The 144179-nt window shown below is 37.2% G+C and overlaps 2 protein-coding genes across 4 annotated transcripts; both read right to left on the bottom strand.

The window, feature by feature from the left end:
- Positions 1-54373: 54373 nt before the first annotated feature.
- Positions 54374-143126, bottom strand: LOC135074740 (monocarboxylate transporter 14-like). Of its 3 annotated transcripts, none has more exons than XM_063969107.1 (5): positions 142756-143126; positions 64130-65806; positions 63422-63655; positions 56723-57005; positions 54374-55741 (listed from the first exon to the last, which is right to left on the bottom strand). In XM_063969107.1, exons 2-5 carry the CDS (start codon positions 65705-65707, stop codon positions 55545-55547), a joined length of 2292 nt encoding a protein of 763 aa, XP_063825177.1. In that variant the 5' UTR covers positions 65708-65806; positions 142756-143126; the 3' UTR covers positions 54374-55544. The 3 variants fall into 3 exon arrangements, with proteins under 3 accessions (XP_063825177.1, XP_063825178.1, XP_063825179.1); XM_063969108.1 differs by lacking the exon at positions 142756-143126 and adding an exon at positions 85792-86026; XM_063969109.1 differs by lacking the exon at positions 142756-143126 and adding an exon at positions 75408-75508.
- Positions 102118-106749, bottom strand: LOC135074738 (uncharacterized protein K02A2.6-like). Its single transcript, XM_063969106.1, has 2 exons — positions 106727-106749; positions 102118-106617 (listed from the first exon to the last, which is right to left on the bottom strand). The coding sequence occupies exon 2, from the start codon at positions 106273-106275 to the stop codon at positions 102319-102321; it is 3957 nt and encodes a 1318-aa protein (XP_063825176.1). The 5' UTR covers positions 106276-106617; positions 106727-106749; the 3' UTR covers positions 102118-102318.
- Positions 143127-144179: the final 1053 nt, after the last annotated feature.

Genomic DNA, 144179 nt, shown 5'->3' with positions numbered 1-144179 from the left:
CATATTATGATGTGAATCTCAGCCTAGATAAGTGTTTATCGCACAGTTATATCGATTTTACCCGATTACCTCCTTACATTTTGCCGTCTAAAATCATCGATAAGATATTATCACGGCACGCATCCTAGCCCGGCTGGCATCAAGTGTATCACCCTTTACTTTCTTCTTATGATCAATAGCTTCCTTGATTTATACTATGTCTTTAGCGATGAAATACAGTGTCCTTTTCCTAGGTCTTAACAAACGTTTTAGAATTTAAAGCGCAGAAACATGGGGATCAAACTGAGAAAGTTACTCAGAGTCTATAATATTATGGGTAGTTTCACCACAGCCTTATGCCGCGTCCATACATTGGGTTTCGCATTGGGTCCAAGTTTGGCTCCAAGTATGAATGGCCAATTATCGCACCAAAGTGTGCACCATGATTGGCTCCAATTCATTTCGCGCCAGCATTCCTGGCTTCCATGAAATACCCCTTCATTACCCATTGCCATCGTGTCACAAAAACCGATACACACATTCCTGTATTGATTCCGGGAACTGACCGATCCTCGCGCAATTATTCAATAGAATACCTACCCTAGGTTCTGATATTGAATTCCTGCATAAAAGATTTTTCAATAAACACTTGTATTTACACCTATTACTTATGCTACCTAAGTAGGTTCTATTTTTCTACGCTACTTACTTCTTTAGACCGCAATAAGCTTTTATCGCGCCATTTTATCGATATACGCGATAAGTCTATACATTTGATGCCAAAAATCATTGATAAGATCTTATCACGCCTCACATCCTAGCCCGACATAATTCATAACAAAAATTATTCATAACATCGTTTTATACCTAAAAAAATCTAAATCCCATTTTTGTCATCATCACTCGTCAAATGGAGCGAAAAAATTGGGACTAGTAAAACAATAGAACGCAGCGAAACTAATTAATTCGTTCACAATACTTTTCCGCCGCTCTGCCGCATAACAATCAATTTAAATTGAATCCCTATACGGACGGTTGTTTGTGTCCCAACACATTTTTTTCCAATCCCATATCGAGATTGACAAACGATGTATTTGAACGGCAAAGCTTGAAACACGGCAGTCGCTCGTGTGGACTCAGCCTTAAATGAGATAAAAAGTATTTTATAATTTAGTTGGGGAAAATTCTGGTTGGTTTTAGTGTTTTTCTGGTCTTATTTTTTATATCTCTTAGTTAGTAACACAAAGTGAACTCCTCTCAAACACTTTGGATGAATCAGAAAAACCGCACATGCAATATTGTCTCTCGAACTTTTACTTAAATTCTATATTATATACAGGGTGGAAACGATAAGTGATCTCACCCGATTATTTCTAAACTATACAAGTTATCGAAAAACTGGTTACTGAACCTGAAAGTGCTTCACGAGCTCTTTCAAACGGTGGTAATAATAGGTTTCAGAATAAACTGGAACTATCTTAAAATTCAATGTTTCTAGCTTCCATACATTTGGTAAAGTTACATAATTTTAAAAACTACCCACGATATCGTAAAACTGGTAACTGATCCTAAAAGTGCTTCACGAGCTCTAACCAACGGTATCAATATCAAGTTACAGAATAAACTGGATCTATCCTAAAATTCAATGTTTCCGTTTTCCATACATTTAGTACTATCACAGTCATGGCACTCATCTCTTGATAATTTTATAGCAAGTAAAGCCTAACACTAATGCTTTTCACAAATAATTTTAAATAAGATGCCGCTTACGAGTTTATTTAACCGCCTTTTTAAGTTTATTATTTAAGAAAAAATAAATTACACTTCAAATATTGTGTCGTCGGCATACATTTAGTATGGAAGCTGGAAACATTGAATTTTGGAATAGTTCCAGTTTATTCTGTAACCTATTTATTGGTACCGTTTGAAAGAGCTTGTGAAGGACTTTCAGGATCAGTAACCAGTTTTTCGATATCTTGTATAGTTTAGAAATAATCGAGTGAGATCACTTATCGTTTCCACCCTGTATATATTATAAGTCTAGTGCTCAACACAATCAGTGCCTGAGGTATGAGGGAGGGTTGGTTGAGAGACATGTCAAACGTGCTGACGTTTGACGTATTGCTGAATACTTCAGTGGGTCTAGACAAAGTGCAAATTTTAATCGCAAACCAATCGAAAAGTGGTCGAAAAGCCCCTTTTTTTGTATGGAGTTTTGACGGATTCGATTTTCGATTCGATGAAAAAGTGCGTTTTGTCTAGGGGGGCAGATATGCTTCAGATTTGTATTATGCTATGTTCTGTCACATCATAATATTATGTCAATGTCACCCCACCGTGCCGCTCACACCTCAGGCACTTATAAGCGCTAGCTATAGGTTTTTAACATCTTATTGCAAAATGATACTACAAAAGACGCCATATTATTACTTTGATGTGCCGTCCATTATTCCACAAATTATAGCTTCCTTCAAGCAAGAAGTCCTACAAGCTACTTACGCCCGTATTCACAAACGATGCTTGCTTAAGTGAAGCAGCAAATCGAACGCACAGCGTTGAATAGAGCTCTGTGATTGGTTCGTGTGTCACCATGTGCGTCCACGCGCACGAGACCTCATAGCAATGTTTGTAAATACGGGCGTTAGTAACTCAACATTAGAATAGTTTGTACTTTGTATCAAATTTAAGAGAGCTTAATAAAACCAAGAAATAAGAATTAAAATAACATGTTGCAGCCACAACTAGTTACTAAGTTATCTTGGAAACAACAGAAACATAATATTAGGTACAAGTAAGGCACAGCATTAATCTCAAAGGGAGCTGGTACTGCACACTAGCGCCACCCGACAACTTTGTATTTGCCCAACTGAATACAAACTGGCATCTGTTCTTCAGGGCAACTATGAGCTAGGATGGATGGACAAGTCACTTATATTTTTATGTGGGTTGTGTCAATCATTATTATTTCAGCCATAGGACGTCCACTGCTGAACATAGGCCTCCCCCAGTGATTTCCACAATGGCCGGTTGATGGCGACCTGCATCCGGCGCCTTCATGTGGTCGTCGCTCCACCTCCGCCCTGGCCCGATTATCATATTATCGATACATTGCTGGTCAGATTCACACACATACCCTTCGAAGAATGGAGTCGTCACTGATACCGCACAATCAGATTTATGATCAGATATATGATATAACTAATTAATTATAAACTTTCGCGTTGCATTATTTAATTAATTAAAATTTAAACAGGTTTTAACGCATTACGCGGATAGGTAATCAGCCTGTGATCACGACCGGTGCAACAATATAACAGAGTTAGAACGCTTTCACATTAGGGCGTTAGTAGCGCGACTGCAGCGTTTTTAGGGTTCCGTAGCCAAATGGCAAAAAACGGAACCCTTATAGATTCGTCATGTCTGTCTGTCCGTCCGTCCGTCTGTCCGTCCGTATGTCACAGCCATTTTTTTCCGAAACTATAAGAGCTATACTGTTGAAACTTGGTAAGTAGATGTAATCTGTGAACCGCATTAAGATTTTGATGCAAAAATAAAAAAATAAAAATAAATATTGTGGGCTCCCCATAATTAGAACTGAAACTCAAAAAAATTTTTTTCATCAAACACATACGTGTGGGGTATCTATGGATAGGTCTTCAAAAATGATATCGAGGTTTCTAAAATATTTTTTTTCTAAACCGAATAGTTTGCGTGACAGACGCTTCCAAAGTGGAAAAAAGTTGGTCGTCCCCCCCCCCTCTAACTTCTAAAATAAGAAAATGAAAATGGTACGGAACCCTTTGTGCGTGAGTCCGACACGCACTTGGCCGGTTTTTTATAATGTGAAGGCATGCATCCGCTGTCAGATAGTATGAAATTTTCGACAGCGCGTCTAATTGTGAAATCGCTCTTATTAGGTTTCAGCGTAGGTATAGGTATATAAAGTATACCATGTCCAATCTAAGACATTACTTCGCTCTGCGTCGGTGCGAGGAATAATTAGCAGCTCAGCGGACGAGCGGCCGCCGGATAACTGCGGGATTAAGACGGCTGCCACACACGCGCGACGCTGCGGGGAATACCGTACGAAAGCTGGAAATATTGCACTACCCTCCGTTAGTATTTATAGAAACTGCGATATATATAATTAATTTAGTTGCTTAACGCTTCTGTGGTTTGTAGAAAGGAGCATTCGACCATGGCTCAGATTTTGAGTTACAATTTATTTATTGCCGGATTATTTAGGGAGAAGTGCTTTAACACTTTCCGCGACAGTGAACTGCTATAGCAGTCTTGTGTCTGGGTTACTGTCTGGGAAAGTTAGTATTAACAAAGATTTGAATTTGACTAATTTTCTACATCGCGTAGCGTATTCGATATCGACTACGAAATACCGTAGCCGCGTAATGACTACGAGTCGTAGCACTTCGTAGAAGACAGTGTAGCATACGTTACGTGCTACGAAAGCGCTACGCGTTTCGTAGTCATTTTATTATTGTACTTTACTCGTACTAAACGCATATTAACTGAAGTTAAAAAACGTTTTTTTGTAATACATTTCACAGTTTTTACAATTGTGTACATTTTATGTAGGTAGTAGTAATGTATGTCAATAGTGACCGAGTTTCTTGCGCTGCTTCTTCTCAGCACTACACTGGTTCATTTATTATCCCGAAGCAGTGGTAGGGTTAATACTGGGACGTGTAAAAGTGCTTTTTAAAAGCCTATTTGCAAAAAAAAATTAGATTTTGTATTCAAATTCTATTTATAATTTAATATTTAAAATTAAAAATTAAAAATGCAGCACACTAATAGCGCGTGCGCACCACTCTCGTCTAAGCTGTCTTCATTTAATTAGGGTCTTATTAACGCTATAAAATTTGACGGCGCTGCCTCGCCCACGAATGAGATATACTCAGTTACGTCATGCATACAAAATAATTAAGGAATCATACTAAGTTACTTTTTATATTTATTAGGTAGGTACACCAACAAAGTCACATACATTTTAACATGGTTAACACATGATGCGTATAATATGACACATCAACTTATTACATAAAACAAACGAATAATTTTGTTAATAAAATTATCAATAAGTGCAACACTATACATGGGATAGTTTAATATTTACTAGGTAGGTACATAGTGTTCACAGTCCTTCGCAGTAGAAGAAAACATCTTTGTCGTCTATATTTTACATTTGAATACACATAGTTGAGTAGTGACGTCATGTTACTATATTGTCAGTAATAAGCACTAACTAAATCGTCAGTCAGCTATTGTAGTGTACAGTAATAAACTATCCTCAAATTAATTTGTTTGTTATTAGTGGAAGTTAAACTTTACGATATGATAGAGTTTCCAATAGGGTGGGCATTATTAAAATATTGTTCATCCGCATTTTAACCAAATTGCATCGAACCATTGCGTAATTACTAGCCATAGGCTATTGGCATTTGTTTGTTATGTAATTGAGTATTTGATACTATTTACTAACATTCCAAACCATAACATTTCTAAAAGAAAAACATGATTTTTATCAAAATTTATATTTTAGGTGCTTTGAAATTCATTTGATAAATTGATAAAATTAGTTGAGTTGATCAATTAATGAAACCTGTAGAAGAGGAAGGCGCTCGATGCAGGCCGCTACCAACCTGGCGATCATTGGGGGAGGCCTATTTTTTTTATGTGACAGGAGGCAGACGAGCAGACGGATCACCTGATGGTAAGTGATTACCGTCGCCCATAGACACCCGCAGACCCAGGGGCGTTACAGATGCGTTGTCGGCCTTTAAGGTGAAGATACGCTCTCCTCTTGAAAGCTTGCAGGTCGTATCCGTCCGGAAACACCGCAGACGACAGTCCATTCTACAGTTTGGTTGTACGGGGCAGGAAGTTTCTAGAGAAACGTACTGTTGTGGACTGCCAACCATCTATGTTCAGCAGTGGACATCCTGTGGCTGAAATGAAATGACTGGCCATATAACTCTATCGTGTCGTAGCTATCCTTTGTACTTAACAGTTGATACCGCTGGCGAGTGACAGAATACAGAATTACCTTACTTTGCCTGGTGAGCCCTCATGATTGGTCGTCAAATACCTTAGTAAATATACAGGCTGTTAGGTAAATGGGTATATGAGCCGACACTAGCCCATGCTAACATGGGTATATAAATGGTATAGTGAAGTCAGAAATTCAATTTTCTGACTTCACCATACCATTTATATGACCATGTTAACATGGGCTAGTGTCGGCTCATATACCCATTTACCTAACACCCTGTATAATGGATCGAATGGATCTACTGAATTTATGTAAATTGTAATGTCGGCTTATAGCTGCGTTCATTTGTCTTGCGGCGACACGGAGCGGTCATTCCTCACTTTTTAGGTTAAGTAAGAAATATGAGCTAACGCTTATGGTAATAACTCAAGGTAGAATAAAGGATATAAATAATTTTGACTTGTGTTAAACAATAAATATTGTGAGGATTGACATGCACTTAAGTTTAAAACGATTCTTACTGTTCAACAGTTACAAACAACATAGAGTTTTCTGAGGTTTCTTTGTGAGATTTATACAGGTGATTATTTTTCTCACCTGTTTTAATGAAAAAGTTACCTGAGAATTTTACTTAAAGCAAAACTAGTTATAGTTTAACTGGAACTAACTACAAACAGTTTAATAGTTTTAAAAAAATCAGTTTTTTCTTAACAACGTGTGCGTTTTTCTCGCAATAAATATCATTTGTTCACGGTTTTTGTCTCTGTGTTAGTATAAATGATATTTGACGTTTCATCAAATTACTCTTATCGACCACAAATGCGTAAGTTTTGATTTATTTTATTGATTGCTCCACCCTGTATGATCAGATACATAAATCTCAAATCAAAGCAATATCTGCCGTCAGTCGTCGAGGCATGTCTCGGCATCCGTCAGCCGATGTCTTAGAAAATCAAATTTCATATTTTTATTAGCATTATTGGGGGAACAAATTCCTCTTTTTTCGATATGCAGGGTTGGCAATCGTTTAGATTTAGGAGACTTATGTGTATTTATTTAACATCTACTCTTCAATATATTTTACAATAAATAAGTAATGTTACCTACATTACTTATTTATTGTAAAGATATTACTATTGCAAAGCCGATATAGCAAAACACTTTTATAAAGGCGGAAGTTTAATATTTTAGTAGATTTTTAGATTTGAAAATAAAGTTCACGACTACTTTCACAAATAATAACGTGTATGTTTTGGAGATATTTTCATGTCTGTTTAAGAATTATGTTCTAAATTGTTCACTCTTTTACAATAATTTAAAAAAAAATACAGGATGTAAAAAAAACTAAACTATAGCTAACTTTTGAGCACTAGTTTTTTTTAAATGCTTAAGGTATAATTATTACTTTTTCCAAAAAAAAACTTTTTTTTTACTGAATTCGCAAACCTCGCAGCCCTGTCTATGCCCAAGGAATAAATTCGCGGTCCATCGGTTCCCGCAAATTCTACATCGTATTACTCTGGCTTACTTTTTGATCATGTCGCTGCAACCAAATTGGGACGTGTAGATATTTTGTTTAGATGATATATTTATGAGAGTGCCACACGCCACGGGACGGACTTGTTATTATTAAGTACTAGCTTTCCGCCCGCGGTTTCGCCCGTGTAAAATTTGTTTTTCAAAAACCGGAATAAAAACTATCCTGTCCTTTCCCGGAATCAAACTAGGTATCTCTATCAAAATCAGTGAAGCGACGCAGGCAGACAAACTTAATATAAATTAAGAGCTACTTTAATATAAATTAGGGATTGCTTCAATGATTTATACGAACCCCAATTAGGTAATCGTAAGTCCACCATTTTTGTTTCACGAGTAATAACGTGAACACAATGCTGAAAAGTAGCGTAAGAAAGTTGTCACCATTTTCAGGATCTTTTCCAAAATAATGAGCGCTCTACGATTTTTGCGCTACGAATTCGTATTTCATATAATGTGTTTTAATAATGGTCCTTTTTTATTTAAATTACGAATGAGCAGGTTTTCAAATTAAAGGCATCAAAAAAAGGCTCTTAGGTGTTCAAATAATAAGCACCTATGTATCCATTGGAAATCTGTTAAAAGCATACCTTTCATGGTGTTAATATTGTTCCAATTTATTTTAATCCTCTTCATCCATTATCTGAACCTTTATCAGTAAACAAACAATATTTTAATTAAAAGTTTTATTAAGGCCCATTCAGAACAGAACAAACACAGACAGAAAACAACAAGCTCGTCTACATAATATTATTAAGTAGTATATTATTCTTCCAAATCGATACGTTTTCTAATAGAAAAGTTCCTTTCCATAGCGAATATTGCTCGCATTCATTCGCTCATATTTGAATAGGTAAGTACACCTAGTTTTTTTTTATTTGTAAATACAGTGTGAGTCTTGATAAAGTGCACATATGAAAATAGGTGAAACTAGACCTATTTTTACTCTAGGAAAAAATGACAAAAATATCTGAGACTTTGTCATTTTTTCTTGGATAAAAATCTTGTAAACATTCATGAAATGCAATAAACACATTTTGACTTTGACTTTGATTTATAATAATATGTATTGTTTGAAATATAATTTTATTATTATATTAGTGCTTACAAAATTAATCTTCTTTCTTTTTACTAGCTGGTTACACATAGGCTTTAAAAGCATCTCGACAGAGACACGAAAATGTTTTTAAGCTGCTTCCTACGTGATAAAGGTTCTTTTGTAAAACTACCAGGGTCTAACATTTTTATTTAATGTGCATTTTGTGTACAAGATTTGGATTTTAGTGCTACAATTGTAATGCTATTCCAAAGATAAAGGAAATCTAACGGTTGAATTTATCGTTCCTATAATAAAAAGTAAAGGAAAATCTCAAATAGCTATATGAAGCTATACGAAAGCTAGGATAATTATCGGGAAGAAGTCTGTCTAATAGATCGACTAGAACACATCAATAATGGAAATCAGGTCAACTAGAAAGCGGATTAAATTGAGATACGTCACTCACAACGGTGTTTGGTCTTGATTTTCTACTTTCAAGCACTTATTTGGTTTTTATTTAGAAAATCAGTAACCATAATAAACTATGACACAGTGCAATAAAAGTGGTTCATACACAAAACAAAAAATTATTAAAATTACTTACATTACAACAACTTTACAAAATATTTTCGAGTATCTTTTGATGGTTCAGCAGTGGACGTCCTATGGCTGAAATGATGATGATGATGATGATCTTTTGATTTTCAGGTGAATTATCTTTTTAAGAAAAGCCTTAATACCCTAATGAAAATTATTCGGCTGTAGAAGTAGATTAACAAGAATGTTATTACTTTTTTTGTGTCAAAACACCAACGCCAGTGCCACGCCTCTCATTTTGTGTTATTTATATTTTTTTTCTTTATTTGGAAAACATACATTATTACTTATTTACTTAATAGGTCATCATCATCATCATCATGTCAGCCATAGGACGTCTACTGCTGAACATAGGCTTCCCCCAATGATTTCCATGTTGATCGACTTGTAGCGGCTTGCGTCCAGCGCCTTCCTGCTACCTTTATGATGTCGTCGGTCCACCTTATAGGTGGTCGTCACACGCTGTGTTTTCCGGTACGCTGCCTTCACTCCAGAACCTTGCTGCCCCGTCGGCCGTCAGTACTTTAGTAATTAATATAATTAACTTAATTTAGTATCTTTTTTCAAACACAGTCACTAACTTATGTAACTCCTTATCAGTGCACCCATGATCTGATTTCAATGGCGGTCCTTATCCAGCTCCGCTAATGGCCAGTTAGCGACTGCTCAGCCCTTAAGGTCGGTGCACATCTGCATAATCCGCGCATTAAGCCCGTTGCAGACATGCTACACGCTAGTTACAATCGCCCATTGACGACTCTACATCGTTTTAGCGACTTCGAACTAGAATATCGAAACTGTCTACCAATACCGTCGCCTTTTTAAAGATTGGAGGAGTGATGGTGCACATCATTCGTCATCAAGGGATTGTAGGATTCTATCAAATTGCCTATGTTTCGATACAGTATATTTTCATTGACTCATCATCATTGACAATCGAGTTCCACAATCGCTAAACGAGTTTGGCTAAGGCTGCTGAGCAGAACTTTGAGCATGAATTTCTTTAAAAAATAGACAGGCACATTATAAAATAGCTTTGGCAGAATTACCTACCTACAGTGGCGGTGGACGGAGCACATAGTTCGTAGAACTGATGGCCTTTGGGGTAGAAAAGTTGTCGAGTGGCAACCACGGACTGGAAGTCTTAGCATAGGCAGGTCTCCTACTAAGCGGACTAACGATCAGTTGTAGGTACAGCAGTGGACGTCTAGTATGACACTGACAAATGAAGACAAGTTTAGGGGGCTTACTTAAAGTAGTTAAGCACACATAGGTTTACGTAATCCGGGACGAAGCGACTAGATACACAGCAACTGGCTTTGTCTGCGGCAACTACGCTTGATGTTCGCTAGTTAATTCAATTTTAAACCGGTTCCAACTCGCGGTATTACTAGTGCTGTCGGTTTACTGCAGCTACTTGAATATTTTCGAAAGACTCCTTGACTGGTAGCCGTGTGCTAAGTACAGAGGGCAGCACATGAGACTATGCATTTTTGTTGCAAAATTGCTCGTATTACAAGCATTTAAAGACTACAGCGTTTAACTTGATGGGATGTCGACTGTACACTATCTAGTTATGTTTCTGTACAAAGAAGTCACGCCTATCCGTCAAAGGATAAAAGTAGGTACGCTTTTAAGATGTTAATGAATAATTAATTGTTTTAATAACCACACCAGCAACTTAACTGGCCGAAAACTAAGTAGATCTTTTGTTATTTGGACGGATAAACGTATTTAAACGGGCATCAAGTTAATAAGACCCGTCAGTCAATGTTTGAATTAGTTAGGGCTCAGAAACCCACAATTATACCAACTTAATATAACATTCTTCTTGTCGTGTCGACAACAAACCTATACAGTGTCAGCCTAAAACTCCGCTACAAGAGTGGCGTTGTCAGTAGCATTCATGTCAATAATATGTTTCTACAAGACTACAAAATTGTTTGACCTAATTCATTTACAGACTGTAAAGTTTGTTTTTTTATGTTTCTGCTTCATGGCAATCTGTTTTTCAACAATAAGTCACTTCTTTGGTTGATTCCTCAGTTTATGTTTTCTTCGAGAGCCATACTTGTGTGGAAATTCATTCACACGACTCTCTTGATTAACAGACTGTAAAGTACTACAATCTCAATGTTTGTCCCCAATCGGAAGCCGAACTCGCAGTCACGCGTTAGTCGCCCATCTTCGTTGTAGCCCTAGGCAATAGGCTAGTTTCCTAAAAAAATTTTTTTAGTCCGTCATGTTTAATATCAAAAAATATTGGACACGTATATTTTTATTTGTCAATCTAACAAATAATTACATAGTTATGGTGCGTTGAAGTTCCGCACGACGTCACAACGTGCGGCACTTTTATGCACGCATTGACGTCACGGGCCTCTTCTTATGAACTTTGGCGCGCTTTATCTCTTTAAATTATCATTAGTTTGAAAAAGTGAAAAATACGTGTAGAGAATGCTATTTTTTGATAAGTTAACTGACGGACTAATTAAAACTTGCTTTTTGACCCAGGAAACATCCCTATTGCCTATGTTTTTTGTAACCCTAGGCTACCACCCTAGGTCCCATCACTACGTATAACCAAGAAATTGCGGCAAAGTGAATTACTCGGCGACCGAGGTGACGAAATTCGTCGGCCGCTTAATGTTAATTTCTTGGGAATTTTGTAACAACTTTTCATAGGGAAATGAATGCTGGTAATCCTTTGCAATTTGAATTTGCCTCCTCCTTGGACTGAAACTTATTATACTCGCGTTTCAGCTATTAGAGCAGCTGGTTTGTAATATTAAAATTGTGAACTTTTACTGTTTAGTGCAACCATCTTACTTTAACTTTGAAAATTTCAAAAATCTGTCAAACTCCATAAAAAAGACGGTTATTGTTATTGTTATGGTTAAAATAGGGTGGTGCAACTCAGCCTTAATACTAGAGATGAAACGGATATCCGGTAACTATCCGGTAGGCCGGATATCCGGCCTAAATTTACTATCCGGCCGGATACCGGATAGTAACTCACTATCCGGCCGGATACCGGATATTAAAAAACTACGACAATTTCTTATAATAAAATGAAATACATTCATCTTTGAGGTAAATATCAATAGAAAGAAAGGCTTTAAATAATAATAACGGCATATAATTAAAGTCCAAAAAGATACAAAAAAAGCCATATTAAGGCCTTTCAAAAAACTTTTCTTTTTCAGGGCTATTCACTCTAATGACGAATCTATACTATCTATACTTATAATAAATCTGTAGAGAGGTCAATTCTGTACATGAAATATATTTTCAAAATAACTATCAGGGGGTGATTAGAGATCGATACTGATGCCAAAAATGCAATCAGTAAAATTTTTGTCTGTCTGTCTGTCTGTCTGTCTGTATGTTCCTTATAGAAACAAAAACTACTCTACGGATTTTAACGAAACTTGGTACAATTATTCTTCATACTCCTGGGCAGGTTATAGGATACTTAGGAATTCCCACGGGAACGGGCATTAGCGGGAAAATCCTTTTGTATGAAAAATCTAAACCGCTTAAGTTAGACGCTTGAAATTTAGCATGCAGGTCCCTTAGTAAACTTAAAGCTTAGTTACAACAGGATATTGCGAAATTCCAACGGGAACGGGAGTTAGCGGGAAAAAACATTTGTATGAAAAAATCTAAACCGCGTAAGATAGATGAAGGGGGTAAAACGGGATCCACGCGTACGAAGTCGCGGGCGGCCGCTAGTTTTATTATAAATGCGAAAGTAATTCTGTCTGTCTGTCTGTCTTGCTTTCACACCTAAACCACTGAACCAACTTTGATGAAATTTGGCATAGAGATAGTTTGAGTCCCGGGAAAGGAGATAGGATAGTTATTATCCCGGTTTTTGAAACAGGGACACGCGCGATAAAGTTTTTCTGTGACAGATAAAATTCCACGCGGGCGAAACCGCGGGCGGAAAGCTAGTACCTACTAAATAAATAAATATCTGTTAATGTCGAAATATAGCCAGTTAAATTAGGCGATCTTTTTTTCACTGATGGTCTGATGACATGATGCAGTTCAGTCAGATTACGCAGCAAGTAAACTAATTTAAATTTTAACTATTCAACCACACACTCACGATGGCAACCGAAATCGCTCGAATTGATCTGCCCCCTAGACAAGTGACAAAATCTGACATTCTATTCGAACGGATACGGATTCGATTTTCGAAAAGTGTGACTTGTCTACTAGACCCACTGATCGCGTTCGAAGCACCTGGCGGTGCTAAACTCGTCATGACATACAACGAGACAATGGGCCAACTATCCGGCCGCCGGATATCCGGCTATCCGGCCTAGCAGTTCGCCGGATATCCGGTATCCGGTATCCGGCCAAACCACTATCCGTTTCATCTCTACTTAATACACACCTGCCTAATAAGGTTTTAAATTTACTTTTAGTCAAAGATTTAAAGTACCTAGTTCAAGTCTGAAATAATTGGATGTGAATATTTTCTAAACATTGGATAGCTAACATTCTTTCAGAATTCCTTGCAATGATTGTTTATTTCATTTCTCGTGAAGTTTGATATCATTTGGTACGAAGCTCCGATACTGATTCAACGGAAACTCTAGACGGCAATAAAATAACCACCCACGGAAAATCTTTCATGAAATTATATGCTTTTGAATGTAGGTGTACTAGTTAGCTTCTGTCTGCGACTTTATGCGCGTACTTAAATAAGTAGGTCTTTTAAAGATACTTACTTAATTTTTATTCAAAATAACTTAATCCAACTTAACAAAAAGCAAATTGTGAACCTCCTCCTTTATTAAATCTGTTAAAAATGTTACTCACCTACGAATGCACGTGTCATAAAATTAATTATTAGCAAATTGAGAACATATCCCAAATAATATAATATCACCCAAAGAGCTGCTAAATGACATAGTTGTTGAATATACATAATTTATGGTTTTGCGGTATCGCTGGCAAATAAGTATTGTGTTTTATCGAAATTGTTAATATTAAACTAGTTACTAGTTAATCATGGTTTTCGTGATTCGCAAATCCGCAAATAAACTGCTCACTGTGAACGCGGTCTGTGGTGACAATCGACAATATTAATAATACATTCACCATGCTAATATTTATATATTTATAGGTCTAGTACTCAGTCTGTGCCCGAGGTATGGGAACGGCACGGGAGAGTGTTTTTGAGACGTCAAACCACAGAATAATAATAAATCCTGCGTTCATAAGGATTCCTTCGCGAAGGTATTTATAAAAATGTATGCTCAATGTTTCAAATTCAAATTCAAATCTTTATTGCGTGTACTAAGTGACAATTTTTGTAATGGTGGAAATTACATACACATGGGCTTAAGACTTAGTGACCTAGGAGGTATTGCAACAGAGTAGGTGGCTATATACATTCATTATACATAATATGAGAAGTAACATAATTGCATACTTCGATGCTAAAAAATAACAAATAAAGCAGATTACAAATTAAAGTATCTAGAGACATTTTCGGTGGTCAGTTGTTAGATATTCGTTAATTGAGTAGAAACATTTAAGTATTAAATATTGTCGCTAACAATATGGTGTAATTTAGCTTGTCTCAAGAGTCGAGCACCATTTTGTTGACAAACGTCAGTGATCGGTACTGCACCGAAGCCATAGGGCTGATTTCAGTAAAATCTGCATAGTAATTAATTACACCACCGTTATTACATACATAGTTTATTGTCTTTACAATGCATACAATGCAAATGGGTGAAGAATACACTGCTCGCTCGTGATTGTCCTGTCGATTAGATATCTCAGAAGGTGTAGTCGCGCGTGTTTTGTTTTCGATGCAAACTGGCGGAGACGAATAGGCCTGGTCAAACGTCAGCGAGACTGCAGATATGCTCAAACTTAAATGCTCTGTCACGTCATAATATGTCAATGTTACCCCTCCCGTGCCGCTTCCATACGTCAGGCACTAAAGCTTTTGTTGCTTGGTCTGTCTGTTACCTTTTCAAACTAAAACCAGAGATAATTTGAGACCCAGGGAAAACTATTTATGCCGGTTAATGGGGGACACGCGCGAAAGTCTTTTCTTAGACACAAAGGGGCTTAATTACAAAAGTTAAACGTTTTTTGTGATAACACTAACAGAAATTCTTCCGGAGAAGAAAGCGCATTTTACTATTTTTATTCGCTATCCATCTGTTAAAGAGGCCACGTGAGATCTTCATTTGGTTTTGTAACCATAAAAATTGGTCTAATTGATCCCAGAGGTGAGCCCAAAGTGAGGTCTATTTTCAAGTCACATTTATGGTATATGTTAATCATTAATTAAGAAATGAAATGTATTTTTCTTTAAGGATATTTATTGGGCTTTCAAATAACAGCAATATTGTTGGGGTACCATGATTGTGTCAGAAGAAAATATTTAAAGTTCGCGTCGCGGAAGGTGCGGTTTATTTAATGTTGAGTGTATTTTATTATATCACCTGCCCCACTCTGTGAAAACCCACCCAAACTTCTGCATATTTATTATTTATGCATCGTATGCAAGCCGGGGCACCTGAACGCCGCAAAATAAAAAGCACCATAATACTTTACGAATATTGGATCGCTAGACATCTACAATTTGATGGCCATCACTTTTACGCCTGGCATAAAACATTAAGTTGGCCGTAAACTCTACGAAATGCATGATGTCATTTTATGAATATTGCGTAGTTTGACATAGAGTTTAAGGCAATGTAGAGACGTACAGTGGGTATCATTCTCAGAAAGCGCTTGAGAGACGCATTTAAGTTTATATAAGGGTATTAAACTAAGTCGTCTGCATAAATAACTTAAAATCATGTAAACAAAATGTTCTCGTTAGAGACAATGCATTGTTTTTTTTTTTTTGTGTCATTAAATGGTTGCATCAGTGTTCGATTTTAACAAAAACCTTCGCTGGCCTCATAGCACATCTGCTTCTGTCACTCACTCGCAATTGATTACATGTGTTGGTGACACTTACAACAACTTGGTGCGCAATATAGATATTTTATAGTGTTTATAGGTGGACCGACGACATCATAAAGGTAGCAGGAAGGCGCTAGACGCAAGCCGCTACCAACCGGGCACCATGGAAAGCATTGGGTGAGGCCTATGTTCAGCAGTAGACGTCCTATAACTGAGATGATGATGATGATGATGATGATAGTGCTTAGCACAGTATATTGTTGTACCTTAGTTTATCGAAATATTTTCCCAATCGCGATTCCTCTGCGTTAATTTTGTTTTTAAGTGTACAATTAACACTACAACGCAAAGTTACTGACCCCATCCGCATTATGTACGTGTGGCTTTAAGGCTCCGGGATCGGGGCCTTTAAAACTGGCTTTGTGGCTTTCTTGAACCTTTCATTCCGACTAATGAAGAAAGCTCACGCTGAAAGTTTCAGGGAATTGTTAATCTTACGTTAAGTTTTATAATACTACCAGCTACAGTCGTATTTCGTGCGTATTAAAATTCTTACACATCAGCCAAGACCTTTCATACTGCGTCGAATTGAGAGGTTACACAGTGCGTGTGGACGCACAGGGTCACACACGAACCAATCACAGAGCTCTATTCAACGCTGTGCGTTCGATTTGCTGCTTCACTTAAGCAAGCATCGTTTGTGAATACGGCGGCGTAAGCTACGAATACACTTCAAGATCTACCGTAAAGAGAAATTTGAGTACCACTCAATATATTTTATGTTATCACTTTGAGTTTCATTCACAGAATATTTTATTAAATAAAAAATCTACTTCTTTTAAATTCAAGTCGTTGTGAATAAGTTATTCATATATTTCAAGTCAATAAACGAAATCTCTTTTGCGATTGATCTAAACTTGATGCCCAACCAATCATTATGCTCAATCTATTTATTTAGTTTAAGGTTTGCTGACTACTTACGAGCTTAAATTTAAGGCTGGGTTGCACCATCTTACTTTAACTTTGACAAACGTCAAAATCCATACAAAAAACACCGGTAATCGTTATAGTTACGTTACGGTTAAATTTAGGTGGTGCAACTCAGACTAAGAAAGAAAAAAAAAAGGACTTCCTGCTTCTAAATTTACAAATTAGGTTTCATTCCAGGGTAGAGTGAGCAACAAATCCAAATATTCAGGTTCAAGACCGAGTAGAAATGCTATAACTTATATCAAATTCATGTCATTAATTTCCCTGATTTAATATCAAGGCTTTCTCAACAAGGTCAAGATTTATCCCCCTTTTTAAGTTAATTTTTCTCCGCGTCAACAGTGAGAAACTCCGAAGTAGTTTAGCGCAATGAGCGGTGATTCGGGCAAGCGGGTCCCGAGTTCGAAGCCTTTTAATGTCAGGCGCTTGAGAGAATAACTTTGGTAACTCGGGTCTGATCTACTGCTGGGTTTTGACCATCAAATAGATAAGATGACCTCAGAAGTTAAATGGAGTTTAATGCTTAGAGTTTCAAATTTCTCAATTCCATGGTACCTAGTAGGTCACACGATGCGATGCGGCGCTGCTCCGCAAAAATTTCACCTTATCTCGCATCGTTTCTGTGTCCGCCACATATATTTTGATTTAAGACGACGCACGCAACGCATTATGTGCTTTGGTTTAAAAAAAATAGTCTCAGATGGATATATCTGGCAGATAAAGTCACTGACAATCAGCTGGTTTAGTGAACAATCTTGAATAGCGCGGAAAGGCAACGAAATAAGAAAAAGTGAAACCCTAACAGCATTACGTTTATGCAGCAATTAAGTTCTTAATTTGCGAATCAAACTTTTAAATCGCCCCGAAGCCGGCGTGGCGAGAAAAACTGTTTTAAAGCGACTTACAATGGTGATGGAACTGAGATCGTAAATTATCGAATTTAGAGTAAGCTTAGAACATTTCGAAGCGACTAGATTGAGATTTCATTGTGTTTTGATGTCAACAAAGGAAGAAACCTACTCGTTTTGATTTGACTAACTTTTCCACACCACCACACAAATTCAGTGACGTACTCGTATATAATGAACTTTGGAATGAAATATTATTATTATGATAGCATCCTTCTTTTGATTTTTGTATTGTTTACTTTATATAATTATTTGGGTACCTAAAGCGTAGAAATAGGTATCTACTATATTTTTCGAACTTCTTTAGCCAAACATATAATTTTTGCGAGTAGACAAAACATAAACAAGACAGAGATAAAATACCATATTCACGATTCTCAGAACGCCTAAAGTTAAACAATAAAATCTCTTTGTTCGGAACATAAACAAACTGGACGAGGAACGTCCCAGGAAGTAATGGAATTAAGAAATCAGATGAGAAAGTAAGTCAAACGCTTGGCACGCGCCTGCTCAGTAGGGAAGAGAAATGAAGAAAATGAGAGTACCTTGATAGAGCTGGGGTTCTGTAATATACATTCATGTCCCTAGGATAAGACAAATTAACAAAATGGCTCTGTCTGTCACCAGTAATGTGGTCTCATTATTTTGAGACACTATAACCTCATTTATTTTAAACTAGCTTTCCGCCCGCGGCTTCGTCCAGGGTTTTCCCGGAAATTATTCGAATTTTTCTCGCTGTAAAAACCATCTTTGGACATTAAAAAAAAGAATTGGTAAAATTGGTATAGGCGTTGTTGAGTTATGCGCTTACCAACACATTTTGCGATTCATTTTTATATTATAGATATATTCAGTTATTATTAAGTACCTAGTATACGTAACTAGGTTATCAAAGAATTAAAATATCGATATGTAACTTGATGTCACCATAAAATCCCTTTTTATATGGTTTTCGAAAGTAAGCTACATATCGTACAAAAACAACTAATACAATCGTCTTTAAATTCCTCCACGGAACCCCAAAAGCGGGGAAAGTGAAGAAATACTAAAGCGAGAACTACTTTGGTTTGAATAAGCGCTGAGTGTTTCACTATTCAAGACCTACGTTTTATTTCGTCGAGGTTTGCTCTCACAATACCGTAACGACTAGCTGGCAGGGTTCGTGGACTGCACTCTGAATTCTTTAGCTAAATTCTTAGAAATCGGTCATTCTCACGATTAGGCGTTCTCAGCCTAATTACCATATCATTTTTGAAATTTGGCTTAATTGACTTAAACGCATTTAAATATGAAACACATGAAAAGTACGAATTTAACAATCGTTAAGGCGTCAAATTATTCCAAGCGGTTTTCGCGTAAATGAGACCCAAAAATTTTATGGTCACGGTAATTAGATAAGGCTAGTACTTAATCTAACGGTAATTAGAAAAAATATGTAAAATAGCAAGAAAACAATATCTTGCATTGATAAATTTGTATATAAATATATAGCGGCATAAAAAACGCTGTAGGTAAACTTAATAACCCTTTGAAAAAAGAAAAACACTCATTTCTATTACTTATTGTATCAAGATATTTTCAGTATACTGCAATAATCGAGGCTATAACAGGAACACTTAGTTTCGGCCAGAAGGGGCTACGTGTCACATTTCATCAGAATCTTAATCATCATTTATTTGATTTCAATGTGGTACAAACGATTTAACGTACAGATAATGGATCAGTAGATCTCACAAATTTGATTTTTCGGATAAGCATAATTATATCGAAAAATTAATTGAAGATTTAAGTGATTTTTCCTCTTTTTAATCGTTCTGCGATCAGCCATCAGCCAGATTAAATTGAATTTGTAATAATGACAGTTCCAGCTCAGCATATCCCATGATTTGTCACCTCGATTCTTTTACAATAAGTTTTCAGATTGATGCTATTCGCTTTCTCCTGAGCCTAAATGCAGAATTCTTAGAATTTAGAAGGGATGCAGCAAATAGATTGCATGAAGGTCTAGTCTTTGGTTGTAAGCTTTACAGGATTTTCCACACCCTCTTTGATGTTTGGTATCACTTCAGTGGACTTTGTAAACCAAGGTGCACAGCTCAAGATTTTTAAAACTTTATTTTGAAAACGTTAAAATATTTCTACATTTGAGAGGCTAAGTCGATGCCATGTCTACATGGGTTTTAGGATCCATTTGTATATAGTTTGTTCTCCAAGCTTCTTCTGTCCAGTATCCATTGCATATCACGAAGTTTTTTCTATGCATAACAAAGCAGGTAGGATGCATTTTAGGATGGTACAAAGTGCCTATACACTCTTGCCTTGAAAAGTCCCATTGTCTGTTGATTGGTTCTCTTTTGTTTTTAATGTGATCACGCCAGGTAAGTGTTACTGTTGGAAAATCTCATCTTCTTATAAATGGGAAAATCTCATCTTCTTAGGGCAAAGGTATTATGGATAGATGTTAATGGTTATATTAGAATTACTTAATTAATGATTTAAGATGTTAATATCAACAAAAAATTAAATTAAAAAAATTAAATTCATAAAATTCATTTATTTTTGCAAATAGGCTTTAAAAAAGCGCTTTTACACGTCCCAATATTAACCCTACCACTGCTTCGGGACAATAAATGGGCCAGTGCTGAGAAGAAGCAGCGCAAGAAACTCAGTCACTATTGTCAGCCTCCTTTTCAAGGTTTTACAGTCTTTAAAATATACAAATTATAGTCATAAGTATTAATGCGAGCTAGGTAGTTAAACATTCCAAACATTTTTATCCTTTATATAATCATCAACTTTATAGTAGCCCTTTTTCATTAAGGTGCTTTTGATATGTGCTTTAAATTTATGAATGGGCAATTCTACAACAGTTTGTGGTAATTTATTGAAAAGTTTAATACATTTCCCCATAAATGAATTACCAATCTTGTGCAGTCTGAAATTTGGAACGGCAAGTTTATTTTTGTTTCTTGTATTGAACTTGTGTAAATCACTCTTTCTAGTAAATTGCTCTATATTTTTGCGAACATATAAAAGGTTTTCATAAATGAACTGTGAAGCTACTGTCAGTATATTAATCTCCTTAAAGAATTCTCTCAAGGAAAATCGCGGTCCAAGGTTATAAATGGCCCGCACTGCTCTCTTCTGCAGAACGAACACAGTTTCAATGTCCGCAGCTGAGCCCCACAACAATATGCCGTATGACATTATACTATGAAAATAGCTAAAATAAACTAGCCTTGCCGTTTCAATGTCAGTTAATTGCCTTATCTTTCTCACTGCAAAAGCAGCTGAACTGAGCCTTGCTGACAAGGTTTCAATATGAGGACCCCACTGAAGTTTAGAGTCTAAAGTGATTCCCAAGAATGTTGTGGAACTTATGCTATTTAATGGTTCATTCTTCACCATCAATTGTGTGGGAACCTGCCTCACATTAGGTAAGGTAAATTTAATGCACTTAGTTTTGTTTGCATTTAACAATAAGTTGTTAACAGTAAACCAATGCAAAACCTGTGAGAGTGTGTCATTTATATCATCAAGGTTTACTTTACCTCTATACTAATAGTAAAAATAAATATCTGGTACGAGACATGTTTCATGCAGGGGTGACATCTCCTGGCCATCAGAAAGCCCCGATTTCACTCCAGGTAAACTTAGGGGTTAAAATATACTCTTAAATCCAACAACCATGCAGCAACTGAAGCTGAACATTCGTCATGAAATCGAATCTATTTCGAGGTTACTCTAACGAAAGTTTTTTAAAATTTTGATGGTCAGATTGGAAGAAAAGTCCGTACAGTTGTTATGCGAAAGTCTAGGTATATTTCATATTTTATCATCATACTTATTCAATCGTGAGTGCAATTTGTAGGTAATAATTTCATACAACGGTGATTATAAATATACGGTAATTAGTACATGGAAATTATAAAACGTTGGTTTTTCTTCAAAATTTCCAAAATCTTCAGCGTATGCAAATACTGTCTTACTACAACGTATGAAGGCCAAAGTACTGAATCTATTTAAATTAACAACGTGGATCTACCTTCAAAAATCGAGTATAAAAATAAGTACATGGTAAATAGAAAAATTGAAAACCAAAGATATGGTAATTATACTCTTACGCAATTCATCGAAGGTACGCCAACGCAATAGATGTCTACCTGCTAACAGGTCTTAGAACTAACTAAGGGCTCGCGACGCGCGCGTAAATGATGTGTCAAATATTATTATTTAGGCTGTGTGTGCCCAAAAACAGAAAACGTCACGGGAATTAGGACTTTCGCTCGGACAAGCAGTTTTTTAATTCTAATTATTTACAGAATGGTTCTATTGAATAGATATTTTGCTATGCGCAAGACAATCTTTTGTACTCTTTAAAATGTTGAATGGAGTAAACCAAATCTATACGACATAAAAATTACAGCCAAGTTTTAACATTAAGTCGGTGTGCGGACGCGTAACGGTAATTAGAGAACAGAGGTTCATGAAATTAATTAAGTCACAAATACTTAAAATAGAGGCCTATGATTTAATGCACAACTGGATGGGGTTGTTAAGTAACATATAAAAATACTTGCATGTCTCTAATTTGTCATTTTTAACGATTTAACAGCCCGGACACGCAAAAACTAGCTCACCTGAGAATGGCCGAAATACTAAAGTTTTGGACGCGATTTAGAGAATTTAGATGCATCAATTTACTTCACTTCAATTTAGGTACTAACAATTTTATTAACTTTTTTTTTCTACATATACTTTACTTACCCTTCAGCTAGATAGAGTGAATTGCATGATTGCATTATTATACTTTGGCATTTACTTAGAGGTAAAATACTTAGTACCTACTACCCGTTCGCGCTATGTTTGCCGGTCCGTGGAATGCGCTTCCCCTCCCCCAACTGCGATTCAACGCAATTAGTTACTGATTAAACGCAATTAATGTGTCTTATTTTACGCAAATACACATTTTTTATCAATAATAATAAATAAAAAATATTTTAAATATAGTTTAAAATACGTCACTTCCCTTCGGATAGCAGGTTCCTCTGTGGTTGATTAAGGATATGGGGTGAAGCTCGCACCTTTGGCCATCATTCCATCATGTGAAACCACAATCTCATCCCAAGAGTTTCCTCATTGTGATAAGTCAAAGTCAAAATTTCTTTATTTGTTTAGACTAATAAATAGTAGGTACTTGCAAATAAGTATTTTGCTCTTAATGATAAAATATTATATTAGTATAGATGGTATACCAAACCTGGGAAGAGCCTGAATTCGGGCAATGAGGACCGGTCGTTATGGAAATCCTTGGGGAGGTCTTTGTCCAGCAGTGGACGTCATTTAGCTGAAACGATGGTATACCATATCATACTGATTAAAATCAAACACATTATAGAGACTTAACTACCCACATTCTCTACTTAGACTCTTCCAAATCCAATCTAAGCGATCAAATCTACATATTGTAATTATCTTCCAATAGCATTTCCAAGTAATCTGTATTAATAACAATACAAATGGCTACAAAGCGTAATGAAGCCAGTACTATATCATACGCTTTTCGGTCGCCACATTAATTTGCACTAATCTATCTAAATACTTGTTCACTATTTCAGAAAATTATCCCAGACTACCCAATTTTAAGCTCTGTTACTATAGTATAAGGTAAGAATTCCTGTAATTAGATAATTCCAGGCTTAGGGTTACCAGATGAGCGTTAAGGATTAGGAGAAATTAATTATAATTGCTAATGTAAATTGTTGACGTATAAGGTATTTAACCGCTTAATATTCTGTTAGTCACGTGTTTAAACCAAAGTTAATCTAATTGAAATGTGTATTTAATTAAAGAATAAATACCTAACTTTACATGCAGGGAAGTATTCTAAAGAAACAGCAAATTAAAGTTTATTTTTATGAACAGAAGAGCGCTTATAAATTAAAAGTTTTTTGCTCTCTTTTTCCTTAGAAAACAATAAAATTATCATAAAGAAAGCTATTACCTATAGATAATTCTATTTCTTTATCTATGGATTATCTATGGTTCTTCTTTGATAGTTTATACTGGAATATTATCACCCGTATTCACAAACGATGCTTGCTTTAGTGAAGCAGCACATCGAAGGCACAGCTTTGAATAGAGCTCTGTGATTGGTTCGTGTGTCGCCTTGTACGTTCACGCGCACTGTGAGACCTCATAGTAATGTTTGTGAATACGTGCATATTACTAACCCAGTATGTATAGAACGAGGTATTTCTAATTTCTAACATAAGATCTTGTGTGAGTGCCCCACCTGAAAGTCGATACCGGGACCTCAGTGTCCGCATCAAGGCCAGCGTGTGGTCCGTCTACCCGCAAATATGTATTACGAGGCAGAGAACAATCGCGCGCAACCGAATAATCGCGCTCGCCGCCGATCCTGGCGACACATCCGGAAATTAATTTAATAATACGCAATTTAATATTAAGCACGGGTGACAGGAGCAAGACACAGGAGTAACCGGAGATGTGATACTGTTGTAATTTTTGTTCTCTTCTTTTTATATTTTGTTCCCATAATCTCCTACCCCAAAGAAAAGGGCACGATTCGGAGTGGATACTGTTTAATTTTTTTCTTCTTTTAATGTCTACTCCCCAGATAAACTCATAATTTCCTTATTAAAAAAGAGCATGATTCCTCACTTTTTTCATCATGTAGCCACTGAAAACTTCTTGAGATTATAAATCTACATATAATATTGTCTGTAATAAGTCTCTAAAAACCTCTAACACGCTACCTCTCCTATCGTTACTTATTGAAAAGAAAAACTTAGTCACATAATCAACCTATGAAAGTAATCGAAAACTTGGCGTTAAGAAATCATCTTAAGACTTGTCTTTAATTAAATATGTGCTGGTTTAATTACAATGATTGCTGGTTTAATTTTTACAATGGTTTAATTACAGTGCTGGTTTAATTACAATGATGAATGATTTGTAGTATAATTTAATTAATTTAGGATAACCAACTCGCTTCCTCTTTTAAATTGCGTGGGCCCCGATCGGCGCGTTTCCAACGCCTAGATTACCCATTGTGCGGGCAAAAGAGCAGTTTTTCGGGCAAATTTTAATAAGTGCCAACCGAGTTGGGTTTAATTTCGCTGTCAAGCGCAGACGCCGGCAAAAAATACAACCGCTGCTAAGTGGCGAGTGCACTGTCAAGCTAGTTTGTGACGAGCCTGCGGATTAGCGATAGCTGGTGTTTAAGTACACTAGCCGAAATGTTGTTTGAAGTGACAGCTTCTAGTTGTGTTAAAAACAAGGCTTTAAATAAAGCAAACAGGCAACATAGGTCACTTACATCCGTATTCACAAACGATGCTTGCGTGAAGCAGCAAATCGAACGCACAGTGTTGAATAAAGCTTTGTGATTGGTTCGTGTGTCACCCTGTGCGTCCACGCGCACTGTGAGACCTCATAGTAATGTTTGTGAATACGGCGGTTACTGTGTAAGGGTGATTATTCCCATCGCTGTAACTCCTGTGTAGTCAGGATGTACAGCTTCATCGTCAGTAAAAACTAATCAAAAGTACTCGTAGCTCGAAATAAAAAATTGTATGTAGGTACAATCCATTATGTATTATGATCCATCCATTCATCTATCCTCGTAATTGTTCACATTTATAATAGGTAGGTATTATAAATAGATATCACAGTATTATTACAATATTACTCTACCTCTACTCTAACAAATTAATGTAAAACTTTAACAAAAAACTCTACGTAATTTAAACCTTTAGGAATACTTCAAAACCAAAAATTTGTTGGAATAAATGTACACAAATAATAATATTTGTTTTGTGGCAAAATTACACCGGATTCACAAAGGCTGATAATGTTCGTATTTACCTTGTTACTGAACAAAAGCCGCTTCACAAAAAACTAGTTCGCTCCGCTAATCACTTTCATGTGTATTGTTTTGTTATTTCTAAACAACAAGCTTTTAGGACAACAAATTAATGTAATAACGTGAAGTAGGATCAATAAGCACGTGACGAGCGAAAATAAATTATGTATCAAAAAATACTAACGCCCGTATTCACAAACGATGTTTGCTTAAGAGCGTTGTCACATTTTTCATTCAGAAATCGAGAATTTGGCAGATTTCGAAATGATTTTAGTCATATAATTTATTGTTATAGCTTCTTTTGACTTATATCATTGTAATTATCATACGTTTTTACGGAATGTCTATTGACAAAATCTCGTTCAAATTGGATTTTTGCCTACGAAAACAGCGAATTTCGAAAGCCCGATTTCCAGGTAACTCGCGAAGGCACAACTTTGAACTAATATTACAACAAATTTATTTCTAAGTAAGAAGATAGAATGTATTCATTAGAATAAGCATATCCTGAAGAAGAAAGTGTATTGAGAAAATTTTGATGTTTAATTCATTAAAATGCATTTTTATCATGTCTAAGATAGTCAAAATTCGAGAAAATTACTGCAAGAAAACAGGTCACATCTCATAATCTAAAAGTCATTTGGCAACATAAACTACTTTATACTTAAGAAGAAACATAGTACTATTATTGTGTGAAAAAGAAAAAATATCTATCTTCAATCTTCAAATGAAAAATTAATTTGAAAATACTATAAAATCGGGTGCATCAAATGGCATAAATCAGTCGTGCTTTGGCACTCGTAGACGCCGGGTCTATGTCAGTTGACTGCCCACTGACGTATATGCGTCACGCGTGATTTTTTCGTAAATTGTAGTATGATTGAGTACTTTTGATCCGCAAGTATTTTTAATTTATTTGTTTAGGTAAATCGGACTTGTAATTTATTTCTTTTCAAACTTTTTATTAATTTACTTACAGAATATGGGTAGAATAGACAAAAGATATTATTATGGTATCTGTTTGGTCAGGAAAAAATAAATGACTAATAAAAATTTTAACAGGGTGTCTTTTACTTAAACATTAGTCTATGCTATTGTGTTTCTACCAACATAAAATATACTCTTCCTTACTAATAAAAGTTGAATAGCGTCTGTATGGTCACACAATGCTTCGTCATGTTTTTCCGAAAGTTCAATTACTGACGACTGAATGAAAGAAATTGGTGCGTAACTATTCATCTGATATTAAACGTTTAGTAATAAAGGGGTAGGTCAGGTAAATGGCAAATCCACCAGCGGTCGCTCGATGACACTTAGACAAATAGTTTTATAAAACGTCAACTAAGTTGGTTAGGTATTTGTATTGTAGATACTTATACAAATGAACGTATAAAATGAGTTTATTTTTAAAAGTATAAGTACAGGGTGGAAACGATAAGTGATTTCACTTGATTTTTAATTATACAAGATATCGAGAAACTGTTTACTGTTCCTGGAAGTGCTTCATGAGCTCTTTAAAACAATAACAATAAATAGGTCAAAGAATAAACTGGATCTATGCGAAAATTCAATGTTTCTGAATTTCATACTAAATGTATGCCGCAAGCCATACCTACCATATCAGATGTGTTAATTTTTTAAATTTAAATTTTTAATTGAGTAATATATAATAATCAAACAACAAACTCGTAAATTGCATTCTTATTTAAATTATTTACGGAAAACATGATTTTAGGTTTAACTTGCTACAATATCATCAAGAGATACTAATTAATAAATACTAAATAAACAGATAAAGGGGACGGCATTAAGGCACTCAGAATTCTCAGAAACCATTCATTTCGTGTTTGTTTGTAACTGTATTAAATGTATGAAAGCTGAAAATATACGTTTTTTGAATAGATTCAGTTCGTTCTTAAACATATTATTGATGCCGTTTGTCTCATGAAGCACTTTTTCAGTAAGTAACCATTTGTTCGACATCTTGTATACCTACTATAAGAAATATTCGAGTGAGATCACTTATCGATTATTTTCGTCATCCTTATTTGTATTTTTAATTAAAATACACTAAGGCTGAGATGCACCACCTAACTTTGACCCTAACTGACAATAACCGGTGTTTTATGTTAGACAGATTTTTGACATCCAAAATTTTGATGTCAATATTAAAGTAAGACGGTGCAACACGGCCTAACAAATGTATCGTAGACAGTACTTTTTATTTTCTTCATAAATCTTTCTTTTCTTTGTAAAGCTATCTACAAGCTTTTATTTTCTTTGACATCTGGAGTTGTAAAATATTGCAACTTAAAATTTACTTACTTCCCGTTTTCCCATTGAGCTGAAATTTTGCATGTCTACACAGGCATGCAAAATTTCGTTTCATTTCGCACTAAATAATTTAATTTACACGTGTTTTCATGCGATGGCCAAATCAATGTATTTATGTAAAACGTTAATGATTTCCTGGACTGGACTTGGTATTACATGGATCTCACAACTTTTTACCGTAGAACAACTGAGTAGTGAGACTTGGTTTTTTGACAAGTATTGTTTTTGATGGGTTTGTATTACAGAACGCATGTGTACCTAATGGGATAACTGTTTAAAAACACAATTAGATAAATTTTGTTCTATGGATAAAAATCTTAAAGTTACCTCTGATATTTTAGCATTATATGACCGTGGTTTATAATAATAAATTCTATAAAATCACAATGATATCAGTATTTACCTCTTTGATTTCCTGACTTGTTTAGATTTACAAAAACTAAATATTTATTATTAACTTTTAGATAATAATGTGAATGGCGCTTACGATGTTTAGTTACGAGCTCTTTGATGGACACAGATAAATTATAGATAACGTTTAAAAAATGGCACGCTCGTTTTCATACATTTCATTCTATTTATTTAACCTATCCATATTTATGTGCGGAAACGTCACAAAATCAGAATAAATTTTAATTTTTCCATCCCGCATCATAAAAACTAAAAAGTCAAATGTAAAATTTAAATCGTAAATATTTTTCATAAACAAGCTTTTGATGCTGTAAAAAGAATAAAATAAAACATAAATTCTTTCAAACCCATCAACTTATTACTTTACTCAATTTAAAGATTAAAAACTTGTCGCGGGATTTACTAGTGTAAAAAATACATTAATTACGTAACTTGATTTTGCTAAAAGTCTGATCTGAGAAAAAAACAAATAGGTAAATTATACATTATTTCTTTATTATTATGTATGATGTACTGTCTTAGGTACGATACAACTACGGATTAAGATCGTTTAGTCGACGCAGCGTTGAAATTGTACAGATAAATGTAGTTTGCGCACTAAACGACACAACGCGACACGCAAACAACATAAACACGCGACGTCAAGCAATAAAAACCTAAAATTCGAACGCCAACTTTTTGCTACAACGCTCTTAAGTGAAGCAGCAAATCTAACGCACAGCGTTGAATAGATTGGTTCGTGTGTCACCCTGTGCATCCACGCACACTGTGAGACCTCATAGTAATGTTTGTGAATACGGGCGTAATAGTCTTAACATGTCTTTATTAAAAAAAACGATTATAGAAACGCTTCTCAAACTAAATTTTAAATAAACAACTTGAGAAAATCAAGTCCCGCCCTAGGCAGTTCGATTTTTTCAAGTCCTCTCTCCCTTTCTTTATTTCTACGACCTGAATGTCTAGAGTTAGAGGCATGCTTGATCTAAGCCTAAGATACCACCTACTTTTAGTTGGCCGATAGTTCGTCGCTTGCCTCTCTAACTGACGTATCTGACATTTTTTTCGAAACTGAGTTATTTACACCATCTTAATCAACTTTGCAAGACGAATCGATTTGTCTAATCGCCTAAAAATTTTGCTAAATGTCAGTTATTAAACCTACGTCAGTTAGAGAGGCAAGCGACGAGCTGAGCCCGATTTTAATTTGTATGAAGAATCGACCGATAGCAAATCGGTGTAATGTGCGCACTTTCATACATCTCCACACTGATTAACAGCCCGACCCAACTATCAGCCAACTAAAAATCGGTGGTCTGCGCCTAGTCTTAACGTGCAATATTTAAGATTGTGGTGTAGTAATCACACTGATCAGATTTCAGGTGGAAACGAAATTCAGCTTTATTCAGGGTAAAAAATACATTAGCAATTCCAAGAAGCCGTAGGTGTATTTTCATGTTAGTGTTCCAGGTTTACCTACAAGGGCTTAGTAATTTATTAATTATCCAACTAGCTTTCCGCCCGCGGCTTCGCCTGCGTGAAATTTTATTTGTCACAGAAAAACTTTATCCCTGTTCCAAAAACCGGGATAAAAACTATCCTATGTCCTTTCCCGGGACTTAAACTATCTCTATGCCAAATTTCATCAAAATCGGTTCAGTGGTTTAGGCGTGAAAGCAAGACAGACAGACAGAGTTACTTTCGCATTTATAATATTAGTATAGAAGTATAGAAGGACTAGACCGAAAAATTGAGAACGTCTAACATGTTTTAAGAACATGTAGTGATTTTTAAATATGTCAGACCTAAAGTTGAAAAAATAGTAATATCACTCGCGGTTGCACAGCTTCTTTGTTAGAATATACGTTTAGTAAGAAGATAATAATATGTCTTTTACAATACTGATACTGAAGCTGTTTCTCCCGCCACTTAATTCTTCTCAACACTAACCGATAAGTTAAAATTCAAATTAAAAATGTTAATGACGTTGTTATGTCACATGTCTAAAGCACTGAAATTTCGCATTCACACTGAAATTCTGCATCCTGAAAATTCGATGACGCCTTAACATAGAAAAGCACTGCTTCACTTCTTGCTTCACTTCTTGCTTCACCTCTAGTATCAAGATATTATCAGTCAGTGTTTTTAAACAGCCATGTGGCTTACATCTTTGTATAGATCGTTTCATCCACCAACACGCGCCCCACCAATTTTTGTTCGAGGGAAGCGCGGTTTGCGGGGAGTTTGATTTGAGCAATCCAAGCGTCATTATTTTAGTGTGCGTGTGCACTCATGGATCATTTAGCGTATACTGATAATACTCAAACATTAGCGGAAGAATGGTGGGGCGCGTCTTCGTAGATGAAACGATCTATATCTGGCTTAAAGTTTTTGTTACACAAAAACACACCCGATACAAAGTCTCCCAGCCGTTCGCAAACATATCCACGTCGAGTCTCTCATTCCCACATATTGGCGCAATAAAAATGTTAATACGTTTTTATGTTTCCAATAGATGATGCGGCATTTGCGATCCGTCGCCAGCGCCAATTTATGGCCCTCCAATTACTCGGTTTGTGATGCTTGTGGGGTGACCACTTGTTGTAGGTTTTTTGAGACTTTCCACCCAGGAACGTAGTCTGATATTCATAGTACCTATTACATATTATTATTAGAGGTATAAATACAAAAAGTTTATTATATCCTATTACATATTATTATTAGAGGTATAAATACAAAAAGTTTATTTTACAATCATTGTACACTTCAATAATATAATAATAAGCTTATTGAATGTCTAAATAAAGGTGTCTTTAAATGAAACAATATTTTGTGCTGTACTTGAATATAGCGTATTCACAAGACCATTTACTACGAGTTGCTTAGTTTTAGCAAAAGATTCGATTTAAAACCCCCCGATTTGAACTTGTTTTGTATTTATTATAATAGTCTTTGCTGAAATAAAGATGTAGGTAGTACTTAGTATTATTTTTTTATAGAAACCAACAGCGATACATAGATAATATAAGTTATTTAAATATAATATTAACATGTATATTATCTTATTAACTCTTACTAACCTGCCCTCTTCTACACACACCTTTTGTCCGCAACATGGTTACCCTACCGAGCACTTCCCACGAGGGTGGTTGAATATTTCAGTCAAGGGTCACGATGATACTAAAATTTCATCCCGACTTTCGTATTTGCGTAAATAACTTGAGATGTTGGCTGCAATCGATCGGATCCAACACACAATTCAGAAACGAGTTCTAAGGTGCAGTACAGTCGGCTCCAAATAGTTCGTGACTCCCAAAGTAGCCAAAAAGTTCGCAACAAGTCTTTGTTACAATTGGAATAAGGACCCATCAAAAACAATACTTGTCAAAAAAACCAAGCCTCGCAACTCAGTTGTTCTACGGTAAAAAGTTGTGAGATCCATGTAATACCAAGTCCAGGCCAGGAAATCTTTAACGTTTTACATAAATTATTGACTTGGCCATCGCACTAAATAATTTAATTTACACGTGTTTTCATGCGATGGCCAAGTCAATATATTTATGTAAAACGTTAAAGATTTCCTGGCCTGGACTTGGTATTACATGGATCTCACAACTTTTTACCGTAGAACAACTGAGTTACGAGACTTGGTTTTTTTGACAAGTATTGTTTTTGATGGGATCTCATTTCTTTTTGTATTTTATAGACAGCAGTTATGTATCTAGAAAACTGGACCGAAATTGAAAAATTTTACTCGACTTGGCGGTTGCACTACCGTGCCCTCAAATATTTTAGTTTTTCCTTGATTCATACACCAAACACTACTTATATTCCAAATTTGAAACTTCTAGGTCTGCTAGAAGTGCCTTAGAATTTTGATGATCGGTGAGTCAGTCAGTCAGTCAGTCAGTCAGTCAGTGAGTGACAAAATTAAGTAACTTTGACCCGTTATAATTCTTAAACTACTGGTTCAAATTGAATGAAATTTTAAATATACCGTCTCTTTACAATGCCTGCATAGCTAATGAAAATTCAACCTTCTAGTTTTCTCCACAACGAAGTTACAGGCGGTCGAAAATGGCCTGATTTGCTTCGAGAAAAGGATGGTACGGCCGTGCCGCTTTTTTGCTCGACTTGGTGGGGGCACTGCCGTGCCTCCAGATACGTTGTCAACTTTTTGGCTGGGTGTCACGAACTACATATTTGACGCTGACTATACCTACCCATTTTATTACTAACCTATCAGTAATGGTCTGAAAAGGTTTTGATTCGAAGAATGTTCACTAATTTTGTTTTTTAGCTTTCTGTATTCTCTGTTAAAAATAAAAAATACATGTGAAAGAATTATTTCGATACGTCAATTAGTTTCCAAGATATTGAATTTTAAAAGTGCGGGCGGCGGCCGGCCCTCCATTTTATGCGCGTGACGTGACGTTACAGTGACTGGCTCATATTTGTATGGGTGGAATCTTGCAAGCTGAATTAAGACCCTCTTCCGGGCAACCGATTAAGCTGAAATTTCGCATACACATGTGATTTGGATGACCATGCAATATTATGATAACATGGAGCTGATCTGATGATGGAGCTGGAAGGTGGCTATAGGAACTCTATAATAAAACGACTTAAATCCATCGAGTTTGTTCGTTTTGTATTGATGAGTACTTTAATTCTATATAGTAATCAGGGTCTGATGATGGAGCTGGAAGGTAATTCGCAATAAAACGACACAATCGCATCAAGTTTGGGTTTGGTTCAATTTTAATTTCTGTGATGGATTATTATACATGTCGGCGCCAGACACAGATGCTGCAAATTATTATTGATGATTAATAGTACCAATCTTAATATTATGTTATCTGTAGAAATCTGTAGAGCAGAAGGTTTGTGATTCCTAAACGTAACACCCGACTGATGCGCAGAAAAAGATAACTGTCAATCAGTTGTGTCATGTCAAGTGTGAGCAGGCGGCTGCGAGGTTATCTTTGAAAGCGTGTTGAGTTTGGTGGAACGTTAAATTGTAGGAAAAGTGATTGTCAACCATCCAAGATATTATCTCCTTGCCCGTTAACCCACGCCAATGGAGATTCCACCCCTAGAGTTCCTTCTGATAGAGACCCAGTGCCTTTATCAGAAGTGGGATTCGAAGGGCACTATTCAAAGGAGATAAATCTTTCAGCATGCACACCTACGCTACGCAACTCATCAAGTTTTACATGGAGGATGCTGACTCAGACATTGAGAGTTGGTGCAGGTTGCCGGAAATTATTGTGATTGACGTAAACTGGAAGGGCCTTTGTGAGTGAGTGAGTTGAGGGGGCCGGGCCAAGGGCGCCCGGGCCACCCTGTTGCCGTGGTTGAAGGGGCTGTTTACGCCCGGGCCACGCTGATGTAATGTTGGTTTCCTGGTCGCATGGCTGCATGCCTGGATCAGCAGTAGTAGTGGTGCGGTTTGAGGTAAATGGTTGAAGGAGCCTTGGCTTAAGCCTTGCGCGTCGGGCCATGTTACCTAAACCCTAGTTTCCTGGTCGCATGGCTGCATGCCTGGATCAGCAGTAGTAGTGGTGCGGTTTGAGGTAAATGGTTGAAGGAGCCTTGGCTTGGGCCTTGCGCGTCGGGCCATGTTACCTAAACCCCGGTTTCCTGGTCGAAGGGGCCTCACGCCCGGGCCAGCTGTAATGTTTTGGTTTCCTGGTCGGGCTTCGCGCCCGGGCCAGCTGTAATGGTTTGGTTTCCTGATCCAGGGTCATCACGCCCTGATCAGCTGTATTTATTGTGATTCTACGATCTGATATTCGCACGCTCTGTAGTCAGGAATGGACGAGCTGTGATAATAAGAAATTGAATGTTTACAGATGGACAAACCCTGGACTAAGCGCACGAGGCCGTGCGATAGTCAGGCTGGCCGTGTCGGCGCCAGACACAGATGCTGCAAATTATTATTGATGATTAATAGTACCAATCTTAATATTATGTTATCTGTAGAAATCTGTAGAGCAGAAGGTTTGTGATTCCTAAACGTAACACCCGACTGATGCGCAGAAAAAGATAACTGTCAATCAGTTGTGTCATGTCAAGTGTGAGCAGGCGGCTGCGAGGTTATCTTTGAAAGCGTGTTGAGTTTGGTGGAACGTTAAATTGTAGGAAAAGTGATTGTCAACCATCCAAGATATTATCTCCTTGCCCGTTAACCCACGCCAATGGAGATTCCACCCCTAGAGTTCCTTCTGATAGAGACCCAGTGCCTTTATACATATTATGTATAATAAGTATGTATTTACAAAAAAAAAATATTTAAGTATGTTTAGGTATATCCGTTGTCTAGTGAGCGGACACTGTGAATGTACGTCACGCGGGGTCACGTGACCGTCGGCGGGACTCGATATTTAAGCGAACTTTGAATGCCTATAAAATCATAACTACTTGGTATTTTTGAATGAAATAAAAAATACATTTGGTATTTCAAAGTCAAAGTCAAAGTCAAAATTTCTTTATTTGATTAGACTAATAAATAGTTCTTACAAATCGTCATAATATGCTCTTAAGGAGCCTCTACATGTCTCATAATCTTTTTACCCTACCAGCGCTTCGAGACCAACATTTGGCAAGTGCTGAGAAGAAGCGCCGCAACAAACTCAGTCACCACTGTCTGCCGGTTAATATAAATAAATAGAAATAGTAGTAGTAGGTACATTCGATTCAGGAGCAGTTCACTGAATTTACCATGCATTCTTGTATGGTGTATCATAAGAATGGGTATACAAGATTGCGTGGTATATTAAACAAGGTAGTGACGTGCTAATATCTAGACTTACATATTAAGGTACTAGTAGAAATGACTCGCATACATAAATTTGAATAACTTGGATTGACCAGTCCCCGAAAGCAGCGCCTGTTCACAGACATGACGAGTGAACCAGCCATCGCTTCACTCGACCATATTAGAGGGAATGTAACGACCCGCCTCACTACGCCACCACCCCAGAGACATTTTAGTGAGAATGACAATGCCAAGTTATCTCTTTAAAAAAAAAACTAATAATAAAGCTAAGTAACAGTCCAGATTGAGAAGCATGACACTATAACATTTGAGAAATTATTATTAGTTTATACAATATTACTTTTCATTTTAATACTTTTTAGTGCGAGCATGAGAGGACCATAATCCTACTCCCAGGATGACTTATCATTAAGAAAATCTCGAGTTGTATAATAGGCTTTTTTAAGCATGTGATCTTTAACTATACCTTTAAATTTATTATACGGTAGCTCTTTATATTTATCAGGGACTTTGTTATAAAAATGGATACCTTGTCCCATAAAAGTGGCAAACACTTTATTAAGTCTAAAAGCGGGTATAGCCAATTTATTTTTATTTCTAGTGTTAATTTGGTGAATATCACTTTTCTTTTTGAATTCGTTAATATTTTGTTGAATAAATAGAATACAGTTTAAGATGTATTGTGAAGCGGCCGTGAGAATGCCAATTTCTTTAAACAATTCTCTAAGGGACGCTCTTGCTTTCATTTTATACAAGTATCTTATCGCACGTTTTTGCAAAATAAATATTGTTTCAAAATCTGCAGCTTTGCCCCATAGCATGATTCCATATGACATTAGGCTATGAAAGTAGCTAAAGTAGACTAAGCGAGCTGTTGAAACATCGGTTAATGACCGTATCCTTTTTATTGCAAAAGCCGCTGAGCTGAGCTTTCCCGCCAGAGTTTCTATATGGGGGCCCCACTGGAGTTTTGAATCCAGGGTAATTCCCAGAAATACAGTAGAGTCTACCAGATCGATTGCATTATTATTAAGTTCTATTTGGGTACTAACTGTTTTTACGTTAGGCAAAGAGAATTTTATACATTTTGTTTTCTTTGCATTGAGTTGTAAATTATTTGTAGTGAACCAACTTAAAACTCTTCTTAGTGCATTATTTACATCGTCAAAGTTATTTTTACTTCTATCAATATTAAAAATCAAAGATGTGTCATCAGCAAATAACACGATTTCGCAAGAGTCCTTAACAAAATATGGTAGATCATTAATGTATATAAGAAACAAGAATGGACCCAGAATGGACCCCTGCGGAACTCCCATTTTCACAGGTGACCCAGAAGACAAAACACCATTTATGTCAACTTTTTGAACTCTAAAGTTTAAATAGGATTGTATTAAATCCAAAGCAGAGTCCTTCACCCCATAATAGTGCAGTTTGCGAATTAGCGTTTGATGTTCTACGCAGTCAAAAGCTTTTGAGAGATCACAGAAGACCCCTAGTGCATTTTGAGAATTCTCCCAAGCCTCGAAGATATGTTTAAGTAGTGCAACCCCGGCATCGGTGGTGGAACGACCCTTGGTAAAACCAAATTGTTCACTATGTAAATAGTTTATTAGAGCCAAAGTGAATCATAAGTTGCTCCTGTATGATTTTTTCAAAAATCTTGCTTAGAGCGGGCAAGATAGAAATGGGTCTATAATTGCCAGGGTCGGTTTTGCTACCAGACTTAAATAATGGCATTAGTCTACTATGTTTCATGAGGTCGGGGAAGATGCCCTTCTCTATGCAATTATTGAATATTATCGCTAACTGTGGGGAAATTATATCAATAATGTGTTTGACTATCTTGACAGAGATGCCCCAGATATCAGTTGTACTCTTTACATTTAAAAGATTAAAAGTTTTAGTGATATCTAATGGAGTAATATGTTTAAAAGAGAAGTGCGAGTCACAGGGTGTCACGTGGGTTTTCAATATTTCTTCAGCCTCGGAGGGAGATGACTTTAAGTTGGCAGTTGTTGCTGAAGCTATATTACCAAAAAATTTGTCAAAAGCTTCCGCTACATCTTTATCTGCAGATATCAAATTATCGTGAACTTTGAGAGAAAAGTCATTATCTCTTGGTTTTAGTTTACCAGTCTCTCGGTTGATAACATTCCAAGTTTCTTTTATTTTATTACTGGCGTTCCCTATCTTGTCCCGAATATAAAAAGACTTAGCCATGAAGCAAACTTTCTTAAACATTTTTGAATACTTTTTTACATGCTCAAGAAAAGATACACAAAGATACATTTGTATATGTAAAAGCTTAACTGTAACATAGGTTTCAGTGATTTTGCATACCTAGTAACATTCTCAATTAAGAGTAACAATTTCAGTAGTTGACACAAACCATCTTACTTCTTATCTTACTATATCATAAATGCGAAAGTTTGTATGGATGTCTGGATGTCTGGATGTTAACATGTTTGTTACTCTTTCACACAAAAACTACTGAATGGATTTTGATGAAACTTTACAGTAATATTGTTTATAACCCAGAATAACATTATAGGCTATAATTTATGACGATCTGTGACAAACTAAATTTCACGCGGGTGAAGCTAGTCTTCTATGAAAATAAACACTCCAATCTCACCCTGAAAATTGAGTTATGTTTCAATTTGCTATACAATTTGATTTGATATGAAATTAATAAATGGTCGATTGAGTTGGCAGAAATGTGATATCACAGATAATATTATACTGTGATATCTTAAGAATATTCTACAAAATATATGAGATTGCTGCGTTTTGACAGCTCATTAAAAGTATATCAACTAAGTGGTTCAGTATCAAATAGGTAACCTTATTTTATCAATATCACTAGGTAGTCTAGGCTCGCCAGTGCCACTTAATTTCCTATATGCACTGCAAGCCTCTCTCATCAGATAAGTGGCAAGCGAATCGTGTAATAAAGATGGCCGCTTCGATGATGGACTAGATTAAGATTGCGGGGATTGAAAGGGGGAAGGGGGGAATTACTAGTCATATAGCATCTAGGTTCTACTGGGTGAGATATTAAAATGACCTCAGTGTTAATTAATGATGCTAGACTTTGGAAAGAAGCAATTTTCTTTAATATTTTGGATTGCAAAGGAGTTGAACTCTCTCGCAGCGTTTGTTTAGTGATTTTAGGCTTACTGAATAAATGTGTGTTAACTGAGTTACATTACTTCATCTTATCATCACCATCAAGTGAGACTGAGGTCAAACATGGAAGATCAAACACGGACTTAATCGCTAATAAAAAATAAATCATCTACCTGGATGATTTTGTGTATCGCAACTTCGCAAGTAACTAATTAGGTAATTTGATGATTTCATAGAGCCATTATTAGGTATTCACCATTACGTTTTAATCAGTTTGTATCGACGTGATTTCAAAATTAAATCTAAATCGCACGTAAAGCTTTTACGTTAAACGTTACTTTCAATAGAAAGGAAATACGAGTAAGTATATGCCCAAATTATACCACCATATTTTCCCAAATTATCGGAGGTGTTATTCTAAACAACATAGCCGAACCCCGCCTGATCGTAAACTAACATTGAAAATTAATATTTTGATGAATTCCCGGGAAGTTTTAACCCGGAGCACATGAAACCCGGTAAGTTTTAATTAAATGGTGGCAGAGTAAAGGTGTGTTCATATTACTACGGGGCGTTAGTTGCTCGTGACACGTATAAAACCATCTATAGAATAATCATGTTCATGATGCACTAACTTCCATATGAGTACACAAAGCTTTTATTTGTGTTTCTAAGCTCAAAACTATTTATGCTCGTCAAACTAACAATTACAAAACAACTAAATTAATGAACTGTTTAAAATCAACATATTAGGTATTTATTTTTAACTATTTACATACAAAAATGGTCATGTCTTTGAAAAAAGATTTGCTCTCAGAGACACTATATTTCTCATATTTTTTACTCTAATTGAGATGATACGTAACTACCACAATATGAGCGCAGCGATGACGAAAAAAGACGTCATCGCAAAGTCCCACGTAAGCCCCGCAGCTATGTGAATATACCTTGAGTTGAACACACTTTAAGCACTCGTGAACTCAGTGCTTTGAATTAATCTCCCACTGAAAAGTTCTGGAATTATTTCCATTTCACTACGGGATATAAAGACTGAATTTTTCCCCCGGAAAATTCACTGTTTAGCTTATTTTCAACCGACTTCATAAATGTTCTTTACTCACATAAGTAACGCAGTTTATGCAAATACGGGCTGCAGTGTATGGAATGTACGGCTGTACGCCCTTCACGTAAAAGTAAATTAAAGACAAGTGTAGTTTCATTTATTTACCTACATTGCTCGGAGGTTTTCGCAGTTTGCGTATCGCAAAAAAACACTATTTTCTATGTAAAACATATTGCTGGTACATGAGAAATCTATCCTGCATCACCTTCTTCAGGGTTGTTTAAAATCTAACAGTCAGACAGACAAACTTTTATTTTGTACTAGCGGCCGCCCGCGACTTCTTACGCGTGGGCCCCGTTTCACTCCCCCTTATGAGTAGTTTAGTAAATTCGGATGTCTACTCCCTTTAAGGAACCCACCTGCCAAATTTCAAGTTTGTGGTGTTATTGTTTCTGAGATTTCGTGACGAGTGAGTCAGTGACCTTTCGCTTTATACAGATTTATAATGTTAGTTGTTGTTTAATATTCATCGTACTTATTTGTATTCAATATAGCAATATGTTTCAGTTTTACCCGAAGTAATATTTACTAAGTATTTTGTACCCAAAAATCGAGTATTCTATTTGGCAACCAATTCGGGCAGAAGCAGGCCTTAATGAATTACCTAATAAAAGCAAATTTATGCTGCACGAAAACAAGAATCTATGTGTTCATAAAATAAACTTTATTAAGATCCGAATGTGCTTATAAATCTTGTAAATAGGAATCATCTAAATAAATTAAATTAAGTGCTTTATAAAGCACAGATCCGACCTTGCATGGAATACTGCTGCCACCTCTGGGACGGCTCTGCCAAGAAACATTTGGCTGCTTTGGATTCGGTGGAAAGGCGTGCCAGAAGACTTATCGACAGCCCTACCCTTGTTGAAGCGGCGCTCCAGGAACTTGACCATCGCCGTAAGGTAGCATCCCTATCGGTTTTCTACAGGCTACACTTCGGAGAATGTGCGAAAGAATTACACGAATTAATTCCACCAGCCCCCTTCCATCATCGGGGAACCAGACGCAGGTTAGCGTACCATCCCTATATTGTTGACATTCCACCAGCTCGCACTAAGCGTTTCGATGACTCTTTTATAATGCGAACAGCTAGGGACTGGAATTCGTTGCCTGCTGCTGTCTTTCCCGAAAACTATAATCCGGGCCTCTTCAAGGCGAGAGTGAATAAGCACTTGCAGGGCAGATATGTACCATCCTAGACTGCATCCCACTTAACATCAGGTGCGATTGTGGTCAAATACCTGCCTTGTTATGCATAAAAAAAAAATATAAAAAATTAAGACTTTCAAATTACAGTTTCAATCCTGTTCTTTATTCAATCTGGAGTATTACGTTAAGTCTTGAATTGATACAATGGTTATACCAGAAGAATAAATCGATTGTTAATAGGGGATTTAATAACCACATCACTTTATCTAGCTCCAAACAAAACAAACCCTTTATTATAGTGTCTAGATAACGGTCGTCGTTTCAGAAAAATGACGTCCACTGCTGGACAAAGGCCTTCCCCAAGGTTTTCCACAATGAACGGTCCTGCGCTGCCCGCATCCAGGCTTTTCCCGCGACCTTTACCAGATCGTCGGTCCACCTAGTAGGAGGCCTGCCCACGCTACGTCTTCCAGCCCGTGGTCGCCACTCGAGAATTTTCCTGCCCCAACGGCCATCGTCTCTACGAGATATTCGATCTAGATAACGGTACTATAATATAATTAAAATATTCACATCCCATAGAAAAACAGTGTGGAATTAGAACCCGCAACAGACGTTTTTACCAGTATAGCAACCCCTAAGATAGTCAGACTTAAAGAATTGGAATTAAAAATCTTTTCAAGAAGAAGTGGAAGCAAGTGCACTAACTAATGAACTTTAAACGTACAAAGAACGAATAATATTATATTGTAATAGTTTTCTTTATGGGCTGAAATAACGTTTATCCGCATGTAAACACGGCTACATCGCAGCTAAATAATTATCCTCCTTATCCCGCTTTTATCAAACACCACATTCAAGGCAAGACAAACGACGGGACCACAGTAAAATTAAAATACAGCAGGTAACTAAAGTTTTTTAAAAGCTGTACCAAAAACTTTACAGATCGATAAAAAATTGAGTTGATGTGCTATTAAAACTCAATTGAATTTCAAGCGGGGTTGAGATCTTAGATTGGTTGAACTTGATTATTGGTTCATCTTAACACAGAACATAGTGAATACGAAATTTTAAATCGAGTCTTGAGCTGTGTTTCGTAATATAGACTCTAAGGGCCTTATTCATAAAAGTTACACCCTAGTTGAACTGGCTTAAGTTGTCATATAGTATAGAAATGTCATTTTAATCCAGAGTTCATTCTAGGTGTACCTGTTTATTAACAAGGGGGTAATGCCCGTTTTCATCATCAATCCCTAATTTTTAAGTGACCCCTTTGAAAACGAAATTCCTGTTAAGTGTTACCATAGGGGTCACTAAAAAAATAGGGATTGATGGTGAAAACGGACATAAGAGTTAGTAGTAGGTATACATGGTCCAGTTGCAAACCATGAAACGTCGCTCAAAATGTTATTCAAACTTGGTCTTGTTATTGCTGTGAAATATTTATTAAATACAAGTGTGATGATTACAAGTATGTCGTAGATTTTTGGGTAAACCAAATGAGGACCCGACTTGATGTATCGCTTTTTGCAATGCTAGCTAACATACTGTTATCCTATACTGTGGCCCAGCCTTACGGAGGTGTAAAATTGTAACAAATGCCGGTAATCTCGTTCGCGAGGCGCGCGTCAAATATTCAAGACGCGCGCGTGCGCCGAGCGTAGAGCGCACATCGCAGGCTTATTGGGGTCATAGTACCAAGACAAGTTCTTCAACTTGAATCGGATATAACAAAGTCGTTACTGTACTAATGGTTTATTTTAACAACTTCATTCGTTGTAGCTACACGCCTTTGAAATGTGCGTTCAACTTCATTCAACGCGTTTCGTCGGAGCCACACGCGTTTGAAATGTACGTTCTCTACTTCCCTGTTGATTCTCTCCTGACTGTTTTGTCGTAGTCATTTAAATTGCTAAAAAAAGTTGCCAATGCTCTTAATGCTGTAAAGTTGCCTTACTTGCTAACAGTTATGCAATAGACACTTTAGAGCATTTAAGTCGTAGCATTTTACTCTAGAGAAAGCTTATTCTTTTTACGAAACACTTTACTCGCACTCCTAAACTCGGTAACATGTATTTATATCTGATATTAACACAATTTTTTGTTGCATATGCAGGATGTACAACATATTTAAGCTACATTCATATAGGTAGTAAAGTCTACAAAATATTCATCTTCTTGGCTATTAAATATCTGCCTAAACTGTTTTGTTTACGTGCCAGTATTCTGATTGACTTCAATAAGTAAGCTGAAAGCTATGTTAATGTATTTATTTATTTATTTATACTTCAATGCCAAAATATTAACATTTCGCGAACTTAATGCCATAAGGCATTCTCATCCAGTTTACCTAATCTAATGTATTGTTTGTTATCAAGATCTGTGAAGAAGACAAATTCACTTACGAATGGGCAGGAACTCACGAATTTCATAAATATTAGTAGGTTATTGGGTGTTAAACAAATTATTTATAATAGTTATTTTAAAGATACAGAATGTAGCAAGTAATTCGTTAATTAACCAAATGCGTCCTACTACTGCATGCTACAAGACTACGAGGTGCTACGGCGCGGCGCGCGCTACGATTTTTACTTTATACTACGATAAAATATTTATGCAGATTATGTTAATTTAATTTTCATAACTACTCAAAAACTTGAGAAAATATTATTATAATGTTATTATTAACTCAATATTTCCATTGCACTTTAATATACATACCTACTCGTATTTAGCAACACAATATTAATAAGGGAGAGTCCGCTAATTTGGACCAGTTTTTTTCAATCCCATTTTACACATAGTTTTCTTTTGTTTTTGCTAATGTCCATGGTATATAATAAAAGATAATAAATAATAATAATAATAATAAAGTTTATTTCGGTAACTTTTACACATTTTTCATTACAAGTATTTGATATAAAGATACATTATTCAACTTACTATTTCATAAGTATTAATTAACATGATTGTTGTATATTTAGCACAAATCAACAAAGTACGAGTTCAGAGCTTCGGTCCAATTTAGCCAACCGGTTCGATAATTTGTACCACAGGGTTACTAAATTGGATTTCAATAAATTTCAAGCCTATAAAAAAACTATGGCAAAATATTATACGATACATTCTTAACAAATTAGGAAACGAAAAGGAACAGTAGTTAATAACATAGACAATCGATATTGTTTTACACGTTATCACGATTTTGAGTACAAGTTTTGTAATTCCAATTATCGTAACGCACACTTGTACCTAATGTACTTTGCCAGTCTTTTGCTTTCATTTATTGTTAGTCAAACATAACTACGCTATTATAACTTCAAAATATGATTTACTAAAAAAATGTCAAAATCCTTTGGTAAAGTTCCATACAACTTGATGTGGTACAATTTAGCCGACTAGGTGATAGTGCTTTTAAAAAATCGGTAAAAAATATAGCTTATAAATACCGAAAAATGTTTCAAATAATTGTAATCCACACTAATTTACGCTTCTAAATAACATATTAGAAACACCCTGTGATTAAATTTAACAAAATTACAATCTAAACATGTATTGTCAAAAGTTACTTGAAAACAATGAAAAAATACTTTTCAAAATAAAACACACGTGTTTGTTGTCACGGCAAAAACCACATGGCCGATATTAATTGATTTTAGTTGTGTATCGCTGAGTGTTGCAATTACAGACATCCAATAAATACTTTACGAAATATGAGGGTGGTACAATTTACCCGGCGGTACAATATACCGAACTCTCCCCTACTAGCATTTAATAAAACCGTTTCGCTCTAAAATCGCAATAAGGATGTATCCAACAAAACTTTGTTAATATCAGGGCTGCGAGCGTAATCTCCGTAGTCACGTGGGACACTAATCCGGGAGACGAAAACAATTTTTTAGGAAAAAGAAATATTAACATAAAGTCAGTCCAAAATAAAATACAGATATATCGAAATTTAGTATCTACTGAAATTCCATGTAGGTAGGTAGTTTACAGCAGTGTGTACGAGTGACAATTATGTGACAACATTTTTCGCATATTAAAACTTTTTAAATTAAAACTTATTAAAATTAAAACATAGATTCCCTTATTAAAACATGCGCTTCTAACATTTTTTGACCAAGTCTAGTCTGAATTCTTACATCACATACTACAATAATTGGCATGAGAAAGTAGCTGTTTATCCCGTCTTGCTGAAGTTTGTTAATATAGCGCTGGAGTAATTTCCGTGCTGTGCGACACTAATCCTCGCTGCGACACCCCTACAACATAGGTGCCTAATGGAAGTTGATACCGTAGGGCTTAGGAGGTAAAGGAAAGCGAATAAAAAAAATCTTGATTAAAGCTCAACTTTATAAAACAAGAACTGGGTATTGAAATTAAACTGGTATCTAACAGAAATTGACGTAACAAATTGAAACTAATCTTTTCTATCAATTCTTATCCAAGTACAAAAATGTTTCCCCTCAAATTAAGGGAGTATCTTTTAAGATTTGATTTTAAGATACGATATGAGTAAAATTATTACAATGGGTTTTGTTGCCAAAACTCGTGACACGATTTATTGCACCGTATGCATCATCAGACAAAGTTGCTTCGAAGTGACGGGAAATAATTTAGAACGTACTATGTGGTGCCTAATTTATACTTCAAAATTTAAAAAGGCGTCATATCAAATTTTAATAGTCAATATTATTTATTATCATTATTCGACTTAGGCTGGGTTACACCAACTTATTTTAACTTTGACAAATGTCAAAAATCTATCAAACTCAATACAAAAAACACCGGTTATCGTCAAAGTTACGATCAAAGTTAGGTGATGCAACTCAGCCTAAATGTAACTTAACATTACACAAGCCCACTACTGCTTCCACCTCCACTGCGTTGCTCATGGGGACTCTTGATTCCTTTTTATTATATCCCCCCTATTTCCTGTAAACAGGAATGTGCACACATTCTTCAGAAGTAATATTTCCCGCGTCAAATAAAAGTGTGCGCATACAGTCGCGTCGTTTTATGCTCGAATGAAATATACGTATTGACGCCTCTGCGATCGGCAGCCAATATGTGCGTAGTTCCTTCTTGATGTCTTCTTTCCCTATATAAATTGTATAAATCAAGTTTTATAGAGTTTCAGTCTTTCTTCTCCATTAAATATTGCTTAACTATGCCTATTTAAAATCAACAGGTGTCCAGAAAACGAACTAAAATGCATCTGCGACAAGACGTGGATTTGTCAGTGCGCTTTTGAAGAATAGAACCACTTGAGTGGTCTAATTTTTTTTATTTTATTTAAATCAATAACCAAACAATTTATTGTGGATAGACAATTCTCATAAATCAAATTCTCATGAATCAATTAGATCGACTTAATAGTTCCATGAAACTGGTTTTGATTCTGCAGAAAATAGAAAAACTAATTTTTTAATCCATTTGGCAAACGTAAAGAAAGGGTGTCTAAAAACATTTAAATAAAATTTTAAGGCACGTTACAAATGAAACCCAATGTTCAAGCTAGTCAAAATGTTTTATTAGGTCACAGTATAGTCGAATTCCTTACAAATATCGGTAGAGGGCAACAGAAGGCTTACAATACAGACAAAACGTTACATTAGTGAGGTATTTCAACAGCTACGTTAATTTAGAACGACTTTCCAATTAAAAGTACAGTCAGCATCAACAGTAAAACCAGTAATTTTAAATATCAATTGTTTTATTTTTCTTTATTCTAATATCTACAGTATTTACTGAGCATCAATTGATATTGATTTCTTATTTTACGAGTAATGGATCCGAATTCCGAATAGATCATAATAAATTCATGCAGCCTACTTTTTCCGATTTATTATTTGTTAGAATGGCAACACTGTATTGATGCTGACTATACGTAGAAGGCATTTTATTAACACGTGAAAAAAGGATAACAATAATAATTGGTAGTTACATCTTTCTTCTGAGGACTTTACATTGTTGATAAAGCTAAGGAGAGTTATGCCCGTTTTCACCATCAATCCTTAATTTTTAAGTGACCCTTATGGTAACACATAACAAGAATTTTGTTTTCATTCATAGGGGTCACTTAAAAATTAGGGATTGGTGATGAAAACGGCCATTAGTCATTTAAAAATCTTGATATAGAGTGGGTAAGATAGTTGTAAATAGTAGTTACAATTTAATCAAACTCGTCTGAAAGTGCTTTCTACTATGAAGTGCAAAAGTTTTATTACAAACTGGAAGAACCGTATTATTGGGACTGTAAATGTAATGTTTGTGTTAATATTAAAATCTATTTTATTATATTATCGATCGAATCAAGGCAGCGACGATTCCAGTGTCTTAAAGTTTATTTCAATGATGATAAGTACATACTAGGTATATCGATATTATGTAACCAAGCTACACAAAAAATTAATTAGGGCCAATTCTAAAAATCTTTGGCAGTTAAATTAATGCCACATCTGTCCTGTAGCAAGAAAAAAATGTCTTATCTTTGTACATTTTAAAACGTGTCCGTACATTCTTTCCCTTATTTTAACTACTTATTAGTACAGTTTCTATTCTCACTATTATTAATCGAAAGTTGTCATCATAATTAATACTATTGTGCACCTTTTGAAGTACCTACTCGTATTCACGGGTTAGCCGCATGATAATTATTCTTACTTAGAACTATTATGTAGTTTTGTATCGTATTAATAAGGACCTATGTTTGAGCCTCGGTGTGTTTAGCGTTCTCGCCACTTGTTAAAGACAAAAGTACCTAATGCCTAGTCTAGTAGGGTAAATGATAGTACAGTGATCGCCCAGTATAATGATTGCGCACTCTCAAAAAACTTTTTTTCACTTCTTGAAAGGAATTATTACAATTATAACTAGTAGGTAGAGCCTTATTTAGACGTTACAACTAGATATAATTTTACTATTTCCTTTTATAGAAGTAAAAAAAGTTTTTTTTTCGTTGGCTATCCTCATGCTATTCAAGTCAGTATAATCACAATTGCGTTGTCACTTCTCTATTTGCCAGTTTACTGACTTGAATTGAACACAGACAAAAGACAATGCCGGAAATTGGCGTCTTTTTTTTTTCGCGCGGCCATCGACCAATCCTTGTTTTTTGATTACAAAATAGTGTAATAAACCAAACTTACTATGACATGTATACCTCTAAACTCAGTCTGAACTGAGTTACGAGCATTAGAAGTTTGATGATTTTCATACTAGATTTGCTTTTTGCGCGCAAGTTTTGTAAGAAATTGCAACAAAATATTGCGCTATTTTTTTATTGCGCTGATTCTGCTGCATACTGATGTCTGGGGCCTTTAATAGATGGTATTGTTTGTTTACACATACAATGTCACTGTCGCAGTCGGATTGTATAATCCGCCGTTTTACATTACCACTAGGCATTTTACATTACAGCTCTGTTTTGTAATACGGCGGTTCAACGTTTAGGCGGATTGTCATTGCGATACGTTCTTCAATACGGCGGCCCACGTTTAGCCGCATCGTACTACTATAGATTGTAGGGTGACCATACTTACAAAATAAAACAATGTTTAATGAAAATAAATTTTAATAAGACAGATTTTAAGAATTATTACCTTCGTTACTGTATACTAAATAATATATTTGGCTTCAGTTTTTTTTTTACTTATTTATAAATCACAAGGGATAGCCATCTAAAAAAAAGTAACTCAAAACAATTAGACTTTTCTAAACATTTTAAGAATTAATTAGATATTTGGCTTTAGTCTTTTTTAGACATTAAAAATGATCAAAGGGAACAGGTAACTCAAAACAATAAAGTTTTAGTCATTTTTTCTGGGTTATTTTTCTTTAAGATAAAATTATCTTCACCGGCCACAGCCATGATTTCATATTTTTACACTAATAATATTGTGTAGGATTCCGCCGAACACCAGAATCCATAGCCACTTTGTCCGGCAGCGCCACGGTATTGAAAACAGGAACTAAAAACTGTCAAAGCGGCGGGTAATGACACGCTGTTTTACATTACGGCTAGCCGTATTGAAGAACGTTTGGCGCCGAATACATTCCGGCGGATTTTCATTCAGCCGTATTCAATCCGGCTAAACGTTAATCCGCCGTATTACAAAACAGAGCTGTAATGCAAAATGCCTAGCTGTAATGTAAAACGGCGGATTATACAATCTGACTGCGACATCACTATTTTGTTGCAATTTCTTACAAAACTTGCGCGCAAAAAGCAAATCTAGTATGAAAATCATCAAACTTCTAATGCTCGTAACTCAGTTCAGACTGAGTTTAGAGGTATACATGTCATAGTAAGTTTGGTTTATTACACTATTTTGTAATCAAAAAACAAAGTTTGGTCGATGGCCGCGCGAAAAAAAAAAGACGCCACCTTCCATACAAAATCTGGCATTGCCATTTGTTCATAGCGACACCGTTGAAGTAGTATCCAGCAGCAACTATAATCTAGATTTATTGCCAATACTTTTAGATCCATATTCTGAAACGATATTTAACTCGATTTCCTAGTCGTAATCGATTCAAATATAGTTTTAACCAGGTTATAGTTCCAACGGGGCACTCACATTAGTACTTAAAAGTACCAGTAGTCTTCTTATACTAAACTACTCGTAAAATACTGATATTCAAAAGCTAGAACGTCACTATACCCTAATATTTAGAATAATAACTCTGCGATGATTATAAATGTGTAAATAACTCTACTACTATAGATTTATGAATAAAAGGTAAGTTTGATCATATCACATTTCGATTATTTACTGTTATATATTATTATTATTATGTGTGGTTGCTAGAACACTTTGTTTAATTGTCACACAGATATAGCAAGGAAAATTAATATCGAATATGTAGGTAAAATTAAAAGAAAGCTATTTACTAGTAAAACATGCCGGAATAAATTTAAAAATATTTCGTAACAGATTGCTGATTTGTGTATAACAAAAAAATATCGAAAAAACATAATATTAATAGTAAAAATCACACTAGGAATAGAAAAAAGGAAAGATAATTTAAGTAAAAAAATAAAACCAACATAAAAAGATAAAATCATAATTTTACTAAATCACATCTACAATAGCTGCATACAATCCTTACAATAAACGCTTATTACGTTATACCCGTTTCGATCAATCACTTTCTACGCGTCTTTGGACAAACAATATTTTGGCAATTGAGAATGTTACTAGGTATGCAAAATCACTTGAAACCTATGTTACAGTTAAGCTTTTACATTTACAAATACATTAGTTTTTATTTCATTCAAAAATACCCAGTAGTTATGATTTTATAGGCATTCAAAGTTCGCTTAAATATTGAGTCCCGCCGACGGTCACGTGACCCCGTGTGACGTACATTCACAGCGTCCGCTCACTAGAAAAGGGATATAAACATACTTAAATATTTTTTTTTTGTAAATACAAACTTATTATACATATTAACACCCAGACCCATCACAGAAATTAAAATTGAACCAAACCCAAACTTGATGCGATTGTGTCGTTTTATTGCGAATTACCTTCCAGCTCCATCATTAGACCCCGATTACTATATAGAATTAAAATACTCATCAATACAATACGAACGAGCCCAAACTCGATGCATTTAAGTCGTTTTATTATAGAGTTCCTATGGCCACCTTCCAGCTCCATCATCAGATCAGCTCCATGTCATCATAATATTGCATGGTCATCCAAATCACATGTGTTTGCGAAATTTCAGCTTAATCGGTTGCCTGGAAGTGGGTCTTAATTCAGTTTGCAAGATTCCACCCATACAAATATGAGCCAGTCGTTGTAATATGACGTCACGCGCATAAAATGGCGGGCCGGCCGCCGCCCGCACTTTTAAAATTCAATATCTTGGAAACTAATTGACGTATCGAAATAATTCTTTCACGTGTATTTTTAATTTTTAACAGAGAATACAGAAAGCTAAAAAACAAAATTAGTGAACATTCTTCATTATCAAAAAAAATTCAAAATTACACTTACGATGTTTTTCTTTACTAATTACACAATTAGAAAATAAAGACCAAACAACTGTTTTTATAGTAATAAAAATAATAACCTTAACTACACTTCGCCAGATAACTTGAAATTAAAAAATGTAGTCTTAAACATGATTTTTGAGATGTAGTTTCGTGATGTTTGATAATCCTAACACATTCACAATCTTAGTTTTCTATCACACTGTCTCACAAACATGATAATTACACCTCGGATATTTTATATGCGACAAACGAGATTTTTCACAAAAATACATGTTTTTTTAACACACAGCTGTCGATTTTCAATAATAATAATTTAAAACATATGAAATGACGACACCGTCACATTTACCTTTAATTTCGAGATTGGGTACTTGATTCAAAATAGTGACGTCACTTTACTGTATTTGAATAATTCGATACTTTTTTTGACAATAAATCATAATCATATTAAATAACCGGGTGTCGTCATGTATTTGTAATGCTTACAGAATGCACCCGAGAACTATCATTTATTTAGGTCACAATAACTAGAACTTAGACACAAAGAAATACTTCAACTTGTCGAGTAGATAGTCTACAATGTCGCGAGCTATCATTAGTGCGAGTAAACGTAAAAACTAACTAACTCTAAATTAAAAGATTATTCGTAATAAAATTCGAATTAATGTCATAAACAGGATCTTAGCTCGTTATAAGCTATTATTTGCGTCTTAAAGGCATACTTTGTCATTTCCAAAAAATCGTGATATTTGCTAGTACTACTTCTTCAGTAATAAAAGCTATAGGAAGATCTTAGTTCTTCATACAGTCAAAAATATAGTCGTACTGGTACACTGGTCAACTAGTCAATTGGTTTTGAATCTTATACCAAATTAATTCAGTTCAAAATCAATTGTGCGAGGTAAAACAAAAGTTTGCACGACGGCATATCAAGTTGGACACTGCTATACCATCTTACGCACTTGTAATAGATTTGCAGCAAAAACTATAAACATACTAAATAAATGTAAGACAAAATCATACATAATAACTATAGCCTAAAACATTTTTGTTTACATTACTTCAGTAACAACAGAAATTCAGCCAGATCTTTGAAAACATAATACTTAAAGCAAGAAATAACTTCGTTTAAAAACTGCATTAAACTAAACAGAATGTTTTCATTTACTGTTAGCCAAACCACACATTTTCTGACTAATGGTATTTTTTATCAATAGGGTTTTCTTTTCAATTATTCTTAAACTACTAAAATACAAACTACTCGGTCCGATTCAAATCTACTTCTCAAACTCAAAGCCTAATTTTATACATTTTTTTTCTATTCCTTACAACCTTTCTTAGCTAGCTTATTATTTTTCCAGGCAATCCTTTCTATCAGTACAGATTCAAACTCTTGCTATAATTATACAAACGTTCATTGATAGACGAACTAATAACTATTAGTTACAAATAATTCAATCCTCTAATAGTTAATTTCTCCTTAGGCCAAGAAAAGACGGTGAAACGCAACTGCGACGAAACAGCAACTGCTGGTTACTTTTGAGTTGCATCTAAGTTTCTGCCATAGCGTCCGTTGAGAGACCACACATGACGCGACCAGTTTGAAACTTTCAGTTTCAGTTTCATTCATCAGAATCATCAGAAAGTTGCAGTTTCGTTGCAGTTGCGTTTCACCGTCTGTTCTGGGCCTAAGTTATTTATTATTGCACCAATTTTTTACAATCAGCGGCCTGCTTTTAATACACAAAACAGCACAAAACATGAAATATGTCTACTTGCCTAGTTGCCGTTTTCACCATCAATCCCTAATTTTTAAGTGACTCCTTTTTAAGTGAAACAAAATTCCTGTTGTGTTACCATAGGGGTCACTTAAAAATTAGGGATTGATGGTTAAAATGGGCATTAAAATCACATAATGTCACAAAGTTGATGTTTTGTACATATTAGGACAATTTTCGTCATCATTAGCAATTTAGCATCGTTTGGCGAGTCATTGTAACAATAGACACATTTTATACATAACTTTGATCTTATACAACAAGCAAATAATGTACATTTTCTAATCTGATTACTCAACTCTAGCGTGTATATTACGGTAAATATGAATATATATACTTTGATAACATGAATATTACATGTGTATATAAATTCTACTCTATTGCTTTTAATCTTTGTAATCATGAAAATTGTAAATAAGTTGCTAATTTGTATAAATATAATATATGATGCACGGTATGACTGCTTAACGTATCTAGCGATAAAAAAATCTACGATCAAAATTCAATAAATAAGCTATGTAAATACGTTTTTATTGCTTATTTTTATTCAAACTAGTATCTCGTTCAAAACTTTATGGCAAGACTTGGTGTTTATTATATTGTTAATGTATAAAAGTTTGAGTACAATTGTATCTATTGGAATTTATAAGCTAGTTTTTATGTTTAACTGTGATGATCTTGAGTTAAATAGGTTTCTAAAATGTCCTTATCGCTAGTAAAATTTTACTTATCACCGTTAGTTAATCATGAAAATCGTTGTTACCTTATGTAATAATATTTTAAATACTTTTATAATTTTCTCTCTTTAATTTTATATGATTCTTATACATAGTTATTTTGTGATCAAGTTATTATAGAGAAAACTATACATAGCCTAATACGAAGTGGTATTAATTTTGTCTGTCTAGATTCAGTCATATTTTAGTCCTTAGGGCGAATGCTAATGATTTACTTACATTATAATAGTGTTTGCTACAAAACATATCTAGCTCCTACGTTATAATAATTTTGTATTTAGTTTTCTCACAACGAATTAGCAATTAGCCAGTTATTGACTATCTCACTTTGTAATATAACACAGTATCGTTAATTTACTAATGACATTGTATTGTTTTCATGTACACGTATTATTTATTTTGTAGATTTTACTTGAGTGTTAGTTCAGAATCAACATTACAATGGAAGAAATTGGGCACCATAATCGTAATAGAATATCGAATAGATATTTGATTGATATAATAATGTATATTGAATGTATAAAGCCATATCTTTACTCATATTTGCTCAGATGTAGAGTCATTCAGATATATCAGAAATGGGCTTTAATTTCCTTTTTTTTGTTTCAGGCAAAGAATTGATTGCTTCGCGAGGTCGACGTTTTTACCTGACTGCACAGGAAGGAGGGTTATGTTTTTATTATAATAAATGATTTTTGAGTTCTGTATTATTTAAACAATCAAAGGTCAATTATATTCAGATTTGCCATATTGATTTTTCATACAGATTGGGATGTTTTCAGACATTCCATAAAACGAGAGGGTTGTCTCCTTTTTGTCATACTCGTAAATATCGGAAGCCTTACAAACACAGAAAGATTACAATTTTACTTTCGGCAACATTGCCTTCACCAATCAGGAAGTTTACCAATAGAGGTTTCTCACACAATAAGGTGACTATTTTAATTTATTGCCCTATCCAATAGTTACGTTCCATTCTTGGCATGATTAACCATAAGCCTTAAACTTTGCTTCACATAAGCAATCGATTGGCAATATTGCCCACTCCAATCAGGAAGTTTCGGGAAGTTTACCAAAGATGCTTCAAACAAGAAGATTTCCGTCGCTTTCATTGCAACATTGCCTTCAATAGTTGGGAAGTTTCTCAAAGCTGCTTCAAACAAGAAGGTTGCCGTTCTGTTTCAGGCCGCCGTTAGCCACTTTAGCCACGTTAGCCAGGTCACGCTTTCGTTGCAACATTGCCTTCAATAGTTGGGAAGTTTACTAATTGCCTCACACGAGAAGGTAACCATTCTTTTTTATAGTCCTATCCAAGAGTTACAACGTTTCCTTCTTGACATGGATAACATATTTTATGCCTTAAAGATGATAACCTTGCTTTACAAATCAAATCAATCCACCCAGATCATGAATTTTCGGGAAGTTTACCAGATGCTTCAAACAAGAAGGTTCCCGTTTTGTTTCAGACCGCCGTTAGCCACTTTAGCCACGTTAGCCAGGTCACGCTTTCGTTGCAACATTGCCTTCAATAGTGGGGATGTTTACTAATTGCCTTACACAAGAAGGTTCCCGTTCTGTTTCAGTCTGCCGTTAGCCACTTTAGCCACGTTATCCAGCCTAGGTCGCGTTTTCGTTGCAACATTGCCTTCAATAGTTGGGATGCTTACTAATTGCCTTACACAAGAAGGTTGCCATTCTGTTTCAGGCCGCCGTTAGCCACTTTAGCCACGTTAGCCAGGTCGCGTTTTCGTTGCAACATTGCCTTCAATAGTCGGCATGTTTACTAATTGCCTTACACAAGAAGGTTGCCATTCTGTTTCAGGCCGCCGTTAGCCACTTTAGCCACGTTAGCCAGGTCGCGCTTTCGTTCAATATTACCTTCAATAATTAGGAAGTTTACCAAAATTGCCTCACACCGTCACACGAGAACCCATTCTGATTTATAACCCTACCCAATAGTTACAAGGTTTCAATCTTAACATGGATAACAATATGCCTTAAAGATGACAATCTTGCTTTACAAATCAATCAATTGGCAATATGGAAGGAAGTCTCGGGAAGTTTACCAAAGTTGCCTCAAACAAGAAGGTTCCCGTTCTGTTTCAGGCCGCCGTTAGCCACTTTAGCCACGTTAGCCAGGTCACGCTTTGATTGCAACATTGCCTTCAATAGTGGGGATGTTTACCAAAATTGCCTTACACAAGAAGGTTCCCGTTCTGTTTCAGGCCGCCGTTAGCCACTTTAGCGACGTTAGCCAGGTGCGCGCGGCGGGAACGGCGAGTGACGAGTCGCCGCAGAGGCAGCACCAGCAGGATAAGGCCGGAGATCCCGATGAAGACGCCTGCTAAGTAGAAGGACAGGTCGTAGGAGTCCGTCATATCGTACACCCAGCCTGGAAGTGAGAAATTGTGGGTGAGTAAAATATAAGCCAGCAGTTACACTGCTAATGTAATTTAAATTGAAGAAGTCCTTAGAAATATTGCTACAGATTCTTCTTTTAGGGCAATGGACAATGTAGAAGACACCTAACAAAGGCAACTTCTCACTAAACAGAGGAAGAGGCCTGTGTTCGGCAGTAGACGTCTCAGGTCTAGAACGATGACACCTAGATTCTGAAACTTATCTAGCTACTTACACATGGGAGGGAGGCGATGTTCAGAAGTGGACATTTTAGTGCTGAAATGGTCAAGCAAGACAGGTGCTTATAAAGTCCAGCAGTTCACTCACCAGCTAGAGGAGGTCCCATCAGATTCGCAGCGCCTTGCATCAATAACAGAAGACCGTAGGCATTTGTAAACTTCTCCAGCGTGATCTGCTCCACCAGTATAATACTCGTTAGCGAGTAGTTAGCCGCGATGAACATCCCAAAGGCTCCAGCGGCCGCGCCTAAAGCCGCGTAGCCGGAGAGCAGCGACATGATCAGCGGAGGACTCATGCAGCAGATCACTCGCCGGCCAGAATACTCATCATCATCATCATCTCAGCCATAGGACGTCCACTGCTGAACATAGGTCTCCCCCAGTGCTTTCCATGTTGCCCGGTTGGTAGCGGCCTGCGTCCAGCGCCTTCCTGCTACCTTTATGATGTCGTCGGTCCACCTTGTGGGTGGACGTCCCACGCCGCGTTTTCCGGCACGCGGCCTCAACTCCACAACCTCGCTGCCCCATCGCCGGCCACCATACTAGCTGGCTAAAATTTACATCTTACGGCTAAAATGATGACACTTGACCTGTCAGCTGTCTAGTCCAGTAGAGCACTCGCCACTCACCAGGCAGCGTAGCTTCTTTCCCACTAGTTACCCATTGAGGACCTATGTCCAGCAGCATCTGATGACACCTGTAAATTCAACTAACTAGTCCATCAAATCACTCACCAGCTAAGGGCGGTCCCATCAGATTCGCAGCGCCTTGCATCAGCAGCAGCAACCCATATGCATTGGTAAACTTCTCCAGCGTGATCTGCTCCACCAGTATAATACTCGTTAGCGAGTAGTTAGCCGCGATGAACATGCCGAAGGCTCCAGCGGCCGCGCCCAAAGCCGCGTAGCCGGAGAGCAATGGCATGATCAGCGTGACCAGCCCACACAGCACCATGCATCCTGCGTACACCAGGCTCGCGTCTACGCACTCCCAGTCGCCCACCCAGCCCAGCAGGATCTGAAGTTATACGATAAATAATTAAAAAGTCGTCTGTGACTTCATTCTTCCCATCGCTTCATAGAGCGAAGTTGTTACTTTATTCACTCTTGCCTAGCCCGGATAATAGTGTGTATTTTAATTCAGAATTAAGTCATCGCCATAAAAAGAACGTTGCGTTTCTAGTGGGAGCATATTATACACCTTTTTGTACTACAATCAAATTTTATTTTTTTTACTCAAAAACAACCCTATTATAAAGATGTATGTAATGCTCCCAGGAACATAATGTCCCGGATTGAAAATATGTCTGGTAGTTTCCATAATTCCCTAATTATCAGCAATAACATTCCAAGAACACTACCAGAAATATTACCAATCTGAGGAATTACTAACCAAATACTAAATACTTCGAGAGTATAAAGATCATATCAGACGTATCAACTCGGAAAGGGATCAACACCGTATCGCCTGTCAACCGCGAGGCGAGGCGTGTACGTTACGGTGCGGATAAGTGTGCGTTGCAGTATGGAGTTTCATACAAAGAATACTGACCGCCTCGAGTTGATACGGTTACGATCCCTTTCCGGGTTGATATGTGTGGTACGTAAGGACGTAGCACAAGTGTAATTGGCCTCGGAATAAGTAACAATTCTTTGAAAACTGACTCAAAGAAAAACATCAACTCATTCCGTAAAACGTGTCACTTCATTATTCAAACATAAACATCATAAATCTGAGCAAACCTTCCTTTATCCTTCAGTCTACTTAACCCTATCTAAGTCTTCGTAAATAGTAGCCTCTTATCAAACATTATCTTGAGTCACTGTTGAGGCTGCCCTAATTAAGTCTCGATTCGTGACTGATAAGGAACTGATAACGGACAGACAGATTACGTAATAAATGTTAATGCACTTGACTGAGGACGGTCGAACTGACACGTTTTAGCTGTTTAATGATTGATAAATAAAGAAATTACATTACTTGGAATCTTTCTGCAAAAAGTGTGATGAGTACGACAACGCATACCATACAAAAAAAAGCTACAATCAAAATGATGGAGTAGTTGTCTATGTCGCCGATTACCTAAAAACTAATATTTATGAACCGGAATACATGTCTGATTGCAACTGTCTTGTTGTGGACTTAGATCAGAAGCTATCAATCATATGCCTATATCGTTCCCCAAGCTTTAAAAATCTAACCAATTTTATTGACTCCCTTAATAAATTACTAAATACAATTAAAACAAAATCGATAATCCTCACAGGAGATTTAAATATTGATACGCTCAACGCCGGCTGCAGTGATACGGCAGAATATCTCGATGTTCTAGCTGCAAATGGGTTAGTCCAAGGTATTACGATGGCAACAAGAACTCCATCGAACACCTGTCTTGATCACTTCATGGGCAAATGTCAATTTCCTTGGGAAACGGCTGTCTTTGAGGGAACAAATATTACAGATCATTCGCCCATTTTGTTTTATTCAAACAATGTCTACTATTCACATAAAACTAATGTACCAAAAATAAAATCTAAGTTAAATTACAACGCTATAGAAGCCTATTTGGAAGAATCTTCTTGGAAGGAGTATTACGAGAGCACTGATGCCAACTGGTGTGCGGAATACTTGATTAATCGAGTTCAACACGCTATCAGTAATTTTTCTGTCTCCATAGAATTATCAAAAAAACGAAATCCTCTCAAGCCGTGGATAACTGCAGGTGTTATCAGATCATTAGCAAAAAGAAACAGAATTCACAAATCCTTAAAAAAACAATACAATGATAGTTTGAAAATGTTTTATAATACGTATCGCAATTGGTGCACCAAAATTGTCAAAACTCTTAAACAAAAATATTATAAGATCCAATTGGCCAAAAACTTAAACAATGCTAAAGCTACCTGGAAAATTATAAAAGAAGTTGGTAATCTTAAACCCAAAAACCAATCTACTAGCAACCTACTTGGGATCAGAGACAATCCGACCGATTCACTTGATCATGTTAACAATTACTTTACATCTGTAGGAAACGATCTGGCAAATATTACCCTCAATAAACTTTGTGTAAATGAAACAGTACTAGCAAGCAAATCCAGAAAGAAAAATGGTCCATCCGAATCCATGTCTCTCTATCTAACAGATCATTACGAAGTTACAGCAATAATAAATAATCTTAAATCTAGTTGTGCCCCAGGCTGGGACAATATCTCAAACGAATTTTATAAAACTTGCAAAACCACCCTCAGTAAGCCCATAGCACATTTATGTAACATTAGTTTCACAACTGGTGTCTTCCCTGACATCTGCAAAAAAGCTATTGTTTCCCCTATTCATAAAACAGGTGATACCTCTAATCCCTCAAATTATAGACCGATTTCCCTTCTCTCATCTTTATCAAAAATAATTGAAAAACTGGCTGCCAAACGATTAATCAGATATTTAGAATCAAAAGAGTTACTGGCGCCTAACCAATATGGATTCAGAACAAAAACCTCTACTGAAGACGCAGTTCTTAAATTAACTTCCAAAATATATAACGTACTAGATGAAAAACAAAAATGTATAGGCATATTTCTTGACTTGCAGAAGGCTTTCGACACAGTCTCAATTCCAATACTGATTTCACGAATGGAGAATTTGGGCATCAGGGGAGTCACACTTGATTGGTTTTCTTGCTACCTAAGTGATCGAAATCAAATGGTTCGAGTCGAAGGGCAAATGAGCAATACCGCCTCATGTACCTATGGAGTTCCTCAGGGCAGTATCTTAGGTCCAACGCTATTCCTTGTGTACATTAATGAACTATGTAATATGCAATTACACAATGGTGAGTTATTGATGTTTGCAGATGATACAGCCCTCATATTTCATGGATCTTCATGGGAAAATGTCAAGCAATGCGCTGAAAGTGGCCTCTCAATGGTTACTACCTGGCTCGAAAATAGTTTACTCTCTTTGAACACAAGCAAAACCAAATATATCTGCTTTAGCATAACTAATTCCGGCCGGCCTGATGACACTTTCTCGATGACAATACACACCTACCCTTGTAATATAGAGACCAACACTCCTTTGCGATGTAATTGCCCCATTCTAATTCGTACCAATACCATCAAATATCTGGGCATCATGATCGATGAACACTTGAATTGGGAATCACATCTGTCACTTATTACCGGACGTATTAGAAAGTTAATGTTTGTTTTTAAAAACCTTAGAACTGTAGCTGATTTCCCTCTCCTGATTAAAATCTATAAAGCGCTAGGTGAATCTGTCTTGTGTTATTGTATCTGCATTTGGGGAGGATCTGCTCAAGTACACTTTCTCCAGCTTGAAAGAGCTCAAAGGGCAGTATTAAAAGTTCTCATGTCCCTGCCAATTCGACACCCCACAACGTTGCTCTATGAGAAAGTAAAACAACTAAATGTACGAAAACTTTTCATTTATCAAACCATACGTAGATTCCATAGTAATTCTGTTTTAATCACCCCTGATCCCGGCACTAGACTAAACCGCTGTAATGTACCATTCTTCAAAACCCAGTTTGCACAAAGATCCTACCAATTTCTAGCTCCCAGATTGTACAATATGTTACAAAATAAACTGAATCTCAGAACGTTTACAAGCAGACAAATTAAAGAGCCATTATTTAAACATCTATTAGCATTAAATGAAAATGATATTCGTCCCCTACTTACGCCCCTAAAATAAAATTAAATTACGCCCCTAAATAAAATTAAATAAAATAAAATTTAATTATTTAATCTTCTTGACTTTATCTATTCTTGGTTTCATGTAACTTACGTTACTCTATAAGAATACGAACAAAGTAAGAAACTTCTACACTCCCACACTATCACACACGTTACACCTTACACCTCACACCACCTACCACACAACTCTCACTCACCACACTCCACACTTTTAAATTATGTCTTTTCTAACATAATCAGTAAGAAAATAAACCTTATATTAATTCCTGTATTGCCATGTTAGTTTAGTTTAGAAGCATTCTTTCTATTGCGTTATTTTCGGTTTGAGAGGTGGAGACCTGGTGTCTTGTATTACAGGTTGTCTCAACCCATATCAAGCACCAGTCTTCACAACAAGTAATATTGTTTAAAAAATGCGTTTTATTGTTAGTATATGTAATTGGAAACTTACTTGTGAAGAAATTAATAAAGATTTATTTATTTATTTTATTTAGTAAGAGTTGAAAACGTGGTCTAATAAACAAGGCTGCGTTTCCACCAGAGATGTGAGAGGATGCGTAGCGCGAGGGATGTAAATGAAGCGGTTCTATTGGTCCTTTACAAACACATCTTATTTATCTGTTTTTTGTTTGTGGGTACGCGTGTAGCGCTCGGAACAATATTGTGGGATGAACTGAATTGTTTAATCGCGCGCAATCAATCATTCGATTGCACGAACCGGTTTTGCGAGCGTCGAGACACTCCACAACGCGTAACAATGTCACTCTTTACGAATATTACACATTAACACAATATTACTTTACTATTACTACACACTCACACACACCTATACAAACAGTTTTATCTTTTTATTAGTATTCTTTTCGTAGTCTTTCATCCTTACTGATTTCCCGCCTTTTGTATTTATCTGTGCACTAATATTACTATTTATGTATGTTTAGAAAATATTATGCAGCTTACTATTTTATTTATTTTACCAATGGTCCGTGACCCTCACTCGGCATGGGGCACACTGAAAACCAGCGCCGTGGCCTCGCTTGCAGTCCACTTTGATCACCTTATTGTCCTTTGATCACCCATGGATACAAGTCCACTTTGATCACCTAGGTGATCTTATCCATGGGTGATCAAAGGACACTAAAGTGTCGCCTGGCGTCCACTTTGATCACCTAGGTGATCTTATCCATGGGTGATCAAAGGACACTAAAGTGTCGCCTGGCGTCCACTTTGATCACCTAGGTGATCTTATCCATGGGTGATCAAAGGACACTAAAGTGTCGCCTGGCGTCCACTTTGATCACCTAGGTGATCTTATCCATGGGTGATCAAAGGACACTAAAGTGTCGCCTGGCGTCCACTTTGATCACCTAGGTGATCTTATCCATGGGTGATCAAAGGACACTAAAGTGTCGCCTGGCGTCCACTTTGATCACCTAGGTGATCTTATCCATGGGTGATCAAAGGACACTAAAGTGTCGCCTGGCGTCCACTTTGATCACCTAGGTGATCTTATCCATGGGTGATCAAAGGACACTAAAGTGTCGCCTGGCGTCCACTTTGATCACCTAGGTGATCTTATCCATGGGTGATCAAAGGACACTAAAGTGTCGCCTGGCGTCCACTTTGATCACCTAGGTGATCTTATCCATGGGTGATCAAAGGACACTAAAGTGTCGCCTGGCGTCCACTTTGATCACCTAGGTGATCTTATCCATGGGTGATCAAAGGACACTAAAGTGTCGCCTGGCGTCCACTTTGATCACCTAGGTGATCTTATCCATGGGTGATCAAAGGACACTAAAGTGTCGCCTGGCGTCCACTTTGATCACCTAGGTGATCTTATCCATGGGTGATCAAAGGACACTAAAGTGTCGCCTGGCGTCCACTTTGATCACCTAGGTGAAAGTGGAATAGACCTCGAATTCCATTCCCTTTTCATGTGAATAAACGATCAATAGTCGTCTCTAAAAGCTTTTCTAGTTCCGGCCGCCAAATGAGCATCACTCAACGACTTTTATCTCTAGTCGCTGCGACACACCAACACTATTAGTGGAGAATGTTCTGTGTGGATCGATTAACTAATCATGTTATGATAATGTATATCTTTTATTGACATAGTATCTTACATCTAGTTGCCATCAGCGACGAACCAAAACTTCGTAAGTATTTATAATACAAATTCATCATCATCATGATTTCAGCCATAGGACGTTAACTAAATATAAACCTCCCCCACTGATTTCCACAATGGCCGGTTGGTGGCGGCCTGCAACCAGCGCCTTCCTGCTACCTTTATGAGGTCGTCGGTTCACCATGTGTGGACCTTATTCAAATTACAATTTTAAATTTTTTCAAAAACCTTTCATCATAAACTGATTATTTCGGGTCGCTCCCGGGTCTGTTATGCTTTTTTTAAAAAAACGTCCTTTATTTGGAACCTCATGAACTCCCTACAACCCAGTCGAGTTAACTGCACACCTGGCGCCGTGACGTCACATCGACGTGCAGTGAGTGGTGTGCACTTGAGTGCGAGGGAGTCAGTTAGTTCGATCGGATTATACCTACAGTGGGCCACAGTTCCAGCTACCCATTTTTGTTTTTTCACTCGCTCTCATCAAATGGCGATTCTTTGCGATAGAACGAGACGACATGACCTAGAAGTGTGGCCTATAGTACATAATTATGATATGCAATAAAGTATTGAGTAAAACCACTCACCTCTCCGAACATGTTCAGGATCCCAATGATCGATATCAGCATAGACGACTGCGACTCGTTGAAGCCCATCTTCAAGGCGTTATCAGCTATATACACATACGGTACGTCGTACCACATGTATAGTAAGAAGTTGGATATCGCGAACACCAGGAAAGCCGGGTTGAGGAAGTGAGAGAAGTCCAGGACATCCACCACCAGGTCCCAGAAGTCCCATAGGCCGGCGTACCATTGAACCTGAAATTGACATTGGTGATTGTGAATTTGATGATCAATGGTCAATCTAATAACTCAAATGAATTGCTTGTTTTACTGCTTGGTTCACATTCAATGGACATTATTATCTTAACATCATAACATCTTATCCTAACTGACTGACTTACTGACTGACTGACTGACATCACTATTTCAGATCATATAGATCACAATCTATCAACGCACAGCCCAAACCACTGGACGGAATGGGCTGAAATTTGGCATGCAGGTAATGTTATGACGTAGGCATCCGCTAAGAAAGAATTTTACGAAACTCCACCCCTGTAAAACGGGATCCACGCGTACGAAGTCGCGGGCGGCCGCTAGTGTTAAATAGATATATTGTTTTAGTACTAAGTCCTAAGAAGTCAATCCTCCAATTGCCTTTGGTAAATAAGAGAGGGTCGTGCTCTATACAATGACTTGATAATGATGATGTTAATAAAAATGTCTCACCTTTTCCTTAGCAATAGTAGTCATCGAATTCCTGAAAATGTTTGGGCAGGACGAGGCTCTTAATCTGTAGCGGTTGATGTTGAGCATGGCGCCTCTGTACGTCAGCGAGTGCCGATGCAGCTTCAGGTCCTTCAGGAAGGCCGGCGGCTTCTTCGTGGACGCACCCGTGGCCGTCTGCCGTCGCAGCCACAAGGACATAGCAGCCTTGTCGCTGAGAGGGGGAGGAGCCGAGGTGTTATTGGTCTCAGGTGGCCTCGGGGCCGTCGGAGACAAAGCCCCCGGAGAAGTCACCCCCGGAGACATCAACGCTCGAGGCGGCGACTGCTCGTGCAGACGCCCACTGTCACTGAAACTTCGGGAGGGAAGCATCACGCCCGGGTAGTTCTGAGCCAACATGGCGTACGCCCGACCTCTGTTCGACATCAACTCGAACACTTCGAGCGACACGCCTTCGCCTCCCGTCATGAATGTTGGAAGATCTACCAAAGAACTGAATTGGGGAACAATCGGAGACGTCACCACTTCCACGTCCCCTGCTTCCGCCACTTTGGCAGACCCTGCTGCGCTACTCTTGCTGTCTGAAAAACTGTCAGCGGAGGAACCGTAGCGCTTGTTTCTTTTCCTCTCTCTTCTGCGCTTTCTTTCTCTAGCTTTCTCTGCGTTCATCGTCGTCGTCCAGGGCAAGTCTCTGAACAACATACCGCACACGGCTATGTTTAGGAATAGTCCGGCTAATATCAAAGTAGTTCCTCGCCACCCGTACTCGTCCAACAAGACGTACGTCAGCGGCGCGAATATGAAAGTCCCGATGCCGCTCCCACAAACTGATATCCCAGTTGCCAGAGAGCGTTTCTTGTCAAAATAATACGCTACTATCACTACTGCTGCTACGTAACACAAACTGAGGCCGAAGCCGGCCATGATGCCGAAGGTCAGGAACAGCGTCTCCATGCTGTCCACGAAGGCGGAAATGACGAAGCCGAGCGTCGCCAATATGGAGCCGAAGATGGTCATGCGGCGGCAGCCGTAGCGGTCCGTGAGGAAGCTGGCGATGGGCCCGGACAGCAGCGGCATGGCCATAAAGATGCCGGCGATCCAGGCCGTCTTGCCCTTGCCCTCGCCGAAGTACTCCAGGAAGTGCGGGAAGAACACGCCGAAGCTGAACGTGATCCCGTCGGCGATGAGGTTGACGAGGAAGGAGGCGAACACGACGACCCAGCCGAAGCCGCCGTCGGGCGGGCGGGCCTCTGCGATGGACACGTCCTCGTCGTCGGACGAGCTGGCGCTGGAGCTGGAAACGGACACGGGAGCGGGCGGCGACTGCGCGTCGAACTGCACGTGCAGCGGCCGCCCCTTGCGCGCGGCATTCTCACTGATCGCACTGGCACTGAGCGGCGCGCGGAGCAACGGCTCGCTCTCGGGTATGGAGGGAAGCGCGCGCGGCGCGGGCCGCGGAGTCTCTGGGTCGCTTAGGGCCTCCGCGGGCGGGGCTGCGGTATCGAGGGTTTCGCGGGGTCCTCCTTGGAGCGGCCGATGGTTCGCGCAGTGCGGCGGCGACGGGAGGCCCGCGCGGTCCATTCCGGCAGGGCGCGGCGGAACTGCGCTCGCAGCGGGTGCAGCGCGAGCTCACCAGTCCGCCGGGCTTCCATGCGGACACCACACCGCCGTGACCTCATGCTGAAAAAGACCAATTCAACTATTAGTACATTATTCCTGGACACCTACTGGATTAACTTGTCAGACCGTTGTTAAGATAATGAAACTGATTAGGTTTGGAAATAGATTTGTCTGTTAGATGCTTTTACATGACCATGACTCATAAATTATTGACCAAGTTCAAAACTGGTGGTACGCTGAGAGTTATAATTTCTGCTGACGAATCTAGCTGTACATCAGAAAAAATCTACGTAGCATTCGTTACGGTATACCTCAAAGCATTCGTGAATACTCGATAGGTACCACACATTTCACACATGTTATGTATTAGTCATCGAGTTAACCAAATACAGGGCATTTTGAGTACCTACGTCAATGACATCGTCCCACCTATCCTAGACAAGAAGTTTCTATCAATCAAGTCAATGTGCCTCAGACAGGACACCCCACAATGCCTCCGAATCTGCAGCGGACGTTCCAAGTGTTAAATCGTCGGACGCTCTGCATCCACGTCGCTGGTGATTGGAGGACAATGGGAGGCCGGTGGCCATTGTCAGGTATTTATAGCTAAGGAAACATTACGAGATGCTTGTGCGAATATTCTCAAATGTCTTACGATGTTGGGGTATCATTCATTCAAGTACTAAAACATCAGATAGGAAGACGAATCTGAGTAATTTTATTCATTATTTTACTTTATTTGTTTTAGTCGATTTATTCATCATTTTATACAGCTTTAATTACAGATGGTGTATCTGGTAAGTTTCAAAGAGTATTTAGAAGTTCCCATCAAAAATCATTGCGAAAATACGCTCTCTCTATATTTTACGAACGAATATTTGTTTGTTTGTCGAGCAGTAAAGAGCAAACTGTGCTTGTTGACAAAATGTCGTTTGTTCCGCTAAGTTTCTAATTTGAATCTTTATATGATTGTAAATAATGTCTAGGAGAGGATGATGTACGATGTTTGTTATTATGATACAAAACAAGTAGATTACAAGAGCTTTTTTCATGTCGACTTAATTTAACAGAGATACATGTTCGGAAAAGTAATAACATTCATCTGTATGACGTGTGGTATGTATGAGGGCTATTAATGAGGGCTATCGTTTTTATACTTAACAGTTGGCACCCCTGGCGATTGACAGGACCTTACTCTACAGTGGCGCCATCTTGATGAGTGCAATTGCGATAGTCCTCCTACCACTTTAGCGCTCACCAGTTGGTGCCACTGTCTTCGCTACTAGCAAGTGACAGGACCTTACTCTACAGTGGCGCTAACTGGTGAGCGCTAAAACGATAGCCCTCATTAGAAACTGAATTGTTTTTTAAAATAACCACGCTTTTTATAAATTGCAGTATAGCGCTTAGTCAGTGCCTGAGGTATGTGAGCGGCGCGGGAGATTGACATTGACATACTATGACGTGACAGCATACAAATCTGAAGATCTGAAGTCTCGCTGACCTTTGATAAAGATATTGAGGATTGACTATTTGACCAGAGATAGTTTCATCCAAGACGCGCCCCACCATTCTTCCGCTAATGTTTGAGTGTTATCGGTACACGCCAAATCATCCATGAGTGCACACGCACACTACAATAATGACGCTCGGATTGCTCGGATCAAACTCCCCGCACCCCGCGCTTCGCTCGACCAAAAATTGGTGGGGCGCGTCTTGATAGATGAAACGATCTATACCAGGCACTGGACTCGGTTAAGTGCTAAACCTTAGTTAAGTTTTGACGTGACTTGTCTACTCGTAGATATTATAGACAAAACATGTAATACAGATGGAACTATGGAGCAACCCAGTGCACAATAACGTGAACTAATATACGAGTACACTGCGAATCCAGCTAATTAATTAATAACCGTCATGATTCCAGCATTACTGTGACTGCAGCGACACAGCAATGCAGTATCAGGAAATGACACCGACGAACAATAGATCTAAGCAATCGACACCTAGACAATCTGAGAATGAACAGTCTAGCGTATACGACTCGCAAATTCTTACTGATGAGCTGTCTAATGACTCCATCGTATCTCCAGATGTATTGTCTAGAAGCCTGGATTGTACACTTAACAACGCTGCAACGCTACAAGATATCAAACAAACACTGAAAGATATCAGCATGGAACTTCAAAACACACAAAAAAACTTAGAAATTACGCAAGAGGAGCTTGATAACAAAATACTAGAAAATTCTGACTTAAATAGGCAAATTGATAAATTATCAGAAGAAATTATTGTTCTAAAATCCATATGCAAATCGACTCCATCGTCAAACATTACATTTGGAACTGAAAAGAAAAAGAAAAGACGTGCTACATGGCTTCCAGAAGTACTAAGAACGTTCACCCCGCCACCCACCTATAGAGAAGGTAAAATGTTCCCCCTAGAAAAAGTGCGAACATTGGAACAGCAAATCATTGACTTACAAAGTGAACTAAACAACGCCAAATATGAGATACGAGAATTAAATAACCAAATCAGAAGCCTAACCAAGTCATTTCCTAACACCTCACATTCACACTTCAGTCACAGATTTGGCATAGAGGAAGAAACCGTATCAAATGCTACAATTAACAAGGATGAAGGTGTAAACCCCAAAATATGCATTATTAGCAACACTCGCCGCAGTGAGCTATCGAAGGCCATAACAGCAAACTTCAAGAAATATGATTTGTGTCACTATCGAATGCCTGGAGCCAACATACATCAACTAATAAACAGAATTAATAGAAAACTTGTTGACTATACTTATCAAGATTACTGTATATTATTTTTAGGGGAAACTGATTTTAATGTATCAAAAAATTATAAAAAAATAGTTGAACAATTACGTAAGGAACTACTATCTGTGCAACACACAAATATCATACTTTGCCTGCCTACATTTAAACTACTCCACCAAGCTAATATTTACAATCAAAGAATAGAAACATTCAATGAATTATTATACTTTGATAACTTAAAATATGAATACTGCTACATATTAGACTCAAATAGAAATTTAAGTTACTTATATGATATGTTCTCAAGTTATTCTGGCAAAATTAACATGCGAGGTCAAAAACTTATATTGTATGACATAAATAGACTTATTGCAACTATTAACACAGCATACTTTGAACAGGGGGAGGATTTCTCCGACTCAAAAGTAATGACCCTTCAGGAAAATGTAATTGAGTCAGAGGAAGAAAATTCCTTTCGTTCCTTTCGTTCTAAAAAAGTGTAATAGCATGTCCCAAAACTCAAAGTGCCAAAATAGTGTAAATATTCTTTCCCATAATTGTATAAATATATTTCACCAGAATATCTGTGGCCTACTCAACAAAATAGATCAGCTATCTGTTCAAATAGAAGAGCTATATTCTGCTGGATATGATTTAGATGTAATATGTATAACAGAACATTTCATGCTCAATGAGGATACAATCAATGTGTCATTGTGTAATTTTAAATTGGTCGGATATTACTCTAGAGATAGCCGGAGAGGAGGCTCATGCATTCTCGTTCGCAGAGAACATGAATGTAGAACCATCGATTTAAATAAATATTGTATTAAAAGTGTAATAGAGTGCTGTGCTATAGAGCTTACACTATCCAAAATAATTATTGTATGTGTATATAGACCGCCAAGTTCTGATTTCGACCTATTTTTAGAAAAATTGACTCAATTGTTAGACTATCTGTGCCATTATAATAACAAAAAAATTGTACTATGTGGAGATTTTAATATCAACATTTTGAACAAAAATAAAATGTGTATAGAGTTTGTGAATTTACTACATAATTATAATCTCAGGTTGCAGATTAATCAACCGACTAGACCTAGCAGTCAAACATGTATAGATAATTTTGCAACTAACATGTGGCGCTGTAAATCAGAGGTATTAGATCTTAACTTATCAGATCATACAGCACAACTGTTAAAATACCCTGTTAATAACAAATTTCTGATAAACCAATGGCGCATTAAGAAACGAGATTTGTGTACAGATAACGTGAAAAAATTCCGTGATGCTATAGGCAGTTTGAGCTTTTCTGAACTATATAGAATCACTGACACTAATGAAGCATACAACTACTTTTATGAGATAGTACGTCTATTCTACGATCTATGTTTTCCTTTTAAATTTATCAATATAAAAGCTAGAAAAAAGCAGAAATGGATTTCTCGAGGCATTAGGTTGTGTAGCAAAAATAAAAGAAAAATGCTTTGGCACTATAGGAAATCCCCAACTTTAAAGAACAAAGAGCGACTACAAAACTACACAAAACGGCTTAAAAAAATTATTAACTTGACACAAAAGAGTCAAAACAATCATACCATAAACTCATCACAAAACAAGACTAAAGCTACATGGGCCATCATTAATAGAAACAAACATAACATACCGCGGGAAACTATTAAAGCTGTCCATAATGAAGGCAAAATTGAATCGAACCCCATTGACATTGTAAATGCACTTAATAATAACTTCATTGACCAAATTAAAAACACATCAAAATTGACATCAAAAATTAACAAAATTGACATTTTAACTCAATCAAACATAAACTCTATTTTTCTTACACCAACATCCAATCTTGAAATTCGTAATATTATATTGTCTCTTAAAAATACAGCTAGCGTAGGCTATGATGATATATGTACGGCAGCAATGAAATGTTGTGCTGAATATCTTGCCCCAGCTCTATCATATATTATAAATCTGTGCCTAAGTCAAGGAATATTCCCTGAAGCCTTTAAGACCTCTATAATAAAGCCTGTCTTTAAAAAAGGCGATAGAACTAATATGGTTAATTATAGACCTATAGCTCTTATACCTGTACTGTCAAAAGTCTTTGAAAGGGCAATATACACTAGAATTAATAATTTTTTTGAAAAACACAATGTATTCACCTCACATCAATACGGTTTTCGACAAAACAAATCCACAAATATGGCCATACATAATTTATTGAAACTCGTAACTGACTCTATAGACGAAAGGCAAAAAATATGTGCAGTATTTATGGACATGTCAAAAGCCTTTGATTATGTCAAGCACGACTTACTATTACATAAACTTCACCACTATGGCATACGTGGAATTGCTCTGAATCTGATAGAATCGTACCTTAGTAATAGAAAGCAGCTCACTACTATGAAAAACATTGAAATAAACGAACAAATGCCACTAGAAAAAGAATATCAGTCCCAGTGTAGAGATGTAGAGTACGGTGTTCCACAAGGAACGATACTCGGTCCCCTCTTATTCATAATATACATCAATGATTTGCCGACCTGTATCAAATATCCTATGACTTTATTTGCCGATGACTGCACAATTTTAATAAAATGTAAAAATATTTTGACATATGAAAATGAAATTACCATGACTCTTAATAATGTAATTGAATGGCTTGACATGAATAATCTTAACATAAATATTGACAAAACAAAAATAATTCACTTCCGACAATATACCCAAACACCTAACTTGACTATACGGTGCAATAACCAAATTGTAGAATCAGTTGACTCTACAAAGTTCTTAGGTATACACATAGATTATCAAACAAGATGGACGACACATATTAACGACCTGTGCACACGCATCAACAAGTTTGTATATGCATTAAAAACACTATCCAGAATAGCAAATCTAGAAACGGTACTAACAGCTTACCACGGATATGTCTCATCTATTTTAAGATACGGAATTATTTTCTGGGGCAACTGCACTGATAAACTGCAAGTTTTCAGAGCTCAAAAGAAATGCATCAGAGCTATAAAATCCTTGAAGTGGAGGGACAGCTGCAAACCACACTTCAAGGAATTAAAAATACTAACTGTACCCTCGCTCTACATTTACGAGACTGCGGTCTTTGTCAAGAGAAATCTACATCTGTTTCCCACTCTATCCAGTAGACGTCTTATGCACACTTTAAGCGCACCAACTTGTCAAACCGCGTTAAAAAGGAAAAGCTTTTACTGTATGGCTCCTAAAGTTTATAATAAATTGCCAAAAAAGTTAAGAGACGCCAGCTTGAACACTTTTCGAAAAGAACTATTTACCCTTTTAATAAGAAAATCATATTATACATTAACTGAATATTTGACTGATACTAATTTGTAATATAATTTTGACATGATAGTTTTGTAAGCATTAAATTTAAATTCTAAAAATTGACATTGAATTATTATGTTATGTAACTATTAATTTTTTTTTGTATCTTTATATGGGACTTATAATTTGTATGCCACTCATAGGCCAAACATAGAGCTCTACCCATTATTATGTACCACCTGATTTATACATTTACCTATGTTTTACAAATAAATGATTTGATTTGATTTGATTTGATTTGACTGTTTCATTCCACCACAACTGAATAAAATATCGGCAACAGCTGCGTACGGCAATCCGATAAAAGAAGATTGATATTACTGCTAGCAATGGGGACAATAATAAGTAAAATTGTGGACTTATGTGTGATATTTATAAATAACTAAAAATAACCGATTCACTTTACGGATGGACGGACGGATTAGCAAGCTGAAGTGGCAATAGGCAGGGCACATAGTACACAGAACTGACGGCCGATGGGGCAGGAAGGTTCTGGAGTGGAGGCCGCGTACCGGAAAACGCAGCGTGGGACGTCCACCCACAAGGTGGAACGACGACATCATACAGGTAGCAGGAAGGCGCTGGACGCAGGCCGCTACCAACTGGGCAACATGGAAAGCATTGGGGGAGGCCTATGTTCAGCAGTGGACGTCCTATGGCTGAGATGATGAACCAATTCACTGACCATTATGGGTTCGAATCCCGCTGATAGCATTGTGCTGGACACAAACTCATGTACCTATCATGATTACTACTTCCGATGCAAGCTGCTTTAATTGTCTAGATAGAGCGATCATAAATCGATCGAATCGATTCCGAAAGAAAAAAAAATGTAAACAAATATTCTTATAGTACGTACCTACATCCCACATACATTTACTTCCACCGAACGTAACGCAATATCTAACCTTACAGTACCCTCGAGTGTCATAAACCCGACCTTTTACTTCCAGTACCTACGGATATTCAAGATAGGTATATGCCAAATTGACACAAGGAGAAAAGGCCAAAAGTATTACAGATATACTCGTACTACAAATCACCAATGATGAAATACTAGCTTTCCGCCCGCGGATTCGCCCGCGTGGAATTTTGTCTGTCACAGAAAAACCTCATCGCGCGCGTCCCTGTTTCAAAAACCGGAATAAAAACTATCCTATGTCCTTTCCCGGGACTCAAACTATCTCTATGCCAAATTTCATCAAAATCGCTTCAGTAGTTTAGGCGTAAAAGCGTAACAGACAGACAGACAAACGGACAGACATAGTTACTTTCGCATTTATAATATTATAGTATAGAAGTATAGACTAATCTAAATTAAAAAATGGGTAAATAGCATCTTTCTAAAACCATTGTGGGAAATGTGATACAAATAAACTAACAAAAATAAGTAAATATTCTCTTCTTTCACCGATGTGGGTAATATTTCCCCAACAAAAATTAATGAGGTTAACTTCTTACAGTAAACAAGCTGTACTTAGTTGGAAACTCCTACGTTTACTTAGCAGTTTGCTATTGTAACTAATCTTCGGATTATACGGCTTAGGAAACCATAATAAATTATGTAACATCGGAATAACAATGGAACGGAAGGAAGATATTATTATTCCTCGCTGACCTTTAAGATACTCGTATTATCCCTTTTTGGAATAAAATTTTATCTTAATCCCTTTCAGTGAAAGCATAAAATTTCAGAATGGATCCATTTAAAGTCTTACTTCTTTACAAAATAAAATGACACCTATTTCCAAAAAAATATGAAGACAAAAATGAAGAAATCTGGAATGATTTGACAAATGATATTTTTATAAAACAAATGGGCAATAAAGTACAGATAGGCATATAGATAGAAGACAAGAAAAGAAAAAGAACGAAAATCACGAAATAAAAAGATGCAGAAGGATGCAGTTTTTAGGTATTAAAAATAAATAAGTTATTTTATGGTTGAGTGTGTTTTGATTGGGAATTAGATCGATTGGATCGAGTCACGTATCGAATAGTTGATCGGACGTCTCCAATCGATTACATCGATTTACTTTCGAAGCACCTAATCCAGTAATTAGGTGGGCAGTGTTGATTGAAACGAGAGTGCTCATTAGCTGGCGATTCACTTAATTATCGCTGTATAGCGAGTACTTCGTTAACAGGACGCTGGGAGTAATAAGGCTTAATAAAACTCAATAATTGATGACTTCAAACTGATTACTGCACTAAGTCAGTACTAAAAGTCATAAAAGTCATTTATATTCTGCAAATACGCTTCTAAATGGACCGACGACCTCACAAAGGTAGCAGGAAGGCGCTGGATGCAGGATGGTATGTTACCAACCAGTCACGCTATGGAAATCATTGGGGCTAGTATGTTTAGCCCCGATGATTTCCATAGCACAGGCGGCTTATGTTCAACAGTGGACGTCTTATGGCTGAAATTATGATGATGATGAGGCTTTTAAAAACCGATTTTAAACGTCCCGTATTATATTAACCCTACAACTGCTCCGGGACAATAAATTGACCAGTGCTGAGAAGACGCAGCGCAAGAAACTCAGTACTGAACATTTAGTTCAACATAGTGAACAGGCTTATCATCCAATCAAGCTTTGATTTTATCTTTATCGCCTTTGATTAACATTTAAAAAAATACTAGAGCAGCCGAAAAATCTCCAGGCTTAACCAACAGTGGCGCTCTCTAGCGTAAATTCTTAATAAGCAGCACCGCAGCATGCCAACTACCTCATAAATATTCAATGTTCAGCGCTGGACAGAGCCCTCATTACTGACTGTGAATAAAAATGCTAATACAGACATTTGATCACTGAAAGAGAAAAGTTTTTTTCTCGATAAGCAATAGCCAAACATTCTCAATTTCAAAACTACCGCCACTAACGAGTTTCAAAATTCTACCTCTTTAATTTTGATAAATTGATGGCCAGACAAATAAAGCATGAATTTATTATGAAAATAACTTCATTAACTACCAAATATACCCTGAAATATAACTCAATCGGACCGAATGAAACATTTCATTTGTCGACTGATAATAAATTGATGTCGAATTAACACCGATACAGTTACTAAGTGATTTATTGCAATGGATGATAGCCATTAATAATGTAGCTACAAATTTCCTGTCAGAACAATCAGAGCAATCAGTGGAAAGTAAACAAAGATAAGCTTATTATAACAATACAGTAGGTTACAGTTAATATAAAATATATTGGGTATAAAGATAATCAAAAAGGTAGTGCTGACATTGACAAGGATGAAAAAACTTATACCCTACTAGCTTTAAAAGCAGTACCCTAAATAGAATATTAATTTCAATTTTGTTTGAGCTTCAAACAAACCGCCTGTAAAGAACCTAAACCTTCACAACCCAACACAATCCTCAGCTTGTTCATCCCACAGCTTATACGAAATTCATAAAGAGATCCTGAAAATCTGCCAACGCAGACTGTGGGCCATTATAAAAACATAACTTCGCGTTACAAACTCACTTTCTTTAACGTGCGGTTTGGACTGCCAAGTGTGTTTCATTTTCTTACACGAATGAAGGATTTCACTTGGAATAAATACGGGATAAGACAAGCGAACTGAATCACTGGTAAAAGCGGACTGAGAGATAATAAAATGAGTGTACAAAATAGAGAATCTACATATAACTACGTAGCTACATGGTTCACTTTCAATGTAGCTGCCAAATGACCAAAATAACACCGAAATGCGAATAATTACCTCAATTGCGAAATAAATGACCGAGAAAACCAAATAATACACTATGAGTTTTATAATAGTTTTTGCACGAAAGTCATTGCCAGGAATTTTCACCAAAATATAGAATCCAAATGTAGCACGTGCAACAAACATAATGTGCTAGGGTTGGTGATCTCTATGACGGTCTCAAATCAGCTGATTAATTTAAGAATTTCATCGAACTTGCCAAGTCTCCCATTCAAATGATAGACGCTGATTCATTCTCAAATCATAAAAATACTACCACAAGTCTTCGTCCTAAGCAGTCTTAATGTTCTTCGGCTTGTTTTTCGCGCATTGACTTTTAATTTGATATGCAGACAAGGTGGGGTGATATATCAACCCTGATCATGTGTAAGCAGTGACGCTCGGCGGCTGGCCGCACTCCAGAGAGATGCGTCGTTTACGTCAGGCATATAAATAATACCAATGTTTGGCAACATTGGCCACGCGTCTGTACAGATGACTCCGAAAATATCTATCCAAAAATTTTCCTTTCCAAACGATTGATTATGAAATAAGATTTTTTTTTAAATAAGTTTGACTGTGCGTAGAAAAATGCCGTGTCAACGACTGATCGCCCAGACTAGTCGTTTGGGAAAAACACATTCTTTTCAGTCTGGAATTTTGATAGACATAATTTGAGAGACAAACAACATGTACCTACCAAAGATATTGCGATATGAAAAAATATTGTTGCTGACGCATTTCGAAGAAACATAAAACAGTTCGTATTTTAATATAAAAATTAAACGGTTAGAATAAGGCAGATAATAATCGCACTAAGTCCACGGTGACATTTGTATTGAACAAAAAGGGAAAAAATTAAACAAATAAGACATTCAATGACGCGGATCAACAATGATGAATGGATGGATCTGACTGAAACAAACCATCTGAAACGAACCCAAATCTACAAACAAGATACAAATGAGTTCTCTGATCTATTAAACAATTCATCAAAGCGGCTACATTTCCACGCGTAGTCAGAAAACAACACAAAGTACATGCAAAAATAATTGGTTTCTGCGACTGACAGGCTTCAGCGGCACTCGGGTACAAACCCATTACGAAAAACAATCACCTTTTAGTGAAAAACGCAATTGTGGAGCTACAGCTCGTCCGGTTGCCTGGGCACAATTATAGTTTACAATTGGATTTTGAAACAGAAATTTATAAATGAGACTATTCATTTAGTTATGATGAGTGACAGCATAAACTCTAAAAGGGCCCAACAAAATATACTCGTATTTGGAAATGTTTCTGGGTCTAAAAGAAAGCAGATATTATTTTCTTTTTGGGTCGATAACAACTATGAGAGAGAAACCTAAAAAAGGAAGACCTAAGGAACATTTTCTTATTCCTAAACTACTTAGGAAAACAACTCCACAAACCATTTCTGAAGAACAATGTTTCTATTGAAAGATTCTCCCCCCTGGCGTTATCAAATCATCTTGTTACTGTCTTATCTGGTCTTAGGCCGGCGCCCGGCGCGTGTCGTTATTGTCTTAAGCCCATTATCCACTTGTTGGGGACCAACAGGACGTGGTTGGACTCGTCAGGACCGTGAGCGATGACAAGTTGGCTACTAATCATGTCCGTGTCACGAGTTGACCACATTTCATTAAAGTTAGTTTGAAATAAAACCGTATCATCATTTTCCTTATCAGAGCACAGTGTGTTTAATTAATCTGGTAATATCGATCGAAAAATGGAGTCTTGTATTGTTTTACTATCACAAACACAAACTATCACATCTTGGCAATTATTCGATAGGTAGGACTATTATTCTAGGGTCACTATTTCTGACAACAAAATTCGTGATATAATGACAAAGTTGGATTTAGATTCAACGCAGGTTGATCTTTTCTAAGATCCTTCAATCAATAGGATCAGCAACAGGGTCTACCTGATTCCACCCTATGATAACATCGTAAGGTAGCAACAGCTATTAGAATAAGAAAGTCATTCCGTTGTTGTTTACCTGTTGACTTCCTGTTGACGAATGGCTGCCAACTTTTATGTCTCTCACTCACGTCATACAAAAACACTTTCAAAATCTATAAAATTTACATCCATAATGTAAAACTTCTTGTTATACGAATTTATACTAGAACCTAAGAGCTTTAGATGGTTCGTAAAGACCTCATGAAAATTACCAACTTAGCCTAGTTTCCATCAGTAATCGTCAATGTCATCATTTGACCCATTTTTCTTCAAGTCAATCCAATTAATTCATGAGGATGTCCTCCTTTTACAGCACAGAGCATTCCTAAATCAATTATCTGCCTCCATAATCTTTATGTCCCAAATGTTTTCAAGGCATAACGGGATGAGAGCAACTACAAAAAACGCGCCATTTTGAACGCTCCATGATTTACGGTTATCATTAACAGCAACGTTGGGCCGTATTTCAGGGGGATAGAGGCGATTGTGGCGTCCGGGGTGGCTGGCAGCGAGCCAGCGGTGTTACTCCGGAAAACGTTATCCGAAGTTTCGAATGTTGCCATCCTTCTTGCGCAAAGCGAGATGCCAGCATGAGCGACGGTGAGAGATAAACTCGAAAGTATAGAAACGGCTTTTCGGAGTAGACCTGTTACGCTGCGGCATTGCGTAAGTTGGGGGTAACGGATTTACATGAGCTGGTTACAGGCTAGACCGCATGGCGCGTCTGATATGATATTAGGATGTAAGCGAGTGAACTAGAACCGAAAACATATTAAGTAACATAATATGCGCGAAGTGTTCTAACAGAATATGTTGACAACGTTTTATATGCTTTTTAGCAATAAAACTAGCAAGTAAATAGTAACTAGCAGGAAAGTTCTTAAGTGGCGACCACGAACCGGAAGACGTGGCGTGGGAAGCCCTCCCACTAGGTGGACCGACGATCTGGTCGCGGGAGGTGCCTGGATGCGAGCGGCACAGGACCGGTCTTTGTGGAAATCCTTGGGGGAGGCATTTGTCCAGCAGTGGACGTCTTTCGGCTGAAACGAACGAACGATATAGTAACTAAATAACTATGACCCGGTTTCTGAATCGAGACTTGAGCGTGCTCATCTTTTATCCAGTATGAACATAAATATTGTTGAAACATCCTTGAGTAGAAAATGAGCATGCTCAAACTGCAAATAACATTCAGAAACCGGGCTCATACTATCATATTGGTCTATCCTGCCTGAGTCTCTACGACTCTATCAAAATGTATGTATAGAGACTATCGTAGGTACTACATGTAAATCCACTTCATGATATTAAAACGAGAGGCTTTTGCAGCAAGAAAAGTGCTCGCGCGGATTCGTAGAGCAACAATGGACATGGCGCACAATTTTTGTTGAAGATGCCAAAAAAAACTACAAAAAATTAGAATGAATACTGTATTTTTACTTTTTTGATATCTTTAAAAATGACTGAAATATTCAAGCTCAAAGTGCGCTCTTCCGCTCGGAGCGATTTTCCGCGCGGATTTTGAAAATGTGACGTAGTAACATGAAAAGCAGCATGCAAGATATTATCTGTGTACAATGGTTAGAACGGTTAGTAGGGGAGCCGAAGCGGGGATTTCGGGACTTGGCAGACTAACATACAAGTAAATACTTTGTACCTGGTTGAGTAGGATGAATTTTTGATATAAAACGGCATTAGTTCTTATGCCTCTCACCCAAAAAATACCTCAATTAAGCCCAAATTTGAGACATGCAGTCAAACCTTGAGTGACGACGGAAACTAGCCTAGATAGAGGACATATGAAATTGAACTTCTGCTTCTTCATTGATAAAGACTTATCATTTACCATACCTTATCATTTTGTATTTCATTTTCAAGTCACTTTTTAAACAAAACGTGGGATTTTTTAAAATCTCAGGTCTTTTGAACGCACATCTGAATGATGTCTGGTTTTAATTTCACCCTGTTTCTGCTGTAGACTACCTCTAGGGTAAACAGTTATAAAGCATGGGATTCTTTGGATTCTCGCCTTCACTGCTTTTAACGCTACTACTACTAGGTCTCCCTATCCGTGAGATTGCAACTACTTTTATTTTTAATTATTTACACTTAAAACTTCATTGTACCTATTGTTCACGCAGAACTAATTAAAGAAATACATTATTTAGTTTTGAGAATTTATTGTACTTTAGACAATAATATTACATTGAAATTGGAGTTAACGTGCCGGTCGGCACGTCAAGCCGGTTCGGTGGCTGATAGGCGAGAGGGGGATACAGTGAATGGAAGAGTGAACGTGCGCGCGGACCGAATGAGATCGACCGATAGTGATGAGTAGCTGTCTGTCATAGACAATTTTTCAGCGCGACTAAAATATGCTTTGGCGCGTAGCCGCACCAATGCAGCGTGACAAACAACTGCAGTTCGGACTTCATTATGTGTCCACTACACATACAATAAAATTCGAACTATCGCACATTTTTTCTTTCTTATTCTAATTCAGTAAAAAATGTTTTTGAGACCTTCATTCAAAATTCAAAAGTTATTATCATATGACAGAACTTATGACCAGACTATGTACATTGAATAAAATATTTTTCTTGTTATCATCAAGCTTAGCAACCTAATGTTACTATGACACTCGAGTTAATCCACATTCAACACCATAGCCTCCCCTTCTACAAGCCCCTCTACAAATGTCTAAATGTCACTTAACCCTTTTAGTACCAGTTTTTATTGTTTTTGAGAAGATGTAGGTACCTACCCAAATTTTTATTTCAATTAAATTATAGTCCAGTCGTTTGGTACAAATTAACGTGGTTACCTGGAAAGTGTTCCGGGAGTTTTGAAAATTGGTGTTTAAATAGATTTCGCTATGCTCTCTGTTAGACTGTTAGTTAAGTTTGATTGCCGCGCTCGTTGCGAAATTGGAAAAATGCTGCATTAGAGAAGGTTTTGATAATTACATTCTTTCCTATTTCGTCGTTACAGCCAAATGACGTCCACTGCTGGACAAAAGCGAGAGGCCTTTGGGTTTGCCATAGGTTTTTCATAATGAACAGTCCTGCGCTGCCCGCATTCAGGTTCTTCCCGCGACCTTTACCAGATCGTCGGTCCACCTAGTAGGAGGCCTACCCACGCTACGTCTTCCAGCCCGTGGTCGCCACTCAAGAAATTTTCTGCCCCAATGGCCATCGTCTCTACGAGCTATGTGTCCCGCCCACTGCCACTTGATTTTAGCAATTCTGCGTGCTATAAAATTTTATTTTAGTTGGAAAAAGACAAAAAGTGGTAAATGGGTTAACGTGCGGGGGCTGAAAAATCATGTTGTGACGTCACGCGCGTATATTGGAAATTTTTGAAAATTTGAAAAAGTCCGCAAACTTCTCGAGGCTCTATCTTCGGTAATACTGGATGGATTGAGGTGAAATAAAAACTAGTGTAATGTATGTGATCTAAACTTTAAATTAAGTCATAATTTAACTTAATATTACAACTTATGCGTGTTGTCCATTGTAGAGCACCAGCGAAATGTCAAAATGCAAAGCATTGTTAGGGACGTGGAAATTTTACCCTTAGGGTTGGAAATTCTTTTAGGACTTCTAGAATTCCTGAACACAAGAAAAATTTTGCTACGGAGATCCAAAATGTAAAGTGTAGAGCATGGTATAACTAAGTAGCAAATCCAATTAATACGCAATAAAATGTTTTATAAACTACTAGAATCAGGGAAAATGTAAGCACTACAGATACTTAAGAAAACATAATTACTGATAGAACTACAAACATTTAACAAAATAACAAATAACACTTTTAGAAGATTACTAGTGGCCGCCCGCGACTTCGTACGCGTGGATCCCGTTTTACCTCCTTCATCTATCTTACGCGGTTTAGACTTTTTCATACAAATGTTTTTTCCCGCTAACTCCCGTTCCCGTGGGAATTTTGCAATATCGTGTTGTAGTAACTAAGCTTTAAGTTTACTAAGGTACCTGCATGCCAAATTTCAAGCGTCTAACTTAAGCGGTTTAGATTTTTCATACAAAAGGATTATCCCGCGAATTCTCGTTCCCGTGGGAATTTCGGGAATTACTTGTTGTAACTAAGCTTTAAGTTTACTAAGGTACCTACATACCAAATTTCAAGCGTCTGACTTAAGCGGTTTAGATTTTTCATGCAAAAGGATTTTCCCCCTAATTCCCGTTCCCGTGGGAATTTCGGGAACTACTTATTGTAATTAAGCTTTAAGTTTACTAAGGTACCTACATGCCAAATTTCAAGCGTCTAACTTAAGCGGTTTAGATTTTTCATACAAAAGGATTTTCCCGCTAATTCCTGTTCCCGTGGGAATTCCTAAGTATACTATAACCTGCCCAGGAGTATGAAGAATAATTGTACCAAGTTTCGTTAAAATCCGTCGAGTAGTTTTTGTTTCTATAAGGAACATACAGACGGACAGACAGACAGACAGACAGACAGACAGACAAAAATTTTACTGATTGCATTTTTGGTATCAGTATCGATCACTTATCACCCCCTGATAGTTATTTTGAAAATATATTTCATGTACAGAATTGACCTCTCTACAGATTTATTATAAGTATAGATGTAAATAGAATAATATGGAACCCATCTATTGACTAAGTACTACGTTAATGAGTCTCCTAAAGTAAATACATTTAATAATCGTAAACATAATGTCAATTAAACTGCAATCACTTGGCCGTAGTTCAATAACAATTTACATTTTAGGTATAAACAAAGATTAATTATTTCGACTGTTTACACTACTTCAATTACTGTGCGTATTAAATCTGCTAGAGATGCAGTAAACAGAATGATAAAGCTTCTGAAAATTCAGTATAAAGTACCTAGTAAACACTAGAAGCAAGCAACATGAGGAAAAATTTACGTTTAATACTTGAATGTTGAAAATAAAATATAAATCCACAGACGCTGTTTTAATTAGGCCAACGTACGAGCAAAGTTCGCACAGTGTTTTAGCTTGACAAACAGCTCGCTTTCGAAGCAGAAATTAGCGCTTCAACCATGCTTTGAACATATTTTGTACATGAATATCTACAAAAATGGCTTCTCACTATAGGCCTCATAAAGAAGCTCAAAGTTGCACATCGTGCTATGCTCGGTGTTTCTTTACGTGATAGAATCAGAAATGAGAAGATCCGTAAACGAACTAAAGTCGCTGACAGAAAAATATGAACATGTTCAAATGTGGCAAACAGTCCCTTATGGTACAGTTAGTTACACTCATGCTCAATGCTTGCACGAAATCATGCCACTATTGAGCAATTGCTACTTAGTAGCATGTGTCAAGCATGCTCATTTCGAGTTATTCGAGCACGCTCGTTAAGCATGCTAATAAGCATGACATTTTATGAGTATAATGTACATTTTTAGATTGTTCTTTGATGCTCTCTGAACTGCTACTGACTGATGATTAAGAAATATTTAAATAAAGATAAAGTAATTGCAGAGTTTTCTAGTTCATTACGATTAAAGTGATCGTGTGCGCGCGCACTAAATTTGACCCAACGTCAACTTTAATAGATAAAAAAACTATAATATTCATAAGACCCAGAGGTCACTGATAACGGGTTGTCTAATCAACGAGGATCCAAGTTCGATGCCCATCCAACGGAATATTTCACATCGCGGAAATGAAACGGACAAAAGTTTAGTTTGCGAATATTAATTAAGTGAAACCTTGAATCTTTAGCATCAAACATGCAAATCTTGGGGTGGGTTGCACCACAGAATAAGTAATAGTACAGGTACAGAAGGATTACTCCGCAAGACGATTTAAATAAATGCGAGTCTTGCTACGACGCGATACAGTGGAATTCAGCTCGCACAGCACTACGTACCTACAATTTTATTCACCTACAAGTTTTGTCTCTTTCTATCGCGTGCCTCTGAACTCTTCTTACGCTGTTAGGGTTGCTGTCTAGTGAAAAAATAATTAATCTACTTATCTGTAATGAGGTACGTATGTAGGTAAGTATGCATTCATTATGGAAAACCTTGGGAGAGGCCTTTGTCCAGCAGTGACGCATTCTGAGCAGTAGTCATAGTAGGTTAGGTTCCTATACTATCCTAGTAATTATTGATTACCCACTTGGCCAACATACCTTTCAGCATCTTTTGGAAGCGAAAAAAAAGATGAATCCGGTAGATTACTTTTCGAATTTAAACACCCGAACGCCGCACAATATTTCTTTCTCTTTATGTCCATTTTTAAATAATACTTCGATCATAGAATTATAATCATACTACAACGCACGCCAGCGTCCTGACGAGCGCGCGCGTGACACTCGACTGATATAAAAAATACCCGCCGGCGGGGCGCTTCGCTGTAGGTAATTATCGGATGTACCGCGCGGAGTGAGCCAGGCCTGGTTGCACCATCTTATTTTAACTTTGACAAACGTCAAAAATCTGTCAAACTCCAAACAAAAAGCACCGGTTATCGTCATAGTTACCGTTAAATTTAGGTGGTGCAACTCAGTCTTAATGTCAATAGCATCTTGCTGACATAAATATATAAAATCATGGAGTATCAATGAAAGAAACACTTAAATTGTGAACAAAGCAGGTGGACCGCGACCCAACACTGGAATAAAATCCTTTCTTTATTTTTTCTTTCGTCTAAATGTAATAAATGAATTGTCATTTTCCAAACGTGTAGGTATGACCTAGAGCACGACAAAACAAACTTAATTGATTAATACCCAAAATTCGTCATACTAACATTTACCTACGTCCTGCCAATCGCGATCGAAGTTAATTTAGCTGTGCAATCGAAATAATCGAATTAGGCGCTGCAGTGATCGATTTGCTCTAATTCAACCTATCACTGCGACGAATTTCAATTTGATACTCCAATAATTTTAATCGACAAGATGAGAGATTGTGTTTTTTCCAATTTCCCTCTATTCGTGCATGTAAAGCGCACGTGAACATGCCGTGACGTGATCGTGTAACATCTAAATATTTATAACTCAAACTGATGACTGACTGACTGACATAGTGATCTATCAACGCACAGCCCAAACCTCTGGACGGATCGGACTGAAATTTGGCATGCAGGTAGATGTTATGACGTAGGCATCCGCTAAGAAAGGATTTTACGAAACTCTACCCCTAAGGGGGTAAAACGGGATCCACGCGTACGAAGTCGCGGGCGGCCGCTAGTTTTCATATAATTTGACAGCTGTGCGTGAGCGCATGGTGGCATGGTATCATCAAAGTATGGAGTTATGGCTTGTTTTTATTTATCGTACATAATTAAGAGTAGCACTTAATAAGTAGCTACTATGATAAAACTAAGATAACACGCACGCTATAGATGATTTTCCTTAATCGGTAATTGCTCTACATTTCTCGGAAAACTGGTTAACTCTCACTGATATCGTAGTTTATGTTAGATAATATAATTCGAAATAATAAACAATTAAAACTAAGTTGTTTTATTCCAGTTTCGAGTAGAGTAATAATTCTTTTGCAAGATACTAGTTAAAGCATGGGGAAAGCCTTTGTCCAGCAGTGGACGTCATTTGGCTGAAACGAACGGAAATTTTTCAGCTCAAAATTATTTCAGGCTCTATTAACAGGACGATTGATGTATTTCAATCTTCATTCAGTAGAAACATTGGCGCAACTATTAAATATTGAAATATTTAAAAAAAATCCAAAGACAAAGATTTCAAACCAAACAAAAGAGTTAATGAAATAAAACCAACAACTGTATCAACAAGGTAAACAGTAAACACTGTTTGAACCCCATACCGTAAACAAAGAACCTTCAAAGAAATGAAGTATCCCAACGAGTGTAACCCAAGCGTCGGCCGAGACATTCTACGTATTTGTGTTTGGCTAAACGGCTTGTTTATAAATAGTCACATTAAGTATGCATTGTCATAATGGCACAAATTCCCTCAGTCTCATTTAAATACTAAGCGGAATACATTTATTTTTATTTCGATTGCTATTCGTAGCTTTATTTAAATAAAAATATCTCAAGTCATTGAACCATACCATTGATGCTACTAAAATGAAGCAACACGAGTATAAATAACTAAATAAGTATTCCAAAATTTATTATTTTCCGCAGAAATTCCGCATCGCCGTTAATCTCGGAATGTAAATAAAAACAATACACACCTCCCCGCAAGCCATTTTGGCACTGTCACCTGTTTCGCACGGTTTGCCAACACACCGTAAAAAACCACATGATCACACAAACAAAACGCACTAGCACATTTTTTTAAACAATCTGCATCACTTCACTTAGTTTTGTACGTCTTGGATAACTTCAGTATTTCCCTTAGGAATTTGGGCGAAACGTTCTAGAAAAAGGAACTATAGGATGAGATATGACATCGGTCGCGGTTCAGGCCAAACTAGCGCGGACACTCGCGTTGAGTGGCCGAAGCGCGCGCGCCGATGTCTTATTATTTAATAGCCAGATAAAAGATTATCTATTGAAGCGTCCTCGGTCAATACGACATTAAATTACGTATTTATCACTGAATGGCATGAGGCGAGTGAACATTGTAGTTAGAGGAGCATGTGTAGATAAGCTATCGAAATGGGTCATCGAATACGAGATGAAAGTGTCTGAAAGGAGGAAAACGGTGCGCTCGTTCTTGAATATTCAAATGGAAAGCAAATCTAGTTAACAGGATTTTAGTGGATAATCCCAAAGAGAATGTATAAGGGATCCGTTGGATTTTAGCGAGGAAAAACGTCGTTTTGGATTGAATATTGGAAAGCCTTTTAACAGATTAAAAAGCTTCATAAAAACGTTGTTTGACCGTACTGCAGCTAGTAAATAGGGAAAGAAGCTATGTCTAAATTCTAAATTCTTGAAAAATATTTCAGATTCTACGACGTGTAATATTTAAATGGGAGTAAAACCACATGGTCACATGAGAATTGTTCTAAGGTCCGTAACCGGCACACATTCGGCAGATAAATGTCGCCAAGTCAGATAACAGCTACCAAAATGGAACCCAACTAATTACAATGATAACGATGACCATTCATGAGTAATACAAATGCATGGGAAGACGACTGTTTGCATGATTGATAATATATTCGAGAGAGAATTCAGATTTGAGAGGTTTGCATTTTCGCACCTAAGCGGAATCATTTGGCAACAAATTAAATTTCTTTGTTTATAGACTTTGATATTTTTGAGTGATCTAGCCGGTAGTGATATGGCTATCAAAATGCATGGCAATTTTGACAGTTAGAACCTGACCCTATCGCCCTATCTCATCGCCCTGATAGTTCTGTATGATGCAGAACCCAGATGGAATGAGGATATACGCTGGTAAGTAGCGGTTTGAAGACAGCAACCGAGGATCAAGCTCAATGCTCGCCGCATTGCAGTGGCCTATATCTAGCAGTAAACTTAGATTGATGATGGTCTAAAGCTGTTCATTGCTCTCTCAAAACGTAAACATGAAATAAGAAAGTATATTTATACTAGAAACTTCACAGTTAGGAACGTTCACCCAAACACTTTTCATAACTTGCTCCCGATTCCATGCAAACTTCCCGTAAACGAGCCTGAGATTGTTTTCAGTGCAAATGCTCATTATAGAAGTTTCTCAATTAAAGCAGGTACACGATTCGGCAACTGCTAAGTAGAATTTATAACTTTCTTCAACAAGAATAACAATGAAATAAACAATTCCCGTATATTTCAGTTTTAGTTAGAATTTCCCGTTTAGAACGTGGAATGGGACTTTTATGCAGGATTATGCCATAATTCTAACTAAAAATACTAAATAAATGGGGAAATAATTCTGGTTTTTGAAAGAACCTATCTAACGTGTGAAGACAGATAAGCAAATATGGTAGAGGTCAACCAAATTATCAAAATTAGCCATAGAGGCTTCAGACATATCCTTTTATCAGATGATGTTACCATATTTTGACCATAAAAGCAAATGAAATATCTAAAGTTTGAAAGTAATGGTAAAAGATCACTTCAAAGTATAGTAAATAAAGTCATAGTAAAAGGGAAACCAATCTAAAATAAGGGTCATAACAAGCACATTATCTAATCGCCAACACGCATTGTCAACTGATGTACGCAAATAGTCATCAATCGCGAAAACATGTCGATTGTCGAGATAATGGGAACAGCAATTAACTGCGATGATCTACTGAAGTAGGTACTGACTCACGCACAGACCATACGTAATACCGTGCTAAACTTGACGGGAGAGAATACTCAATACCCAATACAATTACATAACCATAAATGTTGTAAATATGTACGATAATCTTACATTGATGGACCCTGTAGGGGAATATGTATAGTTCCCCTTGTTTGGCACCCTTTGTCTGATGTCAAGGCTTTAAGAAACCCCTGGACCTGAATTGAACACTTCTACAGTATCGTTTAAGAACCGCAACCCTACCATCTGAATTTGAATGCACAATATCGTTTTGGGATTCCGTTAATGTCCGTTATCAAAGGATGTTCTTTGTGCTAAACGGGTTATTCTTTCTTTTAAAAGATTAATAAGATGTTTGAATAGGGATGTACTGAACAAACATCTTTCAACATGGATCTCATCATTGGTGAGATTGAGGTCAAACATATAATCCCTTGCAAAAATAAGCAACACGTGTCTCTCACAATTATTAATATTTCGAGCAGTGGTTACAAAGACAACATGAATTTTCTTCAGCGAATTGATTTTTTTTTATCCACAACGATGCCTGTATCTCACCTGATAGTAAGTGACGTTCAGGCCGAAGGTGGAATCGAGCTTCACCCGGAATCCTCAACCACGGAGGAACTGGCTATCATACCTCTAACTGCCGGGACGAAACAACAATGCTGTTATCATTGTTGCTATGGCGACAGACTTAGGTAAGATGCTGATCAGAAATTGCCTGCATATTCTGCATTCAGAATGCGAGGCTTACAAATACGTCAACAGATCTGAATGTGATGTCTACTATATCTACATCGATCTGTCTGGCTGGACTCGCGTCACCAGCTCACGTGGCAGACAGACTGACGCTGACAGCTTCGATAAAAATATGTTTTATCTAAGGGCATTGTCATGGTAGGTATAGATAGTCAAGATAAACAATGTGTGCTTGCAATAGGTGCTGATTTGCAACAAAAAATAGTTTAATGTGCTGTCGACAACACAAATCCCGCTATAATTCATTTAATTGTTATTGACAATATAAGGAAATTGTCCGACAGTTTATAAAGTATTAAGATAGCACATGATTTATTGCGTGCGAGCGAGACGTTAATATCAGTGACTCAATCGACAGGAAAATGCGATTTAAACTCAACATTGAATTTTATTTTTATTCGCCGGCGACATGGAATAAACCTGACGTGCAGTTATTAGTCAAAAAGATTTACATTTATATCCGATAATGATGATAACTACTCGTAAGAGATAATGTAATCTGCATTTTGTGTTGTTACTATGTAGCTTAAATACCCAGATATGTTCATACACAGGTGACATAAAGGTATACAGAAGGTATGTGACATTTCTAGACTCTGCTGCAAAAGTAAATAGTGTGGAATAGTATCAGAAATAAGCAGTTAAGACCTTTGCTCAACAAAAATATTTAAAATTAAAACATCTATTGATCGCCGATTCATCAATTTTACACATTTTATGATCCAAATAGAGATTAAAAGTCACCCGTACAGCTAAAATAAATCGAAAGCTGTATCTACTAACACTTTTAACTACTTAAACCGATTTCCACAAAGAGTTATGATACTGCGCCGCTCAGCAGACGTGGCAAATGAAATGGATCGCTTCATTCATTCTTCGATTCGAACGAAGCAGACGAGTTTAGCGGACTTTTCACTGTGGTGGATGAGTGGATTCTTGTTTATTACTCTTTGTAAACTCATTGGAGTGTATTTTGCCACCAATAGATGGCGCTGCCAATACATTAGCTCGCGGTTTATAGAATTTCACTAGAATAGCAAATATTTTACGGCTTTCCACGTACTCATTAAAATTATAAGCTCTAGAGGTGCATCATCAATCCAAGTTTAATGTTAACTGCAATATCATGTGAATGACTTGAATCGAGGCCCATAAATGCTCTTTCTCTTTCTTTCTTGGCAGCAAAATTGTCGACTGCCTAGTTGCTGCTAAGATTCCTCGCCTGGTCAGTTCCCGAACTTTCGACCAACGTTACAAGGAAATAAAGTTCAACATCGTATGCATCATGCAGCACAATCGTCGGGCCATTCGGCTGTTTGCCGGGTCAAATGAAAGCAAATACGAGTCCGTGATGTTTGGGTAAACACTGCCTTGATTGTTGGCTTCACAAAGGAACCCTGAGGGACTTGGTCCGGCTATTTTTGTTCTATTGATAAGACTTTAACATTTAAAGTTTGTTTTACAATGCATTGATTAGGCCACCACGGAATAAAGTCAATCTATTAAATTTCTTAGCGATTAGAGTCGCTTCTCAAACTAAATTATAAATAGACAACTTAAAAAAAATTAACTGTCTAAAGCGGGAATCGTATCCACGACCTTTCTCTCGCCGGGCGACTGAGAATCATCTTCCATCTGGAAGAGCCGTTGCCCGGCAAGCGAAAGGTCGTGGGTTCGATTCCTGCAGTTAGATTTTTTCAAATTGTTTATTTATAATAAAGTCAATTATTAAACCAACGTTCAGAATTGCAGTTCAGCAAGTTTCAGTGTTTAGTCAACAGGCTGAAAGAATTTAATTCAAGCCACATATTAATTGATTCAGAGATGTTAAAGATACTTAATTTCAGTAGTAGAGCAGTCACTTGGTAAGCGCAGAAAGTTCTGGGCTCGAGTATAGGACAAGGCATTTTTTCAACTAACGCCCGTATTCACAAACGATGCTTGTTTAAGTGAAGCAGCAAATCGAACGCACAGCTTTGAATAGAGCTCTGTGATTGGTTCGTGTGTCACCCTGTGCGTCCACGCGCACTGTGAGACCTCATAGTAATGTTTGTGAATACGGGCGTTAGGTGCTGGTACATTAACTACGCTACGTTTTAAATAACGACTAATATACAAAACCCAATGTTTTCTAACTGAAATTAAAACTTTAGTGTTGCCTATTTGGAAATACCCCACGGGGTCTTTCAACAAATGTCATTACTCGTTAGCAGTTTACCCAGCTTTATCTAGGTTAGCCCAGCTTACGAGAAGTTTGTTTTGCTAATTATAATAAAGTACCTCGTCTGTGGCCTGCCTAATTAATTACTTGCTGAAATGTTTAGTGTAATTACGTTTTGCTTCGCGCGGTTTACTTTAGACTAGAAAAGGGGTTACATTTCACAAAATGTACGGAATTATTTAATGAAATACCTCAGTTGGAAAATAATGCTATAATGAAAAACCAAAGTGCTTAAGTATTTGACTGCCGCGACACTAGAACACTAGACCCAAACAATAGAAATTGCTGATGAGCCGCGTGGCGTCCAACGTGCTAAAATTCATAAAAAGTACGTGCTATACAATCTATTACCTAATTCTAGTTCTCAAAAACTCTACACGTGAATCGAATGATTTGAAATGAAACTAATATCATAATTGCTAGAAAGTTTAAGTGGAAAAGTTGGGTGAGGTCTTAATAAAATAAATAGGAAAAGTAAAACAAGATAAATCATATGAGTTCGCATCATTAATCTTGGTGGGGCCATAATACGTCACTATGAGAAGGGCCGGGCAGCTACCTACTCGGAATCCAATATCGCTTATATTGCTAGCTTCTATTAGTTTAGTTAGATGAGTGTAATTTAGCACAGGAATAAACTAAATTATAAACGTGAGGTTTATGTGTATTAAATTATGGATGTCTGTTACTCTTTCACGCATAAACTACTGAACGAATTTTGATGAAAATTTACAGAATGTATTATTGATTAGGCTATAATTTATAAAGATTTGTTAAAATGAAACGTAACTTGAACCCGAAACTCCCACTCCTGAAATGGCATTTGGTCATCTGCGACAAGTTTTAACAATATTTCCAGTTTCTATTTATATCTAATCTCATTTTATTTATCTTTCCATCACATACAACACCCAAAACTTTTGCAACTAGAGAATCAACCTTGACTTTAAAATACACAAGGCAAGGCATGCCCCTCGGATATTCATACGACTCATATGAGAGCACCCCTCACAAACAACTAAATTCAAACTCAGATATCTCAGTTGGAAATCGCGCTATTATAGTGGAGTTACATGTCAAGGCCGCCTCTGAAAGCACTCAGCCCTCCAAAACGAATTAGAATTAGCTTCATGAGGGCTTATTTAGTCGGCTGATGGTTAAAGGGAAGGGACAGACAATTTGCGATTAAATGGATTCTTAAATGAGGTGCGAGTTCTGAAGGTTAACATAATATCAGAGATGGCCTTGGAAAAGTAGCTAAGGCGAATTTGAAACAAGTCTCCTAACATAAATATATGTAAATATATCCCACATGGAAAGTGCTGAAAATAGTAGTTAAGAGATCGAATCAGAAATGAGGAGATCCGTAAACGAACTAAAGTCGCTGACATAGTCCGACGAATTAGCAAGCTGAAGTGACAATGGGCAGGGCACATAGTACGCAGAGCTGACGGCCGATGGGGTAACGGAAAACGCAGCGTGGGACGTCCACCCACAAGGTGGACCGACGACATCATAAAGGTAGCAGGAAGGCGCTGGACGCAGGCCGCTACCAACCGGGCAACATGGAAAGCATTGGGGGAGGCCTATGTTCAGCAGTGGACATTCTATGGCTGAGATGATGATGATGATGATCCGAAATAGGGGCTCTACTTTTCAGATGAGCAGAATCATCATATTTCGCAACGATCTAGTCAATTATTATGTAAATGTGAAGATAAACAAAAACAGCGACAGGAAACAGATGTAGTTATAACGTTAAACATCGAACAGGAAAATACTAGCACGAGAACAACTGAAACATAGGTTATTTCTACGTTTATGTCGTACCGTAATTTGATACAATTACTGATTATGTGGTGGCAAGGAAAACGATATCATAACCACTGAATGATCCTATCGCTTCTCCACTTCTAATCTAATTAATATAATAGGCAAACAATCTGAATGAGCAGGAAAATAATAGCAGATTTCCTTCAGTTTTCCCCAAACATGGATTGAACATAGTTGCAGCCGTTTTAGATCAACTTTTTCCTGTACTTTTTGCCTTTAGTTACGGTCGACACTTTAGCTTTCAGGTTACTAATCTATGGTGTCATGGTGTGGCGATGATCAATCAACCAATTGCTGTTTTGGATAAGCTCCAATAAATTAGAAACTCTACCCAGGTTTTTAGAAACACTGCCCTACAATATGAGGAAAACCCAGACACTAGACATAAATAAGAGAGAGAAAATAAGTTAGAAACCGTACCTACAAAATTTTTTAACAGTGCTCTAGTATTTGAAGAAAATGTAGAAGCAAGACACAATTTAGCCTAGGCGCAGACCACCAACTTTTAGTTGGCCGATAGTCGGGTCGGGCTGTTAATCAGTATGGAGATGTATGAAAGTGCGCACGTTACACCGATATGGTATCGGCCGATTCTTCATACAAATTAAAATCGGGCTCAACTATCGGTCAACTAAAAGTCGGTGGTCTGCGCCTAGGCTCAGAGAGAGTACCTATACTTTAAACAGCTGTTTCACGTCTGATCGTATTAAGATAGCTTTGTTTATAGGTCGTGCGTAGCTTGCACTTGTTTCAATATTTAATCTAAGTAAGCACACGCACAACTTAGGCGGTTATCACACTGCGCCGCGCTCCGCCGCGGAGCGCGTGATTTTCATATAAAAAATCACGCGCGCTGACGCGTTGTCAGTGTGAAGTTCCGCGCGTGTTTTCTATACAAACTTTGGTACTTGCATACAATGATTAAATCTGTCGCCCCGCGCTCCGCGGCGGAGCGCGGCGCAGTGTGATAACCGCCTTACAGCAATATTTTACTTATTGCAGTGAAGTACATATATTACATAGGTAATTCTAAAAGACGATTCTTCAGTGGTATTACTGTATTTAAGCCTACTACTAATATAACTATTATAGCTGCTGCTACTCGTATTTTTATCTCTTTAATTAAATAAAGCTTGAAAAGGGTCCATCGTTTTTGCTAAGTATTTACAATGAATTTATTTATTAGTTTGTTACCATTAGTTGTACCATTAGTAATAAGGACAATTAAAATTAATTATATCCAGAAAGCTTACCTACTACGCTAATTATTCAACGAACATCTTCTATCATTAATTAGGTTTAAAATACTTCTTAGGGTGTAATATAATTTGCGATGTCGGGCGGTTGTGTCTTATTAATAAAATGCTTTGCTCTTCTAAACACAGTAATTTAGACATTAAATCTTAAGGATCTATTTAAGTGCTCTGTTAGTAAAGTGGCCTATTATGTTGTCTCTACCGTAGCATGATAAGATGCAAGACCCTATAAATGTGAACTGTTAATTGTAAAAAATCTAAACGTTAAAATATCGGTATCGTTATAGTCAATGAGCTGCTGTCAGGGTGACATTGACGTAAGTAATGTCAATGTCACCCCCGAAACGTCAGATTAGAGAGACGCACGCGGACGTCTCCGCGCGCTTATAAGCTAAGTGATGACTTGTAATTTTAGGCAAAATAATGTGAAAGTTAAGTATCCAGTGTTTTATTTATGAGAATAGATCTACCGGCCTCTAGAACGAAACAGTTTTCAGAACAAAATCAATAGAAAACTTTCCTCGATTCTTCGTAAGTTTCGTAACTATCACACCCTCTTAAAACGGTTCGACAAGTGTCGTTTTCAGCGACAAAGTTAGAGCTGAAAATATACCTTTTTGTCTTTTTTGTCATCAGGAAATTAGCCATCAAAACGTTAGCTACAAAACGATGCCTTCACTTTAATTAACGTTGAAGGACGGTGAAACAAGAAACAATTCAGCAAACGCCAGCATAAACAGTCCCCGCAAAACAGCCCACATTAAATTTAATTCTCCCTAACTGACAACCTAAGGTTTCCGGCTACTGGGACCGCGGTCCCAGTCGCTGGATCCATAAAAATTCAATATTTTTCTTCCAGCGACTAGGACCATTCATAGATAACTTTAAAAAATATATTATTCAAGCCAAAATCGGTACAGTACTAAAATGTATGAGTGGTCCCAGTCGCCGGAAGAAAATTATTTAATTTTTACGAATCCGGCGATTGGGACCGCGGTCCTAGTTAATTGCGGTCCCAGTCGCCGGAAACCTCACAACCTATCTCTAGGTAGCCGTATGGTTGTCAACGCGGATTCTGGGAAGCTATGGCGGACTATGGCCTGGGTATTGTGTCAGATGCCATTGTGGTGAATGCGCGATGATAACGAGTCATTGTAGATGGCACAGAACGATTAGTTTATAACGGGTGTAAAAAAACCTATCCCGAAGCCGAAGACTACTTATTCTCCACATCATGGGGATCATTTTTTTCTTTGGGACCATACCTGGGAAACTTGTGGTTTAGGAGATATTGAAGGTCAAAGTCAGAATATTTTTTTCAAGATTTTTACATTATCAATTTCAATTCGTTGTTTAAAATTTTTTTTTCTAAGAAACCTTATTAAAATTTTGAGTATTTTCGTCACAATAAGGCTTTTGTCTTTACAATAAGAAATGGACAGCAGCGCGCGCACACACGCTCAAGCGCTGCCCCCACGCCCCGAACCGCAACCCGCGCTCGCCCATGAGTCATTCAACTCTACTGTGAGTTCAACGACTACGACTGGACCAACTGAACTGAGCTTAATCCAAATCTACCTAGTTTGTAAAAATGAAATGAGTACTTAAATTAGTTACTTACACCTTAATATCACCTTACCAGTTTAGTTTTTATTCTAAAAAATAATAAATTACATTTTAATTAATAAAAACCCTTTACACGAATTTGTTTCTTTCCGCAAATTAAATAATCTTACAGAACCTAGGTTGTTAACTAAACCGTGCTTTTACGCATAACCGTTATTCTATCACAATGTAGTATCACAGGTCTTATTAGCTACGCAAGTGTGATAAGCGTAAGTAGGTATCATTAAAAAGTAAAAAGTACCGTAAACAGATGAATAATGATCTTTTGAATGAGGCCTGTCATTCTTTACATTAATAACTCTCTACTTCAATAACTTAAGTCTTTACGATAGTAATAAAATTCATAAAGTAAAACTCAAATTATTGCTTACACCACACCGCTCTAAACGCCTAGAGTAAACACCTGGCAATGTTACTCCTATCGTTGATTAAGGCATTCACTTTCGATAGGAGTGATGATTGTGTGTTCTTTAAGCTTAATTGATTTCAGCAACTAAATAAAAAGGTCTCTTTTTCAGTCTTCCTTCCATACTCATTACTTCCTTTCTTCATAATTTACTTGAAATAAATAATGGTTATGCACGCGATTCTAAATAAACGTAATTTTAATCGTTAATCACAGGCAGTAAGCAGATGTGATAAACTTGTATCATTAAAAAGTACTGTAAACAAATGACAAATGCTCTTACACACAGGTTCATTATTTCTAGCTCTCTAACTTAATAAATTTTACGTCTTTACGATAGTAATTAATAAAATAAAACTTAACTTACTTATTACTGCAATCTGAACGCCTAGAAATAACACACTGGCAAACTCTTGCTCCTTCACTTTCGATGGGAGATTAAAAGATAAGATTTTATTTTTAAACTCGATTGATTTTAGAAACTAAACAAAATTTCATATCTTTTAGCACTTCTTTCATACCAATTACTTCCATTCTTCAACATAAAAAGATTCATCGTCTTGTTCGTGATTATTTTAAATGAACGTAACTTTATTACACGGAATAACTATCAAAATGTATTGATATTCTTATTGTTTTATTAATAACGATTGCGCATCTACAATTCATTCAAATTTGAGTATTTTGGAAGCTTGCTTAAAGCATTAATTATTATTAAGTATGCTTGGACGGATCTTTAGTTAACAAAGATTAATCAAGTATTTTTGCCGCGCCGCTTTTACAATCTCATTCGTTGATAGACTTGCCTGTACTAAAGTGATGAAATTACATTTTTGTTAAGTTAAAAATTACGTAAATTTGTAGTTGAAAATGAAAAGTACCGATTCACGACGACACATTCGATAGACGTATTGCTTGACTGTTATTGGTCAGTCAGTCTCGCCGCGCGGGGCAGTGCCTTTGTTGCGAGGGGCCGCTCGCACCTCGCGTTGCTCAGTTCGGTTTCTTCGGCCGTCGAATGCGCTTGCGACTTTTGATTGTTTTCTCGTGCGGATAGTTAGTGTGTGAACGTGTGATAGTGAGTGTGGTAATAGTGAATGTGTGTTAGAAAGATGCCTAACCATACGTACAGTGCTCGTGAGTACGTAAACATGGTTTACTGTTATGGGAGGGCACGTGGAAACGCATCTGAAGCCCTGCAGGCTGTAGGTATCGGGCTGAACATCCTACAGCGCACCACCGTACTGATGCACGTATTTTTGTTCTGGCTGTACAACGTCTGTTGGACAATCAGCCGATTGTGCCTCCGTCCGCCTCGTCTAGGCGTGTATTGTGTCGTATTTGAGGAACTTAAATACCAGTCTGTACGTGAAGGAATACTGGAGCGCGCATCAAAACACGATTTACCTGGTACGCGTTTGCTTGCACGTGGAAGGCCGTCAGTTCGAGCCACAACTTGTCCGGTTGGAGCGGCCGATTCCAGACGACGTCGAAGGGGATTAGTCGGTAAGTACTTAGTTCTAAACCTAAACAAATGCTAAAGGAATGTGTTTTTTAAATGTAGGAAGTGAATAATCTGGTAATTTTGTGTACAAAATACTTCTGCGGTCGCGGTAGGTAGTGGCGGGAAAGCGCGTACGCTCCAATACACTCACACACACATAGGCACGGTCATTGCGTTGCGTGGCGCGCTGTACATTGCGGGCTGCGGAATATTGTATTTTTTTTAATCATAAAAATAAAAAATATTTCCCACCAATAATATTTTGTAATATTACTTGGTTGGGTGTACAGAAGGCGTAGTTTCAGTCTTCGTGATAGGTTTTTTTACACCCTGTATAAACCTAATTAATACATAGGTATATGCAACAAGAGTAGTGTTGCGCTCTGTTGATTCGCTGCATCCTGTCTGTTTGTAGTCACGCTTAAAAAGTTGAACTAATTTTGATAATAAGCACTTTTGGATAGACTGAAAACCACGCCACTTCCACTGTCCGCCACTGGCGGATATCGCAACTTTTTTTCCAATATTCGCCAGTGAAGGACAAATGGAGGACAGCGGGAATATAATATGTACACTCAGAATATAGATTTTCATAAAATATCTGTATTCTATTTAAATAAAGGCGGTTATCACACTGCGCCGCGCTCCGCCGCGGTACGCGGGACGACAGATTTAATCATTGTATGCAAGTACCTCAGTTTGTATAGAAAACACGCGCGGCACAACACACAGACGACGCGTCTGCGCGCGGGATTTTTTATATGAAATCACGCGCTCCGCGGCAGAGCGCAGCGCAGTGTGATAACCGCCAAAGGAATGTGCCAGCCCTAGCAAAATGTACTCAACAATACTCTATGTGGCGGGATAAAGGGGATTTTTAAACAAGCGCTTTTTGCAGCCAGTTAAAAGTTCCGCCATAACCACCTCCCGGCCTTTATCAAGCTCGTTTGGGTTTGGCAGCCTCCGCGCAATTTCATAAATATTGAACTACCCGCATCGAGTTTACTCTTTGCCGGAATGACCAAAGCTACGGCTGAATGGAATTGGGTTTTAAAGGCTATGTTTAACAGTTTTTATACTCTGTTTGGTTATGAAACTAAATAATATAAATTCGAAATAAAATCTATTGTCCACAATTTAAAGCTATAACTGAAGTACCTACAGAAAAATCATTAGAAAAATTAAATGGAGACGAAAAGCGACGGGTCCGTGACCGAGTCCCCCAGTGTTCGACGCACCCGAGGTCGACTCCCCCGGTCAATTAAATTCGATTTGAAGCAATTTTTAATCAAATGTACAGTCAGGCACAAAAATGTTTATAAACGAATAAATATTTATTAGGCCAGTAGAATTAAACACAAACATGAATCTAATGAAATGAAAATAATTCCTACAAAAGTTTTTTGTTTCTTACTACTGGTTTTGGGTTAAAATTAGAGATGAAACGGATATCCGGCAACTATCCGGTAGGCCGGATATCCGGCCCTAATTTACTATCCGGCCGGATACCGGATAGTAACTCACTATCCGGCCGGATACCGGATATTAAAAAAAAACGTCAATTTCCTATTAATAAAATGAAATACATTAATCTTTGAGGTAAATATTAATAAAATGGCTTACAATAATGACGGCTTTTATTTAAAGTCCAAAAAGTTACAAAAAAGCCATATTAAGGCCTTTCAAAACTAATTTATTTTTCTGGGCTATTCACTCTAATGACGAATACCTACATAGATAAATAGTAAATATCTGTTAATGTCGAAATATTGCCAAATAAAATAGGCGATTTTTTTTTCACTGATGGTCTGATGACATCATGCAACTACACTGGTCATCACAAAGATCGACCCTCCCGCGACAAGCACTTTCAAACGTATGCATCCCCACTTCCCACCAATATTGGCACCATTTAAAAGCCTAGTTCTAAACTTCATTTCATTAAAGGAAAGGTTTTTACCCCAAAAATGTGTCTGTAGAAGAATCCAGAGTCACTTCTTCAAAAAATAGGTAGTTACGCTTGAGCCGACTTTTATGGCTATAAAACTGTTAAGTTGGGATTAATCGCTATCCATCTGTTAAAGAGGACACGTGAGATCATTCTTTGGTTTTATAACCATAAAAATGGGTCTATTGATCCCAGAAGTGAGCCCAAAGTGAGGTCTTTTTTCAAGTCACATTTATTGTATATCGCGTTTATGTTAATCGTTTATTAAGAAATTAAATGTGTTTTTCTTTAAGGATATTTATTGGGCTTTCAAATAACACCAATATTGTTGGGGCACCATGACTGTGTCAGTAGAAACGAGTTTTACTGTAAAACGTAGGTGGGCCGATTTTTGTGATGACCAGTAGGTATAGTTAAATTTTCGCTATTCAATCACACACTCACGATTGCAGCCGAAATTGAATTGATCTGCCCCCTAGACAAGTGGCAAAATCTGACATTCTATTCGGACGGATTCGATTTTCCTAAAGTGTGACTAGTCTATTCTACTAATAGAACCACTGATCGCGTTCGAAGCACCTGTGCGGCACTATACTCGTCACGACATGCAACGAGACAATGGGCCAACTATCCGGTATCCGGTATCCGGCCAAACAACTATCCGTTTCATCTCTAGTTAAAATGTTGCTCCCAGATTGTATAAATAGCGTCAAACATGCATAGTTTAGTATAATAATTAGCTTGTGAAACTTTTTTCGTTGACTGTACTTAGTGCAAAAGCCAAAAAAAATATGATATTAAATTTATTTAAATCGGGGGCGACCACCACGGGTGCGTCGAACACTGGGGGACTCTGCCACGGACCCAAAGCGACGGGTAACTTGTAGCGTGGGAAGTAATATGCGAGTATTATTCAAAATTAGGTACATTATATCAAGTTACATCATACACTCGGTATCTTAGGGGCTAAGGGTTATCACAAGAACTCGTTCATTTTATTATTTTATTATCACTTAAGGATGTGACTAAAGATTGCAGATAACAGTATCTTGCAGCTTCGGAAAACTAGTTTTGTCTCGTATTTTATGGTAAAAATTGTCTGGCTGGTTTCATGACGTGTTTTTTTCACTTGTACAAAAATAGTAAACCATTCAAGTAGGATTTTAACAGATATTTCGCTTTATTACGGTTTCTTCAGGAAAACGATTTACAAACAAGTGTTGAGTTAAAGTAGCATTTTTTATTTTATTTTATAAAGATTTATTAGTAATTTGATATTATACACAAATTACTGATAGTCCCTTTAGCCCCTCCCCGTACTAAGCTAAATAATGCTTGTATCACGAGCTCACACTTTCATAAGATAACTACTTAACTTAGACAAAGTGTCTCACCATTTAGTTCCTACCTCCATATCATCTGACCTTCGTCAGCGCATAAAAAGTATCATAGTACATTTATGGTAAGTAAAAACAATGTGCCTGCATATCTCGCTTATGCAACCCAGTAGGTACTGGCGCACAAATGGAAGTAACGTTCAGCTGATAACACTAGTTTACAAGGTTTTTTACCCAGATATGAAACTGATATGTATCGGTAGAGTTATTAACCCTTACTTAAAAACTGAACTTAGAAAAAATTTAGGACGTCAAATTTTGTAAATATTGACTATAGTAATTTTTATCATTTTTATACATTTATCTCTAAAAACAATCAAATATGAGTCGTGTTACTCCTTCTTTTATACTGATAAGTATCAGTTTCCCTTATTATAGACCAACAGCAATCCGCTAACATATTTTTATACCAAATACCTTGGTATCTTTCCTCAAAAACCTTCAAATCCTGGTGAAAACTTTCGCTATTTTCAACACTCACGCTTCCCAGGTTCTCAGGAAAAAAATCCAGGTGAGAATGTAAAAAATGAATTTTTAACGACTTATTTACACCCATTCCTTGGTGATTCCTCAATAATTTGGTATAAAGGGTTATGCCCACTTAGTATGGGACCTTTGGCCTGAGGTGGACAGACATTACAGCATGTAATTTGTTATTTATTAAATAGTCTATACCAGTAAGAAACAGAATATAAATATCATTTTGTATACAAGTCCTTAAAAAAATTTTTTTTGCTTAAGACTAGAAAGGTTAGAAGCAAAATAAAACACCTTTTTTTTATTATTATTATTTTAATCTGACTCATGGGTCAATAAAATATTGTCTAGGAACTAGGCAGGTGGAAATACATGTTCCTGATAGCTTGCCCAGCTCAAAAACCACAAAATTGTCATAACATGAGCACAGCAAGACAGCAACCTACTGTTATTCGGCCAATATAAGGGCAAATGAATCCTCGTCCCCTCATGTGTTTGTTGGGGCTCCACAGCATGTGTAGCAGCTCGATCAGCTCACTGCCATCAGGGATGACGTCATATTTGGTCAGATCCCCGCAGCTGAAACAAAGAAATTAATTATGGTATCATTCAAAATTCATTCTTTAAGATATTGAGATGTGATGTCAATTTTTATCTATCAGTAAGAAGTATTTGTATAGAAAAAAATATACACTTTGTTCAAATATATTAAGCCAATGTCTTTAATAAAATATAATGAAAATAATTATAAAAAAACTTACTTGACGAGGTGAAATCTGTTCCATTATTACATTATTTTCGAATTGATTCTCTTTCCATGTTAATATGCAGTCTATTATGTCCGAAAATAATGATAACACGGTGACTATTGTGAGAGCTGTATATTTGGCTAGGTAGCCGGAAATCAAGTGGCCTAACCTCAAAACAAACATGTGAATTGACATTGACATTTAAAAGTAAAAAGTTCCACAGATTAATACATGACATATCTCCCCCCTAAGTGAATATCAACATTACCAAACTAATAAATTATCCCCATGAAACACTATGTATTTAAATAACAGTAATTAAGTTAGGAAATTTATGTAAAGGTTATCATCTGCTGATGCGGAGGCATCAGGTCTGTCATAGGGGCTTCTAGAATGCAAATTTGGTTTATTTTTTATCTTTCCCAGAGCCGGTGTTGTAGTAGCTTGGCTTGGAATGCCCAAGATGTCAGCCCACTTGTCTGCATCTGGTATCTCTATGATATCGTCAGTAATCAATTCCGGCGTTTCTTCTACGACTGCATCTGTATCATTTGTTACTCTGGTAGTTATCTCCTCTGCTGCTGTTGTTTTGATTATTTGATCAATATGACGATTTACTACTCCGCCACCATTCGTCTCTATTTGGTAGCTGGAGGGTCCGTTCTTATAAGTAACTGTGCCCCGTAACCATCTAGGGCCATGGTTGCTGTAGTTTCTGTACATCACTGATTGTCCAACATTCGATTCTCTTCCTTGTCTTTGATTGTTTTCTTCAATTTGTTGCTCAATTCTCTTATGTTGAATATTCTCAGGATGTACAGTATCCAGTAACGTTCGTAAACGTCTTCCCATTAGCAGTTCTGCAGGACTTTTGTGTGTTGTAGTACATGGAGTAACCCGCAGGCCTAGCAACAAGTTTGGTATTTTGATGTCCCATGATGAATCATCCATCTTTCTTAGTTTGTCTTTCACTGTCTGTACCATCCTCTCCGCTATCCCGTTTGTGGCCGGGTGATAGGGGGCCGTGGTGACATGCCGGATGTTATTAGCTTGTAGGAATCTCTTCAATTCATCTGATACAAAAGATGTACCATTATCCGACACTAGTACGTCGCACAATCCGTGTATGGCAAAAGTGTTTCTTAAAAATTTTATCACTGTAGCGGAGGTTATGTTATTTACTACAAACACTTCGGGCCAACGAGAGTATGAATCAACCATTATCAAAAAGTTTTTATTGTAAAATGGGCCTGCAAAATCAACGTGGATTCTCGACCACGGTCTGGTTGGTGTAATCCATTCATGGCTGGTCTTAGGTGGCATATGTCTGTGTTCCAGGCATTTTGAGCATCCGCTCACTAGCACTTCGATGTCTTCGTTAAGGCGTGGCCACCAAACGTAGCTTCTAGCCAAAGTCTTGGTTTGAACAATTCCAGTATGTGTTTTATGTAAAACACGTAGGATTGTTGGACGAAGGGACCTCGGCACTACAACTCTGCAGCCCAGTAGTATGCAATCATTTTGTATTGAAAGTTCTGCACGTTGTAACCAGAAAGGCCTTAACTCAGGATCGGTTATTTTAGCTGGCCAACCGCATTGGATGTAATGCATGACTCTAGATAGGATGCGGTCGCCTTTCGTCTCGGAAGCTATGTGTGACACATCATAAGGGAAATCCTCAGGTTTTTCAGCCATCAGTAAAATTTCGTAGAGTGGTTCTTCAAGTTGATCTGGTACCGGTTGAGGCCATCTACTCAAACTGTCAGCACTTCCGATCTGCGGCCCAGGTCTGTATGTTATTTCATAGCTATGTGAAGTCAAGGCTATGGCAATTCTTGTCAAACGGGGTGAAAGCATACTAGTCATTGGTTTCTTGGGGTTGAATATTCCCAATAACGGCTTGTGATCAGTCACAATCCGAAAATGTCGTCCCATCAAGTAATTATGGAACTTTGTTATTCCAAACATAATTGCCGCTGCTTCTTTATCAAGTTGTGAGTAGCGTCGTTCGTGAGAATGCAGAGTTCTTGAAGCCATGGCTACTGGACACTCATTATGGTTCTCGTCTTCATGAGACAGTACCGCTCCCACACCGTACTCTGAACTGTCACAGGTAAGGATCAGCGGTTTGTTCACATCGTAATGGCTAAGTGTCAGATCAAAAGTCAGTAAGTGCTTTGCTGTGTCAAAGGCATTTTGTTCCAATTCAGTCCATTTCCAGGTACGTGCTTTGTCTAATAACCGATGTAATGGTTCAAGCACTGTGGCCTTGTGTGGAATGAACCTTTCATAAAAGTTATATAATCCGAGAAATGCTTGAAGCTCTTGCTTATTTTTAGGCTCCGGTGTGTTAATTATGGAGTCCACCTTACTTGGTGCAGGGTGAATGCCTTCTGAGTCTATTCTAAAGCCTAGAAACTCTACACTGTCTCTGGCAAATTTGCATTTGGTCTTGTTAAGTCGTAGTCCTGCCCGTTTAATTCGGTCTAAAACTGTGTCCAGTCTGGCCTCCATTTCCATACTTGAGCAACCAGAGACAATTATGTCATCAATCAGGACTGCAACTCCAGGGATGCCTGCCAACAAGGATGTCATAAGGCGTTGGAAAATTCCCGGACATGCTTTAACTCCAAAAGCTAAGCGATGTACTGTGTAAAGTCCTTTGCATGTATTGAGTGTGAGAAGTTTTGACGTTTCTTCATCCACTACCACCTGTGTGTACGCTCTGTCTAAATCTAGAGTTGTAAAACATTTCCCTCCGGCTATGGTTGCAAATACCTCATTAGATGTGGGCATGGGGAAAGTGTCTGATTCGGTAGCTGCGTTTACAGTACTGCGATAGTCTCCACATAATCTAATCTCTCCTGTTTTCTTAACTATTGGCACTACTGGTGTAGCCCAGTCGGAGAAAGATGTTGGTCTTAATACTCCTTCTTTGACCAGTCTGTCTATTTCACGTTCTACTCTGTCTTTTATTGCAAAAGGTACCGGCCGAGCTTTCAGAAATTTAGGTGTCATTCCTTGTTTCAGATGTATCTTGACTGGATTACCACGATATGTACCTAATCCATCTTGAAAAACTTCTTGGTGTTTTGATATAATCTTGTCTATCAATTTGTTGTCGCAAACAAAGTTGATATTTAATGATATGTGAAGCGGCGTCAACCAGTCACGACCCAGAAGGTTAGGTCCTTTTCCTTTAGCTACTATAATACATAGATTCTGCTCCTTGTTTTTATAGCAAACTGACAAAGTGACTTGTCCCAGCAATTGAACCGGTGTCTCCGTCCAAGTGCGTAAAGTGAGTGATGCGGGGCGTAGTGCGTCGCGCGCAAGTCGTGAGCGCAACACGTTCCAGGTGTACTCGTTGATGATGGAGAAACTGGCGCCCGTGTCCACCTGCATGCGGACTGGGACACCCGCCAGTAATACGTCAACCTCGTATGGCGGTGTGCGACTAGTACTTTGCACACAGTAGATGCCGTTCAAACGATCACTCGGTTCACTAGTGAAGTTTACATCGCGACTGTTCTTCTTTTTGCTTAAACAGATTTTTTCTAGATGTCCTTTTTTCTTGCAAAACCGGCAAATTGCATTGATAAAACGGCACTCTCCAGGGTGACGATCACCGCAACGATAGCATAGACGAGTTGTTTTCGTTTGAACCGCGTTTACGTCCATCGGCTCCGCTACGGGCTGCTCAAAGTAGGACGCCGCTGTTGTGGTGGGCATCGACGCCGCATTCGCAGCGTCTTGAATCATGCGCACGTCCCGTCCGGCACTTTCCGATGATAACATGGCGTCCACTACGTGTTGATAACTCAAATTGTCACGTTTTAACAGTTCGTACTGTAATTTGCTATCACTCATACCGCACACAAGTCTGTCGCGTAACATTCGTTCTAAGTCATTAAAATTGCACCCCGAACTTAATTTTCTTAATTGTGCGATATAGTCTGACGCTAATTCACCACGTCCTTGATCACGTTTGTAGAATTTAAACGACACCGAAATCTCATTCGGTTTTGGACTATAATGTCTTGTAAGAACAGTCACTATCTCACTGAAAGGCAAATCAGAAACTTTCCTCGGTGTTATTAACGCAAGTAATGTCTCATACACACGCGCACCACACACTGTCACAAAATTAGCCCTTTTTGCCGCGTCCAATATGACGCCATTAGCCTCGAAACAAAACTTTAACCGATCTAAGTAAATGTCCCAATTGTCAGTCTGAGGGTTGAACACATCGAATTTCACTGCTTTTGTATCCATTGTTCACTGTTTTAACCATACGTCGCCACTATTATGTCCGAAAATAATGATAACACGGTGACTATTGTGAGAGCTGTATATTTGGCTAGGTAGCCGGAAATCAAGTGGCCTAACCTCAAAACAAACATGTGAATTGACATTGACATTTAAAAGTAAAAAGTTCCACAGATTAATACATGACACAGTCTATGGAACGTATTTGTAACAAAGATAATCCACGTTAACTGTGACCAGTGCTAGTGGTTGCTTCTTCATTTGAAATATTATTTGTCCTTGATTGGTGCAGAGCCACACCGTGGCCACGGTCCAACATGAGTGACAACATACACTGCTGTTATCAATCTAAAAAAAAAAGGTTTTATTAGGATTATGGTAATCTACGGTAAAGGTAGTTGATCAAATACTTTGTAAAAGGTATTCAACAAGTCGACACGCTCATTCAATAACTTACCAGCTGAGGAGTCATCCACAGACATTATAACTTATAACCAACTGAACTTAATAAGCTCTAGGCTATGTCGCCTTCTCTGCATCATGTCAGCTATACAATTGATACATATCATAGGTTCCTCATGAGATTGAGGAATTGCTGGTTGCATTATCCAAAATCGGGCTGGGGTTAACATTGGGGCTCGGGTCGGAGTCCATACGTAAGCCGTGGTCGGCGTTTAGGCAAGGTTCGATGTCCGAAAGTGAGCCATTGGTCATTGATTGAGTGAGATTCGTAGTTCGAGAGTATGCCAGGGTCATCGGGAAGGGAAGCATCGAGGACCATGGTCAAAAAAATAAAGTCGTCAAAAAGGAAACTTATACAAAACTCTTCTGCTTTTATTTTGGCAAAGACTTGGTTTTGAGAAATAAACAACACACAATGAAAAATACAAAACAAAGCGAATGACAGATAACAGCTGTGACAATATTTTCAGTGTTGCCATGCTAATAATATGGTGATAAATAAAAATAATCGATATAAGAATCGATTGTATTTTTGATGATTCGAAATAAGGTGTTTAATGGTGTGTGTGAAATAAGGTTTCATTTAGTTATTTAAATATTTTTGGTAGTGTTATTGGAATATTATAGCCCGACCAGGAACATAAAAACCCTCGCCATGTTGCGGAAAACCAATGGTACTAATTTCTTTTAATGGCAACAGTAACTGAAAACTTCATTGACATGTCACCTTGCATGTCAGTCTATTGCTGTCAAAGTGTAAACAAACTTTATTTTAAATGTGCGCAATTGATTTTGTGAATTAAATTGCTAAAATCTTTTTATAGTCGTGAAAGAAAAGTGGTTCACAATGTGTTAAAGTATTTGTCGAAGAGAAATATTAAGGGTTCGGACAATATTTTCATTGAATAATGTTTCCGACAAAGGTTGTCAAATTGACTGACATGTTTATCGCATAGTACAGTCCACTATGAAAATTAGCTGTGGTTTGTTTCAACTACCTATTTCAAAATTTTTGTCACTTTCTGAGTGTTGAATTTTATGGAATTGGGAAAGAAGTACCGAGTTTGAAGCGTTCATGAGCAAACATTGCAGTTGAATATTCAAGTTCTGAATTTGATTATTGATGAATAATAAAATAAATCCTACTAGCTCGATTGATGGTTTCATTTAATTTATTTAAACCAAGTTACCTATAATAATATTTTTTCGTTAATTTATGAAAATATCAAATTAGCCCGTAATCCTGAATGCTGGTACATAAAGTTAGCCTATTAATTTAACACAGGTACGACTGTACTCAGTGTTGCACTATCAAATGCAATTGACGCGCCTCTATGCCAGGGTTTTTATGTTCCTGGTCAGGCTATAATTAAAAAGGTTTTATAAATGTCATCTTAATGAATACGTATTAAAAAAATACTAATTGTCAGAGTCGAAAAACAATCGATATGAATCGATTCTTACCGATAAGATTCATTTTGGCAACACTGAATTGAGTGTTAAAGACAGGAAGTTGTAATTATCACATAAAGTACTATTTAAATTGGATTTTTATAAAGGCAAATTGATACAAAGTTACACTAAGTGAATACTTTAAAAAATAATTAAAAAAATTTGGCAAATTCATATTTTCATTAGCAGCTTGTCCACGCCAGGCCAGAAATGAACATTGTCCTTTCTGCATGATTCTTAGATAAATTTATAGTTTCCCATGAAACTTTTCACTACTGCTTTAAATTAATACCAAGCATCTTTCCCTTACTGGAATTGCTGGGAAATGACGGATAAAGAACTCCTTGAGATTGTAGCATAGGTTTGTGACTGATGCAACATCAGGACATTGTATGTTCTTGGTTTTTGTTGTTAAAACCTGTAGTTTCAGTGAGGCAGAAGTAACAGTCATTAGTGTGATTTGTTGGTTCTCTCCATAACATTGGAGTGCCGAATCGTATATATTTTCTTTTTCCTGCAGCCTAGTGCAATAATATACTTCTCAAATTTTCGCACACCAAACCAGAAACCCATTTTTTATCAGGTTTGTTACCGAGATTTGAAAGTGATAGAAATAGGCCCGTTTTACGGCCTCAGTGATTGGTCTCTTCTTTTTTGACAATATAATTTGACCACAAACTTAGCAAAAGTTATTTGGGCTTAATTTACACTGCCTTGGTGACATTTTAAAACAAGTGAAAATGTTAAAATAATACTTAAACGCAATTAAAATAAAGTAGAAACTCCGACACGGCTAACAAGACAGCTTACTTAGGTTAATATCGATATCTCAAAAACTTGACGTGATAAAAATATGAGACATATTTTTTTGTAATAAGGGGGCTGGTAGAAAACACATCCAGTATGAATTATCTTTGGGTAAAAGAAAAACTTTTTTTTTGTAAACTAGTGTAACCAGCAGCACAAATAGAACAGCCCGTGTAAAAACAAATATGTTTACCAAAATAATCATGGAAGTAACGTTCAGCTGATAACCAGCAGCACTAATAGAACAGCCAGTGTAAAAACAAATAACCAAAATAATCTTAAGGAAAAGTGACTTAATTATGCCCCTTTTCACCATAAATCTTTAATTTTTAAGTGAGACCAATGAAAACAAAATTCATATTAAATGTTCATGTACCATAGGGTTCACTTGAAAATCAGGGATTGATGGTGAAAAGGGGCATGAGTTTCTTAGAACTGGCCCATTTGTTGTCTCGAAGCAGTTAATGTAGCTCTGGGACACATAAAAGCGATTTTGAAAAGCATAAATGGCTTTTGTGACTTTAGAAATACTTAATATTATGATGGTAATGAATGAGGTAAAACTCAAAACCTGTGCACTAACTTCTAGAGCACTTCACGTCATATGTGTCTCATAAAGCATCAGATAGTTATCTTACGTAACGATATCTAATCCATGAAGGTTATTGCTGGTTATTACAAATAATTTTGCCAGATATCTGTCAGAGTCCTGTGAGTTCAAATGAAAAGTTGTAGCTTTTTTATCCAGGAAGTTCTTGGCTTGTCTCCCATATGATGGAAACTTTAACCAGCCAAATAGGTTATTTACTTTATCACACTTGTTGAGACACACTGGCGGTTGTATTTATACTATGTTCGAGGAAAATTGCAAATCTGCGTGCGGCGTCACGGCCCCAAGTAATAGTCAAGTTATCTGTAGGTATTGCCTGCCTAAAGGGAGCAACAAGAGCCAAGCTAAACCCTCCTAATTACGAAAATAATTAGACACGCTTATGTTACTGCTTGTATTTAAGGAATAAGGACGTGATAGTGGGAAAAATAGTAAGTACGATTAATCCATCTAGTGATATGATCAATTAAAATTATCAACAGTAGTCCTAACTACGCATCTATCGGTCCCTTCAAGAAACTAAAAGTCCGAATCGAAACATGCGACTGCGTAGAATAATTTTGATGGGTTATTTCTAGCGGGCCGAAGGCAAGCAGGTCCTATCGAAACACTAAATTCTACCGTTTCTATTGGATACTATAAAAATAATTACATAAAAACTATAATTATGCATCGTAGTCTTCAATGCATCGACTTAATTAGGAAATCCGATTATAATACGTGAGGTATCGCCAATGCTCGTTATCACTGAACCTTGAACCGCTTATTCTTTGTCCCATTGCAATTAACTTTCCATTCAACAACAATATTATACACACTGAAGATTAAATGTCAGTATAAATAGGGTCTTCATTAGTCAGTCTCGTTTTAACCCTTTTCTTGGCATCGTAACACGGGTGATACATCATAATTTAAAAAATCCTGAGGGCAGCGAAAGCATTAATAATAATTTATTTTATACATAACACGTTCCTGATATATCATAGAATGATATAAAAAAAACTATTCACACAAAAATACATTTGGCTGTCAGTTATTGTCAAAATTGGATAACCTAAGCATGTTGGCTTCAAACGCGTGGTAAATTTATTTGTTTATTGGCGATATCACAAAATATTTGTGTTATTTTCTGTATGTAATTTTATAGAAGAAGGATTACTCTGAGTTTTTCGTTTGGTTTGGATGGTGTTCAGTGCTACTTGCCGATTTTATAACTGTCCATATGCCTGTGTATCATATATGTTACATTGCCAAGTGCTTCGTGATGTATTTTTAAATCAAAATTTTAGAAAAAATGCCTGTTTTTAAAAGATATTAGTGTTACATTATTAGGAAATACAGTAATTAGAGTGGACAAGCTTGTGGAGTGCAATTAGTTCATAAAAATCGATTAAACTCCATCCACCCTACCTTCTGATGCCTTCAAGTATGACAATGTTGGCCTATTTTCGCTTCTTGTGGAAAATATAAAACTAGAAAAATAGGCAGATTAAATATAAAATGCAAAAAATATAATCAACTTTTATGTAAAAAGTTATTCGATTTTATGACTTTTATATCATTATTAGTAGGTATAAAATGCTAGAATCTGAGTAATTATTATTTGCTTTAATTGAATTTGGCATATTCTTTTCACTCTGAGTTTTTATTTTGATAAAGAAGTTTATAAATTACCTTTTTAAATTATTTATGTATGTTTTTGTTCATTCAAAATTATTTTTTGAATATTTTAGCTTTTTAATTTTCTATACCCTAATCTTGGCAGTGTATCATATATGATACACCTGGTTTCTGAAAAACTGAAAACAATATATTTTTTTAAACATTTTTATTGGCCTATTAGGATCATACTTAACTCATAATTATCAATAAAATTAAAATCGTAGTGAATTTTTGATCATGCCAAGATAAGGGTTAAATATCCATTTTTTATCACCTAAATATCAAATCAGTACTCCATACATACCATGAAGAATTTGGCTCCGAAACTACTTGCCCGATTTGAAAAAAACTTTCAACATAAGAATCTTACATTATTTCTGATGAACGGTACGAAGTTCGCCGGGTCAACTAGTCATTAATATTATATTAATACTAGCTTTTGCCCGCGGCTTCACTAGCGTGAAATTTCGTTTGTCACAGATCGTCGTAAATTATAGCCTATATGTTATTCTGGGTTATAAACAATAATACTGTAAAGTTTCATCAAAATCCGTTCAGTAGTTTTTGCGTGAAAGAGTAACAAACATCCAGACATCCAAACTTTCGCATTTATAATATTAGTAGGATAGTAGGATTAAGTAAAACATTCGTACCTACTTTCTAGTATTAAGTTACAATACAAAATCTAGCCTCCAATTTAATAAACGCCATAAAATCACAGTCAATGTGAATAATTAGAGGGTCCTAATTAATTGAAGATATAAAGACGAAGAATCACGAACAGCTGAGACGAGGAAACTGGGCTTTAATTAATAATTAATTAACGGTACGAATGATTATGCCGAGATAGGCGGTATCAATATAACAGACGATGAAGCTAATTCGACTGTGTCATTCTCTGAAATTAACTAAATGAAGATCCCTTTTTAATGGCGAATAAAAAAAGACCTAATTAGATTAAGTGAAACTGGGAAGGTCTATCTTTCCGCCATATTTTTGAAGCCTGAAACCGTAGAAAGTTATATTTGGATTATAAGACTTCGGCCAAGAGGTAAATAAAGACCATTTATCTTTGCCATTTACTTTTAATGGTTAACCGATATATGGTGTGAAGAGAATATAAGCTATTAAGTGCACACGAGTCGCGCGAGGTGCCTGGATGCGAGCGGCGCAGGACCGGTCTTTGTCGAAATCCTTGGGGGAGGCCTTTGTCCAGCAGTGGATGTCTTTCGGCTGAAACGAACGAACGAACGAGTGAGATTGAATAAGGAGTTTGAAGGAAGAAACTAAATAAAAAGGACTGAAAAATGTAGAGACGATTATCAAGTTTTGGAGTAAAAACTCAGATATAGACAATAGACACAAGATGTTCAAATTGTAAGAAATTCCATTATTTGTCATGCTCTAAAAATATAGGAAGAAGACCTTGCCTCGAATACATTTTAGAAATCACTGAACCCAGACAAGGGGAATATGTCTGAACTCGTCTTTATTTATTACATTCACAATTTTCATAAAAATACGACTCTTGCAGAATCTTTTACGGCCTTGAGCCATAAAATTTAACTTTAATATTCAACTTGTCTACTTTGTTCGAGAATATTAAGACATAAAAATCTGTCTTTGTGAATTATGTTTTTAAATGCATAAGAGTTTGTGATATACAGGATGGAAACGAATAATGATCTGACTCGATTATTTCTAAACTATACGGTATCGAAAAACTGGTTGTTGATCGGTTTCAATAAATAGGTTACAGAATAAACTAGATCTATCCGAAAATTGAATATTTCCAGTTTCCATTCATGAAGGACGCAAGATAGGTAAATAAATAATATCAATTATTATACGTAACTTAAATGGATACTTTGGTGTAAATACAACGCACTCTACTAAAAATACCCCTAGAAATGAAAATAAATGAGATATGATGGGTTCCACATAAAAATTTTCATTCCATATTTGCAAATAAAAACTTGCACAATCGATTGTATGTCACAGAATTAAATCTCTGATATGTTTTTGCAACATTTCATATCAATTTGTTTTTGAGAAAGTCGACATGACGGATTAAACGAAATTAGACTAGTGTTAGTATGACACTTATGAATTAAGAGCACTAAACGTAAGACCCGTGAGCACGTCTAAGGCAATATACCTATCAAGAGTAACGACTTGGTATGAACTATGAAGTAATGGGGTACATCAGGCGCTATCAGAATTCAGAACTTAACTCCTAAACCCGGCTTAACGACTCTTCTAGAATCCTGAACTATGAGTCAGTTTGAATGGGAGAACTAACTTAATAACGGATATCAATATCTACTTGCCGACCTATGAGATAACTAGTAGAAAACTACTTATGGTAGTACATAAATCAGATAAATGGGCCAACTATTAACGTTTGATGAACAAACGCTGATTTCAACAATTCTATAACATCTTCACTAAACTTCTATATGTAAGATGTAAGATTTTCATGTAATTACTTTGTATGTAATGTTGTTGGTATACCGTAATAAATAAAATAAAAAAGTGAACATCTTCACTTAGCCAAGGAAGCAGGTATGATACTATGAGTGAAAGATACGCATAGAACGATATGTACATCAAAACCGAAGTATATTCACCTTCACATAGATCAAAACGACGAGTCAAGCATTTGGCACAAATAGGATAATATTCCAACCACGTAAGGGTAGTAAATCCTCTTCAAAGCAGGTATCAAAAGGTGCCGAATTGGAAAGTCGTCAAAAACAAAACGCCATTTCAGCCGAATCTGCTAAAAGGTCCGAATCGAAGCTGCTAGATAATCGCCCGGCTGGAAATAGCTGTGACCCACATTACCGCATACCTGCTGGGACGCGCCCGCCACCAATCTATAGCGCTAATAAGTTTGTGGACACTGCTTGTGGGAAATATGGACGACAAGTTTCTTCGGGCATTCTCGAGAGAAAGTTCTTGTTGAGAGAGTAAATATTACACAACTTAATATCAGGCTGAGAACATATTTATTTATAGTCGGTGGACAAAGGGCTCTAGCAAGTAGGGAATGCAGAATCGGTTCTCGTTTGAGGAACCGGGTTTTTCGGGTCTGGTGGTCATGAGAACCGGGAGCCCCGGTTTTTTCGGTTCTTTCGGTTCCAAAAAAACAATATTTTGATTATGTTTTTTTTATTGAAATAACACTTCTTTGAATAGACTAGGAATAATCAACAAACATGATTAACAATATTTTTCTATTTTTACTAAATTCTACTCCCAAAAATAAAAAGAAGTAGGTAAAATAATTAGTTTTCAATTGAGGTACAACAACAATCAAGTCTTTTTCATCTAACTTAACGATATATTTGACTATTTATAGGTACTTATATTGACTGTCAGATGCAAACCAAATAAAAGAGTCAGTGTTGCCAACTCTTACACAAAAATATCATCATCATCATCATTTAAACCATAGGATAGGACGTCCACTGCTGAACATTAACCTCCCCCAATGCTTTCCATGTTGATCGATTGGTAGCGGCCTGCGTCCAGCGCTTCCCTGCTACCTTTATGATGTCGTCGGTTCACCTTGTGGGTGGACGTTCCACGCTACGTTTTCCGGTACGCGGCCTCCATTCCAGGACCTTCCTGCCCCATCGGCCGTCAGTTCTGCGTCCGCGTCGGGCTATGTCCGCTGAGTCCGCTGACATAGAAATGAGGAGAAGGAAGGAGGAAATCTCCTCATTTCTGATTCGATCTCGTAAAGAAACACCGAGCATAGCCCTCTCCATAGCACGCTGTGCAACTTTGAGCTTCTGTATAAGGCCTATAGTGAGAGGCCACGTTTCCGAGCCATAAGTCATCACTGGTAACACACATTGGTTGTAGACTTTCGTCTTCAGGCACTGAGGTATTTTGGATGAAAAGATGTTGCGTAGTTTCCCGAACGCTGCCTAGCCGAGTTGGATTCGACGGTTGACCCCCTTTTCGAAATTCGACCTACCTAGCTGGATCGTTTGTCCGAGGTAGACATACTTGTCAACAATCTCGAGGATTGAGCTCCCAACCGAAACTGGGTAGGGCGCAACATGGACATTGGACATAAGCTTTGTTTTGTCCATATTCATCCTCAGGCCTACCTGTTAGGAAACTCGATTAAGGTCTTTGAGCATTGTGCCAAGATCTTACAACGATTCTGCCATGACCACAATCAGTATCGTGGGCAAACCGAAGGTGAGTGATGTACTCGCCATTAATGTTTATGCCGAATCCTTTCCATTCAAGGAGTTTGAAAGCGTCTTCCAATGCAGTGGTGAACAGTTTAGGAGATATAACATCTCCCTGCCTTACGCCTCACTACAGAGGAATCGTCCTCGTGCTCTGCTCCTGTACTCGGACCGACATGGTGGCGTTTTTGTACAAGCACTTCAGCACCTCGATATACCGATAGTCAATACGGCACCGCTGAAGATACTGTAAACACTGCCCAAGACCCGATCGAATCGAAGACCTTCTCATAGTCTACGAACGCCAAGCATAGTGGCAAGTTATAGTCCTCAATCTTCTGTATAACCTGTCGCAGCGTAAGCGCAAACAAAAATGTTCCAGTGATTTAAAAAAATTGTAAGAAAAATGCTTAAAATATTTACCTACATATCTCATAAAAAAAAACAAAGTACAAAACCAATAAGTAGGTAATCTTTATTAGTAGCTAATCTGATATTTTTAGGTTCTCTATACGTTCGCAATTTTCTTGTGACGACTCATGCCTAATACCTATAACATATTTTAGATAACTATGCAAAACCCGAAAGTACCGAAAGAACCGGGTTTTGAATTTTTAAAACCCGGTTCTTAAGCTGTCGAAAAAACCCGGGTTTTCCCGGTTCTTTCGGTTCCGGGATAACCCGGGTACAAACCCTACTAGCAAGGTGTCGTGGCAGAAAGGGGCTCTATTTTGATTATGGAGTTGGGTTCCTATTGTGACATCATCAATAGGAGCGGTACTCTCAAAACCTGTAACACCCTTGATAGCTAATCCCTGACTGGGCTACAGAACCCCATAAAATTATGGTTAGAGCTTTCTTCAGTAACATGTTATTCATTATGGTAATTCCTTAAACAAGTTAATATCTTTTACACTAATTTATACCAATTTCTAAATTACAACATGCGAATAGAATTTGCATACAGAAAATTTACATAACAATAACCAGTTTTATCTGACTGCAGTAATAATTTAATTATTAGAGTCAACAAAACAACAAAAGGATAAAAACAAAAACTTAGCATATAAAACGTACAACTTGTATAATTATGGTAATAGCGTATGCATCATACGCAAAGTCGAATGAACTTGAATTATTTAGCCAAGGATAATAAATTCGAATTGCAAAATACGATAGCTTAGAAATATTCATAAAACGTTTTTGTATCTAGATTGCCAATTTTATAATATTATTCATCCAATGGATTTCATAGATTGATCCGTACTCCATTTAAATAATATTATAGTATCGATAGAATGTTCGTTCATTTATAAATGCAGAATAGTTAAAATTACAGGAAAATCAATAGATCAGAGATTTATTAGTGAAAGATATTTTCATTCATTAATAAACTAGCTGGGTTTTTATGGCGATCAAGCTGTAGATCCTGGCTACACAGGAGTTGCAGTGGTGGGAACGAGAGGTGGGAATAGTCCCGTAATAAACTAGCTGGCTGATAAAATATTAATACTAATATTGAGTGCAACTCTGAATTTTCAACAAACTCTACCTATTGGTCAATTTACCCACTTCATAACAAAATTGATAGATGTTTAGAAAAACATGATTTTGCTTTCGAATCCTGATAAAAGTAGTCTTCAAAATGTATAAACATTTTTTTCTCATGCCGAGTATCGTAGATATAAATGGAAAAAATTAATTCTGCTTAGCATACCAAAGGAAAAGCTTTCACATTCCCATTTGGCGAGCAAAAGCTGTATTCATAAAAATGGAAAATAGTTTCCTCTAAAAGTAAATAGCCTATTTTTAGATACAAATCAACATAGTAGGAAAGTCGAATAAACATTATGTATGCCGTTAGAAGAATTTTTATTGGGCACACAGTAAGCTAACAACCTTTGCCTCACGGAAACGGAAGTACTTAGTTGACATTACTCTTCCGGGAAAATACGTCCATGTACGTTTTTGTGATATACGAGTACAATGCAATGACTACACGTGAAAAATAGGCAAATAAATATATTTAACTAACAACTAACGCTGTCTTTAACCCTTAAAGTCAAACTGTCAAAAACAGTATTTAGGCTTTAGATATCGATGCGCTAAACTCGATTCAAAGTCAAACATCAATCTTAATTCAAGTTTGTGATTGATCATACTTGAAAGTCAACCAATCAAAGGTTTATGCTTTTTTTTATCCACGAGGAAGCTCTTGAAGAAGCTCGTGAGTAATAAAAATATTTTTAAGCCTCATTTTCAGCTGTAACCAAAACTTTGATCTCATATTTGAGAAATTATAGCTTCTACTTTTACTGGGTATCTTTCTTTTAGTTTCTAACGACCCAAAATCGATCGTAGAAAATATCTTGCAGCCCACACATTACCAATCTTCCGTTGCCAAACGGGAATAGGTATTGTTCCGTAATATATTGACATCGAAAACAAGCTGTCAGTACGCGTTGTTAGGGCCAATTACGGAGCATTGCGGCCAATTGCCGAGGACGCGGGTTTACCTTGTAAACAGTTTCGTGGTACCTTCTAGAAGATATAGAGCTGCTTGAGGATACAGTTAAAATGGTAGTAACTCTAGCATGAGAAAGAAGAACATGCAAATGAGGGTTTTCGCGAGTGAAAAATCCGCCAGATGGCGGGACGTGGATGTAGGGTCTGACTGCTGCGTGATTGGTGGATTTTGACATAATATCTGTCAATGTCATGTCAAAAATAACCAATCATGCAGCATTTGGACCTCGCGTCTACGTATTGCCATCTGGCGGATTTTTCAATCGCGAAACCTCATTGATATTGTTACTAAACTTAAAGCAGTCATTTTAAAACTGAAACAAAATACTATAGTCTTAGGTAAATTTAATCCGACTATACTCGTAATTGCCAATTTAGAAGAAGTTTCTTGAAAAAAAATAGTGGCTTTATAAATGAAAACATAAAAACTGTAGCAAATACGTGGGGCGAATAACTCCGATACAGATTGTAGAGCTGTGCACTGAAATTTTATTCAAAAACGTCTATTCTATTTATTAAATGTCAGACCACTTTGCTTATGCAAATTCTCTGTATATTTTTTTAGTTTTAAAGAGTCTGAAATCGAATTCATAGAATTAGAGATTGCAATCCGGATTATTCGAAATTCGAAAATATCTGAAAAATCCGGATTTTGAGGCTATAAAAAAATCCGGATTATGACTTTGAAATCCGGTTTTTTCGAATATGTCGGCGCCGGACACAGATGCTGCAAATTATTATTGATGATTAATAGTACCAATCTTAATATTATGTTATCTGTAGAAATCTGTAGAGCAGAAGGTTTGTGATTCCTAAACGTAACACCCGACTGATGCGCAGAAAAAGATAACTGTCAATGAGTTGTGTCATGTCAAGTGTGAGCAGGCGGCTACGAGGTTATCTTTGAAAGCGTGTTGAGTTTGGTGGAACGTTAAATTGTAGGAAAAGTGGTTGTCAACCATCCAAGATATTATCTCCTTGCCCGTTAACCCACGCCTATGGAGATTCCACCCCTAGAGTTCCTTCTGATAGAGACCCAGTGCCTTTATCAGAAGTGGGATTCGAAGGGCACTATTCAAAGGAGATGAATCTTTCAGCATGCACACCTACGCTACGCAACTCATCAAGTTTTACATGGAGGATGCTGGCTCAGACATTGAGAGTTGGTGCAGGTTGACGGAAATTATTGTGATTGACGTAAACTGGAAGGGCCTTTGTGAGTGAGTGAGTTAAGGGGGCCGGGCCAAGGGCGCCCGGGCCGCCCTGTTGCCGTGGTTGAAGGGGCTGTTTACGCCCGGGCCACGCTGGTGTAATGTTGGTTTCCTGGTCGCACGGCTGCATGCCTGGATCAGCAGTAGTAGTGGTGCGGTTTGAGGTAAATGGTTGAAGGAGCCTTGGCTTATGCCTTGCGCGTCGGGCCATGTTACCTAAACCCTGGTTTCCTGGTCGCATGGCTGCATGCCTGGATCAGCAGTAGTAGTGGTGCGGTTTGAGGTAAATGGTTGAAGGAGCCTTGGCTTAAGCCTTGCGCGTCGGGCCATGTTACCTAAACCCCGGTTTCCTGGTCGAAGGGGCCTCACGCCCGGGCCAGCTGTAATGTTTTGGTTTCCTGGTCGGGCTTCGCGCCCGGGCCAGCTGTAATGGTTTGGTTTCCTGATCGAGGGTCATCACGCCCTGATCAGCTGTATTTATTGTGATTCTACGATATGATATTCGCACGCTCTGTAGTCAGGAATGGACGAGCTGTGATAATGAGAAATTGAATGTTTACAGATGGACAAACCCTGGACTAAGCGCACGAGGCCGTGCGATAGTCAGGCTGGCCGTGTCGGCGCCGGACACAGATGCTGCAAATTATTATTGATGATTAATAGTACCAATCTTAATATTATGTTATCTGTAGAAATCTGTAGAGCAGAAGGTTTGTGATTCCTAAACGTAACACCCGACTGATGCGCAGAAAAAGATAACTGTCAATGAGTTGTGTCATGTCAAGTGTGAGCAGGCGGCTACGAGGTTATCTTTGAAAGCGTGTTGAGTTTGGTGGAACGTTAAATTGTAGGAAAAGTGGTTGTCAACCATCCAAGATATTATCTCCTTGCCCGTTAACCCACGCCTATGGAGATTCCACCCCTAGAGTTCCTTCTGATAGAGACCCAGTGCCTTTAAATATTTTACCCCAAAAATTTTATCATAAAATCATAAACCAAAATATCTATTGAATGCAACATGGATGCAAAACAAGCGAAGTTTTGATTGAACGCACCCGCACTTCGTCGCACAATAACGCGTTATGCCGCATTCGTAAGTGAATTCGCTAGTCGGCCAGTGAGTTTTATACAAGACGCTGATTCTGAAACACCATATCGCTGAGTTTTAAAGAGCAGCTAAATCGGCAAATATCCCTTGCAAGTGTAAGTCATCATCATCATCATCTCAGCCATAGGACGTCCACTGCTGAACATAGGCCCCCCCAATGCTTTTCATGTTGCCTGGTTGGTAGCGACCTGCGTCCAGCGCCTTCCTGCTACCTTTATGATGTTATCGGTCCACCTTGTGGGTGGACGTCCCACGCTGCGTTTTCCGGTACGCGGCCTCCACTCCAAATTCAAATTATTTATTGCATGTCACTCCAGAACCTTGCTGCCCCATCGGCCGTCAGTTCTGCGTACTATGTGCCCTGCCCATTGCCACTTAAGCTTGTATCCGTCAGGCTAGTATGTCAGCGACTTTAGTTCGTTTACGGATCTCCTCATTTCTGATTCGATCTCGTAAAGAAACACCGAGCATAGCCCTCTCCATAGCACGCTGTGCAATTTGAGCTTCTGTATAAGGCCTATAGTGAGAGGCCACGTTTCCGAACCATAAGTCATCACTGGTAACACACATTGGTTGTAGACCTTAGTCTTCAGGCACTGAGGTATTTTGGACTAAAAGATGTTGCGTCGTTTCCCAAACGCCCAGCCGAGTTGGATTCGACGATTGACCTCTTTCTCGAAATTGGACCTACCCAGCTGAATCGTTTGTCCGAGGTAGACATACTTGTCAACAATCTCGAGAATTGAGCTCCCAACCGAAACTGGGTAGGGCGCAACATGGACATTGGACATAAGCTTTGTTTTCTCCATATTCTTCCGCAGGCCAAGTGTAAGTAGAGATCTTCAACCTCGCCCATCTAGTTCACCCAGCGGATTCGATTTGCTTACATTAATTCATCTCGAAATGTGAATATGAGAATGGGGGTGATTGTGGAGAAATCCTTAAAAGAGTTCTAAACAGGTTGTTGGCTATACCGCCGACCATTTAGCTGGGTTGATGATGGAGTCACGAGGTGACCATAGGAACTCTTAAACGAAACGGCGGAATCGCATCGAACTTGGGTTCGTTGGATTTGTCTTTTCGAGCACTTTAGTGCTAGATAATGCCCAGGGTCCTGATGATGGATTCGGGAGGTGGCCATAGGAACTACTAAACGAAACGGTGGAAACTCATCGAATTTGGGTTTGTTGGATTTGTCTTTTCAAGCACTTAAGTGCTAGATGATGTTCAGGGTCCTGATGATGAAGTCAGGAGGTGGCCATAGGAACTCTTAACCGAAACGGCAGAAACTTATAGAGTTTGAGTTCGTTGGATTCGTCTTCCCGAGCACTTTGGTCGTAAATAATGACCAGGGCCCTGAGATTGAAATACAACTTAAAAGTGTAAAATAAAATTATAATAAAAAAATTAGCTCCCCTGGCCTACCTGGAAATCTTTATAGACTTCGGATAGGTCTGCCGTAGTAAGGACAATCTGTTCAGGTGTCTGGTGGGGATTCTTGGGTGGATCAAACTTGGAGTGCAAGTGTGGTTTTGTTCCCCAGTCGACGAAGCACATGATGTCGTGCCCTGCGTGCCCAAACAACTGCAAGCAGGAAGATTTAATGAAGGCTACTGACAACGCCACTCTTGTGGCGGAGTTTTGGGCTGACGCTGTGTACGTTTGTTGTCGACACGACAAGAAGAAGAATAAAAAAAATATTTTATAGGTACAAGCAAGTCTTTATTCTGAAATGCAGTTGTACTAAAACGAAAAAAATAATGCAAAGTTCAAATAATTTCGAAAGCTTGTAGCGCAAACCGAAAAAAAGAGGAATAAATTCCATGCGCTATAGTAAAATAAAACGCTTTTCTTCAAATACTTACACCTTTTTGAATAAAACTACGTTTTATTTAAATTAAATTGATGGTTTAAAAAAAATACCCAATATTCGAAAAATCCGGATAATCCGGATTTGTACGTAACACAAATCCGGAAAACCGGATTTAAGAAAAATCCGGATTTTGCAATCTCTACATAGAATCGTGTGTCACCCACCAATCTTCCGAGTATACGGATACTAAATTGGAAATGAGATCCCTAAGTTGCGCGAAGAACGTTTTGATGGGGAAGAATGTAAAGAATGTTTTATATCTTAGGGTTTAAAATCCATCGTTCTAATCAACACTAAAACTCGTATTATTTTATGAGTATATGAGGAAAGATTTGATTGGTTATTTATTTGTATTGGCTCAGAAACTACTGGACCGATTTGAAAAAAAAACCGGCCAAGTGCGAGTCGGACTCGCGCACCGAGGGTTCCGTACAAACCTGCAAGGTTTACAAAGTTCGTTCATTACGACAATCGAGTCATAACTATGGTATTTTTATTGCAAAATGAAATTCATAACATTACAATGGGAAAAGATGGAAGAGCATAAATTTAAGACAAAGATCTCTTTATCGTTTAAGTAATCCTTTATTTTATAGTATTTGATATGAATATGTATGTATAATATTTATGTATTTAAAAAAAAAAAAGTATATAAGTAGTATATCCGTTAAGCTAGCACCCATAACACAAGCATTAAGTTGCTTACTTTGGGGCTAGCTGGCGCTGTGTGAAATTGTCCAAAGATTATTATTATTATTATAGAATTTCAACTTGATAGCTCTACGCGTTCATGAGGAAAAAAGTAATAAGTTTATATTTATTAAAAAATATATATTTTGTAATGTAACTAAAAATTTAAGGTTTTCGGAATTTTTCCTTTATGTGTGCTATAAAACGTTGCTTCATGCCAAATTTCAAGATTCTAGGTCGACTGGAAGTACCCTTTAGGTTTTGATTCCCTTGCGAGTACTTGCAAGTTTCAAAATATGCAGCTTAAATTGCTGTTTCTTTTGATTGCGTTGACATAGAAGTTTGATTTTGTTACAGCTTAAAGGTATTATAGACCTGAGTATTTGGTATGAATTTCAATTTAATACCTCTACGCGTTTATGAGGAAATGGGTAGTAAGTTTAAAATTATTAAAAAAAATATATTATGTGATGTAACTAAAAATTTATGGTTTTCGTAATTTTTCCTTTATCTATGCTATAAGACGTTGCTTCGTACCAAATTTCAAGATTCTGAGTTCACGGGAAGCACCCTGTAGGTTTTGATTCCTTTGCAAGTGTCGAAAAGGATGATGGGCACTTTTCTATGGAATCTGGGCGTAAAACCAACAGAAATGTAACTACTATTATTTGTTAGGACTTAATATCAGAAATATATTTTCATATAAATAACTACCAAAAACTCCCGGGTTTGCTTGGAAATTGACAATGTGTATTAGTAATAGGTGCTTTATTGCGCAAACAAAAAATATTATTAATTAATATACTTATATCTACTAACATTTTAAATACATTAAGTTATTTATCCATTATTATATCCAACAGTTCAGGAGTACCAACAAATGGTATATTTAAACCATGTTCTACTTTATAAGCGTAGGACCATACCTAGGTACCATTTAGAGAAATGACATGAACACAGTCATGTTTCAATGGGATTTCTACCAGTTAAGTTGTAGTGTTGTCGCATAATCGATCACGGATCGATTATTAATCGATATTGCCAAATAACGATTTATCGATTAATAATTCGATTAATCGATTTTATTGATTACCATCATTACTATCATTTGATTGTTAATTCAATTCCTTATTTTCAGCAATATAATCGATTATTGCAAACGAATAATCGATTATGATTTATTCGGTATACATACTTACTAAATCGATAGAATCGATAGTAAGATATGATTCAATACTCTCAATAATATATGATCGATAAAAGCAATCTAATTGACCTAATACTATTTTTATTACCCTAATGTGATGTGAAATACTATGGAAACTTTGCATATTCAACGACCTCTATCTCCGTATCCCCGCGTATTTCAGGATTATTGTCATACTATGAAATGAAGTACTAGTATTAAGCTTTAATTTAGTATACTTTTTGTTTCTGTTGGTTTAACGCCCAATATGCCCATTATCCTTTGCGGCATAAACGGCTGTATCTTTTGATTGCGTTGGATTAGAAGTTTGATTTTTTCACAGCTTCAAGGGACAGTAGACCTGAGTAATTGATATAAATTTCAGCTTCATACCTCCACGCGTTCCTGAGAAAAAGGGTCTTGACAGACGGACGGACGGACAGACGGACAACAAAGTGATCCTATAAGGGTTCCGTTTTTTCCTTTTGAGGTACGGAACCCTAATTATTTCCGCATCAGAATCCGACATCGGAGTTCGCCGGGTCAGCCAGTAGAATACTCGTATTTAAGTATGCAAATGCCTGAATGCAAGCTAGTCTTTTACTATAGCATCATGATACATATTACTATGACATCATGATACTTATGTGTACAGTACATGACAGATAGTGTGATACAAGACGCGTAAGTACAAAGTATTTATTAATGGCTAATACCATTACCTTGGGTGTAAGCTGCAAGAAATGTAACACGTGTATTGCCTTTATCTTCAAAGGGCTCGTGTACACCTACCTACATACATTCCATTTATTACTGCGTGTCTAATTAATCCAGTTCAACGACTAATCAAAGGCATATGTTATTTGACTTGTCTTTGTCCCGGTTTTTACGTAGCTTTTTCGTTACGCTCGTAGAGACGATGGCCGTTGGGGCAGAAAAGTTCTCGAGTGGCGACCACGGGCTGGAAGACGTAGCGTGGGCAGGCCTCCTACTAGGTGGACCGACGATCTCGTAAAGGTCGCGGGAAGAGCCTGGATGCGGGCAGCGCAGGACCGCGCATTGTGGAAAATCTTGGAGGAGGCCTTTGTCCAGCAGTAGACGTCATTTGGCTGAAACGAACGAACGAACGTTTCAGCCAAATCACGTCCACTGCTGGACAAAGGCCTCCCCAAGGATTTCCACAACGACCGGTCCTGCGCCGCCCGCATCCAGGCAAGTAGCTTTTTACTAAAGCCTGGTCCGTGAGCACGTAGAATCCCGTCCAATGACCCCAAGCTACCCATCCTTATCGCTCGCGCGTAATTATATTGCTGTCGCGACTGTGCGACGCGCGCCCGCAGTGAGTGTGCGAGCGCGACAGCAACATAATTACGTGCGAGCGACAAGGATGGGCAGCTTGGGGTCAATGGACGGGATTCTACGTGCTCACGGACCAGGCTTTAGACACAAATTCATACATAGCGCATTAGGGAACCGTGGTTGAATATGCGACAAAGATAATTAACTTTTAAAAAAATAAAACCGACTTCAAATGCGTGAACACAAAAAAAAAACTAAAAATTAAAAATATTGCGTATAAAAAAGTTCATCCCCAATTTTCCACCCTTGGGGGTGAAATATTTTCTTCAAATTCGCATGAAACCACCCTTTTGATAATACCTATTCAACAAAAAAATAATCGTTCAAATTGATTAATAATCGGCGGAGATATTGCGTATAAAAAAGTTCATCCCCAATTTTCCACCCTTGGGGGTTGTTTTTTCTATTATTAAATTTAAATGGGACCACCCTTGAGGTATTACCTATACGCCGAAAAAAGATTTGTTCAAATCGGTTCATAATTGGCGGAGTTATCGCGTAACAAACATAGAAAAAAAAAAAAAAAAAAAACATACGGGTCGAATTGAGAACCTCCTCCTTTTTTGAAGTCGGTTGAAAACTATTTACACTCCAGAATAAAAAATCATTTTCAGTGGATTCTTTATATTTCCTGATTATTGAAGCATTAAACAACACGGCTTAGAAAATATGGGCATGTAAAAAAACTTTGACATTTAGGAACCAAAATCATAAAAACGTCTAACGTATGTTTTACAAATTAATCAGCCAGCCAATCTAATCATATACTTTATGAACCGTATCAATTGAGTTATTCGACCCACTACTGATACTGAATGGTTCACTGGTCCATTTATCTCTTCTTTAGTTTATAATAATCCATCAAACGTAGCTTGAATACTCAACTGCCTAAGTAGAAATGGATTGCCTAATTAGAAAAAATAGAGTTAATAGTGGGATCATCTGGTGGAAGTGTAGCAGTAGTAGTAAGAAAGAGAAAGAAGGTACAAGAAAAGAGAAAGAGAAGCGTACAAATGAAATAACCAAACATAAATTAATCTAAAACTGTTATATCTGTCTAATAAGAGAACTGTTCCCAGTCTCTTTTTAAAGCAAAGTGACAAATCCAAAAAAATAGCAATAGCTTCTATTCTACTAAATAATATTGTCCTATTGTTGAATTCTAGGGTAGCGCTAATGCCATTTACGAGTACGGACTAAAATGCAAAAGTTAGTGATTTGCATGTCTGCTTCCAGAACATAGGGTTCATGAAATTTCCCAGCGGATTTCGTTATCTTGGACGCTAAAGATTAATTTACCTTCACTAATGTATTTGTACCTACAGTCACGCGAACATAATCAAGGTTAAAGGTCAAGTTGGAAAATAAGTTAAGGGTATGGTAATATGAGTACTTTATAGCCAAATGAGAGCGTTTAATGGACGAGCTTGAGTTTAACTGCCTTTCCAGAAAAACGAGTGATCTTTACTTTAGATACGTAGGTAAATGGTAGCCAGATTGTCATCATAAGGTCACATTTTATATGAATCAAATAAAGATCGCAAGGTGTTTGGTATATCACGAAATGTAACATTATGAGCACTATTGTCTGATCGACCTTTGATCTCGAATTCCAAGCTGAATGAGTCGCACGCACTATGCGCGATGTCGAGATAGGTCACGTACAAGCCCCCTGCCCATCTGGCAGGGAGAGCCTCACATAACCCACTGGTTCCCCCGGGCCAGTGGGTATGCAATTTCATGCATTTCCTGACGAAAAAAAAAGGTCACGTACAAGCCGAATATCAACGAACATCGGCATCCATTCAATAAACCCATTCGAAATATCGTTGAAATTGGGGAATAAAAAATCAATTTAATTGCTCAAGTTTTTGATAGGAATGTAGTCAGAGACAAAGATCATACAAAATCTAGACTGCCTAGTAATAGCACAGAATAATAATAAGTAGGGTAAGTGCGTTAGTTTTCGTCCAATTATCGGAGTTGCCAACTTTGTGATGCGAAATGAATATCTTAAAATACCCTTACTCATATGTATCATATGTCATTTTAGTCCTTATATAGTCTACTTTACGTTAATATTATATGACAATAAGTAAATACCACGGGTTTTTTTATAAAAAATATTTTATGCAAAAGAGGTGATTTCACTAGTTTTCGTCCAAAAAAATCAGTTTTCGTCCTAGTGTACGCTAGTTTTCGACCACTGTGTAGAAAAAAGGGTGCAGTTGAATTATTAACTTAAAACCAATTCTACAATACAGTAACTATAGATTGTAGTATATCATTTGAAAGGTAATTTTGTTAGCTTTCAAATGATATCAAAAAGATTTAAATAAGTTTCTTACCTAAATTTAGGAAAATATTGCAATAGGTCGAAGGATAAATGGACGAAAACTAATCTACAGGATTAGCTAATTTTGGTTTTCGTCCACCCCAGTGCTTGCTCATGACGTCATGGACGAAAACACAACAACGTTTAAAGCTGTTTTTTGTTTTCGTCCACATCTTTTTAACGGTTTTTATGGGTTTATCACTGTTAAAAAGTGGACGTAAACTAAAATGTTTAATGTAATAGCAATAAAGATCATATTGGAAGAAAAAACATTGTATTTTGTAGGTCCATTGAAGTAAAATGATTATTAAAAATATTAACTAGGTGTCAGGGTTTCCGTCCACGTGGACGAAAACCAAAATCTTGCAAAATTGTTATGCTAGTATTAGTCCACTTAATTATCTAAGATTTCTATACAAAAACTTTAATAAACCCTTAAAATAGTGTTTATTATGCTAATAATTAGACATACGTGCCAAAAACATTACGTAAAGTAGCTAAAACAGTAATCAAACATATCATGAAAGTTCCCTACCGGCACGTTTTTTTTCTAACTTGACGACGTTTTCCATTCACCTGTGTGCAGCAGCAACTTCCGTAGATTTTTTTGGAGTTATTACTTGTCAAATTACATTTTCATGCAGGCAGAACTGTTACTTAGATATTATAGATTGTAACAAGTCCAAACTTGCACGGAAAGTTAGGTTTGTATTCTAATTTTCCGTATTTGTTTGTGGCAAGTCGGTCAAATGGACGAAAACAGGAGCTGGACGGAAAACCGGCGCAATTACCCTACTACGTACAGAAGTTTTTCTTCGCGAAGGTATTCAAAAAAATGTATGCTCAATGTCATCAACAATATGGTGTAATTTAGCTTGTCTTATGAGTCGAGCACCGTTTTGTTGACATACGTCAGTGATCGGTACTGTCTTGACGCCATAGGGCTGACTGCTACAAGAAGCTACTGTGTCGCCATCTAGCGCACCACACTTGCATTCACTGCTCTTCGCGGCAACGCGCAGCTACATGCGGCCGCCAGTTATACAGGGTGTAAAAAAACCTATCACGAAGACTGAAACTACGCATTCTGTACACCCAACCAAGTAATATTACAAAATATTATTGGTGGGAAATATTTTTTATTTTTATGATTAAAAAAAATACAATATTCCGCAGCCCGCAATGTACAGCGCACCACGCAACGCAATGACCGTGCCTATGTGTGTGTGAGTGTATTGGAGCGTACGCGCTTTCCCGCCACTACCTACCGCGACCGCAGAAGTATTTTGTACACAAAATTACCAGATTATTCACTTCCTACATTTAAAAAACTCATTCCTTTAGCATTTGTTTAGGATTAGAACTAAGTACTTACCGACTAATCCCCTTCGACGTCGTCTGGAATCGGCCGCTCCAACCGGACAAGTTGTGGCTCGAACTGAACGGCCTTCCACGTGCAAGCAAACGCGTGCCCGGTAAAGCGTGTTTTGATGTACGCGCTCCAGTATTCCTTCACGTACAGACCGGTATTTAAGTTTCTCAAATACGACACAATACACGCCTAGACGAGGCGGACGGAGGCACAATCGGCTGATTGTCCAACAGACGTTGTACAACCAGAACAAAAATACGTGCATCAGTACGGTGGTGCGCTGTAGGATGTTCAGCCCGATACCTGCAGCCCGCAGGGCTTCAGATGCGTTTCCACGTGCCCTCCCATAACAGTAAACCATGTTTACGTACTCACGAGCACTGTACGTATGGTTAGGCATCTTTCTAACACTCATTCACTAATACCACACTCACTATTACACGTTCACACACTAACTATCCGCACGAGAAAACAATCAAAAGTCGCAAGCGCATTCGACGACCGAAGAAACCGAACTGGCCGCGCGAGCGCCGAGGCCCGAGCAACGCGAGGCGCGAGCGACCTAGCAACAAAGGCGCTGCCCCGCGCGGCGAGACTGACCAATCACAGTCAAGCAATACGTCTACGCGTCTATCGAATGACGTCGAGCGCTACGCTTTGTTTTATTCTTCATTTTCAACTACAAAACGTAATTTTTAACATAACAAAACTTTAATTTCGTTAGTTTAGTACATGCAAGTCTATCAACGAATGAGAATGTAAAAGCGACGGGAAAAATACTTTGTTTAATCTTTGTTAACTAAAGATCCGTCCTAGCATACTTAATAATAATTAATGCTCTTAGCAAGCTTCCAAAATACCTACTCAAAGAATGAATTGTAGATACGCAATCGTTATTAATAAAACAATAAGAATATCAATACATTTTGATAGTTATTTCGTGTAATAAAGTTACGTTCATTTAAAATAATCCCAAACAAGACGATGAATTATTTTTTGTAAATTAGGTATGAAGAAAAGTAATTGGTATGAAAGAAGTGCTAAAAGATATGAAATTTTGTTTAGTTTCTAAAATCAATCGAGTTATAAACAACATCTTATCTTTTATCTCCTATCGAAAGTTAAGGAACAAGAGTTTGTCGGTGATTTATTTCTAGGCGTTTAGATTGCAGTATTAAGTAAGTCAAGTTTTATTTTATTAATTACTATTGTAAAGACGTTAAAGTTATTAAGGTAGAGAGCTAGAAATGTAAGCAATAATGAACCTGTGTGTAAAGAGCATTTGTCATCTGTTTACAGTACTTTTTAATGATACAAGTTTATCACACCTGCTTACTACCTGTGATTAACGATTAAAATTACGTTTATTTAGAATCGCGTGCATGACGATTATTTAAGGAGTATGGAAGGAGTGAAAAAAGAGACTTTTTTATTTAGTTGCTGAAATCATTTTAGTTTACAAAACACACAATCATAACTCCTAACTCGAAAGTGAATGCCTCAATCAACGATAGACGCAACATTGCTAGGGTGTTTATTCTAGGCGTTCAGAGTGGTGTGGTGTAAGCAATAATTTGAGTTTTACTTTATTAATTTCATTACTATCGTAAAGACTTCAGTTATTGAAGTAGAGAGTTATGAATGTAAAGAATGACGAGCCTGATTCAAAAGACCATTCATTATTCATCTGTTTACGGTACTTTTTAATGACACTGTGCTACTTACGCTTATCACACTTGCGTAGGTACTAGGACCTGTGATACTACATTGTGATAGAATGATGGTTATGCACTTATGCGTAAAAGTATGGTTTAGTTAATTTTTTTTAATAATAACCAAGGTTCTGTAAGATTTTTTATTTTGCGGAAAGAAACAAATTCGTGTAAAGGGTTTTTATTAATTAAAGGGTAATTTATTAGTTTTTATAACAAAAACTAAAGTGGTAAGATGATAAGGTGTAAGTGACTAATTTAAGTACTCATTTCATTTTTACAAATTGGGTAGATTTGGATTAAGCTCAGTCCAGGTCCAGTCGTAGTCGTTGAACTCACAGTAGAGTTGAATGACTCACGGGCGAGCGCGGGTTGCGGGGCGTGGGGGCAGCGCCTGAGCGTGTGTGCGCGCGCTGCTATACATTTCTTATTGTAAAGACAAAAGCCTAATTGTGACGAAAATACTCAAAATTTTAATAAGGTTTCTTAGAAAAAAAGTTTCTAAATAACGAATTGAAATTGATATTGTAAAAATGTTGAAAAAAATATTCTGACTTTGACCTTCAATATCTCCTAAACCACAAGTTTCCCAGGTATGGTCCCAAAGAAAAAAATGATCCTCATGATGTGGAGAATAAGTAGCCTTCGGCTTCGGGATAGGTTTTTTTACACCCGTTATAGTGTAAGAGCTAGCACCTAAATATTTTATAACACACATAACTGTGACAATTTATTTCACGTGGGCGAAGCCAAAAAGCTAGTAAGAAATAAAAATTCAATTCAGTAGGTATTTCAAACCAAATTTTATTACATAAACAAACATTATACTAATTTCATTATGGACCCTTAGTATGTGAAAACTGCAATTGACGATATTTCGCACTGTTTTCAATATTATGTATTACAGAACGTATGTGTGATGGGATGATATTTTCGAAAACACGATTAGAAAAACATTTTCTCGAAAAAAAAACATTTATCTCTGGATTTTTTTATAAAAGTTTAATATGACCGTGTTTTACAATAAAATTCCTATAAAATCACAAAGGTATCATGTTTGTCTCTTTGATTTCCTGGCTGTTTTAGATTTCAAAAACCTAAATATATTAATTTATTAACTTTCTGATAAAAATGTGAATGGCTCTTACGATGTCCCCCCCTTAAATCAAAATGTCTTTATTTGGTCTATATGCCCATCATCACTACGTAATAATTATAAAAAAAAGTCGCTTTCCTGTCTGTCTGTCCCTATGTATGCTTAGATCTTTAAAACTATGCAACAGATTTTGATACGGTATTTAGGGTTCCGTAGCCAAATGGCAAAAACGGAACCCTTATAGATTCGTCATATAGTCTGTCTGAACATAGAACGTTTTTGTGCACTTTTTAAAATGAGTTAACCAAGTATATGGCTATTAGACTTGCACACGTCCGTCCGTTTTTTGTAGGATTAATATAATTAATAATAAATGATTTTAATTCTTAGATTTTGCTTAATGTGTATAGATTTAAATTTTTAGTATAAATATAATTTGTATGTAAGTGGATTATTTATGTATAATATTAATATGTATTTTGCTAATGATAGTTAATTAAAGTATAGTTAAGCCTTTATTTCGCCTGAGATACAGGAATAAATTTCCTAGTTCAGGCACATGTATAATTTTACCTTTTGTAGCATAAGATTAGCCTAGAGTTTAAACTGTCAAATAAGTTATACAATAAAGAATTTATTTATTTATTTTAATTAAGTAACATTTATTTTTTGCATTCGGCTCTTGGTCTAACCCAAACGAAACACGAACAACTAATGAACTAACAATGAACAAAGTTGATAAATTAGTAATATGTAAATAATGAATTTGTTTTACGAGCTGTCCCGGCGTACCCGCAAATTAATATAAAGTTGTTTAAGTGATTTATAAAATCGCAATATTAATTTTTGAAAGTAGGGTCATTGTGCTGGTTTTCTATCTAACTTCGGTTTTCGTCCATTTCACTGAGCTGCCATAAACACATGCGTAAAATTTGAATACAAAGTATTGTATTCACAGAAGGCAGTAGCCATCCCGCGCTAGTTTTGTTGCAATCTATAATGCCTAAGCAACAGTTCTACCTAAATGAAAATGTAATTTAAAAAGTAGTGAGTTCCAAAAAATTACGTAAATGCGCGGCCATACACCGGTCACCGGTACATTGCAGAAATCATCGCGCTAGAAAAAAAAACGTGCTGACAGGAAAAGTTTTTGGCACGTATGTCTAATTGATAGCATTATAAACACAATTTTAAGTGTTTACTAAACTTCTTCATACAATATTAAATGTTAGATGACTAAGGGTCATTTTTTAAAGCAAAGCTCAGGTCATATAGCAGGCAAATCAACTCGGGAAGGGATCAACAACGTATCGCCTTTTGTGGCATGGAGGTAATAGTGGAGAGGAAATATAGATCTATACAAAAATTCGACAAATTAATGACAAACAGCTGTTTATCTCTTTCTAACTTACCCCTGGTGATGTATAAAAAAAAGAAATAGATAATGTTTGGTCAGTACTCATTCTGGCAACATTTTCATGTGACGTCACTAACTACCTGACTTGTGCCGAGTAGGTACCTACATACAAGATTTAAGAAAACAACATATTTATAGGCAATCAGCTGACAACTACACGCACACACACACACAAATACCTGTCCGCTGATTGCCTATATTGCGGCCATGTTGTTTTCTTAAATCGTGTATGTATTTATAATGCGTGTAAATGTGTGCGTAATGTACCGAGTACGTTTATTTTAAAGTTACGCCAAGTCCATGAGACATTGATATACGTCAGTGTTTTGCGAGCTGTCATTGCCCTTCGCGCACTGTCATCGGCGAGGCAAGGCGTTTACGTTACGGTGCGTATTGTGTGTGCGTTGCAGTATGGACTTTAGTTGACTGCCTTTATGAGCACTCGAACGACATAAAATAATATGATACATTTATGTAAGGGTATTTTAAGATCACAAAGTTGGCAACTCCGATAGTTGGACGAAAACCAGCGCAAAGACCCTATCCTGTTTGACACCTATAATAATTGACAATAGCTGGCTCGGCGAACTTCGGCAAACTAATGTGTGACGTGAAGTGCCAAATCGCGGAAAATGTCGGAAGAAATACATGAATTTGCATGAATTATCATGAATAACAATAACCACTTATTTACCTCTCAGTGTCTTCAGGCAACTTAAAAAAAGTATATTGTATGTTTTTATTATTATTTAGGCAGTTAAATACTGCACAGTATTTTTTACACAGTATTTTTTTATTTTTTTCCATAATACAAGAGTACGCGTGCGTGTGTCAATGCTCGCTCGTATCTCGTATGTGACGCCTTGTCGAATCGCCTCCTGTAGGTGGGCTATCGTGCGTGTTTTGTTTTCGATGTGAACTCGCGGAGATGAACAGGCCTGGTAATAGTAACAGTTGTCAAATCCTAATTCGATATACATATAGTTTGGAATTGGGGACTGAGTCCAAACAGAGGCCAACTGCCCATATCCCATGCACTACTTGTCAAGTATATATTACAGCATTTACAGCCAAGTTAAATCTAGTCCCATTAACGTGGCGCCACTACGGAAGCAAGACGTTTTAGCTGCCCCCATTCTTTTATGTCGTGTCTCAGGGTGAGGAATCGTTTTGCGTCGCGCCCCAGGGGAGCAGATGGGGCAGACGGCAGACGCTAATCGCTGAGCATGGGCCGGCACCGCACTGCGGTTTGCGCATCGATCCGGCCTATCCTGGTATCCCGGACACTGCCTTTAGGCTAAGGACACACGCTTAATGACAATGAAAGATCCTGTAAGTGTCTCGAAAAAAGCTGGAGGCTGCTTGACTATTGCTGAATTGAGGTCGTTATAGAAATCTCACATTTCAAAGTGAGAGCGGACTTGATATCCAATCATTCCAGTAATTCTGTCAAAAAATGAAAAGATAAAAGTTTCAACTTTTCTTCATTTAAAAGCGAAATGCATTTGACGAAGCATTTGGAAATTCAACAAATAGACAAAAACCACAAAGATTTTTTTTATGTGACAGGAGGCAAACGAGCATACGTATCATTTAAAAATTCAATAGGAGAAATACTATAACCTCTAATTAACTGTAGGTGTGACTTTAGCTTTAGATTCACCAATATCTAGCCAACTAGTTTCACAACCCACGTGCATACAACTTCGACAGCAACTTTAACTCGAGGGTACATCCATCCCCTCTTTGCAGAAAGGCGGATTTTCTTTTAATTTCATTTATATTTAAACCAAAAATCTTTTATGGATTAAAGAATTTAGAGATTAGCAAGATATTCCAATATGATACTAATTAAAAGATAGAGTAGGCAGAAATAAGCTTTTGGGTAACGTGATCTTAAAAAATATTTTTTCATCTTACCTTGCTGAAAAGTTATTCAGGCAAGAAAGATACAGTAGAGAAAAGAGTCATATAGATTTAGGCTTCAACATTTATTAGTTTCTAAAGATATATCATAAACTTTTTAAGCCCTGAAATTGTTCGAAGGCTTGGAAAACATTGCTCTTTGCAAACATGAATTCAATCCCCTGATTTTACAAGAGATTTGTTGCTTTTTATGCATTTTCTATTATTTGGTTTGATCCAAGATGACGAGTTCTTCCATCCATACCAACAAAAACAAAATGAAATGGCACTCTCATTAAGTAACCTAAGACTTCCATAAAAAGGCAACACATTCTGGATCTGTGGTGTGGATTTCAATGGGCGGTTAGGATCGCTTACCATATCGACTATTTGAGCTATCGAGCCTTCTTTTATAACAAAAACCTAACGAAAAATGTTTATCCAAGACAGTCATGTATCATCAATTGAAAAGGTCTCCTAAAGTGAATTGACGCGATCACAAAGGGTGTTTTCGAAAGAATGTTTGACGTCGATCGATGTTTCAAAGTATTGTTTGTACAGCACATATTTGTTGGAAAATAGCACCTATCACAATAACATAAGAACTCAGTGTTAGCTTGATGAGCTGTCGACAGTATTCACGCGAAAGGCTGAAGTTTACAGACATGATACCAACGGAACAATTTCCTGATTGAAATTAGGTGTCAGTTGTTGTAAGAATTGGTGCCGAACAGTCAATAACCCGTGGAAATGTTTTGGGGAATATATTCCAATACTCTAAAGTTCGAAACAACAGTAAAATTAGCATGCCAAAGGTTATAATGACTCAAAATAAAACCAGGTTGATCTAGAATCAATGTTTAAATCAATACCATATTAAAGCCAGTAGTTTAAGACTCCAGTACAGAAGTTCAGATTCAAACCGCTGATTTGCCTAAATATTATGAATCAACCAATTACAAGTTGAAATTAAAGTTCATATTAAATTTTGAGCGCAATTTGCAGGCCTAAATCTACCTTTGTATTTGCATTCAATACAAAAACATGTCATTACTTCACAAAGTACACCACAAAGTAATTTTCCAGGTGTTAGTTAGCCAGTAAAAATAGTACACCGATAGTCCGATACACGTGTACTAAGCTACCTTCTGCAAGTCACGCCAGCTACTGCAGACACGTGATTTCGATTTAAAGGTAGCACGAGCACGACAACTTACTAATTATTTGTCACGGTTAAGGAAAGACACGATATTGCCAAGGAGAAAGCTGATCCGATATTCAATATTTTCGATTCGCGAATATGGGCGCTGTCTTTCTTTTTTACGGTATCGATGCTGAATCAAAATCTACACGAGATATGTATGGTGAAATATAAATTTATTAGTATCTTGGATTAAGCCAGACTATGTTGGATTTTCGACAGTTAACAAAATTAGTAATTTTTAGTACGATAAAAATCTGCATTGCATAAAACCTTTTGGATGGAGACGTCCGTCCTACTCACTCGTTGTAGGAACATAGAAAATAAACTGAACTAATTACATCATTATCGCTGGTTCAGGAACGAAGAAGTATAGCATCCAACGTCTTCAAGACGGCTTGAGATAATTTCTCTGCAAACTACAACAGCCGCTATAGAATTAGCCCGACAACTGACGTCCCTTGATAGAGCTATTGAAGGCACGATAGTGTCCCCTTCAAACTTCGGACACAGGTCGGCCGAAGTCAAGATTACTTATACCAGAGGGGTTTGTGGGTGGCTCTAGCTTGACATGCAATCTTGGTGGAAAGCCATTTATTATCCTGCAATGAGTATCTGGAAATGGCTATTTCGGTGGCTGAATTTGCAAGCAGTATCTAGAGGGGTTCCCAAAGTGGGGGACGCGCACCCAGGCGAGGCGCTAAGACCTTTAAAGGGGGGCGCGGGCTATCTGTGTAGTTAAGTATTTAAAAACCTGCGACCGCTGAGAGAATACATTCCAGATCCAGACTGCTCGATACGACCAATAAATATTCTGGCCTGCAGGATAGGCGGCGCGGATTTCTTTTATGGTCGAAAGGGGGCGCGCGTCTCAAAAAAGTTACGGAACCCCTGATCTAGACGAAAAACTCATTGTCTGAACAAAAGGCAAAGCGAGGACCAAATGAAACTTTATTAAGAATGAAAAAAGTTGTTGAACAAAAACATAATGATAAGTGTAATCAACTGAAAACCAGTCTATGCGACGCAGTCGATGCAAACTCACGATCATTTGAGTGCGACGGTGCAGAAAATCGCTAACGACCGACTGGCTGCATTAGTCGTGGGTTAGTTATTATCTAAATTAAGGATAGTAAATGCACTACCACAATAAGTTTGCAGAGAAACTGAATAATGAAGCTGATATTTGTTTTCTTTATTTTATCCGCAACGAAGAAGCTCTTGGCCTGCATCTCACTCACCTAATGGAAAGTGAGGATCAAGCCGAAGGTGGAAGTGTGCTTCACCAATATTCCTCAACCATAAAGGAACTGGCTATCTTAGGTCTAACTGCCGGAACAGAACACTGCTGTTAACAATGTTTTTTGACGACAAACGTTATTAACATAATTATGTTGCCCCTTTGTGACCTTCACTAAATTTTCATCAAGATGCGCAAAGAGATTACTTAAGCAGCAGATTTGTCGTCAAATGAGCGAATCTCAAGTGAAGCGAGCAAGCTCTCGAAGGCAATTGACTGTGAACTGTGACGGTGTGGTTAAAGTACTGGGATACATTGACCGAGCAAGGTCGAGGTACGCCTTTGAAATGCACTTGAACTTCACGAACTAAGAAGATGCGATGACGAGATGATACTAGATTTTTGAGCACTGGAAGCTTCTAGATTAGTCCATTATCGATCTGTTTAAAGAGTATAAAGACACATAAAGACGTTTCTAGATCCAAAGCGCTTGAGTTGATCATCATCAGTATACAAAATCTGATTGTGTTGTTTTCCTGGTTTCATTTCGGACATCCTAATCTGTCTGATAAGTGTGTGAATGATTCTGTTCTTTGAACACTATCACCACTGAAGAATTCTTTAACTTAGTTGGACTAAATCAATGAGTACCGGAAAAGTGGCGATCGAAGTGGCGAAGTTAGCGAAAGTTCTCTTAACTAAAATCAAGAGCGACGTACTAATTGGATTTAAGTCAATTATTGGAGACTGGTGGGAAACCTCTTGCATTTGACACCACCTCTTAATCCTTCAAGCTCCGCGAATCTAGACACAATAGATAAATCAATTGTTATGACATTAATTAATGCCGTCTGGGACTCAATCGGTTAATAGAATTGAGATTTTTTTAGGGTCAACTAAGTCTAGAATGTAGCCGATTTTTTAAAGATTCAAACGTAACATAAACGGATAACTACCCATTTTGCTCTACTTTCACACAGCTCGTGAGAGGTGCCAGGTGCCCCACTAAAAGAAACCTTCGCAAACTGAAACTTAAGCAATACCTAAATATGTAAAAGCAATTTACTGAGACCCTAGCAGCCCCGAAACCGTTTTCCCCTTTTAGGGGTGGGGGTATTTGTCGCAGTTTTATCGCGAGCCCATAAAAGTAAATAACTTGGCACGAGACTCTTTGATTGTTAAAAATTCCTTGTTGAACTGCTGACCTCTGCAATTGTTCTAAAAGGGAACCAATCAAGAAATATTCTAATGGTATGCCTTGTTATTTGTACAGTCTATTGCTTGTATTTTCGGGTATTTATCTTCTACCCGCATCATGCTTTGCTCCATTTGTTTAAAGTACTAGTATGTAGAATAATTTGTAGATACAAAGTTGTAAATACCTAGACTTTCGTGTTTCACGTTATCGCACCAACAAATTAGCAACAATGTTCTAATTAGTTGATATTCAAACCTTGATTTTTGGCCCTGGACAGGATACAGATGCCTTACGAATTTCGTGTTTTAGAAAGGACCCTCTCGTCAAGGAAGGACCTTCCTTCAAATTCAAATTAACTACAGCCAAATAATTTATTTTTTAGCAGGCAAATAACATGTGCGACCTTGACACTACATTTGCCAATTAAATTTTCTCCGCGTTACTACGTTACTAATTAGGATACATTTATAAATAGCTTATAGTCATAGAATTCTGTATTTATTTAGCAAACATTGCCTTCGAGGCTATTTTCGATATTCCACGACCTTCGGACATTGACATTCGCCAGTTGGCACTACTTTATGGTATAGTTTACGCATTTCCTTACAAAACTCGATATATCTTCAGTAATTATTTTCCCGTCAAAGTTAATCATAATTTACAAATCGTAGCTAATAATATGAAAGGTATTTGCAAGATAGTTGCCAATGTCGGCCTTAGGCTATAATGGGAACAAACGATCGAGGAAACACCTATTTGGTGTAAACTTCCACGTCAGTGATTTGAAATTCTTTCGCTTTTTGTGATAGCGTGCTAACTTTGAGACTAAGAGCTAGTGAACGCCAGACCTACGTCATTTTATAAAAGCTGAAAGTTTGTCAGCGTATGGTCCCATATAGGTCTGGCGTTCACCAGCTCTTAGGGCTATATTTCACCGGGACACCATGGCGGCGCAACCAGTCGCCGGCTACCAACAAAATGTATGCAGCTCTATAGAGAGTTAGGGCTATATTTCACCGGGACACCATGGCGGCGCAACCAGTCGCCGGCTACCAACAAAATGTATACAGCTTTGCGCAACCAAACGGACACCAGGTGAGTAACTCTCTATAGAGCTGCATACATTTTGTTAGTAGCCGGCGACTGGTTGCGCCGCCATGATGTCCCGGTGAAATATTATAGCCCTTAGTCTATTTGGCTTCTCTTGTTCTACCCTCGGCACTACCTGTATCCATTAGGACAAGGGACAAGTATTGCCAAGAAACGGCAGTCAATATTATGTAGAAGAAAGGTTCTCGAGCGGAGACCTAAAGTCTGATTCTTTAGAAATTTCTATATATGTAAACAAATATGGCCTACTGCAATGATATTATAGAACTATAGATATGTTACCTTCATAGAAATTACGATTATAATCCGTGCCGAGCTATTCCAAATTGCACACATTGACAAATGTAACTGATAAGTGAAACAAAAGATACGAAATAGCACGCAAATGAAAGAGATAGCTATAGTTTTAACGATTCTGCACTTACTAATCTGTCGCAGCGCACGCATCCTTATCGCTCTAACGTCAAAACAAGATCGCTTTCTCTTTCTTAACTTGAACATGGCGCATGGCGTCTTGATTGTTTGCATAAATAATTGAAAATATAAATACTAAATAATTTTGCATAATCACATGTGGTAAGAGATCCATTGTATTTTGTTTACTTTAGAGTCATAATTGGTACACTTTCGAAACACACACGATGGCATTTTTTATTTATTTTGGTAAGAACACAGGAACTTACGGTGTGGTACGCACGCGATTGCGCACGACGCAGGCCACACGAAGACTAAACACAAGACGTCCCAATTGGGACGTATTTGAGTATTCACAGCGCGAGCGCTTATAACATAATATCTGCTTTTGTTTTTATACTATAATATCATTGGCCTACTGACATTGACGAATTTAAGAGCGGGCGTGGAGGGTAGGACCACAAAACCACGATAGAATGGTAGTAGCCAGAAATTTAATGGAGGGTAATCGAGAATTTATTTCATAACAAGGTAGCATTAAATAAATTAATAATTTAGTAGGTGCAGTAATAGGTAGTTAATCAAGAAACACAAATTCTGGCATTCTACTCAACCTAAAAAAAGTTGTGTAATTTCTAATTTTAAAAAATGTGGGTAGGTGTACATAGACGATATTTTGCATTTGCACCTTGTTTTAAACATTGCAGCTGTAAATTAAATAAACTACCCACAAAGAAGATTCACTAAAGTGATGTCGTAAGTAAATTTCTTGTGTTTCGCCAACCGCAAAGTATCAAAGCCCAGCTTCATTAACTTTGCAAAGTGAATAAAGTAATGGTCACAGTTAGGGATGTGCCATTACCCCTAGGTCGGGAAGATTCCCGGTATCATTAGCAGTATTCCCATTGAGTGGGACTGGGAATATTAGTCCAGTTAGGTGACAAGGGAATCAAGTTAAAAGCAGAGATTTTAGCATAAATAATTTATGATGATTAGTGTAAATATTAAGTTACATTTATTATTTGCCTTTTGCATTTTGAATTTACTATAATGAAAGAAAATTATGTTCCATTTGTGTTTTAAAAACTTTTGTCTAGATGTCAATTTTTAATACAAAGACTGATTTGCTTCTGATTGGAGTATAAATAAAGTAATGAGAAATGCCATTTGAACAAACTTTAGTAAGGTGGTACAGTATTAATTTTACATAATTTCTTATTGATTTACGAAACAATGACTAGGTGACGAATGACGACCTACTTGTAGACTTCACACGTCTCATTGATTGTCAAAATCTCATTGTTTTAATAATTTTTTAAATGGTTTGGAAAAAAATATTCTGTCTAGAAGTAGAATTTTTCATGGCTCCTGAGGTGGAATTGTGTAAAGCAATCGTAATCATTTGACAGTTCATAACGTACGATAAAGTCAGTTATACAAAGTGTTTGACAGAATAATCATATGTTATGAACTATCAAATGATAACGATTGCTTTACACAATTCCACCTCTGACTGTTTGAATCAAATTTGCCCCTACCCTCTAACTAATATTTCTTATTAGAATCCTAGTTAGCTATTAGTTTTTGCTGAAGAAGAATTAATTCAATCGCAAATAAAAATATAGTGGTGACATTTGTATTAAAATCAATCCAAAGACTCCTACAGCCATTACCTATTTAGTTAAGAATGTTTTACAATATAAAATTTTAACTGGACCACTTAAAATACTATTGGAATTAGTCAAATGAGTAAATAGTACGTACCCATTTAAGGTTTTATTGTAAAATAGGTTTAAGCCACAACTTTGTGGGCTCCATCAGTTTATTATCCAACATAGTTAGGTAAATATCAAACCGAACCTGACTACTAACCATTACTTTACAATCTCACAGTTCAAGTAAACCTAACAGAGTTCACAATAATTGTTTAACTATTTTTTTATAGATAGAGCCCAATTAGACATTCAAAAGGCTTGTAATCAGGATTTTAATGATGTAATGATGGAGAAGTTGGAAAACTTCTGTGACAAAGTTATTTATTTCTTTGTACACTTCGCCCTAGTTACCTACCTACAATTTAATCATGGGATTGTAATGATCTACAGGTAATTATCAGCAGATTTTAAGTAATACAAAATAAATGATGAGAACAAAAAAATAACCTCCCTACAATTTCCATTTCATGTTCGGGTGATAGTACTCTCTTGAAAGTCGCTGCGTGAATTTATGGTAATTAAGTTATGTAGGCAAGTCCATGTTACACTAAGTAGTTCTTGTTTTAGACAAAAAGTTTATGTAAAGAGGTAAGAAAGTAAAAATTATCACTTACCAAAATACTGTACTCGACCGGACGATGCTAGAAAACAGCTCGGACCATCGCAAGACGCGTTTGAAGACACAAAACACTAACAAAAACAAATGAAAGGCTCTTGATAATTAAAATAACAAAAGGTCTCTACAAGAATTTAGGCACTTCGGTTCGATTTCTCGGTAAATTTGGAAGAACTTGGATTATTTATACACTAGAATGTCTGAGGTGACTTCTTTTAATTATAAAAACGAGTTTATCAGTTAATTTCTACCCTACTTTACGTGAATTTGTTCTCGCGGGTCAAAGGAGCAGACATTACTCAACACGCACATTCGTTCGAAAATAATCGAAATAATAATTCTCGGCCTTGATTGGCTAGAACCTACGAATCAGTGGGTAGACACTTCTCATACAAAGACTAGTCTCTATATGTAGCAATTGATATACAACCTTATCCCTTAGCAATAAAGTGCATTTTGGATTGATTTCACTATAGCAGGGGAACCCGCGGATCAATACCACCATACTAAAAATAATTGTTTAGTGTCCTTATGTTGGTAGTATTGTTAGTTTGACAAATGAAAAAAAATGTCTGTCAATTGAGTTTGAGTTTTTAACCGGCGAATTGATTCGTGTGAAGTTATTTTCTCAGATTTGGTGCAATATTACTGTAAATAAACTTTTCTGTCGTTTACGTTGAGTTGATTAAGTTCCTCCGTATCGGGCGTGATAAAGTTTGCTGTTCAGTGTTATGTTTTTTGTGAGATAGAGACTCTTTTAAATAAGCTGTGTTTCAACTTCTACAGAAGTTTAAACTCTTATTTACTTTTCTGTTTAATGGGTATGTTATCTACTTACTTGAAATATTAGATCTATTACAAATCTATTTTTCATTAAAAACAACCTTATGTGATGAAAATGTAAATGTACTTTCAAAACTGGTAAATGCATGAACCAGGGCATTGACACTGGTTGGAGAGAAATTATAGGCTTTGTTTAATTAATACCTATTTCATTTTAGGCTTCTACTGATAATGGAGAGTAGAAACAACAAGAAGTGCGTTATTTGTAATAAGAGGCGAAGTCGTGGTGGATCACCCTTACTTTTGAGTAGGTTTCCTCTGGATTCTGACCGGTAAGTTTCTAATAACACTCATTTATTACAAGATAATTTTACTGATTGTGTAAACTTAAAGGCTGGGATTAATATTTTTAATCATACAGTAAATAACCATAACCAATTTTTAATTTCAGTATTTTGTTTCGTACTCTGTAAATGAATTGCATAACAATACTAAAAGAAATTAGTTGATGAATAAATTTCAGTTTGTTATTCTTTTTCTTTTCTAATAGGTATTTCTTATTTCAGTTGTCGAAGGTGGGTTAAAAATGCTGGCATAGAAGACTTAGCATATGTACCTATTGAAAAGTTACACCAACTT

The sequence above is a fragment of the Ostrinia nubilalis genome, chromosome 9 (genome assembly GCF_963855985.1).
Source record: "Ostrinia nubilalis chromosome 9, ilOstNubi1.1, whole genome shotgun sequence".
In the NCBI taxonomy this organism is placed as follows: Eukaryota; Metazoa; Arthropoda; class Insecta; order Lepidoptera; family Crambidae; genus Ostrinia; species Ostrinia nubilalis.
This window is presented reverse-complemented; position numbering and strand designations above follow the sequence as displayed.

What these genes read in the sequence shown, in the direction of transcription:
- LOC135074740 (XM_063969107.1), bottom strand. Translation starts at nt 65,707, where the DNA reads ATGGACCGCGCGGGCCTCCCGTCGCCGCCGCACTGCGCGAACCATCGG. An exon ending in CTACTATTGCTAAGGAAAAG is followed by an intron (nt 63,656 to 64,129) that starts GTGAGACATTTT and finishes TGTCAATTTCAG; the next exon opens with GTTCAATGGTACGCCGGCCT. An exon ending in GATGGGACCGCCCTTAGCTG is followed by an intron (nt 55,742 to 56,722) that starts GTGAGTGATTTG and finishes TCTCACTTCCAG; the next exon opens with GCTGGGTGTACGATATGACG.
- LOC135074738 (XM_063969106.1), bottom strand. Translation starts at nt 106,275, where the DNA reads ATGGATACAAAAGCAGTGAAATTCGATGTGTTCAACCCTCAGACTGAC.